Source organism: Mixophyes fleayi, chromosome 2 (assembly GCF_038048845.1).
Source record: "Mixophyes fleayi isolate aMixFle1 chromosome 2, aMixFle1.hap1, whole genome shotgun sequence".
In the NCBI taxonomy this organism is placed as follows: Eukaryota; Metazoa; Chordata; class Amphibia; order Anura; family Limnodynastidae; genus Mixophyes; species Mixophyes fleayi.
The window spans coordinates 303,054,286-303,198,464 of record NC_134403.1 but is presented as its reverse complement, the minus strand read 5'-3'; the positions used below and the strand labels follow the sequence as shown (position 1 = coordinate 303,198,464).

At 38.1% G+C, this 144,179-nt stretch overlaps 1 protein-coding gene across 1 annotated transcript; it reads right to left on the bottom strand.

Moving 5' to 3' along the window:
- Positions 1-40,141: 40,141 nt before the first annotated feature.
- Positions 40,142-97,651, bottom strand: MXRA5 (matrix remodeling associated 5). Its single transcript, XM_075196478.1, has 7 exons — positions 97,260-97,651; positions 63,477-63,687; positions 61,639-61,768; positions 60,010-60,400; positions 49,386-54,221; positions 47,923-48,823; positions 40,142-42,865 (listed from the first exon to the last, which is right to left on the bottom strand). The coding sequence occupies exons 2-7, from the start codon at positions 63,677-63,679 to the stop codon at positions 40,960-40,962; spliced, it is 8,367 nt and encodes a 2,788-aa protein (XP_075052579.1). The 5' UTR covers positions 63,680-63,687; positions 97,260-97,651; the 3' UTR covers positions 40,142-40,959.
- Positions 97,652-144,179: the final 46,528 nt, after the last annotated feature.

Here is a 144,179-nt window from a genome sequence, read left to right as displayed (position 1 = left end):
CGTGTTGTGCAAGGTTCTGCAGCCATTTGAACTTGCCACACGAGAAGTCAGTTCCGACACTGCCAGCTTGAGTCAGGTCATTCCCCTGATCAGGCTGTTGCAGAAGCAGCTGGAGAAAGTGAGGGAGGAGCTGGTAAGCCATTGCGATTACACCAAGCATGTAGCTCTTGTGGATGTAGCCCTTCGTACGCTTTGCCAGGATCCGAGGGTGGTCACTCTTTTAAAGTCAGAGGAATACATTCTGGCCACCGTGCTCGATCCTCGGTTTAAAGCGTATGTTGTGTCTCTGTTTCCGGCGGACACAAGTCTACAGCGTTGCAAAGACCTGCTGGTCAGGAGATTGTCCTCTGAAGAGGACCGTGACATGCCAACAGCTCCACCCTCATTTTCTTCCACATCTATGGCTGCGAGGAAAAAGCTCAGTTTTCCCAAAAGAGGCACTGGCGGGGATGCTGATAACATCTGGTCCGGACTGAAGGACCTGCCAACCATTGCAGACATGTCTACTCTCGCTGCATTGGATGCTGTCACAATAGAAAAAATTGTGGATGATTACTTTGCTGACACCATCCAAGTAGACATGTCAGACAGTCCATATTGTTACTGGCAGGAAAAAAAGGCAGTTTGGAAGCTGTACAAACTGGCTCTATTTTACCTGAGTTGTCCCCCCTCCAGTGTGTACTCGGAAAGAGTTTTTAGTGCAGCGGGGAACCTGGTCAGTGAGCGGCGAAGGAGGTTGCTTCCTCATAACGTTGAAAAAATGATGTTTATAAAAATGAATAATCAATTCCTCAATGAAGTACAGCACTGCCCTCCAGATACTACAGAGGGACCTGTGGTTGTGGAGTCCAGCGGGGACGAATTGATAATGTGTGATGAGGAGGAAGTACACACTGTAGGGGAGAGGAATCAGAGGTTGAGGATGAGGATGACATCTTGCCTCAGTAGAGCCTGTTTAGTCTGTACAGGGAGAGATGAATAGCTTTTTTGGTGTGGGGGCCCAAACAAACCAATCATTTCAGCCAAAGTTGTTTGGTAGGCCCTGTCGCTGAAATGATTGGTTTGTTAAAGTGTGCATGTCCTATTTCAACAACATAAGGGTGGGTGTGAGGGCCCAAGGACAATTCCATCTTGGAACTTTTTTTTTTGCATTATATGACCAATCAACAGTCGTTTGCCATGTTCAAAAAGTAAAACCAAATTTAAACAAATTCAAGAAATTAAACCAAAAGTAAAATGCCGTGTCATAATTTAAAACAAGAGGTATTGACGTGCTCTAAAACTACTGTATTGTTGTTTATATTTTATAAACACTACACTTGAAAGCTTGAGTCTTTCAATAAAAAAGTAACTGTCCATTGCACGAATATTTGCAACAGGGACAATTTTAGGGTTAAGAAAGTCAACTAATAACACTTCGACGCTGTCTGTCTTTATAAACACTACACTTGGAAGTTGGAGGAGGTATTGTGGCCCCGGCACCAAATTTACTACCGGGGCCACTCCACTGTGCAGTCCATATTTAGGTGTATCAGATATTAAACAACGGTGACAGTTGATGCCCAATTTTTTAATTATATTGTGGCCTCGGTACCAAATTGTGTACCGGGGCCACCACACTACGCAGTCCATACCCTTTTTTGGTGGAATTCTGACCCGTGGAGGGTTTTTTAATTATATTGTGGCCTTGGTACCAAATTGTGTACCGGGGCCACCACACTACGCAGTCAAGATAGATAGATGCGTATCATAGATAAAGTACATTCAGTGGTGTGGGGCAAATTGAAAAATATTCAAAATGCACTGACATTATCAAAAACAAGAGGTTGTCACACGCTAAAACTCCAACATGTATATGATGGAGAGGATGGAGGAGCAGCCGTATGTGCAGTGTAATGCAGACCTGTTGAAGGTTTTTTACATATTTTATTGTGGTGCCCAGTGCCCACTCCTCTACGCAGTCCAGGTACATTTATTGGTGCGAATCATAAAAGTTCAGGGTTTTTAATATATATTGTGGTGACCCACTCCTCTACGCAGTCCAGGTACATTTATTGGTGCGAATCATACAAGTTGATGGTTTTCTTATTATATATATTGTGGTGACCCACTCCTCTACGCAGTCCAGAAAGATACCTCGTTGCAACGTTTTGGACTAATAACTATATTGTGAGGTGTTCAGAATACACTGTAAATTAGTGGAAATGCTTGTTATTGAATGTTATTGAGGTTACTAATAGCATAGGAGTGAAAATAAGCCCAAAAACTTGATTTTTAAACTTTTTATGTTTTTTCCAAAAAAAATCCGAATCCAAAACCTTAAATCCGAACCGAGACCTTTCGTCAAGTGTTTTGCGAGACAAATCCGAACCCCAAAAATAATGAAAATCCGGATCCAAAACACAAAACACGAGACCTCAAAAGTCGCCGGTGCACATCCCTACTCTGAAGTTTGTTTGAGGAGGGATAATGGTATGGGTCTGTGTTTTAGGGTTTGGTCTAGGGCCCTTATCTCCAGTTAAGGGCAATCTTAATGCTTCAATATACCAAGTTATTTTGGACAATGCTTTGCGTCCCCATCTTTGTGGCAATAGTTTGGGGAAGGCCCTTTTCTATTCTAACATGACTGTGTCCCAGTGCACAAAGCATAGACTACAAAGATATGATTTGATAATAGTGGCTAGTGGCTAATAGTGCTGGGGCAAAGGTGGTAGGGGGGGGGGTGCATGAGTGGCTAAAGGTACCAAATAGGGCCTCCAAGGATCCAGATAATCACATCAAAAATCTTCAGGATGAACTGGAGCGAAGATTGCGAGCCAGGCCTTCTCATCTAACAACATCAGTGCCTGACCTCATAAATGCTCTACAGAATGAATGGGCACAAATTACCACAGTAACACTCCAACATCTTGTGGAAAGCCTTCTAAGAAGAGTGGAAGATGTTATCACTGCAAACGGGGGAACAACTCCCTATTAAAATATATGTATTTGAATACAATGTCATTACAGTCTCTGTTGGTGTAATGGTCAAGCGTCCGAATACTTTTGTCCATATAGTGTATACCATTTAAGTTTGGCCTGTTTGACATATGACATCGTTATCTTACATTTATGTAAATTTACACCAGATTTTATAAAATTGATCTATAATTAGGAAAATACATACTGTACAATACAATAGTGTTAAATATTTCTAATATAAACTGCATTGTAAAGCTTCATTAAACCAGAAAGACAGAATTGTTGCTGTTTGGTAACATTGTAATACACAGACATACAGACATAACGACAGATACTTTTTCTACTAAGGTCATTGTGAGGAACGCTGCTAAACAATTGAATGAATAGAGGAAAGCAAGGGTCGTTTCTTAATATCATTTTATATATTTTAACCATGGTGGTCTAACTTATGGTAAAAACCCTATTGTTGACTATAAAGAGGTTTAGTCCATGACTAAAAACTATAAATATATACAAATATATATAAAAGAGAAGGAAAATGAGAGTTTTTTTTACAAAATGTATTGAAAAGCTGTAAAAAAAATGACAGCTTAGACATTCATATAGACTGTAACTACATATCCTTTTATTTTTAATAATAAGAATTGGAATTTAGCTTTGGATAAAATTTAGGAAATTAGTAATTATACAAAATCCTATAATCTTTGCATCTGTAGATGAAAATGACATCTGTATATCTAAGCAAAGTCCTACACAAACTGTAGACTAATCCTTTATGAAAGCCTAAACAAAGTATACAAAATCCCATAGTACCAACACGCCTGGGCCTTTCTAAAAAAAATAACTATAACCATCCTTTGAAATATGAACCTTTGACAAAATATACACACTAAAAATGAACAACACATTTTAACTGGAACCCTGCGCTCCTTTGTCTCCAGGTGCTACTCGACACTTGCTCCATTGATGCATTAAAGGGTTAGATTCACTAACACAGGGGCCGCACACTGTTTGAACACATACACCAGATACCGCCTTGGTGGTTGAGGGCTGGTTCAATTAGGGTTTTGAGAGAGAGATCAAAAACACAAGTGAAATTCAACCCAAATTGTCCCTTTAAACATTAGCATTTGCAATTCTACGTCTGCCTCTACTCTGCCGGCAGTGTGCTAAATAGTTTCCAAATGTATTACATTTCTAGGAACAGGACCCAGAATTACACACTGTATTTGTCACTGTGGAGTTTTTTTACCCTGACAGGTTTCTGGTGTGAGCTCACATGGTTATTTAAATATAAAAAGCAGTAATGAAAACTGTAGCCTCTATTCTACTACTTTTTTTTTGGTAAAAAGATACTGTCTTAACATAAACTAGCATCATAGATTTTTCTTTCATATGATGAACATTCCATTGTCTCTAGAAGTATTGGGACTTGTTCAAGATTAAAATATAATTTACCCATTTCTATTATCGCTGTATACTCAGGTGATCTGGATTCGAAATAGAAAAGTGAATATAAGAAAAATGTGCAGAATACTCTCTGGGTATTACTGTGGTCATGTCATTCCTTTTTATCCTATCAACAGATCTTTGTCTTTTGTTCATCCCATTTCAGGTAAGTGTAAATTCTGCATATATAGTGGAACAATTTGTCCCATAGTTGTTTCTTATTGATCAGAGAGTTCTTCTTAAATTTATTTCACACATATATGAGCTGTAAGTGTTTAGTATTATATTTATAGCTGCACTAACACCTAGTAAAAGTTGGTAGTCCAGTGCCGTTACACCCCTCTAATTGGGGGCTGCAAAATGCAGGTATTTTTCCAGGGACCTTGCCGTTACTGTAATATAGAACCTTCAAATCAGTGTAGCTCATCAACTTAAAGCAGAGGAGTTGCGTGTCTTGGAGAACAAATCAAAGTCAGGGTTGTAGAGGAGAAAACAAACCCTGCACCATTATCTTTATTAGGTGGTAATGCAGATTTTATCTTTGCTATTCTCATTGGTATCTGCGTGTGGAGTCAATAGGCCTAGAGCAACACGATGACTAGAAAGCTGTCTATGACTTGAAAACATGTATAGAAAATTAATCAACAATGTACAATGTAAAAATAAAAACCCACTAGCATATAACAGCCAGCTCGGCCAATAATTGTGATTGATAAAATATATTAAATCTCTGACAAAAAAGTTTTAAAACAAGGAACCTTACTTACCAACAAGGGTTAAGATATAACAATCTATTCTTCACAAAAGACTACAAGACAGGCATTATTATGGATACAAGTTCCAGAAGTAGAAAGCCCAAATTACAATTGGTTAAAAAGCACAGAGATATGAAAGCAGAGGTTTAGGACACAGTTTGGTAGACAGATATAATACACTTCTACCAAACCGATGGCAAAATAAATGCGTAGAGAAATGAACAAACTGCAGATCCAAAGCATACCACTTCCCGTGATACATGGAGAAGTAATATCATTATGGGCATGCAAGGCTGTCTCTGAAACTGGCTCACTGATCTATATTGATGATATTACTAATGACTATAGCAGTAGGATGACTTGTACAGAAACATCTGTTTATTTTACTTGCTGAAATGAAGAAAAACTCAAAATCAAAGGAAGATGAAGATTCAATGCAGCTTTGTGTGTGAAGCATTTGCAGCCACATACTAAGCTTTATAGTACTTTTATTTAAAGTCCATGTGTCCTAACACAAAACTAATGGCTGGATGGAACAGAACAAATACCATTATTCAATAATGTTAAAGCATATGCACAGAGAAGGTGACATTCTGTACATTTGCTTTCTGTTCACTTTTTCCTTCAAATCTGAATTACTGGAGTAAAAGCAAAAATTGCAATATTGACTTCATTGTCCCAATATCTTTGAATCGGCTTATAAACGTGATCAGTTAGTTACTAAATTCCCTACCAATCTAGAGATCATTACACTGGTCCAAATATCAGTTACAACCTATTGTATATACAAAGCCATATATTATTTGACGCAGCTGAACTGTTTGGAGGATCAGAATAAAAATGAAGTATTATTGACCCTCAGTGAGGTATTCAGGTTAAGACATCGGGCATCTTCCCATAATATACTTACAGCCTTCAGTACTTACCATGGCCCTTTACATACAATCCTGACCGTATTAATGGTAAAAACAACATTTATTGTGCTGGGAGCATGTAAGCGATTAGTCAGGTCTTACACCCACAATCATTTACTCATTGTGGCCAGTGTTGGAGACTGATGAGTTTAACAGACTCAGAAAGGGTGGCATCTACAATGACATCTGGCTGTGGCTCTATTAGCGATACAACACTTTTTCTGGAGTTCATTGACAAAATTTGTACATATATTACTACAGTATTTTCAATGGTTTGTAGCTTTGTCTATTACTCTTCTTGGTGATCCTCGTTTGTCAAACATGTTGCTTCTGTGAATGCCTATACATTACATGAACATTTTGACAGTGAAGTGACAGTAAAAACTACAGACTACTCCCTCATTGGTTCAATGGTTTGAACAAATATAAAAGATTCATGAGAGCACGGGGTAAATGTATCAAGCTGAGAGTTTTCGGGTTTGAAAAGTGGAGATGTTGCCTATAGCAACCAATCAGATTCTAGCTATCATTTTGTAGAATGTACTAAATAAATGATAGCTAGAATCTGATTGGTTTTTCAAACCCGCTGGAAAACTCTCAGCTTGATACATTTACCCCCATGTCAATGGAAATTGGAAAATTTTGTTGGTGGGTCAAATTAATTTGTAAAATTATTTTCGATATATAATAAAAGTTTCCACATAATAATGAATAGAATTAACTTTACATATAATCCATTCAGTAAATCTACTTTCCATGCAGACTTTGTGACTTCTATTATACATTTCAGTAGCAATCAAGCCTTCATTTCTTTTATATGTATGTGCATGATTTATTTATTCTTCTAGAAAAAAAATATGCTTAGTTCTCTTAAATCTGATGCCAGTGGAGTATATGTGAGGCGAATCCTGTCATCATTGTGGGTGGTTGCCTTGCAATACGTTTTCTTATTCATCCACTTAATAACAAAAGTAAATGTATATTCCGCCTTATTTCATTTACTTAAGTGGCAAACTCAATCAGCTCTTCAACTAAAAAGTATTCATGCATTTCTATTTTTCTACTTAACATCAGAGCACTTAACTACCGACTGTAAATGTGTAAAAAGTCGTCTCAAAGAAGGTTACATCATAGGGTTTGTTTAAAAATTCCCTACTAGACAAAATCAGAAATCCAATCAAGTTTTCTAAATAAACAAAAGAATAATAAAGGGAATAAAGTCACAAAGGCAAAGAGGAATGCATCCTCTCTCTCTCTCTCTCTCTCTGCTGGATATTTAGTGGTTGAAGTGGGATTGTAGAAGTGGTAGTTTGGAAAGTGAAAGTGAATGCTGTCCTTGAAGTGAAAATATGGCACACCACCAGGGGCGCACGGAGGATTTGTCAGGGGGGGTTTCCACCGCCCCCGGAAAAAAAAAATTCTAGAGACCTGCCGAGCATGCGCGTCAGCACCGTTTCGGCAACACTGTAGTATACAGCAGCCGCGGCGCTGTCAAAGAAGCGTCCGCGGCGGTGCTGTATACTACAGTGCCGACATGTAGGGCACTTTTTAGCGGAGGGGGGTTTCTGGAGACCCAGAAACCCCCCCTGCGTGCACCACTGACCACCATATACCAACTCACTTTTACCACAGCCACAGTAATATAAATACATGTGTATATATATATATATATATATATATATATATGAGGTGGAACTCAGGGAATTTTAGACCAACAGCAAAATGTGTTTTATTTCTTTCCTCAGATATGTGATGAGCAAAATACACAAAGTAGTATATCTGGTGAAATGTATTACTCACTCTGCACATGTGTGATTTCCTGTTGAACGCTTACGTGTGCTCCTTAAGTGTGCCCTACTTATGTGACATAATAAAATACTCCTCTAGTTCTATTTGCAGCCAATCAAAAGATGCACAGACATCTGATGTAATTATATTGGCTGTCAAAGATGGACAATGTTGTTGTGACAATCAAGTTATACAAAGTATACAAAATACGTGCTTATATTGGGTACAAGTGGCACTGAGTACTGAAGTACCGGTGATCACAAGTGTCACACTCACCCAGACGTCCAAAAGATGTACAAGAAGCTGTGATTCATTGGACCAGGCCACCTTCTTCCAATAATCCATGGTCCAGTTCTGACGTTCACATGCCCATTGCACGTGTTTTCAGTGGTGGATAGAGTTCAGCTTGGGCACTCTGACAGGTCTACAGTGCACTATGTGTTCTGATACCTTTCTATCATAGAAAGAGAAGAAGAAAAAGACTGGCTTTCAACATGGTGCACAATGTTCAATGCCAGTCTTTTTCTTTTTTTCTTTCCATGATGTCAGTTTCAACTGGCAAGTAGCACCACCAATGATTTTATTAGTATAACTCACAAAGGATACGTACAACAATAGAAAGGTGATAATGGATAATTAACATAATTAATAGTTCATATTCATGAGTTACAGTCTCTCTAGATAGACTAGTGCGATAACAACATTTTGAAAGCATACCAACATAGAAAAAACATTTCTATCATAGTCAGCATTAAGTTTTTCAGCAATTTGTGCTACATTAGCTCTTTTGTGCGATTGGACAAGACAGGCTAGTCTTTGCTCCTCGTGCAATCAATGAGCTTTCGGCTACCATGATCCTGTCGCTGGTTCACTGGTTGTCCTGCATTGGACAACTATTGGTAGGTTCTAACCACTGCATACCAGAAACACCCCACAAGACCTGCTGTTTTGGAGATGCTATGACCTAGTCGTCTTGCCATAACAATTTTGCCCTTGTCAAAGTCGCTCAGATCCTTACGCTTACCCATTTGTCCTGCTTCCAACACATCAACATCAAGACCGGACTGTTCACTGACTACCTAATATACCCCACCCCTTAACAGGTGCCATTGTAATGAGATAATCATTGCTACTCACTTCACTTGTTGGTGGTTTCAATGTTGTGTGGCTGATGTGTATATATATATATATATATATATATATATATATATATATATATACACATTGTGTGTGTATGTAGTTATAGGTTAGGCGGCACTAGTTTGAAACCAGTGTGGATTCTCTGGAGTTTGAATCCTTCCCAACAGGATTGAAAAGCTGCAAAGCTGTGTGACCATGACCACACCCATCTGCAGCTCAGTAGGTAGTTAAGTAGACTATCAAGAGTATCTGACAATTTAGAGCTGGGAGCTGGATTTCACCAGACAGGAACTCAGGAGAGGACAAATTTGTAGGCCTAGACGTAGAACAACAAGTAAAAGAATTAGCACGATTTATGAACACTATCTTTCAACTTTTAACAGGTGATATTTGTCATGTCCAATAAATAGTGATAATGCTTGGGGATTATTTTTCTTGTAAAAGCTAGAATACGGTACCATCCACCTAGGCAATGTACAACAATAAATATTTTTTTGATTAAATTTATTACAAGTCAATTTAGGGAATGGTCAGATTAATGATCACGCTAAAGTCATACGGTCATCTTAACATGTATTGATTAATTTGGAACTGACAATGCTTAGTTTTATGAGGAAATTTTAAAGTTGGAACATAGCATCTAAATTGTCACTAATCAGTTCTTCTCTCCAGGATACCAAGCATGTAATATTGTGATGCATTGTATGGCTGTCACTGACATCATCACAGGCTAAGTTCTCCCCCCACACACCACATCTTAGTAAACAGCTGGCTGTGAAGTTTAGCGCTGCAGAAATCGTTTACTAGTGAGGAATTGCATCACACCTTAGTTTTGGAGACAGACGCCTAATTGTAATAATAAACATCTAAAACCAGACCTCTCTGAAGCTAATCTCAAATTGCATAGATTTTGAGTCCTGATAATTATTAAATACACAAAATTTACAGTTTTTAGAATTAATGAAATCATACAAAATAAAGGAAAAAACAACTATATTCATAGCCTTTAAACAGCATGCTGCAACTCCTGTTGCTTTAGTACACTAATTCCAGTAGCAAACGTTTAACGATATTTAAATATTTCAATATTTTTAACAAAGTATTTCTATGTATTGTTTACATCACATAAAATACTAGGACTACTAATCCCCAAAATTTAAATTTTTATATTTGAAGCATAGATTTTTAAATAAATTGTTCGGTGTAGTTCGATTTACAGTAAAGTTCTGTTAAAAAGTATGTTATTACGTCCACTGCAGACAACTGACCCTTAGGGCTAGATTTACTAAGCTGCGGGTTTGAAAAAGTGGGGATGTTGCCTATAGCAACCAATCAGATTCTAGCTTTCATTTATTTAGTACTTTCTACAAAATGGCAGCTAGAATCTGATTGGTTGCTATAGCCAACATCCCCACTTTTTCAAACCCGCAGCTTAGTAAATCTAGCCATTAATCTTTATGATAGTTTAATGATGGGATCTCATAAAAGTCTCAAGGCTGAGAATAAAACCGTATGAGTTACTGTGACAACACTCTCTCTGTCCCATATGAATACACCAATCCACATAAGGCATTTTTGCACAGCAAGTCTGCAAAGCTGACACTCAAAGCCAGCCTTCTTAGTCAGAGAAGCACCTACCTCCTAATATAGGAGTCTGCTGCAAATGAATGAAAGATAGCATGGTGGACATATTTACTTAAGTATGAAGACTCCAGTTATTTCATGCATTTAATTTAACTTAGTAATACACAGCCTTTGATATATACAGTATCAATTTAAAACTGTGGTTTTATTTGCATTTTAAGGGGAACCTTCTGTGTTACTAAAACCCTTAGGCTGCTTAAAAGCTTCTCAGCTACACTCAACTAATCAATTTCATTAACTGAATCTTTGTGTGATGCATTGTACAATCTCGAAACGAATCAGTTTGTTTTGCTGAATGTTTTCTGGATATCTTTACCATTGTATAATGGTAAAGAACTTAAGTTGAAAAACACACATGAGATTACTTCATATTAATTTTTTTGGTCTATATTGTTTATTAGAATATATATTGATTTTTTAATATGGAGTTTTTGCTATAAAATGGTGGATGCCCTCCCGTATAACATGGAATGCTCCACTAAAGCACACTCTGCATCTCTTGAATGCTTTTTAAATAATATCGTCCTCGAAAGCAAAATCTATTTTTTTTGCAGGTGAGTACATAACAAGGCGCCCTGCCTGCACTCAACAGGCCACACTCCTCCTGTTGGGAGATGCAAAATTTTGCACCCTGCATACGCCACCAATTTCACTTGCAATAGCCGTCTACATTACTTAAAATATGGTGTATTTACACATTAAGAAGCACCAGCGACGACATTTACAATGCAGCAAAAACACTTTTGTGCTTTCAAAAATGACTAAAAAATAACTGTGTTCCTATGACCAAAGCAACTCATTAAAGCAATTTCCTGTCATGTACATGTACTTTAACTGTAAGTTTGCCACTCATACTGTAATTAAATAACTTTGGGAAGTAAGTAGATAAAGGGACTATATATCATTCATGCAGGGCCACCATCAGGGTGGTATGGCTGGTACTCCTGTGAGCGGCCCGAACAGACTGGGGGGCCCCCACAGACCTCTCCTTCTGTCCGGGCCCCTTAATCTAACTGACCACCCCCCTTCTCCTCCGTGATGCAGCTGCACCCAGGCTCTGATAGGTAGTGAGCGTGATGACATCATCACTGCATGCCATGCTCCCAGTCTATCAGTGCCCGGGAGTCACCGAACCGCTGAGGAGAAGGTAGGTTAATTTGATCAGGAAGGGGAGGGGGAGATTGGAGAAGTGGACATTAACTGTGGGATGGGCACTCAATAACTGGAAAGATAGGGGTGTATACTGGCCGCCATATTGATTGGCCATGTGGGGCTTTAAAAACAGGGGAACACTAAGGTTTTAAAGAAAGGAAAACAATTTGGCTACTGTGAAATGTGCCCCTGGTGGACTGAGCTGCAACTTGTGCCAAAGTTATCTTCATTTTCTCTTTGATTTTTTAAACTTTCCCCAAATCATAATGAGAAAACCTAAGCGAGCTGTCTCAGGCAGATAGTTTTGAGGTCCATAAAATGAAGGGAATTCATTTTAAAAATGCCAGGTTCCTTGATGCATTACTGGTATTCACATTTTTGGTAGATTTAATTATGCTTAAAAATACAATATTTTTCTTTTAAAATGTACACATTTTAAAATGTATGAAAACTACTAACAATTGTATAAGGCATATGACAGGCACCATTTCAGTTGCAGACTGATAGCAGAATAGCTAGGTACACCTCAGCTATGACAAGTGTCTAAAGCAAAGTTATTCCTTCCTATGGAGCAGTGCTTTCAACCATTTGTGTCCTAAGATATTTCGCTACTTATGACTTCTTTCACTAATGACTTGACCAATCTTCACACTTATGCGTTATGTACACAGGAATATATGTTTGCAATATATTAGGTTTTATTTTAATAGCATCGATGTATATTTTTGGGGGATTATAAATATATTTTATATAATCCCACATTTGATGTAGAGCTTTTTAACTTTTCCTTCCAATAATGTTTTTGCTTAGTTTTTACTTTTCATTAACATGTTCATTCATTTAGAAAAGCGGAATTTATTTTGTATATTTTTCATATATTAATATGGTCTAATATAAGCTTAGATGTCAGTGACATCTATGCTCATGTAAGAGCATCTTAACATGATTTGTTGACAGAGCTGATCCAGGTCTTGTTCTACCTCTTACAGGGAAACCCTTGTGATGGTTTTACTGGGGTTCTCACAAGACACAAGTAGAATTCAAATGGCCAGGGATGTCACTGACACTGTTCCTGTGTGAAGGGGACAGGTCATCACCAGGGAAAGAAGAACAACTCTACACCTCCTGCTGCATTAACGAGAACTATATAGTGATGGGTGAATGGGAAAGACTTAAAAATTATTTCCTGTCTCCAATACTTTACAAGCATAAGATGGCATTTTGTCCCACTAAAAAAATCCAAGAATACATGTCTGATGAGCAAGGTTAACAATGTCTCTGAGAGTGCCCTGTTGAATCTCCTTTCTCTCACTTATCGTAAATGAAAAAAAAATAAACAGAAAAGCATAACATTTAATGGTGCAATTTTGTTTTGCACTAACTATTTGCAAAAAGCGCATATACATATATATATATATATATATATATATATATATATATATATATATATATATATATATATATATATATATATATCTTTCTGACCTGCCTGTTGTCCCGTCAAAAACTGTACCTTACTTCATAGCCACTATCTACATGTGCATAGACAACATCTTGTTATATAATATCATTACAAATATGCAACAAAATATAACATTGTCATTTGGCTGAATTACTTGTCTGCTAGTATTTAGCCATCCATTTACATAATGCTTCCTTTGTCTGGATGTGAGTCATTAGTTATTTTTATTAGCTTAGTAATACCTGGAGTACAAAGTATTGATTGTCTCTAAACTGTAAAACATTATTTGCTCTTTTGGAAAATCTATAAGGAAGTAAGTTGGGTACCTTATGTAGCAAATACTATGATGTCTTTGGGGCTCTAAAATGCATTTTTGAAAATTTAATGCATGCATACAGTATAACCAAGCTACAGAAAATACATTCCCTTAGAACTTCATCTCTTTATGTTGTTGCCAAATGTATTGTTATTCATTTTCTTAAATGTACTTTTGACTGAGCATGCCAAGGATTCGCTGTATTGGTTGTAAATTATTCTGGGTACATTAACATTTGTTTCAAAGAGAGAATGAAAGTAAGTAAGAATTCCTGGCATCATGGTTTGTTATCAGATAAGGCAGCCAGGTACTCTATATACCTTGGCCCCCATGATTAATGATTTTGCCTGCAGATGTTTTTTTTTGGTTTTTTTTAGAACAGTATTTTAGTTTTGAACACTTTGTTCTTTTTACCAATAATATTTTCATTGAGGTTGCTTTTGACTAGGATCACAGCAGCTTATTGTATTAAATCTTCATTAACAGCGAATCTGCATTGTTCTCAGTTTAGTCAATATGATGATCAGAATTTTTCAATGGCAGCTCATAGTATTTGAGGAGATGAAAGTGGGCAGCACAGTGGCTTAGTGGTTAGCACTTCTGCCTCACAGCACTGGAGTCATGAGTTCAATTCCCAACCATGGCCTTATCTGTGTGGAGTTTGTATGTCCTCCCTGTGTTTGCGTGGGTTTCCTCTGGTGCTCCAGTTTCCTCCCACTCTCCAAAAAGATACTAGTTGTTTAATTGGCTGCTATCAAAGAGACCCTAGTCTGTGTGTGTGTGTGTGTGTGTGTGTGTGTGTGTGTGTGTGTGTGTATGTTAGGGAATTCAGACTGTAAGCTCCAATGGGGCAGGGACTGATGTGAATGAGTTCTCTGGACAGCGCTGCGGAATTAGTGCCGCTATATAAATAACTGATGATGATGAGTGTGCTCATCTTGTGGGCGTCCACTTGTGTGGTTATTTTAGTGAGTATAGGGCTGAATGTGACTAAGGCACTCATGATGTGAAGGGGAGAAGTGATGTTAGTCTCCTGTACCATAAAAATGTTGCAAGAGGGTTGTTGTTCAAATGAACCTAAATATGATATAAGTTCATGTAGCCATCTTGTAATTTTATCAGTTACTGATGTATATTGTTGAATCTGGTTTGGTTTTCTGTCCCAACCTTTCAACCCTGATCCTTGCCTGGCAGGCATACTGTATAAACATATTTTAAAACACCTATACTATGGAATGTTTTCTTTCACTCCACCAGTCAAACAATCTCTTAAATGCCAACTGAGAGCCACTTCCAAATATTGCTCTTAAACACTTTTCTCTCACTTACTGGGTCATAAATTCCATTCTAAATGCCACTCTCCTTTTTCTGAAGTTGAGTGGCTTCAATGCCTCTCAACAGAGATGTGGGGGTAAAAAAACACTTGAGAAGAAAGAAAATTGTCTTTCTTATAAGAAGCCCATAGCTAATACTCTCTTTGTGTAGCCTAAAGTTTTATCTGTATTTTTGCACCACACTAAATAGTAGAGAAACAGTAGATTTGCACCTTATTATGACTAAATAAAAAAGAAACAATCTATATTTCCAGCTCTTTGGGGCATATTCAATTGTGCCGTTTCCGCAGCGCGTTAAAATTGCTACCGTTATTACGGTAATAGTTAGCTGGATTTCAGCTCGCGGCTCAGGGAGCTACGAGCTGAAATCCAGCGAGAAAACTACCGTAATAACGTTTTTTTCACGTATTATTACCGTAATAATGGTAGTAATACGCGGACCGTGAGATTTTCGGCGTTTCTGACGACAATTGAATATGCCCCTTTGTCTCTGTAAACTATAAGCTAACAGAGACAAACTTTGCTCCTATTCTATAACTATTATTTATATGTGTCAAAATGTTTATAAGCATGTCTTTTGTAAGCACTGTAGAATGTGTACAATAAACATACAAGTAAATAAGCAACAAAAATAATAATCTTTTCTATACTGAATATACTGACTAATTGAAACACAAACAACATACCATACTACAGTCACTTGGTAGGGCATACGACAATCACATTGTATGGCATAGGGCAATAACATGCCATTTTTGTTATAACAAAGTGTTATGTCACCATCTTTGAAGTTTTCTGAGAGCAGAATTTTAGACTATTTAAACATAAAGTTCAGAAATAGCAGCCTAACAAAACAGGTGGTCTGCATTTGGCCTATTTGGTCATGACAACTGCAGACAGATTCCTGTGGTGACTTGGTTGCTGAAATTCGGAGACTTAAAGTTGTTACTGTTAAAGAGATTTGAGGAATCTAGTGAGTTATTTGTCACCAAGGCACAAAAACAAATATGTCAAAAATTGGTGCATAATCAGAATACTAGCTCTTAATATCTGCCATGTACCAATAACATATAAATGTACTGTATTTGACCTGTTTCACTAACATAAAATTTTGTATGAACTTTTTAAACTGATGTAATATTCTTGTCACTTTCCTGGTAACGTACATGTATGTATGAGCAGTGGTCGGAATGGGCAGGTATACTGTGGTTTGCAATATCGCCACTTCTGCTGCTGTTTTGATTGTAAAACTTTCAAACTCCATTCACTTACATTTTCCACACCGTCACTTCTAAATTTCCCCTTCAGCCACTGCGTATAACTCTATGCAAATGTAAAGATGGTATTAAATCATGATTGATTTAAAAAAAAAAAAACATTACTAGCACAAAAATGTAATTACTTTTTTTTTTGAGATTTCCTTTGATAACATATTTTAAAACAAATACAGTAAAGCAGACTCAGCACTACAACAAACATGTTATATGAGCTATTTGAATATTAGTGATTGCAAGGTCATTGCCTGTATTCAACAGAATGGTCCACACTTTTAGAACCATTGCACTGCCGTAGTAGAATTTCACTGACATAAAGGCAGGGAAATTGTTAAAATTCCACCACATAGGTGTGGAAATCTTCTAAACAGAATCACACTGAGGGTACTAAATCGTAAATGGAAAGGAAGAGCTTCCAAAAGTGTATTTATTAACAGGAATAAAAGTATGAGAATTGCACTTTCAATTTGTGTCAATAATATGACTTTAAGATTAAGGGCTGTCTCTCACAACACACCAACAACATCAAAACAGGGGTAAGCCCAGGACAACCATGTCAATCAGCTACATATATGAAAATGGATTCTCCTGCAGGCTGTTCCAGACATTGATCTGTGTGTGGTATAAGAAACCACCTTATTTATCGTGTGCATTCATTTAAGCTCAATTAGTTCTAAAATGCATATAAACAATGAGGATATATGAACAAATATCTAAAAAAATATACAAATATTTTATCATCATCACCATTTATTTATATAGCGCCACTGATTCTGCAGCGCTGTACAGAGAACTCACTCACATCAGTCCCTGCCCCATTGGGGCTTACAGTCTAAATTCCCTAATATACACACACACACACTAATGTCAATTTGTTAGCAGCCAATTAACCTATTAACAGTATGTTTTTGGAGTATGGGAGGAAGCCGGAGCCCCTGGAGGAAGTCCACGCAAACACGGGGAGAACATACAAACTCCTCACAGATAAGGCCATGGTCGGGAATTGAACTCATGACCCCAGTGCTATAAGGCAGAGGTGCTAACCACTTAGCCACCGTTGTTCAGAGATATAGTAAGACATTGCTTTTTATTTATAGAATGTTTGTTATATATATCTCTGGCGCCACACAATGCACTCAAGAATGACCATAAAACAAAAAGACAAATAGTTATCATAAACTATATGCGTTCCAACAAACCAGGAAGTTCAAACTGGTACATCGCTTAGTATCTTCAGCGTGGCTCTGCCGGAAGATACATACAGTATGCGTTCGGATAAAGATATCTGAATGTATCCTATCAGGCTTCGGATAAACATCCAATAAACAACTACATGATACCCGAGTACTCACGCTGCAGAGTTTTTAATATATTTTGAACATTGTTTACTTTTTTATTCATATATATTTTTACAACTTTTTTGATGATCATCTCCAGATAATTCATACTAATGAATTCAATTTTAAGTGGCGTTATGTAATTTAATTCATTTTAGAATAAATTACGTTTATGATAACTATTTGTCTTTTTGTTTTATGGTCATTCTTGAGTGCATTGTGTGGCGCCAGAGATATATATAACAAACATTCTATGATATTTTGGTAGCCTGGATATTGCTACTAATCTCTAGCATTGCAATTCATGACACCTCCGGTGAATATATTGTGATGTGAGGCAGCCCCGATTGCATCCATAGGGAAAGCGCTTCTTTCTTTACAATTACTCTATTTCTATTGTTTTTTATTTATTCATACAACTTGTCATTGAAAAGGGAGCAAAAATGGGAATAAGGAAAAGTGAGATTGTATATAGGTCACAGAAGTTTTCCAAATAGGTTTGTTCAGTGTGTTATTTTAATTTATACAACCTGTTTTATAACTATCCATAGCTCCATTGTGTTGAGTGTCCATTAATAAACTCCATGTGAATTCTTGTTGTATTATTCTTGAATAATGGGTGCAGTTTTTGTTTACAGTTAGAGACTGATGATTACTCTTAAGTGTTTACAGATTATGGACCTGTTTCATGTTCCGAAGTAAATCTGTTTGTGTGCCGTATCTTGCGTGAAATAGCCGTGCACATGCTCAGAAATGGACCTTACACCAGTGAAAGCAATTGTATTCAAGTAATTTCGGAATGCAAATAACACTTACAACTGCCTGCGATGAGCATGAAACAGGGTAGGCACGGATGGACGTAGGCAATGTACAGTAAGGGTGTACCGATGCAGATGCGACTGATTTAAGCACCTGGGTTTCTCTTAAGTATGCTTGTTTCAGCCATATCATGTGCACAAGCTACAGGGCAGGTGTAAGTTCCGACTGATAGTGATGTGTGTTTAGAAAAATACACATATCTGTGCCACTAGCTAGCACAGAACATGTATATGCAAATAAGACAGACCATAAAAACACATTGTATGTACAGTATGCATTAAGAACATCTTGATTTATGTATTTAATGTAAAACAAATGATAAAGCAACATATAATTTTTTTAAAACAACCATATTATCCATGATTATACTGTTTAGAGTTGTTCATTTACTTTAAAATATTAATCATTTATATACATTTTTTGCATGTGTTCTGGTGTGACCTTATATTGCATGTATGTTTGTGTATATACTGCACTCTGGTCTGTCTGTTAACATATGACAAGTACCATTTAGGCAGAGCATACTTACACCCAGATTCAAATGGAAACTCATCTTGAAATCCGCTTGGATTTGAAAACGGTTGGAACTATGCACAATTTCCGTGAGTTTTTAAACCGCATTCCAATTTGAATCAAGCACTATGCTTTGAAGCACGAAGAGACCAAGGCAAGAGGAAACTACTTTTCAAATCAAGAAGATCACAAATACATCAGCAGGTCTTGAAGATATGTTTGGGCCTGAGTCATTAAGGAGAGCAAAGCAAAAAAAAGGAGTAACTTTGCAGCTTGGCAAAACCATGTTGCATTGGAAAGGGAGGTAAATTTAAATTGTGGGGACAGATGTATAGCTGGGGTAGGGCTTGTCCTAGATCAACTTTATATTTCAGTATACAAATAAAGCTATCAAGTATTTGTGTGCTACATGTAAAAGCAGCAATAATAAACTGATTTGCACCCTTGCATTGTAACATGGTTTTGTCCAGGATCAAATTTACTCCTTTTTTGCTTTGCTCTCCTTAATGACTCAGGCTCATATGTGTTTTATACAAAATGGTCTGTTTGAAGAACCTTCATATTTGTTTCATTGTGGTAACCTTCAGTGTATTAATAAAGTTTTCCCAGGTTTCAAAAAATTTCTAAGGTTGCCGCCAGACAATCCATTTTTCTTAACAAAAAAATAAATGTTTTCTTTAAATAGTTCAAGTGTGGTAGAGGTGCCTTGCATCCACATGTGGAAAATGCATTTTCTGGCTACTGCTGAGACACCCTTTATCAGTTTTATCCCTCCTATAGAGATTCTTGTATTCTATGGTTCAATCTCCATACCTGGATCCAGAAGGCCGTTAAGATATGAGAACCCCAAAAGCAATGAAATAGGTCTGGTAAAGGTTCACTGCATTTAAGACAGTTTGAAAAACCCATAATATATAATCAGTGTCAGACTGGGGCATGAAGAGGCCACAGAGGGAATACAATGGTAGAGGCCTACCAGACTACCAGAAGGGGTGTGGCCAGCCACTAGAGAAGCATAATCAAACCACTAGAGGGGGTGTGGTAAGCCCACGAAGGACAGCTCACACCATAGTGTAGTATATAAAGAATGCAGTGTGTATATAAAAAGTGCACAGTATTGGCTGCCCCTTAGATTGGGCAGAGCAGTCATCAAAAATCAGGATTGTCCCATTAGAATCAGAACATTTGACAGACTCTCCTGCTCTCTCCTACCTGTTCTTGTCACTTTCACCACCTGTGGCTGCTGGATCCTGGAATGTTGGGGGCCCTATTTGGAGAAAAAAAATTTGGTACATTTAGAAAATTCCAACCAGCTCCAGTGTTAAGTCAACAGCACCCACAACTAAAAATTAGGCCTTCCTCCAGTCCCAAATTTAAAATAATAGTATTCCCATTTAATAAATTAACCTATTTCCCTCCCTCCAAAGAGCCCCAGCAATAAATTAATTGTATTTACATTTAATAAATATACCTATTTCCCACAACCGTCATTGCCATTAAATAATTCATATTCACATTTAATAAATAGACCTCATTCTCCCCAAACTCACCTCCGCATTCAATTAATAGCCACCAAACCACCCCATCTTAAATTAATAATCCCCGATATTAAATTAAATTGCCCCATCAAATGTCCATTAGTTTGAGCCTCAAATGAATGTTACATAACATTTCTACTGCGAATGCACAGCATTCGAACAACTCCAAGTCTTCCCAAAACTCCCGCACACCTGCACCCGGCGTTCCCAGTCTATAAGGTGAAGTAGAAGGTAACATCCAGGAGGGAAGCCACGCCGCAACTCCACTCACAGCAACGTCGTAAGTAAGTTGAGCCTCAATTAATTACTTTCAACACTGGGCGGACTATTCTATATAAATTATGGATGATGTGAAATGTTATATAACAACCATTTGATGTTGAGACTAATGGTATTGGATACCCTTGATAGCTTCTGGCAATAGGAAACATTATACCTAAGAAGGTCACCATTGTACATGTAGATTTGGTTACTATACTGTATTGAATTATAACTGAATTATTGAGCTAACCAGTAATGTGATGTAGGAATTGAGACTTTTGTCACTTGTTGCATTTATCACCATTATCATATTTACTGTTGTGTACATGAATATTTTAATTGAATGTTTACATATAGTTTCTGGCCAGAACCATTGTTACCGATTTATTTGTATTATTATAAAACAAAGCATTGTTACCGTACATCCCAAAGACAGAAGTATCCTCTGTCTATGAACTTTTAACTGAGCGACTGTGGCTAACTTCACTAAAAACTAACCCGCAACATACAGTCGGCATAACACTTGTTGCATTTATCACCATTATCATATTTATTGTTGTGTACATGCATGTTTTAATTGAACATTTATATATAGGTTCTGCCCGAAAGCATTGTTACCGATTTGTTTGTATAAATAAACACTTTATTATTATTTATATTTGTAATCAAATTTCTAACTGTATGAAAGTCCGAATTTGTCAAATCGACGATTTTCGGTAAGTTTGCCTGCCAAATGTAAAATGGCAATTTAATTAAAGCCAAAACTTGGCCGTGTTTGTTCCCAAATTTAAAGTACTACAGACTATGCTGGCGCTATATAAATAAATATTATTATTAATAATAATAATAATAATAAGTAAATTAGCTAATTTATTGTATATGGCCTTTGCAGCCAGGAAAGCAGAATTGACTTTAATACATATCTCAGATTCCTGGCTTCATTTGACTCCTGAGGCTTTCAACATTTAACTTAAGAACAGAACTAAAATGTACTCTATGGAAAAATCATTGTGAAAATTGGCAGAACTGGAGTTACTCGGGATCCGCTATTGTGTCTAGGAGTTTGTCATCTTATTTGGAGATGACCCTTTCTTTTCAGAACAAGATGTTACAACTCCTTAATTTCTTGCAGAAGGCCTTAAGCAGTAAGAGCCAATAGCATTTGAGGTTGGATTGTTTCCACAATGTATCATGGAGGCATCAATACTCCCTGATTTCAGTTGCATATCATTTAGTAGTGCTCCAGACACTAGATCCTCAGCAGTATACATTGTCTTAGCCTTTATTATATGCACATATGTCGATTGGTTTTCCATTATGCCTGGAGTGGCAGAACTGGTGTGGATAGGAGCTGGCAATAATTAGTAGAGTAAAAAAATGCTCATCTAATTGCAAAACAATTAGATGTGGATGTATCCCCAGAAATAACTTTTAGGAGGCACATCTCTTGCAGGTGCTAGACAGCTGCTGCCTCAATATGAAATAATGATGATAACTATCAGCAGCACTATCTAGCTGCTACTGATTGGCACACTGCATTTTGACCTCTCCAGCCAAATAGTTAGTGTCACAGGTAAATTCTATGTATTTGCAGCCATCCATTCTCATTATTTAGTTGAGATTTCCATTTGTATTTCTGCAGGAAAGAAGATTCCCATTTAATTTTTAAGGGGTAAACAATAGATATGGAGGTGTTTGTATGTCATTACATTTTCTATTGAAAATGTAGCTTTCACATTTCTAAATAACTGTCAAGCCAATATTCTCTCTTTTGCTTATTATACTTTATTGCATTATTATATTGTGCATAAATAGAGTATGCAAATTTAGTATTTACTACTAACACTATCAAGCTACACCTTTACACTAAGTATACATAAATGTACGTATACACCTTTGTACGCCTGATACCTTGCACAAATTCCACAGTTTCTGAACAAAACTTATTTCGAGATGCGTCCAAACCAACATATACATGTACGTACACATTTTTTTAGTATGTAAATTCACAATTGTGACCAATGAAAACCTATTAGTATATGTTTTACTTTACTCTCTTATGAACCAGAGTGTAAGACTGTTTTGCGTTTATTAGATATATTATTAGATGTATTACAATTGTTCCTTTGTTGCTTTAAAGAAAAAGAAAGTATTACAGCCTGTTGAAATGTCTGAGTTTGATTTTGAAAGGTACTTGCCAGAAATGCTGACAAACTATAGAAAATCTTTTGAAAAATCTTCCATAAAACATTATGATCTTTATTGCAACAGTTCATATTTCAAGGCTTTCAAAGATACGTTGAATGAGGTTTTCAAAGAAAAAAGGTGACGCAAATGAAGAAAATATGTATGTTTTCATCTCTCAGAATATTGATGGATTCTGAATCATGCAATTTATTAAATCGAGGCATACAATAGAAACTGCATTGCATATGTAGGCATATGTTATACTTAATACAGTGGAGGTCATATACAACATGGAAATACTGGGCAAACAGCTTAATTTCATGTGCCAATTTTTTCTGGTTTGGGCATGTCCATGTGTGTACATGTTATCCTCATGGTACTGATTTATATTTCAATTGAACTATCTGATTAATGATTTTGAACTCTTCCTTTAAATCCTTTAAATACTGTTCCTTTAACTCTCATTTAAAATGTAGGGAGTCCCTGGACTAACGGTATTTCAAGTGTCATATCTGTGACGAGATGGGATTACATTTACCATCACCCTTCCTTCACTATGGACTAAGATACTGCATCTGGGCTTAGATCCTCCTTATTATATAATTTTTACATGTAAAGACCGTTGTTGAATTCCATGATTTGGAATGTGTGGTACACCTTTTAAAGTGCGAGAGGATGGACTACAACCGCTTATTCTTAAATGTAGCCAGGAGGGCTGCACATTTTCACCTTGGGACTACAGAAATGGGTGTTGAACCATTTTCAGCCAACCATCCCCTCCAACAATGAGAACAGGAAGTCTGACGCACCTGAAACCCTTTTCACATCACAAAATCATGCAAGGGGTTAAAAGAGGGAGTTGCACTTCATTAGCTAGGATTAAGCACATCACTTACTAGTTTAAGAAACTATTCCCTATATAGCAGTTTGATTTGCAACATGGGGCTGATGATCCATTCCACTCATTATCAACCTCTGGTTAACTTTCAGCCAACCAAAGGGCATCTAACCTTAGGGCACATTCCCCATGGGAAGTTTGGACATGTTAAAAGAATCCTGCAAAAGAGATTTTGAGGTGTTCGAGGATTCACTGAGCTTGGTTTTAGAATTTTGACTCTTATACATTATACCTGCATCTAGATCACATTTTGCATCGGAAATTCTGCTTGATTAATTTATCACTCCATCAGGAGCTGTTTGAGGATTTGTCCACCTGGTTGGCCTACAGGAGTAAGGAGACTGGGGTTTAGATTCCTACCTTACAATAGAGAGCTAGTGGCTCAGCGGCCTGGACCTTGAAGACCTTGGGACCAGATCTATAGCTGTGTCGGAAGCGTACAGTATAAGTGTATGTTAACAGCAGCTTGGCTGAGAACTACTTCTTAAACAGCTTGACCAGTCACCAGGAAAGCTGCATTAGGACCACTTTGTTCAGAAATACAACTTGGCAGGACGATTTTGCAGAGTCTTAGCGAAGTGACTGTAAAGGACCATTAGCCACATTTCTGCAAGTTGCACGGGGCAACATCCAACACTCAAAGAACTGATGTACTTTCCTTGCATTGTCCTTGTAACATCATTAGGACCATTTTGCTAAATTACAGCTTGACCTGAGTATTGTACGTGTAGCATGTTACCTATTGAAAATAAAAGCATTTAAGATAAATTGACTCTGGTATACACATGTGGGATATGGGGACATAATGGGTGCTGTTTTAATTGTTCTAAATTATTGTTCTAGCTATTGTTTTACAGTTGTATTTGTGCATTTCTGTAGTAAAGATACCATTGTATCCTTCCTTGCCTATGTAATCCTTAGATACCAGGGCCATCCAGTGATATGATATGATCACAACATCTTTATATGTTTAGCTGTATTTTAATGCATTTCCGTTATATAATGTTGAAGGTAGTTGGCTAGTTCTTCAGACATCTTGCTCCCACTCCCAAGTTGATGTAAAAATCTGGCCATTTTCTAAGACTATATATCTCTAGTTGCACAATATTATATACGGGGGAACATAAATAGCAATCACTAACTATTAAAACAGTGATTATACAGGGACATAGACCATTAAATATATTTTTCAAATGGTTTATATATGTAGTTTAACATGTTTCACTGGTGCACTACAGGTGCTAGTTGTACTACAAGTGCTAGCATGCCCAAACACTTAATGGCGGCCTGGGCATGCTGGGACCTCTAGTGCATCATTGACAAAAGGCTAAATAAATCGAATTGTATTACAATTAATCCACATCCACCTCTCCAGGGGTGTGGGAATAACCAAACTTGGGTGGAGTCCCCTCAGTTTTAACAAGGCAGATTAGGTGGGGGTTTTTTTTGGGGGGGGCAAGATCTATGCTGAAGGTCATCATCATCAGTATGAATTTTACACTAGGGGGCAAGCAGATGCGAAATATACACCTCCTGGAATCATATCTGTGGCTACCCCTCAGCATAGTATGTTAGAAGTGTTAACACATCATTACTTTACTATTTCTACACACCTCCCTCTTCAGATTGGTGCATGTACCAGATCGCACATGTTTAGAAGAGACCCTGTAGGTGCACTATCGAGATCAGAGTGGGGGGCACAGAATGTGAGAATGGAATCATCATGCTCCTACCCAAATTTTGCTATGGGGTCAGAGATGCACTGTTTGAACCATGATTAGTGGTGTACTATGTTATGTGGCGCACCTGCTGTCAACTTATAAATTGATAGAGCAACTCATATTTCTGTATTGCTGTTTCAGAGGCATGTTTGCTATCAGTTTTTGATGGTGAGTACTGGTCCTCTATTACCATTTGGGGCTCCTAGGATACACATGCCAAGTGTGAGGTAACACAGTTGAGAAATATGGGACATTTCAGTCTTGATAGACCTCCTCATGAAAATACACACATTATTGTCTAAGGCAGAAGATTTTAAACCCTTTTCCACATAGCTCTAACCCCCTTCCCATTTGGAGTTTAGCTGTCAATAAGGACAGATGTCACAGGGCTTTCAAAGTGTCCTAGGGATGTCCTGAGATCTGAAATGTTCACAGGACCTGAGTTCTCACCTCTGCTTGTTCGGCTTGGCTGGTCAGGTCCACATCCTCTGCATACCTAAAAACTTCTCAGAGATGCTTATCTATCTCTTTCTGGCTAATTTCAAAAGATTATTGACACTTGCATAGGTTCAGACTCATTTCATATCGCAAAGCACACGTTGAGATTACATTATAAGGTTGCATACAATATACATTGTCATACATGAATTCAACAGAAACTAACAATCAGTCATTAGATATACTACATAATTGTTAGACCATCCTTTTCTCCTTTCTGGCAAACGTGACACATAGTCAATTTCAGATTGCTGCACACAGTTTGTGAATGGCTTAATAATAGCTTGTATGTGTAATTATTTCTGCAGCTTGAGGCAGATGGACGATGTTTGGATGGTATATAGTTTTGAGACAATACACACCAGGGGGTAAATTTATCAAGCTGAGAGTTTTCCGGCAGGTTTGAAAAACCAATCAGATTCTAGCTATCATTTATTTAGTACATCCTGCAAAATGATACCTAGAATCTGATTGGTTGCTATAGACAACATCTCCACTTTTCAAACCCGCCGGAAAACTCTCAGTTTGATACATTTACCCCCAAGTATTAAAGTAACTTGAGCACAGGTGTTGTTATTGTATCAAAAAAGTACAGAATCACTTTTTTATTAGATGAAGTGAACTCACAATGACACATTTTAACCTGCTGCATAAAACACTAATTCCTTAGGAGATGACACTTAACACACATGGATTTAATGTACTATGTATAATTATCACATTTGCATTAACCAATTATGACCAATCATAATCAAGCATATAGCATTATCCATATGTAAATTGTACCTGTATTGTTGTTTTACACTCACTGGTTATATTTAAATGTTGAGGGTTATAAGAAGAGGCAATGGCCACACCCAGATTAAACTTTACATTGGCAGTAAAACACTGTGTCTGGACATTCCTTCATGGACACCTCACCAGGTTGTCAGGTGGACTAATTGCTGATTGGGGTTCCATGGGTACAGAGGTCAGACAGGTGTGAACCATGAGGTTTAATGACCATGAGGTTGAACTGCTCCATCATTGCCCATGCTCCATTGTGGCCACAACATGATCATGGCTCCAACACCATCCAGGCCCTAGCACCATCTGGCCCTTCCAGGCCTCTGTACCATTGCTCCTTCCATATACTCTTTTAGGACTCAGCACCATCCTGGCCTCAGCATCTTGCAGACCCTTGCACCATAGTGGACCACACTATGTCTACTGTCCCATTTGCTCTTCTTGTTTCTCCCTACCCCCTCTCTTTTAGAGAATAACCTTTCACAGGCCTCTACCCTATGTCTCATGTCAGTCCACTCTCTGTCTTCTTGCTATACAAGCATGACGTGTTATTTGTTCTGTTAATGGCATCCATCCATCCATTATTCTGCCTATATGTACCCATTGTTATACTCATATGTCTTATCTGTATGATTATATCAGTTGCCACATAATCTGTGGCATAATACAAATAAACAATGATGATGAGGAGGAGGATTTTACAAGGTGGAGTATCAGAGTAGATTTTTACGAATATAAACTAACCTGTCAGTGTTATTTCACATTATTATATTTTGCTTTTATATAAATATCCTCTAACATTTAATTATTGCTAATGAGTGTTCTTATATATTTCAATATTATGCATTGCAATGTAGTGCATGATCACACCTTTACATGCTTTGTTTTTGCATTCTTAGGTAGTGTATTATTAGAATTGTATATGCTTTCTTATTCTTGAGAGAATCACTCAATTGTTTAAGTACAGCTACTTTGCTAGTTTCCAGTTATTTAATGATTACACCTTCCATAAAAGAACCCTGCAGTTGGAAGATTTGAAACTTCACACTGTAACAAACAGTTTCTAAATGGTGGTTGCTCAGGTTTTTTTTAGGTTTTTCTTTCCTAAACATTTGTCTCTAGGGCAAAGTTCACTGAGTTGTGAAGATAAATAGGAGGTACTTAAGTTTTGTATCAGATTTTACATTGACTGGACTAGAGGTGTAACTAATGGTCCTTGGATAGTAGAGAACCACAAGAAAAAACTTGGGGTGCTCCCCAGGCGCCTGTAGTATTGCAACAAAAAAAACAAAGGAATATATATATAGGTGTTTATTGGTCAATAGCCTGACTGCAGGGATAAAGTAAAGATGTGTATTACATCTTTCAATACTGCGATGGCGCTAAAAATTAAAATGACAGGCACGCAGCAATCATGCTGGCATGCGGGTAATAAGTATAAACACTGAATGTAAACACAGTCTGTTAAATAAACCTTGTTGGCAGAAATAGTAATAAAGTCCAATCCAGTGTTGCAGTCACCATATAAACAAGGCCCCAAATAATTGTGGATGATAGGATCGCATAAAATCCATAAAGTTCCCGTGCTGAATTGCACAATATACAGTCACAATAGATCAACAAGAGTCAATGAATGTTCCTAGAAGGGTAGCAGCTCCGGTACATCATAGGAGTGGAATAAGGAAGGTAAACTCACCCCACTCCTGGAAAGTCCGTTTCACAGATGTCCGTTCGGGGAGGCCGCTGTGCGAGTCCTGGTCCACGCTGCTTGGCATCCAGGTGCCGAGTGAAAGTTCGTAGTTCACGCATGCGGTGGTGTGTGTCCAGTCTGTGTCAGCGTGCAGCCGGCTTGACAGTGTACAGTGTACCCTCTTGTTCAATATTGCCACTTTCCCCAATCCTTAGTTATGTTTTAAAGTAATTAATAGAAAAATAACATCAATAAACTAGTAGCTCAAACATAAGTACATATAACAAATACTACACACACAGTTCTATCTGCTCTGTAAGTGTAGCTGTCTGTTTTTTATTTGTTTTTAAATCTATGGGGCATATTCAATTGTCGGCGGAATTGGCGAAAATCCCGCGGTCCGCGCACGATTACCGTAATAACCGAAAATCAGTTAATACGGTAAAATACTCGCTGGATTTAATATAATACTATAATAGTTTTAACGCCGCAGAACTTTGGGACAATTGAATATGCCCCTATGATGTGAACTGGGTGGACTTTCTTTTTACTCTCATTCCCTGTGTTTCCCTGTGTTCCGAATTTGTAGTTAATCTCGGTAAACAGACACAATTAAGTTTTCCGTGCTCTCAGTCAATGGGTAGGGCTACATTAACAATATCAAGCTGTTGCTGGGAGGAGTAAGAGAAATAAAAAGTATCGATTAACTGTTTTCCAGTGTCCAAGGAAATTCTACATATTTGTATTCTGTTCTTTTATATATTTTTATTTTTACATTTAAAGAAGTTAAAAATAATATATGCTAGGAAATTACTATATATTAATATGAAATGCTGGAATGACAGAAATCATACTTTAATAAGGAATGTAACCTGTGACACAATGACCCAGTGTGAGCTGCCCTGAAACTCTGACTCTCTGGCCTGGACAGACACACAGTAGATATTTTACATGAGCACATAATGTCAGATTTGCCTATTATCATCATCATCACAATTTATTTATTTTGCGCCACTGATTCTGCAGCACTGTACATAGAACTCATTCATATCAGTCCCTGTCCCATTGGAGCTTACAGTCTAAATTCCCTAACATACACAGACAGACAGACAGAGACAGACTAGGGTCAATTTTGATGGCAGCTAATTAACCTACTAGTATGTTTTTGGAGTGTGGGAGGAAACTGGAGCACCCGGAGGAAAGCCACGCAAACACAGGGAGAGCATACAAACGCCACACAGATAAGGCCATGGTCGGGAATTGAACTCATGAATTGGTCAGGAATTGAACTCAGCTCTGTGAGGCAGAGCTGCTAACCACTTAGCCACCGTGCTGCCCCTATTATAGTATAAGCTGCTGTGTCCAGCAATGATCATCATCACGGGAACAACATAACACAATCTACAGTAAAACAATCTACCTCTTTTGGTTGCAAGTTTCATAATTCCCAATAAAAGTGCTTGAACCATTGGGATAACATGGTGCTCTTAACATCAAAAGGACTGTCCTTAGCAGGTTAAAAAAACAAAACAAAACATTCACTCAGTTTAAGGTTAACTTGGAACCTTCAGCTATTTGTGATATATTTAGTTTAGTGCAATACTGGTGCTTATATTGATTGCCTCAATGTAATGATATTTACTTAATGCTTACACATGTTTATCCAATTCCATCTGCACACCACATGATTATACCTGTCAGTATTTATTTATACTATGTTGCTATTACAATATTTAAATATATACAGTGTTTGTGGGGCCCATATTTCTGCTGGTAGCAGCACTAGGTTTACATGTCGGTACTCTCCTTAGGCTGTTCTTTTATATTCTTAAATTGATGTCATTTTAAGACTAATAAATTGTTCCAGGTACTTACCCTTGAATGTGGATTATCACTTTTATACCATAAGCATAAGTAGCACTGGTTAATATCCAGGCTTGATTGTTTAAACATCATCTTTTAACAGTTTATATTAATACCAGTTAAAAGCCAGTCAAAATTACGGAAGAAAATAAGAGTAAGATTATGTTGGACCCTTTTTGGCAACAGTTAAATTCTGCACATCATTTATCCCACAATTGTGGAATTAATTGGGGGCTCCAAAAAAAAAAAAAAAAAGAACTCAACACAATTCCTATTTCATAAATATTTCTTTATATACTACATGTTTTGTGTAAATCTTCTCAGATTCTTTTATCAATTTCCCCTGTTCCATGCCACCAATAATGTTGATCTTCACCTTGGCAGATCGCCATACTCTGGATATTGCCACATAAAGTTGACTGTGAGCAAAAAACAGGAATATATCCCAAATGTTTCTAATGTTTGTCTTTGCGACTGATTGAAGGTCATGGCAAATGCTATTTCACTGTAAATTACCCATGTCTCAACACAAATGGAAGGTCTGTATTAGTTGGTGCTAATTCTATTCATGAAATAAAGATTTTCTGCAGTTCCTTTCAAGACTTGTGCAATAATCAAATTTTGTTTAAAAGTCTTTATAGATAAACGCGTCCGGTTACATGCGTAGTGTTTACATTTCTCAGCAGCATAATTATGCTTACGACCTTTAAATTCATCTTGTGAATGGGCATTCCAGATGGACTTAATTCTTTTAAAAATTCCACAGGGTAATTTTGTTTGTCGTTATCATCACTATCACCAATAGAATCATTGCTTAGGTATGTAACTTTGTTTCCATCCAATAAGTTTAGAACTTGTTCGTTGATTTCATCAACATCAGTATTTTGGGGGCAAAATATTGCCATTTTGTAGTATTTATCTATATCTATACAACTAAGACTTTCTATAAATACTTCTTGAATTATGAAACCTTCACAAATCAAATGTTCAGGAATTTCTATTGTGTCCTCAGATAGACCTTTGTCAATTGTAAGTTCTCCGTTTCCGAGTTTTATCAGCCAATCGCTGAATGCCGAATCAACGGACTGAACATTATTAGTCAATTTCAATATTTCAAATTCATCCCAGAGGTTGTTGAATTTAAAACTGGCTTCTACAATAGCCAAACTGCTTCTATGGGGTACAAACAGTAGTTTGTCTAAAATCTCCAGCAATAATTAGAACTTTACCACCGAAAGGTTTATGGATTTGCATAATCTCCTGAAATACTTTATTAATGCATTGCAACTGCATTATTTAGAGCCATAGTAGCTTCATCCATTATAAGCTTGGCATCAACAGAGTTCATCCTTTATTGATGAGACCGATGTTTCTATTACAGGAACTGGATTTTTAAATAGGGAATATTAAGACGTGTCGCCATGCCAGTTGATGCTGTTGGCAGCGCAATGTTTCCTTCTCCTCATATGGTCCTTATGAACAATTTGTACAAATATGTTTTACCACTGCCTCCTGGGCCATCAAGGAAAAAGCATCTGCTTTCCATATTCTCATCTTGAACTGCATTAATCAATTTATCATATGTTGAATTCTGTTGTACACTCAATGAAGTCTGCATGATTGCACTCTGTTCTCTATCTTGCTGTGTATTCTAAAATGTTGTGTCAGCAATTTGAAGGTTTGCTGGAGGAGTGTGTAGCCTAAAGTCAGCAATTTTTTTACTGTGAATAATAAATACATCTTGTATTTCTTTTAGGGCAACATTTTTACAATAGTAATCTGTACGATCATTATGCTGCCTTGCAAAGTCTTCACAATGATCTTTCTTTTACTTTACAAAAGTTCCTGTACATTTGGTGGCACGGCAGGGACACAAAGACATGCTATACGTTTATGTAATTGTTGTGACATTTGTTTGGTTACTGCGTCAGATAACATATCATACCAAGTTGCATCTTTATTGAATAGTCCTCACTTTTGGGCTGCTTCCTTAAAAGATGGGTATAATATACCATAAATAGTTTTACAACTATCAAAAAAGATAGCCCCTGGGACATGAAGCAACAGAAGGTGCAAGCAGAATCTCTCTGTATCTGAGCTTAACTGACAGAGTGCATGTGCCAATAACTGTTTTTGCTTTTCTTTGTCGGGCTTTCCATTTTCGGGTTTTTTGGTCAAATACATAATGCTGTGGAATTTCAGCATATAAATAATCCAGTGCAATTTCATCTTCCTGCTTCAATTTGAACCATGCAGTTACCTTAGTATCGCATGTAGCTTCTCTTTGTGCAACAACTTGCATGTTATCCTCTGTAAAATAGACGTTTTGTTCACTAGGAAGATTAACTTGAAGTCGCACAATGAGGAAAATCTAGTCAGTAAGAATAGTCTTAGGGACCCCTCTAGCCGATACAGCACAACCCGAAGTCTGCTCCGCCAGTCAGGTGTTCACTGGAGCCCCTAGTGGTGGGGACAGACTTGGCTGCAGACTGACAGAGGGTCGTGAAGCGTGTACCGACTAGGGAGAACCCAGGCAAGCGAAGTGGAGTCCAAGCAAGGGTCAAGGGCTGGCAGCAGACAGCAGATCCAGTAAACAGGCCGAGGTGAAGGGTCACGAGCAAACAGGAAGGTCGGTAAACATGCCAGAGGTCGGGGTCACAAGAAACACAGGCAGGGTCCAATTCCAGGCAAGGGGTCATACACAGGCAATTAGTCCAACAGGATTCACTAATACAATACAGGAACAGGAGCAGGAGCAGGAGCAGGTTAGGCTGACAGGCAAACTGGACGCTATAACTGGCAGTGAGGCCCAGATCTCACTGCCTTAAATAGTCCTAAGAGCCAATCAGGACAGAGGAGGATAGGGCTGACAATCAGCCTCAGGAAGCAGCTAATTAATTACTAGCTAGAACTAGCATAGGTAATAACATAACCAGGAAGCATGTATAAAAATATAAGTGAACCAGTTTAAATCATATGAGAGCTCCCCCTGGTGTTGGAGGATGTCCCTACACCCTCTAACATCTATGCCACAAGGATAATAACAGAGCACAGAAACTAAAGTACACACCCGGCTGCTAGTTCACGCAGCTCGTGACAAATAGTCAAGTACACAAAAGAGTCATTTGCAAACAGTTTACCCAATTTGTTTGTGTGTTTTGTGTGTGTATTTCTAAAGGTGATGAGCAATGTTAGCCTTTTACATATAGATTAGTTATGCAACCATTGCTCTTGAATTCATTTTTAGACTTATTTGGTTTCTATAATAACTAAATAGTAATTTTGGAATATTATATTACTGTGGTGTATCCCTCTTTTCATCTCCTTTATTATTTGAATTATTACAGAGGTACAGCATCCAAAACTTTCTGAGAACTCAACATGTGAACATTACAGGTTTCTGTTTTGTAACATTTTGTATTCTATATATATATATTTTACATCTGGGGATCGATCCTTATTATCTATTTAAATGGGTATTAAATGTGGATTCTTCTAAATGGTAAGGGTCCCAGAGGTGAAACATTAAAGTATTATTGTCATGTGGAATGTGGACGGGAGTCTGAGTAAGCTGTACACTAACTCAGCACTTTGCCCACTTTTCTTTATTCTCACAAACTGTGACAAATGTCAGAGTAGGGCTGAGGATTGACTTCATACCATGAAACAAGGCTGTTTTAGGACCTACTGAACTATCATCTCTATCCATCAATGGGACCCAGAGAGCTCAATTGTCATTGCTGTTTCAACATCTGTTCAGCTGCCCACTGTGCTAAATTGTGATTGCTGTTGCCATACTTGTGTATGCTTGCAGCTCATTTCTGCCTTTTGGGTTTCTAAGAATATTGATACCAACAAATAGAACTATTTAGAGCTCTGTGCTTATTTTTATTTTGTCTATTGAGATTTATTTCTATGTATATAGGCTGGTGAGTGTGGTGTGGGCAGGAGACAAAAGAGTTCATGTGTCCACACTCCATACCAAACCTTTCCATCGACCCCGCACTTGCAATCCGGACAACCTTATCCACATATCTCCACTACCCTCTCTTCCCGTCTCCTGTGCACTATGGAATACCAGATCTGTTTGTGACAAACTTGCATCCATCTATGATCTATTCATTTTTAAATCCCTCTATCTCCTTGCCATTACAGAAACTTGGCTCACCACCTCTGACACTACATCCCCTATAGCTCTCTCTTATGGAGGACTCTCCCTCAGCCATACATGAAAGATAGGAAACAGACAAGGTGGTGGAGTAGGCATTCTACTTTCTCGAAGTGTGTACTTTCTAAGTCATACCCTCTGAAACCCTCACTCTCATTCACTTCCTTTGAAATAAACACTATCCGTATATTTTATCCTCTCTGCCTTCGTGTTGCTGATATTTAATGCCCCCAGGTAGAGTTTCCCAATTTCTTGACAACTTTGCGGCCTGGCTCACTTATTTTCTGTCCATTGACCTGCCTACTCTCAGACTAGGTGACTTTCCCATTGATAATCCCACTGTCTCTTTTACCACTAAACTTCTTTCACTTACTTCCTCCTTTGGTCTCTCCCAATGGACCTCATCTCCCACGCACTGTGATGGATACTCCCTTGACCTTGTTTTCTCTCACTACTGCTCTATCTCTAATTTCAACAACTTAGTATTTTCACTCTCTGGCAACAACCTTCTTTTCTTCAGCCTCACCTTACCTCATGCCCTTCCCCCTGCACCCATATCCACACGTACACAACAACACCTAAGTACTGTTAACCCAATCTACTTGACATCTTCACTAAAACAACTTTTTTCTCCTATGTCTGCACTTTCCTGCCCTAATCAGGCTGCCTCTGTCTACAAACAAAGCACTCACTTCAGTATTAGACAATGCAGCTCCAACTACCACATACAGTCTCCAATGATCCAAACCCCAACCATAGCACACCAAACAGATCCGCTACCTGAAAAAGTTGTTCCGCACTGCAGAGTGTCACTGGAGGAAATCTCATTCCTATTCCAATTTACTCCACTATAAATTCATCTTTTCATCTTAAAGCACTGCCCTTTCAATTGCCAAACAAATGTTATGTTCATATTGTTGCTACCAACAAATACTGTCTGATTCAATTAATGTGGTTTCAAAGCACAGAGAGATTTTATAGCAAATGAGAGCAGAATTACAGCAAACCATGATGATGCATAAAAAGGTATAACATTTTACAGGACAGTATAACTGAATACATTATGCTTGTGCCCCAATTGTGTTACAATTTATATCTGTTAATTTAGAATGATTTCATCCATTTATTTAACTTCCACACATCATCATCATCATCATTTATTTATATAGCGCCAACATATTCCGTAGTGCTTTACAATTGGGGACAAACATAATAAACTAATAAACTGGGTAAAACAGACAAAGAGGTGAGAAGGCTCTGCTCGCAAGTTTGCAATCTATGGGACAATGGGAGATTGACACATGAGGTTAAGTCTACATTTTGCATTTTGGCCCAGCCAGACTGCAAAGGTAAAAGTGACTCATAAGCTAAATGAACCCGTCACACAACAATGTTGGTCAGGGGGCAGCCATCCCGCGTGAAACTGTGTAACAGGCTAAAGGTAGCAAGGTTAAGAGGGTGGCCGAGGAATATTATAAGCTTGTCTGAAGAGGTAGGTTTTCAGAGAACGCTTGAAAGTTTGTAGACCAGAGGAGAGTCTCACTGTGCGAGGGAGAGAATTCCATAGAGTGGGTGCAGTCTAAAAAAAGTCCTGTAACCGGGAATGGGAGGATGTAATGAGGGTGGATGAGAGACGCAGATCTTGTGTAGAACGGATTTGCCGAGTTGGGAGATATTTTGAGACAAGAGAAGAGATGTATGTTGGTGCAGCTTTGTTGATGGCCTTGTAGGTTAGTAAAAGTATTTTATATTGGATTCGGTACAAAACAGGCAGCCAGTGTAGAGACATACAGAGTGATTCAACAGAGGAAGAACAATTTGCAAGGAAAATCAGTCTTGCCGCAGCGTGCAAAATAGATTGTAGAGGTTTGAGTCTGTCTTTGGGAAGACCAGTAAGGAGGGAATTGCAATAGTCAATGCGGGAGATGATGAGTGCATGAATTAAGGTTTTTGCAGTGTCTTGCGTGAGATATGTGCGAATTCTGGAAATGTTCTTTAGATGTATGTAGCAGGATTTAGATATAGAGTCAATGTGGGGAACAAAGGATAGGTGTGAGTCAAGGATTAAACCTAGGCAGCGAGCTTGTGGGGTGGGATTTATGGTCATGTTATCAACAGAGATAGAAATGTCAGGTATGCTCTTGTTGGTGGGTGGGAATATTATTAACTCTGTTTTAGAAAGATTAAGTTTGAGTTGGCGAGAGGACATCCAAGATGAAATGGCAGAAAGACAGTCAGTTACACAGGACAACACAGATGTCGAGAGATCAGGAGAGGATAGATAGATTTGGGAATCATCCGCATAGAGATGATACCGAAAGCCAAAGGAACTTATTAGGTTTCCAAGAGAAGCGGTATAGATAGAGAACAGCAGAGGACCTAGCACTGAGCCTTGTGCTACTCCAACTAATAGGGGAAGCGGAGCAGAGGTGGATCCAGAGAAATTAACAGTGAAAGAGTGATTAGAAAGGTAGGATGTGAACCAGGATAGAACAGTGTCTTGAAGACCTAGGGATTGCAGTGTTTGTAGGAGAAGAGAGTGGTCAACAGTGTCAAATGCAACCAAGAGATCCAGGAGAATTAGGAGAGAGTAATGGCGTTCAGTTTAAGCAGTGATCAGATCATTGACAACCTTGGTCAACGCAGTCTCTGTGGAGTGTTGAGAACAAAAGCCAGACTGAAGAGGATCTAACAGGTTGTTAGCGAAAAGAAAGCATGTGAGGCGAATGTAGGCAAGTCTCTCTAGAAGCTTGGAGGGGCACGGCAGCTGAGAGATGGGACGGTAATTTGATAGAGAGTTTGGGTCGGAATCTTGTTTTTTTAGAATAGGAATAATCACTGCATGCTTGTATACAAACATTCTTCAAATCTCTAATGTCCACCCAGTCTTCTAACCCACATCACCTCTTTGCCACCTTCAACTCACTTCTCTGCGCACCTGCACCTTCTCTCCACTGCCTTCCTTACAGCCCATGATTTTGCCACCTACTTCAAAGAAAGAATCAACACCATTAGACAAGCTATATCCTCTGTCAAATTCCACACACTCTACCCACCTTCATCTACACTCTTCAATCCACCCATTCATTCTCTCCAGTAAAATAAACTCTCTGCACTCATTTCATCAACTCACCCTACAACCTGTCCCCTCAGCCCTATTTCCTCCAAACATCTCTCCTCCCTTTCCTCCACTGCATGCCCACCTCTAATTCACCTCTTCAACCTGTCTCTGTCCACTGGCACATTTCCATCCTCCTTTAAACATGCAGTCATCTTACCAAGTCTAAAGAAACCATCTCTCGATCCAGTCTCTCTCTTCAACTACCACCCTATTTCTCTCCTCCACTTTGCCTCCAAGCTACTTGAGCAGCTAATGTATAAACGCCTGTCCCACTCTCTCTCCTCTCATTACATTCTCGACTCTATGCAATCAGGCTTCTGCCCCCAACATTCCACTGAAACTGCTCTCACAAAAGTGATTGATGATCTACTTACTGCAAAGTCTAAGGGTCATTTCTCCATACTCATTCTCCTGGACCTCTCTGCTGCTTTTGACACTATTGATCTCCCTCTTGTCCTACACACCCTTCACTCCATTGGTCTTCATGACACAGTTCTTTCCTGGTTCACTTCCAACTACTCGATACGCTCCTTTAGTGTTTCTACCTCTGGCATATCTTCGCACTTTCTGTTGGGGACCCACAAGGTTCTGTTCGTTACTTTTTTCATTGTTCACCTCTTCTCTCGGAGCACTCATTCGTTCATTCGGCCTCCAGTACCACCTCTACGCTGATGACACCCAAATCTATATCTCTTCCCCTGACCTCTCCTTTTCTGTACTATCTCGTTTAACCAACTGTCTTTCAACTATCTTGACATGGATGTCCACATTCTCAGAATATGCCCTTTTCTTATTCAACATGCTACCAAAACATGTATCCATTCCCTCATCATTTCCCATCTTCACTACTTCAACTTCCTGCTATCTGGCAATCCCAACACCCATATATCTACACTTCAGTCAATCCTAAATCTTGCCGCAAGACTGATCTTTCTCTCTCACTGCTCCACTACTTTGTAAATCCCTACACTGTCTCCATGTGTCCTCCAGAATCCAATTCAAATTACTCACCCTTACCTACTAAGCCCTCAACAACACCACCCCTTCATACATCAAAAATCTCATATCAAAACACTCTCCCTCCTGCCCTGTTAGATCTACCTGTATCTTGTCTCCTCTCTGGAAACCACCTCTCACTTGTACCTACAAGACTTCTCCCGTGCTGCTCCCCAATTACGGAATTCCCTACCACCCTGAATCAGGCTTTCCCACAGCCTTTAAATCTTTAGACGTTCTCTAGAAACCTATCTCTTTTTTTAAAGCTTACCATATCCCTGATGATACTATTCCAACTAATATACCCTCACAGCTGTCCCAATCTCCACTCTAAGCCATAGTCACTCCTCTTGTTTCAGCTGTGCCCTCTACCACTTAGAATGTAAGGTCTCTAATGGACAGGGTCCTCCATAACCTTTGTTTTCCTGTCTACATTTATTTTGTCTGTCTTGTATGTCTTTGTTTTATGTATGTCCTATTAACCCCACTGCACAGTGTTGCGGAGCACTGTGGGGCCTTACAAATCTATAATAATAATAATTATTATTTTGTTATATTAAAGTGTAAAATCCCTTTACTATAAAGTCACATTAAATTGTTTAAGCAATATATATAATAATGGAATGGTAGATATGTGTAGAAGTTGGAGTTAGTTGCAAATTAGTTCTAAACACTATATTTACAAACATATGGGCCATATTACCTGTAACAGTGTCCTGGAAAATAAGATGTTCGGGAGTGGTGTAGTCCACGGATAATACAACCTATATACCAATCATATCATAGTAGCACATATTCTTGCAGGAGAAATGTATCATGTAGAAGGAAGTGACATTTCCATTCATGTGTCTATGTGAGGGCATTATTAAACAGAGCTGTATATTGGCATGACTCAAATTTCATACAATGACTTGAAACAGAAGGTAAAGATGGTCTTGTTCAAATGAGCTTACAATCACAAGAGGTGTGGAGAACACATGATAAACAAGGCAGCTGAACAACAAGTAACAATTGGTGGAGAAAGTGAGGAAGCTATAGTTATGCATTAGCATTATCAGATTTCAATAATAAATAATAAAGCAGTTATTGACAACTGACATTTCTGTGCAGCTACCAATGGAACAAGGTGGACTGAACGCCGAAACACAAAGCAAAAACACAAAGCATGTACTAGTCACAATAGACATCCTGATAATGGAAAGGAACATGGGCTTCTAATAGCATAGAGTAGTGATGTCAGACTCCTGTAATTTGCATCTGTATGTGAAATAAAGTTATATGAAACATGGTGCTGTCATAAGAGGATGGAGATTTTAAACTTTAATGATTCAACCACCAGTTCTGGTGTTGCAATTAAGAAAATGATATTTCACAAACATTCAATAATGTATTTTTGGTTAACAGGTCGGTGGTAAGTCATATACAGCATCTGTGAACTGCAATCTTCAGATTAATGTAATTGAAGTCAAATAAGATTTTATATTTTGTTCTAAATAATAGACTTGAGTAATGCCCAACATTTGTTTGGAAAATAATATTTATTATAAAATGTACAGTACAATGATCATAATAATATAAACACAGTTTTGCAGCAAAGTCTTTTAAAGACCAATAATTTATAAAAATGAGACAGGGATTGTAGTAATTTTTGTCTCATGGTTAGATTACTAATATAAAACATATGCAAAAAGCATCAACCACAGATTTATTTTTCTGTTGCATATTAACAAGTTCATATTTCTCAAAGCCCATTTCTGAATTGAGACGGGAAGAGTTTCTACATGACGGAACATTATTTATCCAATACATGGATGACCATTTAAAAGTCAATAAAGAAAAATTATACTTAAAATACAAATTGCTCCTATAATGAAAACATAATTTTGCTATATCAATAGCATCAAATAGTTATACTCTGTTCTTCTCTGGTTAATACAAGCAACTTTTATTTTGGAGTTAATTTTCCTTTAAATAATAATGGTATGGAAACATGGACGTTATCAGAGGTTAAGGATAACAATAATTATCTTCAAGCAAAGAGCAAAACACATATTAGTGTAGTATGTGTATAATATTAATACTTCTTTGGTAGTAAGGTGCAGATTAAGTCAATTTGATACTGTATCATTCAGAATTGTTAATGTTAAATATGATGGAAAGTCACAATAACTTGATATAATGTCCATCTATATAGCTGGTCTGATTAGCTTGTTTTTGCGATTTTATTTTTAAATGAAAGATTTTACTTTATTGCATGTAGATTGGTATACAGTTTCTTCAAACAACATGATTAGTTAGAGAATGTCCATTGATACAGTATACTTTGCACTTGTATGGCAGTCATGGGCAATTTACCAGTATAGTAACTTTTGTCTTAATATATATGTATATAGGTTGTTTTTGTGTCGCTGCCTAGTATATTTTTAGCTGTGCATTTATAATAACCTGCATCTCTCTTTGAAGAGTGTTGAATAACTAATGTCCCCTGAGGATGAAGAAATTTGTTTCCATACAAGCGAGATTGTGCCCCAGCGATCAAATAAGATTTATCCGGAAGCTGCCACGTTATTTCAGCTTTTGGTATTCCAATTGACATGCAGTTTAATTGAACAGAGCTTCCTGGTCTTGCATATATTACAGGTGCAGGGCTAGTAGTTATACGTGGAGGATATGCTATAACTATCACAGGAACATTCATGGTGGATGTACCATATTGTGTTGTTGCTTTGCATTGATAGCTTCCTCTGTCATAGACAGAAGTATCCCTCACAACAAGGGAGCCATTGTGTAACAGAGAAATACGACCTTTATCCTGAGGACCATCGATAACCATGCCATTAGGCAGTGTCCAAGAGATATGAGGCTTTGTGTCTCCTTGTGTGGTACAGTAAAGTTGCAAAGTCTCTCCATTGATTATACTGACTAAATTATTATAATTGCTATTTATTTGTGGCTTACGTCCAATTTTCAAAGTGACCAGGCTGTCAGCGGATCCAGCAATATTTATAGCTCTGCAGCGATATGTTCCTCCATCAGCAATTACTATGGAACCAATGTGTAATGTCCCATCCTGCTGGTGAAACATTCTGTGGAGGTGATTACCACTGTGAATCTCTGTTCCATTTGGAAGAATCCATATTGTTTCAGGTTGTGGAAACCCTACAGCTGAGCAATTAAGTTTAGCAGACTGGCCCTCTGCCACAACAACATTTCCATTGTCACTGTTAAATTGAGGTTTCACTGCTGGTTCCGTCACAGTTAACTGTACAATTAATTTAGCTTCCCCACCTTCATTCCTTCCAATGCAGACTAATTGTACTGAATCTGTTTTACGTAGAACTTTAATATCAAGGGTTCCATTCCGATGAACAGTAATTCTGTTTCCATAGTAAGGAGCAGGAAGGATTACTCCTTCAGGGAAAGCCCACATAACGCGGGGTGTTGGGATTCCTTCAGCTTTACAGTCTATCAACAAACGTGTATCTTTCATTGCAGATTCTTTTATGGTCATTATTTTGTTGGCATAACCATTGATTTTAGGTGGCAGAACGTTGATCTGAATATGAACAACTTTTTTGTCCTCTCCACCATTGTTTTGTGCTAGACATGTATAGTTTCCAGTATCAGATCGTTGCGCCTTTTGGATAAGAAGGGTACCATCTCTGTAAATTTGATACTTTTCTGATGACATAGGTATAGGTCGATTTGCTGGGGAAAGCCATGTTATTTTAGGTACAGGTTCTCCTTTGGCTTCACATGAAACAGTGATAACATCCCCATAGGGCACATTGATAACTGAGTAAGTATTATTCTTGATAACTGCCTTCTCTGCCACTACTTTAACACTTACCCGCATCTCATCTTGTCCAATTTGGTTTACAGCATAACATGTATAATCACCTTCCTCTTTCGTTCCTATTTCATTAAGGTATAAGGTTCCATTATTAAATACAACATATCTTCTTGATCGTGCACGATTATCATCTGATTGCATAATGTTATTGATCATACTTCCATCCGGGAGACTCCAAGAAATTTCAGGATTTGGAACACCGGTAGCAACACAATCAACCTTTAGATCTCCACCATATATAACTTTGTGGTCAACTTCATTTTTATACTGAATTTTGGCAGGTTTCATCATCACATTTACTTTCAACACCAGATAGTCATCTCCAAGCTTGTTTCGTGCCATACACAAATAGTCCCCTGCATCTTTTTCAGTGACCGAATAAATGATAAGTGTTCCATTTGCAAAGGTCTTGATTCGGGAGTCAAAGCTATTTAACATAAAGACACAAATTTGACATTATTAACATATTATCAAAACTAGACCGATACTAATATTTTAAAATTCACTAAGTAATATAAAATGTAGCTATTGATGTACAGACTTTGCCATGAAAATACATCATTTTTTGTTCTATAATTCCACACATTTGTCAGTTTAGACAGAAGATACATCATGCAATGTGCAGTATGATCCTGCTTAATTACTGTATATGCACAAACTTGCTTTCCTTATTCCATTTCTGTTGGGTTCTACCCCGCTATATGTTGGCATTTCTTTGAGAAAAGTCTTAACCTAACAATTTCCCCACAAATATACAAACCGAACAAACAATTTCTATGACATTGCAAAAGTCTGCTGCCTTATTATTTAATGTGCAGAAGCATGTAAAACGATATGAAAGACTTAAAACCAGACAATCAGTTGGTATAAGATGTTATACTACCAATAAAAAAGAGATTTACAAAAAAAACCAGACAATCAAATTATCTATACCTGAATCAATTTGGATGGCCAATTTTGAAATGTGGTGGCCCAATAAAACAAAAATTCCTGAACAACATCTGATTGGGATGGACAGTGGAAAATTCAGCCAGCAGATGTGTGCAGCCATTGGGCAACCACACAAACTCTACCCTATGTAATATGCTTGCTCAGCTTGAGCACTGGATCCATCCAGTTTCCATGTGGACCCATGCACTCAGGACCATTGACTGGATCTACTCTTGTATGGGCAGATTAAAAAATTGGTTAAAGAAGTTGACTCCAGTTTAATCAATATTGTATACAAGTCCAACATTCTGCATCAGGTATTGTTATTTAGTCTCAGTGTTTTACCACCCTTGCTTTCACAAACTGTAAATATGTTTAGTGAGAATCACACAAACACAGGACTTTTACAGGGAACTCTATCTTTGTAAATATGGCCAAAAAGTTTTCCCTGGTGCAAGGTGTATGGTCGGAAAATATCGGTATATACAGAAAGTATAATAAAATACAATATTTAATAAAGAAATTACATATAAGAACCTTTTAAACATAAATTGTGGGCTGGACCAGTAGGTGAAAATCATACACAGCAATATACGCAAGTATATGAATCAGTAAAAATGGACTAAGCCCAGAATCAAAAAAGCAATCAAATATAGGTGGAGTTTTGCTTATGAAAGCGATTGTTCTAGTGCACAGAGGACCCTGGACTATTTTGGTATGTGCATCTACAGAACTGAAAATTCACTTTCCTAAAGAACTGAGATTTGAACTTGGTACAATATCACTGTTTATTAGAGGCATTGTTTCTGGAATACGAGGACTGACACCCTTGTCTAGGATTACTAGCTGAATGTCACTACTGCACATGACAGTGGCTATCCATATCACAGTAATGACTACTCTATATTACATCTATAAGTAATCATATCTGGTGTTGACTGATGATTATGTAGAAGAGACTGCTATTTTTGAAAAGGAGCATGGATTGCTCAATATGTCTTACTGTACATATCATCATCATCATTTATATAGCGCCAACATATTCCATAGCACTTTACAATTGGCGACAAATACAGTAAGAAACAAACTGGGTAAAACAGACAAAGAGGTGAGAAGACCCTGCTCGCCAGCTTACAATATATGGGACAATGGGGGTTTGATACTTGAGGTTAAGTCTACATTTTGCATTTCGGGCCAGACTGCAAAGGTAAAAGTGATTCGTAAGCTAAATGATCCTGTCACACAACAATGTTGGTCAGGGGGTAGTTGTCTTGTGTGAAATTGTGTATGGGTGGTAATAGGGTAATCTAGTGAGGTTAAGAGGGTGGTTGAGGAATATTATAAGCTTGTCTGTAGAGGTGGGTTTCAGAGAACGCTTGTAAGTTTGTAGACCAGAGGAGAGTCTTATTCTGCAAGGGAGTGAATTCCATAGAGTGGGTGCAGCCTGAAAAAAGTCCTCTAACCGGGAATGGGAGGATGTAATGAGGGTGGATGAGAGACGCAGAAATTGTGCAGAACGAAGTTGCCAAGTTGGGAGATATTTTGGGACAAGAGAGCAGATGGATGTTGGTGCAGCTTTGTTGATGGCCTTGTAGGTTAGTAAAAGTATTTTATATTGGATTCGGTAGAAAACAGGCAACCAGCGTAGAGACATACAGAGTGATTCAGCAGAGGAATAACGATTTGCATGGAAAATCAATCTTTCTGCTGCTTGCAAAATAGATTGTAGGGGTTTGATTCTGTTTTGGGGAAGACCAGTAAGGAGGGAATTGCAAAAGTCAATGTGGAAGATAATAATTGCATGAATTAAGGTTTTTCAGTGTCCTGTGTAAGATATGTGCATATTCTGCAAATGTTTTTTAGATGTACATAACATGATTTAGATATAGAGTCAATGTGAGAAACAAAGGATAGTTCTGAGTCAAAGATCACACCTAGGCAGCGTGCTTGAGAGGTGGGGATTTAGGTCATGTTATCAACAGAGAGATAGAAATGTCAGGTATGCTCTTGTTGGTGGGTGGGAATATTATTAACTTTGTTTTAGAAAGATTGAGCTTGAGTTGGCGAGAGGACATCCAAGATGAAATGGCAGAAAGACAGTCAGTTACATGGGACAACACAGATGTCGAGAGATCAGGAGAAGATAGATAAATTTGGGTATCATCCGCATGAGATGATACTGAAATCCAAAGGAGCTTATTAGATTTTCAAGAGAAGCGGTATAGATAGAGAATAACAGAGCACCTGGCACTGAGCCTTGCAGTACTCCAACTGATGAAGGAAGCGGAGCAGAGGCAGCCCCATAGAAATTAACAGTGAAAGAGCGATTAGAAAGGTAGGGTGAGAACCAGGATAGGACAGTGTCTTGAAGACTTAGGGATTGCAGTGTTTGTATGAGAAGAGAGTGGTCAATGGTGTCAAATGCAGCAGAGAGATCCAGGAGAATTAGGAGAGAGTAATGGCATTTAGTTTTAGCAGTGATCTGATCATTGACAGCCTTAAGAAAGACAGACTATATCGCACCAGGAATATCCAACTTATTCTGGAAGACGGCCTCATCCAAATATATTGGTATCATCCATTTTTATAAAGCCAAAAGACCAGAATTGGTGCACCCACACAAGGTACTAGTATGCAAATTTGTGAAGAGCAAGAAATGTGTAACTAGGGCACTCGAAGGATAACGAAATAATGTAAAACTTATTCAAAATTTATTAGTATGCATTAAAATTAATGTCATAATATATAGTCACATATAGCATAGTGAAATATTAAAATGTGTAAATGAACAAATAGACCTAAACAAATGTAAACTGATAATTTAAATTTACATTATTTCGTTATCCTTCGAGTGCCCTAGTTACACATTTCTTGCTCTTCACAAATTTGCATTGACAGCCTTAGTCAACACAGTCTCTGTGGAGTGTTGAGAACGAAATCCAGACTGAAGAGGATCCAACAGGTTGTTTGCGGAAAGGAAGCGTGTGAGGCGAGTGTAGGCAAGTCTCTCTAGAAGCTTGGAGGGGCACAGGAGTCGGAATCTTGTTTTTTCAGAATAGGAGTAATCACTGCGTGCTTGTATAGTGATGGAAAGATACCAGTAGAGAGAGAGAGATTACATATTTTAGTTAGAGGTGAAATGAGCACAGTAGACAGGGATCTACCAATTTACGAGGGAATAGGATCAAGAAGACAGGAGGTAGAGTAGGAAGATAAGAAGAGAGTAGAAATTTCTTCTTCATTTGTGAGGTCAAATGAAGAGAGGGTGTCAGAGGGTGGTGAGAAGGAATTGAGCTGATTGCTTGTCGAGGAAGAGGATACCATTTCTAGTCTGATCTTATCAAACTTGTCCTTGAAGTAGGAAGCAAGAACCTGGGCACTTATAGTAGACGGAGGATTTGGGGTGGGAGGATTGAGAAGAGATTTAAATGTGTTAAAAAAGTGTTTGGGGTTAGAAGCCTGAGCATAGATGAGAGATTGGAAGTATGTTTTTTTTGCAGTGTCCAGAGCATTTCAACAGGAGCAGTAGTTAGAAGCATATATGAAGTCATTAAAGGTACGAGATTTATGCCAGTGACGTTCTGCTTTATGGGAAAGTTTTTGAAGATTTTGCGTTGCTGCAGTGTGCCACGGCTGACATCGAAGTCGACGTATAGTCTGAATAGTTGCTGGAGCCATTTAACATACTTAATATGTTAAGTAAAGCAAATGTGAACGAACCCTAACGTAGCTGTTTAGAATTTTTACCGAAACTGGAATACTAGTACAATGTATGTCGGCCTATCTTACGGGCCCGGCGGTGGTGATTATGGTAGTAATAGCCCCATTTGCCCATCCATTCCCACCTCTGAGCAGGATTATGGACATGGAAAGTGAGTGAACAGACTAATAGCTTCCTTTTGTTTCTCATGGTCACATTACTCCTTGGCTGTGTGTAGGACTGACACCGCCCCCCAGACGTCACAAACAGCCTCATGTGACCTTGGAGGGAGGCATGCAAATGAGCTCAAAACTCTACTCTTTGACCCTGAATGTGATTAGTGGGGAAATAAAGTTCCTGTAACTGTTTTAAAACCCAATAAAAAGCAAGAAGGGACTTTTATAGAACAGTCAAATATCAGAAAATGAGAGCCATATGTACAGTATATGTCCAACTTATCAGCTTATGCTTGTCAGCAGACACTTAACTTGGTGTACTTATTTTTCAATAATTTGGAGGTATTGGTAAATATTTGTAAATAAAACAGATTTGTATAATAATAGTACTGCATTTGGTACGTCTATTGGTTAATTGTTTGGTTGCTTTGATGATTAGTTGATTAATTACATGGCTTCCAGGAAATGAACAAAGGATATGCTAAAATGGAACACTAGCCATTGTCAGTTATCCAAGATACTGAGTGAATGTACTGTCTCTAGACAGAGTAATTTAGGGCTGGATAAATTTAATCTTGTGTGGGCATTCAACTGAAGAAATACCAAATCTATCTTCCAGTGATCTGGGTGGAAGTGACAAAACACTTGTGTATTTGTTACTTAACAACAATAACATACCTGAAGAAAGAGTCCACCAAACGTTTAGATGGAAGTCTCCACATAATTCTTGGCCATGGATCACCAGCTGCACTACAGTCTAATCGTAGTGTTCCACCATAAGATACATCTGTTTTCTGAGGAGAGCTTGAAGTGATCTTAGCATTCAATGGATATTTCTTTACATCTAGATGTACTAGTCTCCTGGCTGCACCCACAACGTTTGCTGCTATACACTCATACTTCCCAATGTCTCTTGGTGAGCTGTTACGTATGTAGAGTGTTCCATTAGGGAACACAAACAAGTTTCCATTTGCAAACTGGGATGGGCGGACTTGTGTACCATCTGAGAGCACCCATCGAATAGTAGGCGGAGGAGCACCTTTTGCTGAACAGTGAATAAAAATGCTATGGCTCTGAGGCAGGGAAATATTTTCCACTTTTTCCTGTTGAATTAAGGGAGGCAAAGGTGATACTTGAAGCTTTACAGTTAAACTGTCAGCACCTGCCACATTACTAGCAATACACTTGAAAATTCCTCGGTCAGGAAAGGTCACTTCTTTAATGGATAAGCTTCCGTTAGCAAAAAGTGTTATGCGAGACTCTGTCGTAGTAATAGTCTGTATTATTCTCCTATCAGGGAGTATCCAAGAAATATGGGGGGGTGGTATGCCACTAGCATTACAGTCCATTGTGATTGTATCTCCAAGATATATTAAAGTATCCTTGAAATGAGGTAATAACATTTTTGGTTGTTGGGAAACAACGGTCAAAGTAACAATCATCTTGTCAACGCCATATTTGTTCTGTGCAGTACACATATACTGCCCGCGGTCCTGAAGCTGAAGTTTCTGGATGTGTAATGTGCCATTATCCAAGACTTTAAATCTCTGTATTTTGGTACTTGATGACATTATGGCCCCTGTTAGAATCATAAGCAGAACAATGTCAATAAACATATAATTTCTGCATAATTATCATGGTACTATGAAAATAAATATTTAAATTTTTTTTGCAAACATTTTGTCACATAAAATAGATAAAGGATGGATAGATAAATGGAATTTTAACATGTGCACATGAATATTATATGTGCATGAACACAATTGTAAATTACATTGCATCAATTATTAAAAGGCCTACTCATACTTGAAATCCTTTCTTAATATTAATATAAATACTGTTAAAAATTATATAATGTGAATCAAGATGGGGAGGGACAAATGTCTGAAAAGGAGAAATGACAACATCAATTCATAATGTACCTACAATAGAGGGGTAAGTACCATGTGCAAGTATACACCACTTAAAATGCCTGTTATTATATAACATGTGTTTACATTATGTGTATTTCAATCTTGTCTAGCCATAATCACTAAGGGATTTGGAATTGGCTGAAGACGTTCTTAAAATTAGCTTCTGTTATTTTTCAAAGCTATGTCTATAATGAAAAAATATAGAAATTGCTTTATTACATGTATTACCTGTAGCAAGTTTTGTCCAAGTAATGAAGGGCTTGGGTTCTATTGTAGTTTCACATGGGAAAATAGCATCCATTTCAAATGGCAGAGAGACAAACTGCAAGTCAGTGGTCATAATCCTGGGTTTTCCTTCTTGCAATTTAGTCATTACTGAAGGTTGCAGTGTTGACTCTTCTCTACTTGTCGTAAGTCGAAGCCTTGGATTAACATTGAAATAATACCAATATGGCTGAGCTGTAGAGCCTGGTGGAAAAGGAGTAGTAGTAGCTAAACTTGTGGACGTAGTCGATACTCTGTATACTGGAGCAGGGGAAGTGGTAGTTCTTATTTTAGCACTTAATGCTGTTGTCCAGGCTTTATTATTTTCTTTAACTGGGGCTAAAATAGTCGCAGGACTAGGCTTAGAAGTCACAGTAGACTGAAACGGCCTGGTCCTATTAAAACGATATAGTACTCTTGGATTTAAGTAGTATGGATTTCCTTGGTATGGTATTCTTATTGAAGTACCTTTACCGTCAGTAATCAAATTATTCCCAAATTGTCTGTAATTAGGTGTAATTCTTTGTCCATGAAAAAATTTATTTGGTGTTACTGGCCTTGGTCTGAATAATGGAACAACTGTTGTTGTGGTTGTTGCTGGTATGGTTGTCGATATGTTTGGTATATAAGTTTTTCTTTCTTGAAAATATTGTGCTGTATATGCTGTTATTTCTGGTTTATTAGTTATTGTAAAGGGCTGATTAGTAGTATAGTAACGTCCATGGGTGGCAATGTAAGGTGGCCTTATGGTCCCTCTCATTGGATTTTGATATGGTGGGGCTATTGCATGATGGTAGTTATTCACTACTCGAGGTTGTTGTCGATATTTTGTGTTATAAAGGAGGCTATTATTTAATTTTGAACCATAGTTATTTTTAAATTGTTCTTGTTTAGACTGTGAAAACATCTTGTTCTGATTGGAAGAATATGGATCCAGTTCATTAATTCTTGAGGAAAGGGTGTTTGCTTGCACTATTTTTGAAGCTTCAGTTGATGCACCTTGATGTATAGCTTCTTGTTCTTTTATACTCTTAGTTACTGAGTACTGAATAGGAATGTTGATTCGTGTGCTTGGAGAGGTTAAATGGAAATGTGTCTTAGGAGCAAAAGTATTTATTGTAATTGGAGACAAAGTGATATATTTGCCAGGGTTAGGTGTTACATCAAGTGGTCTCCTAAGACTTTCTTTATTTCCAGCAAATATATGAATTGTTCTGCGTTTATTTTCATCCTTATTAACGGTGGTGGTAACTTTTTGTGTTTGTTGTGCGGTTGTAGCAATAGTTTGCTTAGATATATTATTTTGTGCATAATTTAAATATTTCACAAAATTGTTAGTTGTAGTAGCTTGAGTGGTTAACATTGGCGGATCCTCTGTAATAAGCATTGGAGAAGTCTCTGTTTCAATAGGGAGACTTACTTCTGTATAAATTTCATTTCCAGCATCCTGTGTTCTACCTGCTGTATCAATTGCAGGCCATGATGGAGGTGTACTTGTAGTAAAATATATCATTGTGGTGCCTTGACCTTCAAACTCTTCAATGTGATGTGTTCTTGTAGTTATTGCATTATCAGTAGGTTTTAATGTATATAATTCTTTTGTGCTGTCTATATTGGCAGAAATATATGCTATATCTCTTGTTGTGACAGGAGGAGCTAGTGGGATTTCCAACATTTTGGTCACCGTGGGAGTAGAGTATTTGGGTGTAGTATTTGGAATATCTATCAATTTACCCTTTTCTGCAGTTGGGAGCAAAACAGGTTCACTTGGTGCTAGGAAATGACTTTGTGTAGGAAAAACTTGGTTCTGTCTGTGTCTGGGTCTATTTGGTCTAAACTTTCTTCTCCCTTGGTTTCTTCGTCTAGGATACTGGATGTGGGCATAAGTTGGAAGTGGTGTGGTTGTGCTTAGTGTTTGTGAATTAATGGGTGTTGTTCTAGTAGTTGTTCCAGGGAGAGCAGAGGTCATACTTGTTTTATCAATGGGACTTTTAATAGTATGGGGACTTCTTGTTGTGGGCAGTAAATGCTGCTCTACAGTGAAAGTTTTAACATCATTTAAATTGTTTGTATCTATATTATTTTCATTCTTAGATGTGAATACATTTTCTGTTTGATAAACATAATCCTTAGAGTATTTACCTTCAACGGGGTCTTCTGCAAGAGAATCAGAAACAATTGGAATAGATGACATAGGATCAAAATAAGTGGTAGTGGCAGTTTCAGGTAATGGTGTAGTAATAACACTTGTAAATTTAGGTATTATACTCTCTATGGCTTTAGATACCATGTGGTCATGTTCTTGAATACCAAATTTGGTTGGAGATGGAGAATATGTATTGGTATTCTCGTTCACATGTATTAAGTTATCATTATGTAGATCAATGAAATTTAGTTGCTTGTTATATTCTGATGTAGGGTATTCAGAAGCAAACTGGGTAGAAATTATTCCTTCAGAAATTTCAGCTATAGCATGGTGTGTCATAGTTGCTGTTGTAAACATTCCACCCGAGTTATTTTTGGTTTCATCTGTTTCCACACTATTCTCCCTAGGAATGGTTTGAGTTTCAATAGAAGTAAAAAGTTCATCTGAATAGTTTTCTGGTTGAGTTTTAATAGTTACAGGTTCAGAAATGTGATCTGTTTCATATGTTTGAATGTTGTGTGCTGGATCAATAGTCTCAGTATCTTTTTCTGTAAAAGGATTTAATTCTTCCTCGTCTGTTGAATAAATGGAGTCATCTATATTAAAATTTCCCAGAGTTGATATTACAGGGTTTGATGTAGTTAACATGGTCCATGAAAAAGGTGGTTCTGTTGCTACTCTCTCTTGAATCTCCTCTGCAGAAGTAACTTCACTGTAATCTGGTTCCTCATTAGTTACTAATGAAACTCCGTTATTTGCCAGTGTAGTTATATCCTGATATTGTCTTATAGTTACTTTTGGTGACGATGTTATAAATAATAAATCATCATCTGCTGATGATTCCTCCATATTATTTGATGATTCAGTTATACTAGTCAATGGTAGCTCAGCTATGGAAGATGGCGTTGTAGCTTTATGCTTGAATGTTGGTGCAGTAGAGGCTCTTGGGATGGTTGGAAGAGGCGTTTCAGTAGTTTTTTGAACATTTCTTCCTCTAACCTTTGCCAAAATGCTGGCCCATTGCTTGGGATCAATTTGCTTATTGCCTACATTTGTTCTCCTTCTAGATTCAAATTTTCTTCGCCCTTCGGCTATATTGCTGTCTTTAGCATTTTCTGTATTTTTCCATGAATTAATTTTCTGTCTGTCTTTTCTGTTGTGTTTGCCTTCATTTCTAGGTAGGAGAGAACCTCTATCTTTTCCAGATTCTACTCTATCCTCAACTTCATAATATTTATCTGTCTCCTCTTGCACATCTCTCTCCCCCGATCCTCTGTCGTCATCTATGACATCATACTTGGGCTTTGTAGATACTTTTATTACAGGACGTTTTTTAATGATTGTTACTTTATTTAACTGTTCAGAATACTTTCTGAGTATTGTCACCTGCATGCTATGCTGGTCTGTTCCATACTGATTTATAGCTATGCACCTATAAAGGCCGCTATTAGTAAGCTTGGTATTTGGAATCATTAATGTCCCATCATTTAGAAAATATGCACCACTTTTATTTGTCCCTGAATTAATAATATTATTGTTTGGTAAAATCCAGTTCACCTCAGCATCAGGGTTTGCAAATGCATTGCAAGCTAAACTTATAGGTTCTCCAATTGTTTTGGTGACCACTTGAATGTTACTTTCAGATATCTGATCTGCTGGAGGCTGCACCACCACTCTAATAGGCAAGGTATCAATCTCATGCTTTACTTGTGCTATACAATGATACACCCCAGAATCTGTGAAATCTGCTGATTTGATTACCAAATGGCCATTAGCCGATATGGAATATCTGCTATCTTGGTTACTATATGGAGCTTGTATTATTGTACCATCTGGTAGACTCCATTCAATAGAAGGGGTTTCAGATGACTTCACATTGCAGTTCAGTTGACAAACATTTCCCTTAACAACACTATATGATGTTTTGGTGAACTCATTTCTATTTATCATGACCCAACTATTCTTTGGATATTGGATATCCTTTGTGTGAATAGATTGTGAAAGCTGTGTGGAGAAAGACAGTGTAACTTTTTTAGCTGTACTCATTCTTCTATTCAGCTGCATCTTGATAATGGCTTGCATCACCCATTCAGGTTCTGCTGATATGACAGCCCTAACTCCTGTGTAATAATACGAGTCATGGTCCATATTTTGTTTATATCTGTAAGTCAATTTGTGGCTGTCAGTAAACAGTAACTCTCTTTCCAATTTAACAGGAACCTCACTATAGTAAGCTATTAGCTTCCATAGTTTTTCATAGTTATCCCTGGTCATGGGGCATTCAAAATCCAGAACAAATGTCATATTGATATCAATCTCTTCTTGGTGAAGTTGGTTCCAATGAATTTTGCTAAAATCTTCTGTTTTTTTTATCTGACAATCCAAATTAACCTTATTCCCATGCTCATCAGTCATATTTAAAATAATTTGCCCAAGAAAATCTTTATTTAACTCTAACAATGGAAGATCATTATCATCATCTTCAAAGTGAGTGTCACTGCTGTTGATCTTCAGTGGTGAAGAAATAGTAGGCCGTACACAGGACATGTCTTTCAAACTCTGAATTTCTTGGCTTTGTAGATGTCTTGGAGTGGAGCACATTGGGCACATCTGTCCATTTTCATATGATTTGTCTTTCTTACATTTTAACACACCTACAGAAATATGAAACAGCATGCATTTTAATTTTAAAATCTATGAGACAATTGTTAAAATATGTCTTACATTGAGATAATAAAAAACAGTACTCACATAAATATATACATATATAGACATCAAAGCAAGCAATGTCATTGGAATGCTTCTAAACATAATTGGTTAGCTCCATATTTTGAATCTTGCCGCACATTACCTTAGATCTACTACAAATAAATTTATCAAGAAAGAATTGCAACACTTATAAATGTAACAGAATGTAGAAATGTACATTTTATTTTAATTGTCAAGTAGTGTAACTGCCATCATCACTTGACCCTTGATCAAAAAATCATCAAACGCAATATGCCACTTGTGAATTCAAAGTTTGTCATCAGCCTAAATTAACTTTACAAATTAAAGGAAAATGCAAGGAAATATACCTGTTTTATGTAAAAGATAAGTTAAAATAAAAATGTGTACAAAATTGTACATATATAAGAGTGTTTGGAATTTTATATCATAAATTACAACATCGATTTATATAACTAACAACTGTACAAATGGACTTTTTGCATAACTGCTTTAATCTATGTAACCAGATAACAAAGGAAATATATGATTGGTAATCACTTTCATGGAAGTCTATACAATTATATGCTAAACTGGTACAAAGGAACTATTACTTATGGCCAGTTGGCCAAAGTGAGAAGTGCAGAGATAACTTAAATCTGCTTTACTAAGAGCAAAAACTGGTGTTTGAGGTTCACTTCTGACTGGATAAAGACTACTGAGCCTACTCATGCCTACTGCATTGCAGGATCCTAAAATCAACATCTATCTTTATTGACTTGCATGTCAACATGTTAAGGGCAGGTACCTGAAGCGCACTCACCAAAACCAGGGAGACTCTAATACCTATCATCATAGGTTAGTGAGGTGCAAATTATGAGATATTTAGGTGGAGAGTATCACAGGGCTGTTGGGAACCCCAACAGCCAGCACTACAAAACCCGGAGTCTGCTCTGAGGTCTGGTGTTCACTGGAGCCCCTAATGGTGGGGACAGACTTGGCCGCAGACAACAAAGGGTCGTGAGTTGTGCACTGACTGAGGGGAACCCAGAGAAGGAGTATAGGAGCACACAGCGGAGTGATGTCCAAGCAAGGGTCAGGGGCCGGCAGCAGACAGAGTATCCGAAGACAAGCCAAGGTCAGAGGTCACAGGCAAAACAGCAGCGTAAGAGTACAGGCAATGGGTCTAGGGGCACAGGCAATCAATCGTAGTCAGTAAACAAGGCAAGGGTCTGCAACAGTAGTCAGAATCCAAAAGTAATCAGAGAGCAGAGGAACACAGCAGGCTAGTATTAACAAGCAGGAACTATAACCGGCACTAAGGGCTTGTCCCTTGCTGCCTAATAAACAAGCAAGAGCCAATGAACAGTTCCCTGCACAGCAGGGAATACTTATCCCAGCTGGGCTTATAATTAAATGTGAAGTGCGCACGCACCCGGCTGCCCTAGATGCCGGGACGCGGCGCAGGAGACAAAAATGTTCCCGACCGTTGCCTAGGCGACGGCCGGGACCTGGAGGAAATGATGTCCCGGTCGTCATGACGACGGCCGGGACATCGAGCCAGACCCAGTAAGTGAACTATTTAGGAAGCCCTTGTTACAAGCCTCGGCGACTCTGGGCACCGGCGCGGCTTGTAACAAGGGCTTCCTAAATAGTTCATTGATTGATTTGGGTGCTTTGGTCAGATGGCTAAACAAGCAATATCACTTGGGCGTGAATATCTGTGTCTTCCTATATATATTATATGCTATGACCTAATGTTCGGTGTATTCACTTTTTCTTGTTACTGTGACTCTTTTTAGAGGTTTGCATAGCATTATTTTCGTCCCTAACTTGTAGCCCTATTGACAGGCTCCATTAAAAAGTGTGCCTGAGTACTGCAGGCAACTACAAAATGTCCCAAAACAAAAAACAGATGCTTGTGAGAACGTGTGTGCTTTCACACTAGCACTTTACAGAGGCTTTGATAATGCATGTTAAATGCTTTACAATAATGCCCATGAACACGTGGATAAATATGCATTTACAGACCGCACAGCAAAGTTTTGTGAGTGCTTCCATGTGCATGATTTGTTACTGCAGGGGGGGGGTGCCAATTACATGGAGCTTTGACAGGGCAAGCACCCTGAACTGCAAAGAGCCTGTAGCATCTGCATAGGGAATCCTGAAGGGTATAATTATAGGCATACACTTGGTAATCAATTTACTAGGTATACCTTTCTAGTAATAGGTGGAACCACCCCTTTCCAACCGCACTTCTTCATGGCATAGATTCACAATACAATAGATATCTCCGGCGCTAATAGGTAGCATGAAAAACATGCAAATATCAGAAAAACATCAAATGCAGCAAATCAAAAAGAGGAAGTGCAAATCCTCTAATAAACATACAAAACAAACCAAAAAGCAGATTGCGCATAAGATGTTCAAATCAAATGAATACACATAAAAAATATAAAAATATATAAAAATAAATGTACAAACAGCTCACAATATAGTAATACCTCTGTTTACTGAATACAATGCATAAGTAAAATCAATAATCACATAAAATGATCCACAGGCTCATAGGGACCTATATGTATATATATATATATATATATATATATATATATATATATACACACACAGTGAGACAAATATCTCTATAGAGTAGCATAAAAATTGGCTTTCAACGATTGTCTCTATAACCAGAAGAGTGGTAACTCTGTATTAAAATGTTGGCAAAACAAGCTCTATTCCACCTGATTCCGGTGTCTTGATTGATTGGCAAATTCCCGCGCAATCAGAGCGGTGTGAATGATATCAAATGTATAACTCCGTAAAATCAACTGTATGATGATACATTAATGATGGAGCATAAATACAAAAGGATTGGTCCGCTGTATAAAATATCAATTCAGCCGATATGATTAGTCCAGTTGGTAGGTAGATAAACCAGCAAAGCTTACCCGTAACGGGAAATGTGTATCTGAATCACCGTGCCGCCGCACAAGCGGCTCAGGCGGCTTGAAGTTTCCAGAGTAGGTCTCGTGTGGTGCGCACCACCAAATTTCATCCGAACTAAAACACAAATAGTGCAGAGAAGAGTCCTCTTGAGGACACGGTAAGTATAATGCCTCTGGAGACAATGTAACACAGTCTTCACGATCAATGAGGCTTAATGGAGCCAATAACCAATAGTAGAAACTCCATAGGATAAATAGATGAGGATCAGCGACGCGTTTCGTCTGTCAAGCAGACTTTTTCAAGCTTGATTCAGATTCTAGCTATCATTTATTTAGTACTTTCTACAAAATGATAGCTAGAATCTGATTGGTTGCTATAGGCAACATCTCCACTTTTTCAACCCTGCCGGAAAACTCTCAGCTTGATACATTTACCCCATAATGTGTACAGGTTCATAATGTCGACAGAGTTTAAATGTCAACATGTAAAATTTTTAAAGAGCTGTAAAGTCAACAGTCAAAATGTTGACATAAATCACCAGATTTACAATGGCAATACATGAAAAAAAAGCTGCGTACCCACCTCCCAACAGCTTAACCAATCATAGTGCTGCCATTGCTGCCAGTCTAGGCTAGTATTAGCAAAATTGGGAGAATAAAAATTGTGTGATGCCCCCATTTTTACTATTACCAGCAATATGTTTTGCCAAACTGCCATTAAGTGTTTTGGCATACTAGCGCTTGTAGTACTACAAGCACCAACATACCCATGGCTGCCAGGGTATGTTAGCATTTGAGGAACCATAAGTGCCAACATGTCTAGGCACCGAGGGCCCACTGAGACCTGTAGTGCACCAAGGAAAAACATAAGTAAAACCCAGACATGTGTAAAAATGTAATTAATTGAAATAAAAACACCTCAAAACATCTCTCATTCACCCTCTTTATTGCTCATATAGATCCAGGGTCTTCATCTGTAGTAAAGCCAGGGATCCTTGGCTTGGCAAAATAAAAATACCTGATACATGACACATTACTAGCTCCTAAGAGCTAGGCCGCAAATGAGCTCTTAGGGGCATATTCAATTATGATTCCGATTCCGCGGGATCGTGCCGGAACGGGCCGCGAACTTAATCCACGGTGCCGCAATTTCGTTCGCAGCCCATAGGTTTGCATACGAAAATCTGCAATATTGCGGTACCGTATTACCGGCAATAACGTGCACTTTCCACAGTAACGCGCGTTACCGCGGACCGGAATCCTAATTGAATATGCCCCTTAGCGTCATATAAGATGGGGACGTCCCTCCACTTGAACTCAGGTCTTGTAACATCACGCTGTGGGTTTCCCTGCTATATTGTCACCACCCTAGGCTGGCAAAGCCTATTGCTGGTAATAGTAAAATCAGGGGTACCCTATTCCTTTTGCCACCACAATTTTGCTAGTTCCAGCCTAGGCAGACAGCACTGGGTTTGGTTAAGCTGTTAGGGGGGGGGGGGGTCATGCCATTTTCTTATTTTACATTTCATTTATGTCAACATTTTGAATGTCAACTTTAGAATTCTGTTCACATTTTATATTTCGGCATTTTAACTACATCTACATTATGAACCTGTGCACATTAAAGCTGTTGACCTTATAACTGTGTCAACATTATGACTGGCAACACATACCCAATCCATAAGATATAGCCTCATGGTGGCCTGTTGCTTCCTCTCCAATGGCCCATTCAGCTGTAGTCACACCATTGTAACAGCAGCAGACACAGTATGGCACAGCATCACACTGAACTGCTCTTTTTCCCCCTCCCTTGCTGTGTTGTAAATCAGATTGCACGAGGAGTTATGGGGTAGGACAGTGTGGGCTGTAAAATGTAATAAACTAGTGGGAACTCTCACCTATTTAATATAATTGAACTTGCTTTAGCTAAACTTATTTTAAATAGTTTATAGTTCTACTTATAAAATCAATAAAACCGAACCAGACCAAGTTAAGCAATGTTAATATAGAGAAGAAGAATAGGTAAAAATTTTAGATCGATTTAAAAATGTAAAGGTCATTTGTTCTGAGAATTAAAGCAATGAATTACAATAGTAGCTCGTAAAATTAATTAATTCCATTACACTGTATTACTGAGGATTTGCTTATTCTGGATCTATTGACTTTTTTGGGTTATTAAAACTAGACCCACTTACCATATTTACCAGGTTTGTGGTTAAGAGGACAATTAACGTTCATTAGCTGCCCTCTATTTGCCAAGTGATAATCCTTTGCCTTTTGCAATATATCTGACAACTGGCCTGTTTTTGTCTAGTACTGCCAGCTGACTTCTACAGATTTACTACATTACCAGTATTGCAGTGCACTAATAAACCGAGCAATCTCCAATTAGAAACAAAACACAGTAACCAGAGCCCTCACTGCCGTGCCCAATAGCAGCCACATGGGTTGCTATATTGCTAGTAGATATGTCCCTGCCATATGCACAAGGCCTAGCTTGATCATCTATTATGAAGCTAAAAAGTGAGTACTTCAGTATGTTTATCTCACTATTGGAAGAAATGTAATTACCATGGAAAACGTTTAATAATTATTAAGCTATGTCTCATAACATCCAGAAAAAACAATCCTTTAAGAAGAAATATCTAAAATTACCATGGTAGTTCATCAAATTACTATTTTGTGTAAGGGATTTTTTTCATGTTAAGAATTAATGCAGTGAACATTGGCAGTAAAGTATTACACCATTCTATCATTATATAAAACAATTATTCCAAAGGACACTTACCATTGGATTGTTCATCCCATTCGAGCAGCCACTTTAAATGGCAGTCACAAGACCATGGGTTGCCATGGAGATATAAGTTCTCTAGCAATGGCATTGTTTGAATCATGGCAGCAGGGAGTGTTTGAATCATGTTGTCTGATAAGTAAAGGTGTTTCAATGTTGACTGTCTGAAATAGCCTAAAAAATTAAAAGTGCAGAAGGTGTTGGCATGAAGTTGTTGAAGTGAGTTCCCTTCTAAATGAAGTAATCTTAAGGCCGTTAAGCCATTAAATGCGTTGGGATGTATAGTTCCAATGTTATTATGGTCAACATGTAATCGGGTTAAACCAGAAAGTCCATGAAATGTGTGACTGGTGATCACTTTTAGCTTGTTGTAGCTCATTTTGAAAACCTGTGGGGAAAAAAATAAATTAAAAAAATTTGGTTTAATCTAAGTAAGAGCAGTCGATTTATCCAGTTATTGAGTATATACAGATACACAGATTGATTAGATAAAAACAATGTGTAGTTCCCACCAAGACTAATATAGTAGGTGATATAGTTTCATGATTGCTTATACAGCTATATATTAGAATACCAAAAGTATAACATTCTGTTGTATTGTTTATAATTTATTAAATCAATTATAAAAATAGAGGAAGCAGGCCTATTCAGTGTCTAGCAGTTTGCATAGACGTAACAAGGACATGTAACAATATGTTGTAGTAGTCTTTCTTCATGATGATAGGTAAATACTTCCATACAGAGTGGGCCTACTGCATTTATTTTGGTGTCTAAGGTAGAAAGTTAAAGGGACCCCTTTTCTTCCCAAATTCTTACACAAACACTTGTATGGATAACACTCTAATGCTCTGAATGGCTACACGTTAGCCTAGTGAATGTTCTCCACCACTAACTGGCCACAATTGGTCTTTCTTAGGGCTTTTCCAACATTGTAATCCAAAAGTCATGCTTTGAACATTTCTGTGTGACGACAGGTGGGATAAGTCCTATCCAAATCAAACAAATGAGTTTACTCAGGATAACTAAGGAGATCCTCAGGATATGACCCATTAGTGGTAATTGAGTTGAGAAACCTAGTTCTAGGTCTACTAACATTATACTGCACTGATTAGCTGCAGGTTGATTATTCTTCCACCTACTTCAAAACTTTTTACACTCTGACATTATCACAGAGGGAAAAAAGTGAATGCAATACCATCTTTTTGCTTGACTTGAGACATAAAGAAAATAAATTTTGTTACTTGCAAAATTAATTAGAAATAATTTATGTAATATACGGTATGCTGTTTACTATACTTCTTGTAGTCTAATTTTCTGTAATTTACTAGTAAATATAACATAGTACAGTTCCGCTATACGTGTTGTCACCTTACAAACTAATAATGCTAATTTCCCCTTACAAAGAATTACTCTTTTCTGGACTGTGTAATAATGGAAAGCAAAAATAAAAGTGGTTTTCAAAGCAGGCTTCCAGAGGGAAAGTTATAAAAGTTATACATTGATTAACAGATAAAGTGTTTTACCTCATTATTCTACCAGAAAAAGCTATTAGGAATACATTGTAAATTTTATTTCATCTGTTTTAAAGTGTTGTATTAAGTAGTAAAATGGAAATTAGAATATTACCTGGAGGGAACTTAGGTCTTTAAAGGCACCGTTGGGAATATTTTGTACAGCATTACTATGAATCAATAGCATCTCCAGTTTTGTTAGTCCTGAGAATGCATTTTCAGGTATAGATTGGATACTGTTGAACCTGTTGCAAACAAATAATTACTATTTGGCAAATGTAATAAGTGTGAATATGCATTTCTTTTTCTTATGAATATAACTGTTTTACAGCCAATCAAAAGATGAGCTTGGCCATGGAATTGTAGATTGTGAAACATGCATTAAATAAGAAACTGAATGGTAGCATAGCACACTATTAACATCTATATATGAATAGTAGTAAAATATTATCACTTTAAGTATTAGACTGACATGAAATTACCATGGCAATCACACTCACAAGACACATGATGTAGTGAACAGAGATGCTTTGGAACACCCTTTTCTTAGCATGCACGTTCATAGCACAATACCCAACCTCACCCACCCCTTCTTCCTCTGCCATCAAGTGACCACTGAGGAGCTTCCTGACTGGCTCTGACTCAGAGACCAGGTTATACTAGTTTCATAAGTGGCCTTGAGAGCTAAAGATAAATGTTCCATCTAAGATACACTATTTTGCAGTGACAGCCATATAAATATACTACCACAAAGCAATTTGAAAAGGGAAGTCTGAGTTAAAGGAGCACATCCTAAGAATGACTATTGGCTTCATGTAAGAAAAATATATGTATATATAATCCCAGGTATATTTAGTGAACTGAGAAAATGGAAATGGAGATGTTGCCTATAGCAACCAATCAGATACTAGTTATCATTTATTTAGTGCTTTTTTTAGTGCAAAATTACAGCTAGCAACATCTCCCTTTTTTTCAAACCTGCAGGTTAGTAAATATACCCCCTTACATGGGCGGGTTGGGCCGGGGGTCAGGGGGGCATCGGTCCCCCGGGCCTCTCAGTCGCACCGCTGTTAGGGGCGGACGGACGGTCGGCCGCCCCCCGGATGCAATATTGCCAGTATTACTACCAGCGGCCGCATCACATGACATGTGATGCGGCTGTCTGTGTGCCCCCCGGGCCTGCCACCTTACCTTTGATCAGTTAATTGCAATACTTTACAAACACTTTGAGGGCAGATTTGTGTACCATGATGGCAGACTGGATGTGTCACAATAACTTTTGGGAAATTGGATGATCTCACTGAAGCAGTGTGTGCAAAACGTGACTATCTATAATATAAATGTCTAGTGGCGTGTGTTAGTCTGTCTGTGTGTGTCTGTGGAAAAAATAAAACCAAGATGCAGTGCCACCAGCTGGGTGGAGTTATACACTGACCTACTAAATTCTTAGTGTGTGTGGAAAAAAAAATTCAGAAAGGGCTGAAATTTGGTATACTAAGATGTTTTTAATTTGTTAATTTAATTTGTTAATTGTTAAAAGTGTTTATAAAGATTTTTAAAATATATATATATATATTTCTTGAAGGAGAAGTGACAGTTGGGAGTGGTTGGTAGTTGCCGGGGGTGACAGTGGGGAGTGGTTGGTGGTTGAGGCCTGGGCTATGGCCCAAATGCATGACAAGAACCTTTTTAACACCTTAAGTAGCTTGATTTGACTAGAATGCATGAGTTTCATGCACGGGTTAACTTGTTTAATTATAAATAGCAAAGATTAGCTATAATTATCTTTATCAAACATACTAATATTTACTAATTTATTGTTCTGGGTGACTTGATATTCAAGCCAACATGGCTGCCTTGAGAGTGTGTAGACTACTGATACACTTTAATATCAAATCAGGGAATCATTACACTGTTTTCAAAGAGGAAAGAAAGACAAACTTTCATACAAACCCTAAATTTATTCTTTCCACGTGTTTAGGTATTCCTGTTGGTACTGTTGCTAGAGATCGAAAAGTGCAATGAACTTCAGAGTTGACATAGCAGGCACAGGGGTGAGGACAGGATAAAGTACTGTGTGGAAACCTCAAGGATATAACAATTACCGGCAACAACCATAAATGTATCTTGTCATACATTCTGGTTGATGTCTTCATTTTTGTACCTGTAGAAAAAAAGTATATTTTAAAAAACTGATTGAACATACAATTTGTCATTAATAATTTACAGATGTATAAAAGCAAAATAGTAGTATATAACATGTCATACCACAATTTCCTTACACTAACCAGGGAGACCATAATCTGCAAATTATTCCCAAAACTGAAGTTCTGTAGCATGACATACTGAGGGTGAATAACTGCCAGAAAGCATCACAAAAAGTCAAATTTTTGTCTGTCAGTCAGAAAAATTGAAGATCAATAAAAATACAAAATATTTTTCACATTACTAAGTTAGAAATAGTATTCACGACACCAATGATTTTTAATCTAGAATGTATTAAGCCACTTGTTAACAATCAGATAAATTTGTTGCCTAGATGCTATAAATTCCATGTTGTGAAACATTTAAGAATTAAACAATTTATTAGTAAAAAATGTTGACCATTATCAAATTGAACACCAAGTTCTGATATATGCATTCACAAAAATCTTTGCAGATATATCTCTACATAACAGATAACATTAAATCTATAGGAAGGATATTAATGGCATATAATTATATAATAACTAATAGCTCCAACCAGGCTTTAACAACTCTTGTTGTTATGTCAAAACTAAGCTAACTCAGGAACAGCTGCTTTCCTGACTGTAAATCCCCAGTGCTGCTTTGTGCCCAAGTCACCTAAGAAGACTCAAACTGCAGCCAAGAGCCTGTGAAAGGCCAAGAAACTGGCAACTGTTTTCAAATCTGCTGATACCTGACTGATGAGATCATTTATTTGTCAGCTTGATCCAAGTGACTAGAGATTTAAAACATTGGTTCAAGTTGAAGTGGGGTGGTACTGGTAGATTACATTGGCATCCGTACAATTAACAAGTAAACTTTCCTTTTCTTTCCTTTTCAGAACAAAGGCTGAACCAAATTATTAAATAGTGAATAAAATTGGAATTAGGCGAAACATTGGGAAAGAGATTTAAGCACTCAACTGGACATGAGCTGGTAGGTAAATAATTGGCATAATGTAAGTAAAACCTGTTTATGCAGATGAGCCCCAATTCATTTTTGGACGTAAGTCCCATTGTCTGATGTATCTTGCGTGAAATTGCTCTGCACATGGTCAGAAACAGACTTTACTCAAGTGAATGCAATTGCATGCAATTCATGTACAGATGCAAATGACACTTCCGACTGCCTATGGTTTGAAGGACGGAACATTGGAGGGAACGGGTAGATGTACCTAGGCAAGTACAGTAAGGGCATGCTGAGGTCACGCGCATTTGATTCAAGCTCTGGGAAACTCTGCAGTAAATATTTTTAGCCATATTACTTGTACCAGCCACAGGACGACAGTCATGAGTCAGTTTCTCGTGCCAAATTTGGATCTGAAAACGAGGCAAAATGTAATTTCCAATAAATGTTGGATCTTGCTAGTCTTGGATTGATATTTTCTATATATAGCCCATCCCCTGTTCTTATCTGCCATATTAAAAGTGAAAAATCACTTGTAGAGGGTTGGATAGGGTGAAAGAGGCAATTTACATTGCAATAGTTGTGATTTTACTGCATATTATTCAGAGTTCATTCTATTAGAATTGTATGTTGACCATTTGGGTGTTAGAGAGTGTAGACCAAACAAGCAGTGGCTACTAGTTGTTGACTTGTATTATATATTATAGACATCTAAACTATTTAGTGGAGAAAAAGCATGGTGCTGTATGACTCTGAGCACCACATCCCAAAATACAATTAGATTTCTTTCTTTTAAAATCTCAAGTGTTTCAAGCTGAATGCAATTCTGTGAAGCTCAGTATTAGTGACATATTTAATAAGCAGCCAAAAACAAGGTGGTCTTTGACACCGAGCAGCAGACCCCAAAAAAGCCAAATATATTTATTTCTTTTTTTTATTGTGCAAAAGATAACATAGTACATGTTAGGAAACATACACTCCATCACATATCATATATCAAAATCTATACACGTTTACACTTTTTGGAAAAGAAAAAGAAAGAACAAAAAAAGAAACAAAGAGAAGAAAATGCAGAAATCCCACAAAGATTAATTTGAATGCACTTTAATGGTCTTTTACTGTAATTATAATTATGATAGGAGCTGATAAGACTTGGAGGACGGGATATGGCGCAGCTAATGAAACTACTAAATATATTTATAAACCATAATTTTTTTACTCCAACTGCCTCAACCAAAACTTTTCCACACCCTCAAATGTCTTCATAAACATGACTGAGTCGCATCATCCAGAACTTCCACATACCTACCCCTACCCCGTTTAATATAAAAATTCTTAAAACCTTTCTCCACATAAGAATAAGCTGAACATCTGTCAAAGTATATAAGATCTAAAAACTCTAACTTAATTTCTGATATATTTGGAGAACAACCCATTTACCTAAAATAGCTTTCTTGCTGAAGTAACAATAATTGTGAGAAGGTGTATACCAGAGAGCTTATAGTTCTTTCTTACAACAATCAAAAAACACAAAAAGTAATGCTTCATAATGTGGTGAAAGATGTCTCTAACATATTCTTAAATTGTGTAGAAGTAGTTAAAAATATGGGAAAACACCATGATCTATAATTTCCCACTTTGATAGCTGTCTCCAGAGTGAACCAAATAGCATTGTGGTCCGACAGACCCATAAGTTCAATTTCCACCCTAGTGATTTAGTCCGCCAAAGTATTTGAAATTAACAAGCAATCATTCCTAGAAAAAAAATTATGAGCTTGAGAATAATACACATATTCCATATCTACTGGATGACGATGTCTTCAAATATCCAAAACCTGTAAATGTTGTACTATTTATATTTAGGAGGATGACCCCGAGAACAATTTGGCTGTTGCCAATCTGTTGTGACAAGACTATAGTAAAATTTCTCCTTAAAATAAGTGATGAGTCTAGATGAGGATACAATTTACCTATTAAGTATAACAATTTACAATAGGCTGCTAGTGTATGAATGTTACAGAAAATATAGCGAGAACCTGCAATTGATACCTTTAGAATAATATAACATCCGCAAGATGAGTTTCTTGTAGGAATGTAATGTCTGACTTCAATTTATTCATATAAGTCAAAATCTTCAACCTCTTAATTGGGGAATTTCTACTATAAATGTTTCGATGAATAATCCTGAAACAGCAGCAGATGAGTATCTTGCCAAGATATTTTTCCAGTTTGTTTTGCTGCTGCCCAGAAACAGACTACATTTTGATAATTTAGGTACTGAAAAATAACAGTCCAGGGTTTAAAATCAATATTGTCTCTCACTGTGCTCAAGAAATGTGCCCTCTCGACCTCCAAATCTTTCATATCTTCTGTTATACTCAGAGCCACAAGAAAATCCCCCAAAAGAAACTTAACTAGTGGGGAGGCCCATTAACAGAAGGTTATTACACCTTGATTTATTCTCAAGATCATCATTTTATTTAGTAAATGGTCTTGCATTTTTTTTTTATTTGGTAACTTGATGTGACAGTATAGAAATATCCTGCATGTGTTCACCTATTCGATGCTCATTCATTTTAATTTGTTTTGCTGTGGTTGAGATCTGTTCCGTAACCCTCTTTTCGTTTCAGTGAATTTAGATGCTGCCAGTTAACAGTTCAAATTTAACAAATGTCAAGTATTTAATTAGGTCTTAAACCTATATCTCCAGCCTTAGGCCTCAAGCCTTGTACAAGTAGGCTATTGTGATCAGAAGCAAAATGTGTGTCCACGTGATCCATTAGATAGATTTTATTTATTTCTTGCTTTTAAAATCACAAGAGTTTCAAACTGAATGCAATTGTATAAGGGCCGGTATCAGTTACATATTTAGTAAGCAGCATAAACTGAGTGTTCTTTAACACTGAGCAGCACACACCCAAGAAAAATATGAAAAAAAACTGTAACAGTCAATTGTCTAAATCTGAATTATATTGGGAAGCACTGACAGAAGAAATGTAAGCAGGGCCGGATTAACCCGAGGTCTAACTGGGCTACAGCCCAGGGGCCTCGGGCATCAAGGGGGCCCTTGACAGAGCTCAGCAGAATTACTGATCGGGACAGATCAATGCTGAGCTCTGTCACTGCAGTCCTCCTTGTCTGGCGCTCAGTAATCTCCTTACTGAGGAGATCTCGCGAGAGTGTCACGAGATCTCATCAGTAAGCAGCTTACAGCGCACCGCGGAAGGAGGACTGCAGTGACAGGAGAAGGTAAGCGCTTGGGAAGGGGGGGCAGTCAGCTAACAGGAGCGCCAGTCTGCTAACGGGGGGGGGCCTCACGGGGGAATGGGGGCCCCCTTAGCCCAGGGGCCTCCATTCCGTTAATCCGGCCCTGAATGTAAGGTAACATTTTCTCCTTTCCCTGTCTCATCGGACATTCACCTGGTGTGGTAGCAACATCATGTAGCATTATTTCTCTTGCCACCCATGGATCAGTCTACAAAACAGTAACATCCCAGTACCAGTACTGGCAGTAGTATTATTTTTTTCCACGTGTACCACTAAATAAGGTCATGTGGGAACAAAGTGGAACTAAGCGTGCTCAAAATCCAAACACTTTTTTGTCAATCTCTAAGCAATATCAGTAAGGATTAAGGGAGAAGTTTTAAATGTAGTGATTTGTCCCAAAGAAATAAAAAGATAGTGCCCAACACAGTCATACATCTTCTCTAACTTTCCATGCACCATCTTCTTGCTCAGAGTGTAGGTCTGTCCCCTCCAAAACTGAGGTTGAAGAACAAATTGGACACTCACAGAATACCGAGGAGAGTCTAAGGCAGAAGCTGCATGTGCAGCAGCTCCGTTTCGGCCATCATCGGCTGCTTTAGTGAAGCAGCTCTCAGGTTTCGTTGTGGAACGGATGAGGGGTGTGGACTCCAAAGGTAAGTATGAGTAACACAATAAATTAGGGGCACAACTATGTGGCATTATATGATTTGTGGGCACATCTATGTGGCATGACTTGATTTGTGGGCACATCTGAGTGGTATATAATGAATTGAGGGCACAACTATGTGACATACTATGACTTGGGGTCACAACTATGTAACATAATGTAAAGTGGGGGCACTACTGTGTCATAATATGAATTGGGGGGTACTTCTGTGTGGCATAACATGAATGTTTATTTGTCGGCCCCACTACTATTTATATTAATGATATTAGCATCATAAAATAATACGTAATTAAATGTTTTTTATAAGAAGACCGTGGGATCTCATTAGACCCACCCCTCCTGACGTAGTCTATGAGATGAAAGGAGTAATGGCATCGGAAGGAGTCAGCTGTGTGTGAGGTCCACTCTGGTTACATATATCGTAGGAGTGAACTGATCAGTGTTTGTTATATGCTGTGATTTAATAAATTTCTGGTACACACACACACACATATATATATACATATATATATATATATATATATATATATATATATATACACACACACACACACACACACACACACACACACACACACGCACTACCTGCACACCCTGGCAAATGTGCAAGAGGATGGGGGATAACTGTGTATCTGAACATGAATGTGTTGTAATTGCACAAGATAATGAGGAGGGGGATGATAATTGGTTGAAGTAGGCATCCACCAGTAAGTTCATTCAAGTAACTTTTCAAAAGGTGGAGAATTGTGTAGAGTAGCAAACAGCCGGGCATCAGCTAGCAGCCAAATGCATAGACACCTCATGCAATCTTCAGTATCAACAACTTCATCATCATCCTCCTCAGAATTAGAGCGTAGTCCAGCATCTGATTTTCAGATTCAGATTTACTGACTCCCCTAATGCAATCCATGATTCCCAAGAGACATCCTTGCATGCTACAGCTGCTAATGCTGCTGGGGTGATACATCTATACAGTAGAACAGTAAGTATAGTTGTACACAATTGTCTGTGAAGCAAACGTTTGAAAGAGGAACAAAGTATAACAGTCATCATCTTGTTGCACAAAGGATCAATAAATTCCTGAGAGTTATGTTAGCATTGGATGTAAGTCCAATTTCTGCCATCAAAGCATCAGTTTTAGCAGATTAGTTGAGGTCATGTGCACACACTATCAAATTACATCTTGATTCCATATCTCTCAACCAAAAAATCCTCAGCTGTATTGGAAGTATAAATAAAAAGTAATTTAGTCCCTAGAAAATGTGATTGTACAGACTAGTCACTTAACTATGGATATGTGGACAAGCGGTATTGTTTAAACAAAAAATGACATGACTATAACAGCCCTCTGGGTAAGCGTATTGCCACCAGCAGCAGCAGTGGCGGAAGCTTCATCATCATTCTCAACATCCTTTTAGAATAGTATTCCTAGCACACAATGCCAGGTCATTCACTGGCAAGCTACTGCATCAGTGGTTTCACAAAGAAACATACCGGTTTCAATCTGTTGGAAAAATTCATGAATGTCATAGCAAAATGGCTCTCCTCAGGTTACCTCATTGCCAATAATGAAGCGAACATTGTGTGTACGTGCATTACGACTGAGTGAATTTCAATATGTACCATGCTTTGCACAAACAATAAAACTTGGTGGTGCAGAATTTTTTAATAAATGAGTAGTCAGTGCAGTAGATGCTATCTGTGGCCCTGTAAATTTTCTGGACATTTTCGACTTTCAGCAACCACATGTAAAATATCATCTGCAATGCCACCAACTGAAGCAACCTACACATCAAACCATGAGCTAAGGTGAGGAGGGACATGTCACCTTACTCCAGCACATTGGAGAATACTTTCTGTTTTATGCAAACTACTGAAACCATTTGAAATTGTAGCAAATGTAGTTCAGACACTGCCAGCCTGAGTCAAGTCATACCTCTAAGCAAACTACTGGAAAATCAGTTAGAGAAGCTAAAGGAGGAAATTAAATTAATGATTCTGAAATGTATTTTGGTCTTGTAGATCAAGTTCTTTATCCACTTCACCAGGGTTTGCAGTATCTTGAAATTGGATCACTGCAGTTTGACAACCATGCTTGATCCTCGGTTTAAGTCATATATAATGTATTTCTTTCCAAATGACACAAATGCAAACAGCTCTTTAAGAGCAAGCTGTAGGATCAAAATGGACATGACACGTCTCCTACCTTTGCAAATGCTACTGCCACAAAGTCATACTGATGATGAAGCAACATAGCACACCAATGAGAAAGGTTTTTATGACATTTGTTCAGTCCATGTTTCAATCTGATACACCTTGTATTAGTGGAGAATGGCATTAATAATAATGTAGAAATTAGCATCTCAGACAGTCCCACTAAATTTTGGAAGGGAAAAAAGACAATTTGGAGCTCCTTGTACAGCTATGGTGTACTTAAGCTGCCCATCTTTCAGTGTGCACTTAGAAAAAGTGTTTAGCACAGCCGGGAACAAGAACAGTGATTGGAGGAGACTATTTAAAAAAATGTAGAAAAACTGGTGTCCATCAAAATGAACTACAAATTGGATGAGGAATACCATTCTTGCCACCAATATCAAACAGAATCTGTAACGATAGATCACACTGGGGATGAACAAATATTGCAAGTTGATGATCTTGACATCTGTGATGAGGATTATGACGAGGGTGATGACATTGTCAACACAGAGGAAGATGACCACTGTTAGCCAAATGACCATTAGTCATTTGTTAAAATACATTCTCCATCAACCGACAACCAAAATATTCACTTTCGTGAGGACCCAAACAATTCAAGCACTCAGCCACAAATTGGCTGTGCCTGTCGCTTAAGTGCTTGGTTTGATAAACTATGTGCATGCCCTTTTTAACATATGGGTGGGTGGCCAGCTAGGCCCAAGTACAATTCCATCTTGCACTATTTTACATTATGACCTTGGTCTATCATCTTCAGAAAGTCAAAAACATTAGGTTGACAAATCAGATAATGACCATATTATTAGGTCAACAATTCACATGGTGGAACTATTATTAGCTTGATCAATTTTGTAAAATGAAAATGTAATTGATATTGACATCTGTGATGAGGATGATGATGAGGTACTCTTAGCAAAATGCCTGTTAGTAAATTGTTAAAATCCTTATCTTTTCCCCATCTCAACAAACAACTTAAATGTTTGCTTTTGTTGCTGCCCAGACAAATCAAGCACTTCAGCCACAAAAGTGCCCTTCCCTGTCGTTGCAGTACTTGTTTTTTTTAAATTGTGCATGACCTTTTTAACACATGGGTGGATCGGTGGCCCCAAGGACAATTCCATCTTGCACTATTTAACATTATCGCCTTAGTCTACCATCATCTATTAAATATTTACTGATGCCACTGTCCGTCTAATGACTTCATATTCTTACTGCCTCTTCACTTTCCATGATGCATGCTTTCTAACATTAAAAATATTGTGTCCATGGTCTTTCTGCCACCATTTGTCTTCTAGATGCAGCCCACCTTCGTCTATCTTCTTGTCTAAAATGACCATTCTATCAGCCAGTGGTCTGCAGTAATGTTTTTAGGAATTGTAGCATGCTTTGCACACAAAACTTGGTTGCTCAGAATTTCTTCAAAAATGAGAGGTAAGTGCAGGAGATGCTGTCTGTGGCCTGTAAAAATTCTGGGCATTTTCATCATTCAGCTACCGCATGATGACCATGGCATGAAAGGTAATTTCTTTTGCAGCTGCTGCAACCAACTGAAGCAATAGGGTATGCATTTGATGACTAGACATTCAACCTGTCAATAATTAGAAAGTTGACAACATTAGGTCGACAATTAGTGTCAACAGTATTATTAGGTTAGGCTAATAATGTTATAAGTGTCAATGTCATTATTGTCGACTTTCTAACCCCGTCTATATTATGGTGTGAACCAAATAAAAGTTGATCATGTAACTGTCGAACAAATGTATCACACCCAGCAAGAGGTAGTAACGAGCTGGAATTCCACACGTAATATTTCTGGAGCTCCACTTGAACTTGAAAATGGGCATATATGCATGCGATTTACGAATACCAATTTTTTAAAAATGCAAATTGCTTTAACGTTGCTTTCCAAGATGAATCAGGCCCATAATGTAACAAGCATGTCTGCTGAATGTTATTCTTACAGTTAATACAATTTTACACTTTATGCATGTAAAGCTGAATATATTTAACAATCTCACTAAAATCAAAATATTTTTTCCAATTTACACCTGTCAAAATTCATGTTGTTTCTCCTACAGTAATGTAATCACAATGTGGAACACATCAGAAAATATTATACTATATATTCTGGATATGTCCAGTATTCAAAACATATTGTTCTATATTGTATGGTAGCCTACAAAACGTGTTGTGTATACATATAAGTTACCAACCACTAAACCGATTGTTGGAATAACCTGTGTAAAGTAAATTCCAAAGGTTAAGCAATGACTGTTGGCTCAAATGCTAATAGCAGGAAGATGTTTAATCTCATGTTATTGAAAACAACCATCAATTCCCTCCGTCATGGATGGGGAATATGTTGGGAATATGGAAGACTATTATAATTGTATTTTACCCAGTACATACTATAAGTAGTTATATTATTAGCTGTCTGATGGAGGCTGGCATGACAATTGCAATACTTTTGATTGAAATGGATATGGAGGATACAGCGAAAACACAGACTGAAACTGGCACAATAGGGATTGTGGTCTTAATAAGAGGTTGACAAGGGTTAATGAAATTATTGGCTATGAATGTACTTTACGCAGAGTATACACCTTGTAGTTGCATTATACAGGGGACTGTTATAAATATATAGGAGGTTCATGGTAGTCTGGGGCTCCAGGCCTTCCACATTCATATATGGTGGTGAAAACAAGACAATGGCAAAAAGATAATGTGAACATGCTTTATATTCCAATAAACTTGTGCAGTTTATCTTGTTGTTAGTTACAAAATACATATAGTAGGAGGCTCACTGCATATAATTATTCATAATTGTGAATGGGCTTTCTGTATTTTCCAATAAAACATATTTGGAGAGCGAGGCCATAGCGGGAGCACTGCCGACCACTGAATTCACAACTGCAAAAATATTTTGCAGTATAAGATATACAGATGTGGCAAGCTCTATTATATTATTTTTACAATAAGATAGATCAAAGGGAAACTACACAGTTTGTCATGCTAAAACTCACATTAAATATTATCTAGTAACTTTGGAAATCACTAGGTTTCACTAGGTAGACATTTTGTTTGTCATAATAATAATGTTGATTATGAGTTGCAATATTATACAACCCAGGGACTACAGCGGTGTCCTGTTAGACATGTAGCAACAATTACCTGTTGTATGAGTAATGGTAATTATTTGTGAAGCTTGACATTAAATTGACAGCTTACCCTGCTGTATTAGGAAATGAAGTCTCAGACAAGAGGTTGAGTGAATGCCATTGTTATTTTACAATAAAAAAAGATATTAGCAATAAAATGGTTATCATCATGTAGAAACTTAACATTTCCAAGGATTAGTTTTGCATGTATGTTATTGCTTTGTGTGGTTTGAAGAAATAGGAAATGTTCTATGATAAATTGCAATGGAATATTTCTGGATTTAATAGCAGAACAGAAAATATAGAGAAGAACAGCCCCTACAGTGTGACATTGTCTAAATAATTAAATGTAAAGTCAAATATGTATACACCTAGGACTAACCCTTAAGCTAATGAAACATATCTAGATTTGGTTGTTCCTTAGCTTGGCCAAAAAGGTTGAATCATGTAAGGTCCAAGTAGTTTAGTAAGCAACCTCAAATGACCCATTGTGCACATACTATGTATTTGGACATTGTCAAGTTTATCTATGTCACTCTGAAAAAAAGCTCCAAGCCAATAATTTTTGACTTACTATGGCACCTTTTACAAAATGTATTACTTATTTCTTGAACTGGGAACTTCACTGGCACATGTTGTAAAGTTGTAGGTGTTGGAGTACTAGCAGCTCAGGCACTGTCTGGTATTATGTTTCACATAGCCTATGATAAATGACACATTCTACACAATGAAACTGGGTTTTTTTGGGAGGGGTGGGGTGAGTGAGTTTTGTTTCTCAGATCTGGTTAATGAGATAGACAGTTTATTATATGCCTGATGAATGGCAGCATGTAATTTCATTTTGTGAAGCTATGTCACCCTTATCTGCAAACACATATTATTTTGAATAGAGCAAACTAACAAATATTTGTCAGCCCATTTTTTTTTCTATTAAATTCGATGGAAGAGGGTGAGCATGTATCAGCACTACTTTGCTTATTTACCCCTGACGCTAGCATTGCTTCTCTTCTTGTACAATGTGCTTAACAATGTGGAGTGGCATCAGCACTATTGCCTTTTTTGTCCATGCTAGATTTAAGCGTATTGCATGGTATTAAATTTTATATAACTATAAACTTAATACTGGGGCTTTCCAATAAAGTGGGGATTTCAATTAGAGGCGAAGGACAGACTAACTAGTGGTAGCGGGCCTGATTCAGTAAGGAAAGTTAAGCAAAAAAAATGAGTGTTTTCTTACTCAAATTTTCTGGACAAAACCATGTTGAAGTGCAAGGGGTGCAAATGAGTTTATTATTTTGCATATATATTGAATACTGTCTGTTTTTTCATGTAGCACACAAATACTTGATAGCTTATTTGTACATTGAAATTTAAAGTTAATCAAGGACATGCCCTACCCCAAATATAAATCTACCATCACATTTTAAATTTACCTCCCCCTCCAATGCAACATATTTTTGCTTAACTTTCCTTAATGAATCAGGCCCAGTGAAATGTGCAGAGAAAAGTCATGTTTTTGTGCCAGTCAGTGCATTGTAAAATCATAAACCAGTTGAGTTCAAAATGTATTGCCTGGGTCTGTTTACACTTAAGTAGCAGATGACACTCATGACAAGTGGAGTAAACACTATTTTTGCTATTTTTCCTTATTTTCGAGCGCGGAAACTTCTCCCGCAATTCTAATCTTTTTTTTTTTTTTTTACCGAAACGGTGTTATCGCGCTCCAACCGTTTGTCAATGTTAAAGTATAGGCTGCGAACCCTCAGCGGAAAAAGCTATTCAAATTGTTTTTTTACGCTGAGTGTGAAACAGGCAAATCTGCTGTTTCATCTCGCACCTCCTTGGTCTGTTCAAAGAAAAAAAATTTTTATTAAGTTAAGAAAAATATACATTAAACTGAAAAAATAGGTGTAAAATTTCATAAAAATAACCTAAAAACTGAGAAGTACTTAAAAAAGTGTAATAATAATTAATAATTAAAACCAAAATCGTTTGCTCCCCACTCTATTTAGTCTTAGCCCTAGTGCTGGCAGGCTATTGATGTGTGAGTTAAAATCTTTGAAAAATTTGGCGTAGGGTTCCCCCTAGTTTAATTGAACCAGCACTAGGTAAACCAGCCGGGGTGATAGGCACTATAGCGGGGGGGGGGGGGGGGACGCAGTTTGGGTCCCACGACCATAATGACTAAACACCCACAGACTGTTCAGCGCTGGCCTGGATTCCCTAGGGAGTGGGGTCCGCTGAAAAATGTAAGCGGGCCACCCCCCTAGGGACACCCAGCCCAGTGCCGATAGCACTAGGGCTCTTCCTACTACCCCTGGGCTGTGGGTAGTAGGGTAATAAATGGGGATTTTGTATGATAAAAAAATAATAAATGTTGATTTGTGGAACTACATGTCCCAGCCAGCCATGTTGGCCTAAATAGTGTGGGCATGCTGCTACTTGTCTAACTACAAGAACCAGCGTACCCATGGCACCCAGGGCATGGTTGCACTTGTAGAACCACAAGTGCCAACATGCTCTTACACCCACAGCTGGCTGTGATCTGTAGTTCCACAAAGCAAAATGTTAAATAAAAGCACAACACCCTTATTCCAACCACAAATCTTTATTAAAAATAATAAAACCCCAAGAAATACAGTAAACACCCTCATGTACACCATAGATTTTTATTGAAAAAAAAAATACTCACCATGGACGAAATCCTCAGTTTTATGATGCTTTACCTACACACACTCATTTACGCAAAGTCCCAAAAATTATTTGTACCTTCGAAGAAATGTCCGGCTTGCCCACTGTCCCACAAATATTTGTACCTTACAAATGTCCATGCTTGGCCAGTGTTCAAGAAATGTTTGTAAGTGGCAAAAAATTTACCTCCTTGTAAAATCTTTAAATCTGTTGTCCGGGGGGGGGGGGGGGGGGGCATTGTTGCTTGCAGTGCTGGGGCCCTTCTTGATTGCAGTGTGGGGGCCCATTCTCTTGTGCAGTGCTGGGGCCCTTCTTGATTGCAGTGTGGGGGCCCATTCTCTTGTGCAGTGCTGGGGCCATTCTTGATTGAATTAATTAGCATTAGTTTTTTATACTAAAATGACTGCCTTAACCACTCCTCATTTCAAACTCGCTAGGACCAATAATAGAGTGCGAGGGGGTGGATGCAATATTAACAATTGAATTGAGCGTTTTGTTTTTTTTTTAAAACGAGCGCTCGAACAGGAAAAAACGAGCGCAGGTTTTTTGTTTTTTTTCGAGTGCAGGATTTTCACCCGTCTCGCTAACAATTGAATATGCCCCAATGTGTTGTCTGAATATTTAAACACCTACATGTTTAAAGACAAGTGCATAAATAATGGGTTTGGGATTTTTTTAAGGTGTTTTATTATTACAATATATTATAAGGTGTGTGCAGCATGCATTTTGTAGCCAGTGGCAATCGTTTTCATGATTACCACCATTCCGACACCAAGGACACCTACAAAAAAATCCGAATGTGTAAAAAAGCGATTTGCATTTAACCAGACTTACCTCCAAAATGACAGTCTACATCTCCAATCGCAGCACCATGCTCCCTGCAAGTTAATCCGATACACACATGTCCGGCACCAAACTTTGACATTATCGCGACCTAAATAAATCTTAAAGCGGCAATGGCGGGACCCCTCAGGTTAAGTGTTTAAACACTTAACCCGACATTGCCGCTTTAAATTAAGATTTATTGAGGTCGCGAAGACATCAATGCAAATCATTTTTTTACACATTCAGATTTTTATTGTAGGTGTTCTCGGCATTGGATTTTCCGCACCATTAAACCGTACCCCACCCTTTGTAGCAGTGAGATGAACATAATGATTATATTGCTGGAAATGACAATTGTGTACCCATTCATAGGAATGGAATGTTGAAGGAGGATAATAGGAGCCTTCTGTCATTTTACAACTGATGCTTTTATTCTCTCTAAATACAGATGTGAAATTGAGCTATTATTTTGAAAGCTAGAAACAATTGTCCTGTACCTATCAGACATTTTGGAAAGACAATTCCTATTAAACCTTAAAGCTTTGAGACTTCAGTATTATCCATAAACATATTGTTGCCAGGAGACCATTCTTAAAAGTGCATTTTCCAAAATATTTTGTCAGAGAGTGGTAATATAAGATCTTGGCAGAACGCAATATATTGACGGGTATATTAGACATATCATATATTGTAGTTTTGACAGGAGTGACTTTAATGCATTGCAGATAAATCCAAATAGTATTTTCCCCCCAAAGGAGCCATGGTTTTCTTCTTTCAATCAATTTAATGATTATCCTATTTTCTTTCCTTTATTCCAAAAGGTTACTTGACAGATTATAGTAAAGATACATTGTTAGAAGTATAAGCTACAAAGAGAGCTGTTCCTGAAAAAGATTAAATATACAGAGTGCCAAAGCAGTGAAATACAAGTGATCTTGTGACTGTCCAGATGACTACTCCCAAGCATTGCAATTTTTGAAGAGATAGTTGCTTTAAAGCATGATCTTGTATGGAATTCAGAAGTATAAATAGCAATGCTCCATATAGGAAACTGTTGAAAGGATATTACCATAGCCACTAATGTCTGTTCCATCCCATCCATCCCATATACATATATCTACTATATAAAAGCCTAGTGGCGTGTGTCTGTGTGTGGAAAAAAAAACAACAAGCTGCAGCGCCACCTGCTGGGCGAAGTTATACACTGACCTACTAAATTCTTAGTGTGTGTGGGGGAAAAAAACTCAGAAAGGGCTGAAATTTGGTATACTAAGATGTTTTTAATTTGTTAATTTAATTTGTTAATTGTTAAAAGTGTTTATAAAGATTTTAAAAATATATATATATATTTCTTGAAGGAGAAGTGACAGTTGGGAGTGGTTGGTGGTTGCCGGGAGTGACAGTGGGGAGTGGTTGGTGGTTGCCAGGGGTGACAGAGCGAGAGGAGTGTGATACTCAGGACCGCTGAGAGAGATCCCTGTGTCTGGATAGACATCTGGATAGATGTGGTGATAAAGATGAAGGATGAGGTGATGGAGAAAAATGATGAGGTGGTGACATGTGGACAAAACCACGTTAAAAAGGGTGCTTGCATCGGGAAGTAACGCTTTTCCCCTGAGGAGGCCTGGCCTAGCCCCAAATGCATGACAAGAACCTTTTTAACACCTTAAGTAGCTTGATTTGACTAGAATGCATGAGTATCATGCACGGGTTAACTTGTATGTATGTATATATATATATACATATATATATATATATATATATATATTATATATAAATATGTGTATATAAATTAATTTTGTCGTCAGTTCAGGGGGCATAGATACATTTGCTGATGTATCTGATTGTTAACTGATCTGATCAATGTGAAACCATATTGAGAGGAAGTAGAAATTCATGGAGGTATATGTTTTCAACCAGATTGCAGTGTGCTGCAGGGCTCCTTGGCAGCAGTCAGACGAGCCTATTGACATAAAGTCAAATTGTTTGACGGCCCAGGCACAAGCAGAGTTACCCTACAGAAGTTGAAACAAAAAAGTAGGACTTCCTGCAAAACTGATACAGTATTTATAACCACTATCCTATGGGAGAGGTTGGAAGACTTTGCATTATGGTATCAGCCCCTAACCTTTAGTGGTAAAAATCATGGTGAGGCTTTATGGGCAGTGTAGGGTATATTGTGTAATTTGCATACCATGCAATGTAATATATAGTGTAACTTTCTGGGTGTTTCAGATGAGGTGGTGATGGAGGTGAGATATGCCTTGATTATTGCCCTGTTCCTACCTGTATACTTTTCTTAAATACATTTCCAAAGAAATCCCTAATTCACTATGGAGTGATGGGGGAGGGGGGGGGGGGTGTCACCTGTGATCTAAAATAAAGTTCAACACTTCCTGATTCTGTGATATATGTTGAACTAGAGAATAGTTGGTAGTGCTTCATTTGGTAATAAAGAACTTGAATGTATTAAAAGAAAAAGAAAAAAGACAAAAACTGCTTCCCCCACTCAGTGAAGTGGGTGATGCAGTGTTATAAGCAGCCCGGTATATAGAACCACTATATAATACACTTACTGCAAAGCTGTGAGTTTAGAATCTTATAAACATTGCATGTTGATTTTAAACCATCCCACCCCATGCTTAGAAATGTTGTATGTTGAGATACTAATATTTGTTGTGTTGTCAATTAAGGAGTTTTATAGTGTAGTATTTAAATGCTTAGGCTATGCTAACAGATGATGCCTAATAGAATATATCCAATGCATGTGTTCTCCAAGACTATTCTAATGCACTAAAATAGTCTGTATTATTATTCAGTGAAAGGACAAAACAGAGATAGAGTATCTTCTTTACTACAGTAGTCTAAATGAAAACATTAATGAACGCAAAAATAGATGGCCGCAACTTTGTATAATACAGCTGTAACGCTAATGTCTTAAGTACTATCAGTTGGAGGGGCCAATATGGAAACAGCCAATCAGAAATGGCTAGACAGCGCTGCTGATAGTCATCTCCATTGCATATTGTTGTACCTTCCCTTCTGTGCCTGCAAGACAAACGCCTCCTAAAAGCATCTTGGAATGCATCCATCGCTAATTTTGTCACAATTAGATGAACATACCGTTACTGTGCTCGATCTATGTTTGCCTGCCCTTGCCCACAACATTCCATCTCTCAGATGGATTCATGTCAGTGGTATGAAAAAAATCTATATACACACACATACAGATTTTTTTCTGTACATGCGCAGTACTTGTGTATGTCCAACCCCAAATGAGCCCCTTTATATTGAGGAATGTAGGATGATTCATTGTTTTAAGTAAGAGGTGTGTAGAGGATTTTCACTGCAGTTGGTCATGTATGCATCGTGAATGTGTCCTCTTTAGGACCCAGAGATAACTGTCTCTTTATTCTCTCAAGTGGACCCGTACTTGATGTACATTGTGGTAGATCTAATCATGTTGTATCCCAAGGTGACAACTAAAATGATGCTTTTCTCATCCCTTACACAAACTGCCATTAAAATGTAGTGGACAGTAAATGTTGAGATAGTATGAGCCAAGTGTATTGATTGGACTAAGGACCAAGGGCAAATAAGCCCTCAAAATTTGTACTATACTTTCCCCAGTTAACAAATACTTAGTATGGCAAATGGAAGTAGAAAATTTGAGTAGGCCTAGTGGAATGTTGTTTCAATCTCTAATAATTTGAATCTATATTTATTTATTTATTTCCATTGTCCTATATTAGTAGTGTATGTATCCTAACTCTTCAGATTATACCACAATTTTATCTCTCCTGCAATTATATTAATAAACTTTATTTAATATTTTGATCTCAAACAATATTCACGTGGAGGATGAAAATTATTATGGATTAACAGTGTAATAACAATTCCACACTTTTTTTTTGTATAACTCATCATACTATTTGGCGATTACTCTTAGTGACTCCTCTATCTCTAATTGCACTGCTTTATGTTCCTTTAACAAGAATCTATATAAAATTATTATAAGTTATGCAACAATGCTACATATATATATATATATATATATATATATATATATATATATATATATCTGCAAAGTTACATAGGCTCTTAGTGATGATGCTATTTTTCATGATCAGTAGCTATCTAATCTTAAAATAGCACTACCAAATATTACTATAGTCACACTCAAGGAGAAACAGTATCTGTACAAGGAGTAACATTATATGTACAGCTTGCTGTTAGCTGGACTACTTTGGTCATACATACAGACATGATCATAGAATACCTTAGTCACTGTGAGGAGCACTGCTGAATAATTTAATGAGGAGGTGAATACCAGGATCAGTATGTGGAAATACTGGTGTATTAATAATAATGTCGTATATTTTAAGTATGGTGCTCTAATTTACGGAAAATAACTTATTCGGAAAATACCAAGCTTTCCAGATAATATATTCCATACCTTAACTGATCCTTTTTTAAATTACAAAGTTGAGGTTTGCAAGAGGTATAAATATAAAGCTCAATCTCCTACTTTAGCTTCATAAAATAATTGCCTACATTTTGGAGTTTATGAATAAAAAAAAGTTAAAATGGCATTGGAATAAATTTAAAATTAACAGACACCAAGAAAAAAATTCGGCATTGTGCCAAAGTATCTTTGCCGTTTGAAACTTAATTTTGACATTTTAAATATTCACATTTTTCAGTGGGAGTCTTTAATTACATTAGTACTCAAGATTTTTATGTAATTAAAACAAAACTAATTATGGCACAGCTTATGCCTACTTGAAATAGTGTTTGTCACTCTTTGTGCATTAAAAATTGTCAATAAGCAGGAAACAATAAAATGTTGAAATAAATCTTAATGCTCCCAAATCAATGAGTGTAAATGGTTTCACTAACGAGTAGTGTCATTCACAAGTTAAGAAAGTAAGGGCGTATTTGGGAATTAATGTAGAACACACGGGCTATTGGGAGAGGTTTACATTTTTTTAGAATGGGTCAAAACTTTCCAGCTATGACTATAAATAATGAAAAGAGAAATAATTAGGATGTACTATAAAAGTTTAATTATTTTTCCATTTCCCTAACTGGTTTAAAATCAGTTTGAAAAGCATCATAAGTAGAGTGACCCATCAGGGGAATAACACTTTTTTTTTATCTTAGTCGCATTTATCTCTGTGCAGTCAGTCAGGGGCGGACAGAGTTTATTTTTAGGGGAGGCGATTTAGTATAATCACGCCCCTCCTTTATTCTAATTGGCTGGTCCCGGTTGGCCCTAGCCACTGGCCCCGACTGGCCCAACCCCCATTTATCAACATCTTGGCAATTTAAAGGTTTGCTTGTGCTGCTATGGGGGGCAATTGCCCCGTACGCCCCTCCCCCCCCCACCCGGTTTTGCCACTGCAGTCAGCAGGAAGCTGCAGCAGGTGGTTCAAGGTGCAGAGCAGTTATTGAATGGAGCATAAAAATAAGGAATACATCAATGTTTATACTCCATTAATTTATCGCTCTGCACCTTGAGCCACCTACTGCGGCTTGCAGTCAGTCTCACAGCACTTATCTAAGGCTTTTCAACTCACATGCCTCTCAGACCTCCTCCTCACATGCTCATCAGACTTCCCCGCATGGCCCTTACATGCCCTTACATGCCAATCATACCTCCCCCACATGTTCCTCAGACCTCCCTCATATGCCCATCAGACCTCCCTGCACAGAGGCAGAACTAGCAAGCTGTGAGCCCCAGTGGAGGGAGGCGGGGAGGCACCATTATCTCCATGGGCCCCAGTGCAACAGAGTTCCCCACCTGCTCATAACACCTCCCCCACAAGCCCATATGTCCTCCCCCATATGCTTTTCACACTCCCCCACATGCCTCTTACACCTCATCCACTTACTTTTACAGATGGAACCTGCAGAGGAAGAAGGAAGAGCACACTGCACTCCCTCCTATTCCTCTGTTATGTTGTGTGACGTCCTTGCATTGCGTTTATAACAAGGCTAAAAAAACAAGAATAACAAGAATAAAAAAAGTATTTTAAAATTACTAATCAGAGTTTCATAAACTGCATAAAAGTCTACTGTATGTGGCTTGTGCTTTTGTGGGTCTAACAACTCCTTAGTGATTTCTAACATTATTATAATCTGCAATGAAGCATACATTACCCTCTATACCAATGCTGTTCATGTAACTGATATATTTTCCTAAGTGTAGTTATTTAATTATATCAACATTAATAACAGCTAAAATGTATCCTCTAACCTGAAACAAGAGAAAAAAAAGCTCTATTTTACAATCCTGGCAAATCACACCATAATAAATGTAACCCACATTTTTATATTTTCGTAATTTTTCACATATTATAACAACTGAGTCTGATTGTACTGAACTCAGAATACTGTGATGAAAGATTATGGATTTTGATAGACTTAAAAGTTGGGATTTAGGAATTTATAGATTTACAGAAGCTTTACTAAAAGATTATGTACAATATTGCTGTGAATGAGATTTGACATTTACATATAGTATTGTACAAAACTCACTCTCATAAATAATATGTCAAGTTCTAGAATACTACAAATAGATTTACAATAAGTCAAATAAATCAGCAGTCTTAAATGAGAATGGTAGTGTCCAAAATACGGGCAAAATACCACTTAGTATCTGTTAATGTACCACAAATTATTTCTTAATTAAAAGTTATGTATTTAACTGTTAAGCTTAACCATAACTCTGACTTTTCCTTTTATTTCTGAATTAGTAGTAGTCGGAAAATCCGTGGCTCACTGCTTCTACATATTAAAAGTTGCTTCCACTTTTTACATTTCCTTTTAAAAAAAATGGTGCTGCCGTAAGATGAGGGTCCCCATACCGTTAAGATGAGGGTCCCCCTCAAATGCACCACCTACTGTGCATAATTTTAAAGGGTTGTGTCACATTTGTGAGTTGTGCTTTGTTTAAAATAAATGTATTTGGTTTGAAACTTTTGAGGGATATTGCATACTTGCCAACTCTCCCGGAATGTCCGGGAGACTCCCGCATTTCGCGTGAGTCTCACGCACTCCTGGGAGAGTGTGGCAATCTCCCGCATCTGCCCAGTTCCTTGTGAAGTGGGCAGAATTAGGTCCAAAACGCAGCGATTCACCGGGAATCGCAGCGTTCGGCCCCGCCCCCTGCTGTAAAATGCCGCGTTTGCGTCATTACGTCATGGGGCAGGCCCAAAATGACACAAATGTTGGAGCCCCGCCCCCATCACGCCCACCTCCCCCATCAGGCTCTCGGAAGCCAACTTATGAAAGTTGGTAAGTATGGGATATTGTTTCAGAAATTACAGCAGCAAAGGCAAATCCCTCTCTTTTACCTTTTTTAATTATTTTTAGGGTATATATTGGATTTAAAATTATATAGAAACACTTAATATTTACAAAGAATAGACATGTTAATTATATAATATTCCAACATAATATTAATATATATGTGTACTTATATATTAATTCTAGGCCTGATTGAAAATAGCTACATTTGTAAGATATGTTTAAAGATTCATCTTGGGTCAAAACTGACAAACTGCCCATGTGCACCACGTTTTAGAAATACACATATCTTGCACTTGCAGCCCTGCTCATGAAGATGTGAAACAAGGGTGTTAACAGTACAGTAAATGTGTGCAGGTGTGAACTCAGAATACCCCTTTATGTTATGTTAGCTACAAGACAGAAAGTTTGCACCTAAAGATACATAAGTCGGGTACATTTTATTGGGTTGATGATGATGGGTGTCACATCTCCAGGCAAATCTATACGTTAGATTAGAATTTGCTTGTATCTTAAGGTGGACGTAACTCAAAAAACAGACATGGAAACATGGAGAGTATATAGATGCATCTTTGGCTATACACAAATGGGGTATCTTAACGTTAAACTATAAATTAGGCTCTATGTATCCAAGTTATGTGACGATGCACTTACTGAGTAGCTGCACACATGGCCAACACTGAATCAATACTACCATACCGGTCGATGTAGTTATGAACTTTTTTGATATTGTGCCAGTGTTACCTGCTAGCAGTACCTGTGTATTCCCTTCCTATACAATTTTTTCCAGGGGTTCCCAAAGTGGCAAACATAGAAGTCAGTTTCAAATGTTAACCGAACAGATTTTTTTTTAAATACACTTTTTTTCCTAGATTTAAAGCAATTTGGAAGTTTGCACTTGACATTTTTCATATACACTTCAAAACAAGCATTCACATATTTGTATTATTTGTTTGCTTCTATTCAAGAAAACATGCATAGGATAATATACTATGCTGAATATCATGTCTAAATGTTTTCCTATTAATTGCCTTGAGGCCATGCATAAATCTGTGCAATCAGGATTCCAGGGGTCCAGAGATGGCATTGGTGCTTTCCAAGGTTCACCACCACATCCTTGGAGCATACTTCCCAACTGCAACTGTTTCCATGGAAGAGTCCCGAGATGGTCGACCTTGAAAAGGGTGGGGCTTACATGAAAGTGGGCATAGTTTCATCCAAAAGTGGGCTTAGACCTCCCAAGGCTAATACACTCGTATCATCCCCCTTGCTTTCCACGCCAGGCTAATATGTGGTAGACAACAAACTTGCCCTTAATTTAAATTTTGACATTTTTTGGTGCCTCCCTTCCCCCCACAAAAAAAGCCTTGTGCCTAGGCTACAGCCTAGTCAGCCTATTAGATAATCAGGTCCTGATAAAATTTGATGAGATTAAATTAAATATGGTCAATAAAATCATCCAAACATACTTTTTCTTACAAATAACCATCTCTCACACATGACATAATATTTACCATTTACTCAGTAATAAGAGCAATGCAAATACTTAATGTTTTAGAAATATATTATTTTTAAGATTAATGTCCCTTTGAGAACTGTATTCATATTTAAATATACCAACAGATTTCTAGAACACCAACTGTTCTCCAGATGTATAGTATATAAACAGTGAAACAAGAAGAGAGGTTTAGTTGGTATAATCTCAAAAAATAAAAGCAATAAAACTTACAAGCATGTGTACCTCTACTATAGAGAAAATACAATAACACCTTGTTACATAATCTCATTAAACGTTTGTTTCCTACTAAGATTTTGCACCTCTTCATGACTCTACTAAATTAGTATTCCAGCTTTGAAGATCCTATGCTGTATTTCCCACAACCATTTCAACCAATCAAAAGTAGAGACACATCCAGCTTTGTAATAACTAGGATCATACTGTTAGCAGTGAAGAATGTTCTGGCATCCCATAAACTGTCTGCCAGATGGCCAACAGCAAGCTACTGTTTCCAGCATAACTGTTTAGTCCAGTTGGTACACATTGTAATGACAGCATCTGTTGTGGAGTGCATACTTTCAGGGCTTCAGCAGGATCACAATCTTTAGCTACTGTTTTTCTTAGATATAATTATATCTTTCATATGTTCTTTAATTTATACTTTTGAAGCTGTATGGAACCAACATAATGTACTTCACAAAATAAATATCAAACAGTTTAAATAGAAAACAACATCAGAAACCTATTCCAAAACATTTTACTTGAACACCTCAGCTAGTGTGAAAACTGAAAGATTAAATGTGGCTATTTTAACACCTGATAAAACAATTTGAAATTTCAACTTCCACTGTCATAAAGGGACTTCACTGAATGATTATCCCTAGTACTGAACTCCATTCATAGGTTAAATTGACTTGCAATGAATAGTACTCAACCCAGAATGTTTTTGGGAATTAACTTGGATATGACAGGGTATTCACAGATGTTTTGTTAGATTTAATAGATGAATTGAATATATATATATATATATATATATATATATATATATATATATATATATATATATATATATATATATATACTATATAAATGCCTAGTGGTGTGTGTGTAAAAAAAAAAACCAAGCTGCAGCACCACCTGCTGGGCAGAGTTATACACTGACCTATATATTTCTTGAAGGAGAAGTGACAGTTGGGAGTGGTTGGTGGTTGCCGGGGGTGACAGTGGGGAGTTTTTAACACCTTAAGTAGCTTGATGAAGGATGTGGCGATGAAGATGAAGGATGAGGTGATGGAGAAAAATGATGAGGTGGTGACATGTGGACAAAACCACGTTAAAAAAGGGCGCTTGCGTCGGGAAGTAACGCTCTTCCCTTGAGGAGGCCTGGGCTAGGCCCAAATGCATGACAAGAACCTTTTTAACACCTTAAGTAGCTTGATTTGACTATAATGCATGAGTATCATGCACGGGTTAACTTGTAGATATATATATATAGAGAGAGAGAGAGAGAGAGAGAGATGTTTATTACTGTAGAACATGTGGGGTATATAAATAGGCCTCGTTATTCATTCTTTGATACTCATTCTTCTAGTTTACTATTAAGAACTTGTCAGTAGCCTTGGAGCCAGGCTTTTGGTGCATTATATTCCCTGTTTAATTTACCATCCGGTAACTGTTCAGTACAGCACACACAAGGACTAGACCTGATCAGATATTTTACCCTCAAATGGAGATCCAGGATATTATCAATTGGGTATTTGTCTTCTCATTCTATAAATACTGTAATCTAATTTTTACATAAGCAATATTTTTGTAACCATTATGTTTACATACTTTAAACAAAGTATTACACTCATATTGGCTTTTATGGGTTTGAAATCCAAGATTCCACTTGCTGCTTAGCCGTGGTGCATTGTTCACTGAAATAAACACTGCCCCTATTTGTATCCAGATAATGGATTTCAGAGCAGGTAACAAGAGAAATGGTGCTGTTCATTGGTCCATAAAATACAGATAAATATTAAAATTCTCTTTAGCATTAGAGAAGTTTACACATAAAGGGGCAGATTCAATTGACCCCGTTGGTCCTAAGAACACCATGGATGAGGTCTTTTTACTGATATTATGGTAAAAAGTAACATGGATTTTTGGTCACACTTCTAAGGGGTGCGGGTAAAAATCATCATTACTTCTGTAAAAAAATAACTGCGTGAGATGTCTCGTGGCCGTTCTGGAGGCACCTCGCGCAGATTTTTTATTAATTGAATCTGCCCCAGAGTGTCTAAACTCAAAGGGCCTGAGTCATTAAGGAGAGCAAAGCATAAACAAGGAGTAACATTTGCATCTGGGCAAAACCATGTTGCATTGGAGGGGGAGGTAAATTTAAAATGTGGGGACAGATTTATAGTTGGGGTAAGGGCATGTCCTAGATCAACTTTACATTTCAGTGTAGTAATAAGGCTATTAAGTATTTGTGTGCTAGATGAAAAAACAGCCAGTATTTAACTTATGCGCAAAATAATAAACTACTCTGCACCCCCTTGCATTGTAACATGGTTTGTCCCAGGGAACATTTACCCATTTTTTGCCTTAATGTCTCAGGCCCAAAGTATTTAGTATATATTGATCACTGAATAATCATCAATAGTGGTGTATTTCTACATTGATTTATTTTTTATTACAAAGTTCCTGAATTGTAGCTTTTCTATTTATTGTACCGAATTTACTACTATATGAAACTGTTCAGATACATACTAACAGAAATATTCTAGCTGGTCCAATGTGCAATATGATGCAGCATGTGCCCTTGTGTTTCAAATTCCCATTGTCCTATAGATTGTAAGTTTGCGAGCAGGGCCCTCCTACCTCTCTGTCTGTATGTATTACCCAGTATTGTTTTATTAATGTTTGTTTCCAATTGTAAAGTGCTATGGAATTTGTTGGCGCTATATAAACAAATGTTGATGATGATGATAACGATGATAATGAAATAACCAGCAGGACTAGTAAATATCTACAATAATATTCAAATTTAAGAAATCATGCAAAATAAGATTAGAAAATAGTGTTCTAATTATTTTATTATCTGAGCAATTTAGAAGCGTAGAAGGAATGTAAAAACAATAATGTTTTTACTCACAAGGCTAATTATTTCTCCACCCTAGAAGGTGATCTTTCTTTACAGTGGCGCTATATTAAAAATGGTGATGATGATGATTACCGTATATGTAACCGTTTGGCACAATCAACACATACCAACCCAAGCACATCCTTCAAGTGGTAACTTTTTCCTGTGTTGCCTGCTCCAAGCCCAATCCAGGTATTAAATGTAAAGTAATGTATATTTCCTATATCACTAGACAGTCCTAGGCTGGAATCTGTCTCAGAACTTTACATTTCAATGCGGTAAATCCCAGAGATACATAATGCTTGATATAGGATAAGGGGGTGACCATTTTCATGCACTCACAAATGGGAGAGAACATAGCTAGTGCCAAAATATATCTATAAGAAATAAGAAAAATGTTTTTGTTTGAAGCAGCTATAATCATCATCAGCTATTTATATAGCGCTACTAATTCTACAGCGCTGCACAGAGAACTCACTCACATCAGTCCCTGCCCCATAGGAGCTTACAATCTAAATTCCCTAACACAGACAGACAGACAGAGAGAGACTAGTCAATTTATTAGCAGCCAATTAACCTACTAGTATGTTTTTTGGAATGTGGGAAGAAACCGGAGCACCCGGAAGAAACCGGAGAACCCGGAAGAAACCCACGCAAACACGGGGAGAACATACAAACTCCACACAGATAAGGCCATGGTTGAGAATCAAACTCATGACCGCTGTGAGGCAGAAGTGCTAACCACTAAACCACTGTGCTGTCCAGGGGTTGGTGTGTTTATACATACCCCAATCCTGCAGCAAGGCTTAATTCCTAAATTACATATAGACTGAGTTCCTAACCACGCATAAGACACCATCTAACAAGAAGGCACAGTATATGGCTAAAGAGTTTAGGAAATACATTTTGATCAGATTGCTTTCTGAAGGTACGTTTCCATATTTTGCAAGACAAAACGCTAGGCATTTTAATATATGTACAACTGTTGGTATTACTATCTATACATAGTTTCTGAGGTACTGTAGATCTATTCCCTAACAATCCCACGTTAAAGCAGATGATGGATAAATAAAATACAAAATCTGCAAATTGCGGGACCCCAAGATTATTTAATGCCTGGTCTACTGCATAATATTGACTGGCCATGACCGAGCCACTATTTCCGTCTGACCTCCCCTCTGTCACTATAGATCAGTGATAAACAATCTCACATACTTCAAGGGCCGCATGGGAGTCCTTCTAACTTTCAAAAGGGCCCCACATCGGTGTTAATCTCAGTAAATTGAAACACTACATTTAATCAAAGAAAGATACACATATCTGTAATATATGTAATAACTAGTGATGGGCGGGCTCGGTTCCATGAGATCCGAATTCATCCGAATTTAACCATATCCGAGTACCGAGCCGAGCACGCTCGGTACTCTCCCGCCCATTCGGATTCGAAATTGAGGCAAAACGTCATCGTGACGTATTCGTATTTCTGAGCTCGGTTCTCGCGAGATTTGAAAAGCATAAATACCACCCTCCACAGCAATCCATCGACATTTGACAGAGGGAGAGAGCAGGGTTAGGTCACACTGGCTAGATCAGCGCAGGGACAGATCAGTATTTGGACACATTATTGTTTGTATGCAATACCATTGTAATCTTAATACTAGTTGTTACAGCAGTAAGAGGAGGATAGAGGAGGGTTTTTTGTGCAGTTTCTGGCACTCCAAGTGCTTTTGGGGTGTCCCCAATTCTTTTGCATTAATATTTCTGGCTGTCAAAAGTCCTGTTTTTCAGCAGTCTAAAAAAATTATATTTAGCACTACCAAGTGCTTTTAGGGTGTCCCCCATTCTTTTGCATTAATTTTTCTGGCTGTCAAAAGTCATATTTGTCAGCAGTATCTAAAACTATTTGTAGCACTACAAGTGCGTTGGCCTCATAATGGATCCAAAGCAGTCCACATATGAGCAGAATCAGCAACCAGGTTCTGTCACCAGTCCTGATGATAGTGTTCCCAGTACGTCATCTGGGAAAGCCGATGTCAAACTACACAGGCTTTTGAAATCAGTCAAAAAAAACACACACCAAAAAAAAAATTACCGTGTTGAAGCGAAAAAACCAAATTGCCTTTCTCAATTTCTATTATATTCTAGACTATAACGGGTGAATAGTTTTCTATTTTACTCCTAGTGGAGAGGGGGTCTGATGCAGACAGATACCAAACTACCTTGGTCCATTTATTTTTACATTCTAATTCTACAGTCTATGCAGGCTGCTTTTTTTCTATTCAACTACAAGTGGAGGGTTGGGGGGGGGCATAGATAGCCACCAAACTACCTTGGTCCATTTATTTTTACTTTCTAATTCTACAGTCTAAGCAGGCTGCTTTTTTTCTATTCAACTACAAGTGGAGGGTGTAATATACACCCAAAGACGATGGCTACATTGCCAATAATCAAAGATGGAGGGGGAAGACAACCAGGTTTGTCTGTATAATTTGCAGGCAAGTGTTAGAATTAAGGACGGCCTACCAGGGATTAAACTGTTTTTTCATAATTTATTAGCTTTAGAATTACCTCACTTATCTCAAGAAACTGGTGGAGCACTAAATTAGGTTATTTTAGACCAAAAAATTTGTATTTTTTCAAAAATAGCAAAACCAAACTAAACAAAACCAAAACCAAAACACGCAAGGGCGGTTTGGCAAAACCAAAACACGGGGGTCAGTGATCATCTCTAGTAATAACATATAAACAGACATTTCAAACTAATGTTACATGCTATAACCAACAAGTCTGACAATAAAACAGGAAAGACCGGGGGCCGCAGGTAAGGGTTCAGAAGACCGCTTCCAACCCTGGGTCCGTCTGTTGCCCATTACTGTTATAAATAGTTCAGCAGGTGCAGTTGTTTTGGACACTGATAATTCTGGCAAATATCTGAAGTTACCAATTTCAAAGCAGTCTCGTGGTCTCCTGCTGCACCCATAATTGAAACCAATAATTCACAAACGTGACCACAAATGTTGCATATTTTTGGATGAAATGCCTAAATCAGATGTCCAAGTTCCCGCAGTGAAGACAACAGTGCAGTAAAAGTGAAAAGTGTTCTTGCAAGAGTGCAATAGCCAAATGTTCAAATTAGTGTACTTCCAGATTCATTCCCCATACTTACTTATGGTGGGGGGGGGGGGGGGGGGGTTGAAAGCTGGTACCAGGCTGTATTGAGGGAATTTAGTTTTAAATAACTTTGTATCTTCATCTGTTCCAGAAATTCCTGTATCCCTCATTTACTAAGGTGTTTCATGTTTGTAGTAATATTTGCACTTGCACACTTAGAATTATTACATTGCCGTTTAGTAGGATGACCATAAGAGCCTCTTATAAATGTATACATACATTATAAATGCTGAATTAATACATTGCAATTACCTAATGGGCATAATTTATGTCTGCAACTGCTGCTATTTACCCATCAGATATGCCAAACTTTGGGATATACATTTGTGGGCAGGAGTTGTCTGGTTGTGGTTACAGGCTATCTACTGTTGGGGTGGTGTTAAATAGATGCTGTAATTTTCTAAAATGAATTTTGAAAAAATGAAAAATTTACAATTCTGCTCAAAAGATAAGACAAAAAAAGATAATGACAAGGGGCCTGATTCATTAAGGATCTTAACTTCAGAAACTTCTTATTTCAGTCTCCTGGACAAAACCATGTTACAATGCAAAGGGTGCAAATGAGTATTCTGTTTTGCACATAAGTTAAATACTGACTGCTTGTTCATGTAGCACACAAATACTTGTTATCTTATTTGTACACTGAAATTTAAAGTTGATATTTGTGTGCTACATGAAAAAACAGTCAGTATTTAACTTATGTGCAAAACAGAATACTAATTTGCACCCCTTGCATTGTAACATGGTTTTGTCCAGGAGACTGAAATAAGAAGTTTCTCAAGTTAAGATCCTTAATGAATCAGGCCCAAGATTACTAAAAATATAAATGTTGACTACACTACTGTATGGTAAATTACATCACTCACACAGATAAAAAGAGTAATAGCTGGTGTGGTTAAAAGACTGCCTTCAAAGAGTCACAGGCAGCTACAAGACCAAAGTAATTTCCCTCTTTGGATCCTTCTCCCTTGTGGTTGTGATGTGACAGAGTGAATGCATTACTTTCACACAGTGTTTGCAGCAGATTAGTCCATGAATAAATGGTGATGTCTTTTCACAAGCTTGACCAGCCTGCCATGGGTTAACCTACTTATTGGGCTGTGTGAACATTTGATATGACTGCTTGGATCTCATAATGTAGCATGGTACTTCTCTGCAAAGGTAATGTACATGGGACCAATACCTCCTTAGGCCATAAAATATCATATTGCCACACCACAGTTTCTATAGGTTTCATTTACATAATTTAAAAAGTTCTATCCTGCTTTATTAACTTGATTTTAAACATGTTCTGATGTGTGGTACTGAGAGACTCGAAGGCGTACAGAGGGCAAATGTTACAGATTTGTAAAACAAAACCAAAAACTAGAGCTGCCAATATTTTGTTTTACCTTTATAAATATGACCTGCTCCAGACTGACCAGGCAAAACTCTTATTGGTTGCTGTGTGGTATTTTAGAAACCTATATTATTTACTTAGTTTTGTGCTTTTACTTTTTTCGTTGTGTGAAGTAATCAGAAATCATGTCGCAGATACTGCTATGCACTCATATTGGCAATTCCATTTAAATAATACGTATTAAAGATGTTCAATGACCCCCATGTTTTGGTTTTGATTTTGGATCTGGATCTGGATTAACTTTGTGTTCTGGTTTTAGTCTTGGCAAAACTGCCCTAGTGTGTTTTGGTTTTGGATCCCTATTTTTTTCTAAAATCCCTATTTTTTTTTGCTAAAAATCACATAATTTGGCTCTTTTTTGTTCCTACATTATTATTAACCTCAATAACATAAATTTCCAGTCATTTTCAGTCAATTTTTGCAAAGTGACAAGAACACTGCTACCCCTATTTCTGTGTGAGCAATGGTACTGAGCAATGTCACCGGAGACTGGAGAGTGACAAGAACACTGCTACCCCTGTTTCTGTGTGAGCAATGGTACTGAGAAATGTCACTGGAGAATGGAGAGTGACAAGAACACTGCTACCCCTATTTCTGAGTGAGCAATGGTACTGAGCAATGTCACTGCAGACTGGAGAGTGACAAGAACACTGCTACCCCTGTTTCTGTGTGACCAATGGCACTGAGCAATGTCACTGGAGAATGGAGAGTGACAAGAACACTGCTACCCCTGTTTCTGTGTGACCAATGGCACTGAGCAATGTCACTGGAGAATGGAGAGTGACAAGAACACTGCTACCCCTGTTTCTCTGTGAGCAATGGCACTGGATCTCCTGGGGAGGGAGGTACTTATGGAATCCAAAACCTGCAAGATCCGACAACGCAACAATGATGTTTTGCCTTGATTCAGATCCGAGGACGCGCGAAAGTACAGAGCCGGCTCGCAAGCCTACTGGGATCCCATAAGTTCAGCAGGGTTCGGTTTTCAGAAAACCGAGCCCAAGCGTCTCTAATACAGATGCACTGAGGTTTGAGGTCTGATACTGAATTATATATAGTGCTTTGACACATGATGCTAACAACCCAGAGTACTGTACTCCCAAATGACACAAAAGGGCCAAATTAAAATAACCAAGACCATATGTACTTCCAAATCACCTAGGACAGCTGGGAAGAGTTGACTCCAGGAAGTGAACACTGTGCAAGAGCATTTATATGTGCAACCTGGGTGTATATATCAGACTAGTTAAAGATGTTTTTCTTCATCTGTAAATCTTTGAACATACACGCTGGATTTGGCAGGACTGGGGGTAGTCACTTACACAGCTGATAGTGGTATTCCGAAGGTACCTTTGCAGCGATGTACAAATTGTATGTTTTGATGTGACACAGAGTCTAAAATATTGGTGTCTGCTACAAGTTAGGATGTGACTACCCAGTATGTAAGTCTCCATACGCTGGGTGCACTATACTCCACCCATGATGCAGCGCTTTCTGCTAACATAGGAATCATTAGTACTTATGCAAAATATAATTGATTTTTGAAGGAAAACAGGATATGATGGTGGCTATAAAAGAAACATTATTTGTGTAGATAATTGCCTTAACCCACAAAAGACTCTGTGATGGAGAGCACAAAGCACCATATACACTGACAGAAGCTTACCACTAACTAAGATATAATATACATATTTTCCAGGCATATATTATGCTTCAGACACCAGAGGCCATACAGTAAATGTACAGTATATGTGTCCTATATAAAAGGGATACAAGTAACAGTAAATAGGCAGAGGTTCTCTATGAAACTATACGTATAGAATGCATCTGTCAACAGGTATGTTCTGAAGACCTTTTCCCAGTAATTAATCACGTAAGAATCTGTAATCTATTAATACAAAAAATAAAGTGTTGTGGAAATGGGACAATATTAGGTTCTGGGTGGTCCAAGTTCATTATCTGATCGATTCAGTTACTAAAAAAAAAAAATTTCTACTTTGTTTTCAAATGTTGGGGGTAGAATTCAAGTAACCTAAAAATAAACTAAACTGGATGAGCGAATGTCTTAGCTGCAGATCACTGAAGAGAAAGGACCACTACCCACTGTAAGGATACAATGGCTTCTGTGCAACTCTGACAAGTGATAGTTTGTTAGACTCCTTGCTTAACGTCTGGTCAACTGGCAGGTATTGTCATCTTTTCCTCCGTGCCCTGACACATTTAGGAGGCATTTGATTTAATACACTGGGAGACGGAATTACTTGGCAAGAGTTTCCTGAGCGTATTCCAACTGAGTAAAATACAGCAACGCATTGATATGCTGATGACTTAACCAGCTACATAAGCAGCATAGGAAGTTTTCCTCCTACTACACCAATTCTCTGTCTGGAAGGAGTCAGTATGTGGACTATGGACACACCTGCCCCCTGCCTGCCATCTCGCTCACTGACACATGATTCCCATTAGTAATCTTTGCTACTTAACTGGGCTCTAATGAACACTGTTAACCCTTCCCTAGACCTTAGTGCATTTCTCTCACAGGAGTAATGCAGAACAGAAAAAAAATACCAACTTTTTTTTTGAATGTATGGAAATATCTGTGCATGTGCTTACTTAATTCATTCAAGCTTTTAGCACAGACATTGATGTTAATCAAAAATACCAGTATACAATAAAACAATGAACTATCTATGCTATGATTTAATTTCTAACAGGAATTGTGTATGTGCAAAGCTGTCAACAGTGACTGTACAACAAATATTATACAATATATTGCACGAAAAATTAGCTAATACCACTTAATATAAATACATATTAAACAGAGACATGGTTTACATATTTCCCTTATAAAGGCAGACATGGGACATTATACATGTGAAATTAGGGGGATTTTACATTATGGATCAATTCTTTGAATCACAAACTTTAATCCACTAAAAAAGCTATAGGCATAATACTATGATAAACATCTATACAATCAGCATTATTATTTTCATAAGTAAATATACAGCAGTACATACAGATACATCAAAGTATGTATTGTCTTGCCAGAGGTTGCCATTTGTCAAGCTACAATATGGAAAGTGTTACTTTTGCAATATTCTAGATTTGTGCTATTGTATTGCAACCTGTGGCATAATAACAATACCTACATGTTTGCATAGTATTATTTATGTGTATTAAACATAATATTTATATTAAATAAGCATTAATGCAACTCTGATTTATGAAATAAAACAACAAAACATATATAATTCTGGAAAGAAAACACATTACCTGGCTTGTGGCAATATTATCACACAATTCTTTCACAGTCCATTCTCCATATGCGGATAATAAAATCAGTGTGTGCTGTTATAATTAAACTTCTTTATTTCTCCTGTGATATTATGTTTTCAATCCTTAGGTTTATATATGTCACTGTATCCAAAGAAATGCACATCAATGATAAGTACAGATACAATCACATATCCATTTATATCAATTCAGTAAAATGAATCCAGTAACTAATGCAGAAGTATTCCAGAGATTAGCAGGTAAAGGTTAGGAACCTCTGTACTTTAAAGACTGTATGTGGGAAGTCTGAAGCAGAATTTCATTTCAGAATCATATAGCATCCATTTAGAATTATGCAGGGATCCAAGATAGTGAATATCCAATGCTGGAAGCATGAACCTTAAATTAAGGACGGATGCCCTGTTCCCTCCTTCTTTTGTGGTGTGTGTTTAAGGAGGAGGGAGCTGCCTGTGCTCTTAGCACTCTGGTGGGCGTCTCTCTCCAGGCAGGACCTGATGCAGAGACAGGGGAAGCCTGTGGATGCTGTAAGGAGTTTGCTTGAACTTTTTTAATCTACTGTTAGAGGCAAGCTGGAAACAGCAGACTGACAGAGATTCCCTAAGGCACAGAGACACTCATAGTACAGACATAGTGAGCCTAAAGCAGTGTGTATAAGCAAACAGCAAATCCTAACAGCAGAAGTACAAGAAATACATTCTCATTTTGCAGGTAGTAAGATTTCCGAATAAGGCACGTGTTGGTACAAACTAAAGGGAGGTTAAGGACTTGCGTCATTAAATTCTGGATGTCTTTCATTAAATTATAAGTCTGTCTACATACAGTACCAACATTACCATATTAAGAAATGCAGTAAAATATATTGAATAAAATAAAATATGTTGAGATCTGCAAATATGTATATTCCATATTTATTATCCTATTTCTAAATGTTTCTCTGACATTTATTTCATCCTTTCTCAAAATATTAACATTTCATATACAAGTGGAGTGTTTTTAAAATGGATTTATATGAAATTGCCAAAAACTGTCAGCAAGTCAGTGATGTTAGATAGGTAGATTATGTGGTGTGATATACATCTTTCATATAATTCTGCCTGAAGTCAACATAAATTCATCTCAGGAGAATCCATGAGGTGTTTAAAGGATACTATAGCGTATTTAATATATAAAACAAAGAGTGATGCTAATATTTAAAACCTCCTGTAAATGAAATCTTTATAAACAGTGAGTTCTGATGCCATTGCATATAGCAGTGTTGGCTAACCTGTGACACTCCAGGTGTTGCGGAACTACAAGTCCCAGCATGCTTTGCCAATATATAGCAGCTTGTTGCTGGAAGAGCATGCTGGGATTTGTAGTTTCACAACACCTGGAGTGTCACAGGTTAGCCAACAGTGGCTTATAGTATGTAACTTCTGATGTCATCATTGTAGGGTTCATTAGGAAAACATGTGTACTATAAGGAATAACACACCCTATTGTAGTGGATTTTCATGACCATGCCCTGTACAAAGGGACTCATCTTGTGCCTTTATGTATTCATGGAAAGCCTGGGTGACTCACATTACCCCATATATAAACAATAATGTTTCGGTTAGTGATGTTTTAAGAATTTTAAGTCACTGAGTTTTGTGACAATATAAAGATAGAATGCGGCAAAATAGGCATCTTTATACAGATTTTGGAATTCTGAGGTAAATTAGAATGTACAGTTCCTTAGTATTCCTTATCTTACATGTGTTGGAATAGTGATTCTAGCAGTGCATACCTATGTCATAACTCTGCAATGATCACATTTGACACTAATACACTATAATACTTTTTCTAAAGTCTACCAGTCCTCTCTTGTCTCTTGGACAAACTGTTTGTTTCTAATGCCTTACCATCTGGGACCCAAACATGGTACCATAACTGATTAACTGTAACCATTTTGCACAATATATATGTGGACATTGTTTTGGTGCAGTTATGCTGACGTTGAATGATTGGGTAAGAATGTCTTGTATAAACAAAATAATGTATTTTTTAACCACTGTAATGGTAGTAATGTATCTTTCAGATTAATTAAGGGTTTGGGCAATGGTATAGCAATATGGTTTGTTTGCTTTGTGTGATTCTAACCGCTTTACATCACTTGTGCATACTGGGGATTTGCCTAAAAGGGACACATGTAACATTTATCAGCAGGTCACTATTGCTACATATAACACGGATGCTCTCATATCTGAGATGGTAGATATAAAATCATTCAAACATTAGAAATTCAGTAGACCCAATTCAAACCTCAATTTCTCAGTATAGTGTCTTTATTTTTTTCTACCTTTTTATCAATCCGTAGTTGCCAGCAAACGGATTTTGTGCGTGTCTCAATGTCCTTTTTGGAAACATGGAAACCTCTTTATAACATATGGACTTCACATATGGAAAATCCAGAAAACTGTCCTATCCCTGAACTTGAGAGCCATATGCATTTATACATGAAAACATTGTAACCTAAAACTAGTAGCAGAAGAGCTACTTCTGGTCAAACGCATAAAATGTTAAATACCAAAGTACATCCATACTGCTGGAGACAAAGTAATCCCAAAAGTAAATTATTTTACCACGAGTCACATTATTTACAGATTCTGCCAATATTATCCCAAAAGGTAAAACAATGGTTTCAAAGTTAATTATCTATACTTATCTGATATATCACTTTGGGATAACACTGGCTACAAAAGTATTAATTGTTGATGTGCATGTCAGTTACATAACTAACATACATTTCTAATTGTAAAATGGAGCATTTGGTTGATGCTTTGTAATATTATTATAGTAGTTGTTAACATTCATCCAACACTAATAACTACTTATTATCCCTGTCAAATGTGCCATTAAAAGGAGTTACGGTTCATGTGCTTACAGTGCCTGCTTTAAAATGCACATTTTTACATTTTACTTATTCCAGAGCTACATGTATGATCTTGTCCATTCCTATCAGTCAATCAAGACATACTATAAATGTAAATTCCTTTGAGAATTTCTTTACAGGATATATGAGCATGCAACAGGAACCAGATGAATATTAACACACGCACACGTGTGCTGTAAGCAGTACACATTAAAATTTGAAATTATGGATCGATATAAGGCTATTTTTTGTACGTTTGTTTAATATATTAATTGTTTAATATTAATGGGCGGGCTCGGTTTCCCGAGTACCGAGCCGACTCCAAAACGATGCAAAACGTCATTGTGACGTCGTCGGATCTCAGATCTCGCGAGTTTTGAATCTATAAGTACCGCCCTCCACAGCGATCTAGCACCATTTGAGAGAGGGATACAGAAGGGGTAGATTTGAGTGAGAGCAGTTGGGCAGGCAAACATACAGAAGTAAAAGAGGAGGGTGGTAGCAGTGTTCAAGAAAGCTCCATTGCTAATTGTCATTGCTGAAATACAAATATACAAATCCTTGTAGGCTTTTTGCTGTGAATTACAATGGCCCTTTTTAGTGCATTGTCTGGCACCCTGGATTGGTGCGTGTCTGATAAAAGCACACATTCCGGGGAGGTCAGCGCTCATTGCCATGTATTAGCTGTACTTATCCAGAAACACGTGGAGCGATGAAATGAACCATAACTGGTTTCATGATCCAAGGACAATTCCATCTTGCCCCACTTTTAATTCTGCCACTGCTGTGTGCCAATGTGTCCTAGATGTGGTAGGAACTACTGTATGTTTGAGTCATTGCTCTGTCGCTTACCATCCAGCCAGTCTTTGTCCAAAAGTGTATGAAAATAATATTGTGACCTGTGAGGTGGTCAAAATTGACTGCAAATGACTTTTAATTAATGTTATTAAGGTTTATAATAATGTAGGATCAAAAAAAGAGCAAAATTATGCAATTTTTAGCATATTTTAGTAGGGATGAGCGCACTCGGATTTATGAAATCCGAGCCCACCCGAACGTTGCGGATCCGAGTCGGATCCGAGACAGATCCGGGTATTGGCGCCAAATTCAAAAGTGAAACTGAGGCTCTGACTCATAATCCCGTTGTCGGATCTCGCGATACTCGGATCCTATAAATTCCCCGCTAGTCGCCGCCATCTTCACTCGGGCATTGATCAGGGTAGAGGGAGGGTGTGTTAGGTGGTCCTCTGTGCTGTTTAGTTCTGTGCTGTTTAGTTCTGTGCTGTTTAGTTCTGTGCTGTGCTGTGCTGTGCTGTGCTGTGCTGTGCTGTGCTGTGTTCTGCAGTATCAGTCCAGTGGTGCTGTGTGCTGTGCTCTATCCTTCTGAGGTCAGTGGTGCTGCTGGGTCCTGTGCTGTGTCCTGTTCAGTCCAGTGGTGCTGTGTCCTGTGCTCTGTGCTTCTAAGGGCATAGTTATTTCCCCAATATTCCCCTGTGTTTAAAAAAATAAAAAAAAGTTTTTTTAAAAAATACCAAAAACTACTTTAATATTTTTTAATTACCACAAAATTTGCACAACCAATCCTGCAGTATAAGCCCATTGGTACTGCAATATTACCAAGTTCACACATTCAGCAGTAAAAGTCCAGTGGTACTGCAATATTACAAAGTTTACACATTCTGCAGTATCAGTCCAGTGGTGCTGTGTCCTGTGCTCTGTGCTTCTAAGGGCATAGTTATTTCCCCATTATTCCCAAGTTTTTAAAAAATAAAAAAAAAGTAAAAAAAAATAAAAAATTAAAAAAAATAAAAAATATATAATAATTATAACCAAATTTGCAAAACCAATCCAGCAGTATAAGTCCATTGGTACTGCAATATTACCAAGTTCACACATTCTGCAGTATCAGTCCAGTGGTGCTGTGTCCTGTGCTCTGTCCTGCTGAGTTCCGTAGTGCTGCTGGGTCCTGTGCCGTGTCCTGTTCAGTCCAGTGGTGCTGTGTCCTGTGCTCTGTGCTTCTAAGGGCATAGTTATTTCCCCACTATTCCCAAGTTTTTTAAAAATAAAAAAAAAGTAAAAAAAAATAAAAAATTAAAAAAAAAAAAAATATATAATAATTATAACCAAATTTGCAAAACCAATCCAGCAGTATAAGTCCATTGGTACTGCAATATTACCAAGTTCACACATTCTGCAGTATCTTGTGCTACATATAAGGGAGACCAAAAATTTGGAGGATAAAGTAGGGAAAGATCAAGACCCACTTCCTCCTAATGCTGAAGCTGCTGCCACTAGTCATGACATAGACGATGAAATGCCATCAACGTCGTCTTCCAAGCCCGATGCCCAATCTCGTAGTACCGGGCATGTAAAATCCAAAAAGCCCAAGTTAAGAAAAAGTAGCAAAAAGAGAAACTTAAAATCATCTGAGGAGAAACGTAAAGTTGCCAATATGCCATTTACGACACGGAGTGGCAAGGAACGGCTTAGGCCCTGGCCCGTGTTCATGACTAGTGGTTCAGCTTCACCCACGGATCTTAGCCCTCCTCCTCCTCCCCCCCCCCTACAAAAAATTGAAGAGAGTTATGCTGTCAGCAACAAAACAGCAAACAACTCTGCCTTCTAAAGAGAAATTATCACAAATCCCCAAGGCGAGTCCAAGGGTGTTGGTGGTTGTCAAGCCTGACCTTCCCATCACTGTACGGGAAGAGGTGGCTCGGGAGGAGGCTATTGATGATGTAGCTGGCGCTGTGGAGGAACTTGATGATGAGGATGGTGATGTGGTTATTGTAAATGAGGCACCAGGGGGGGAAACAGCTGATGTTCATGGGATGAAAAAGCCCATCGTCATGCCTGGTCAGAAGACCAAAAAATGCACCTCTTCGGTCTGGAGTTATTTTTATCCAAATCCAGACAACCAATGTATGGCAATATGTAGCTTATGTAAAGCTCAAATAAGCAGGGGTAAGGATCTTGCCCACCTAGGAACATCCTCCCTTATACGTCACCTGAATAACCTTCATAGTTCAGTGGTTAGTTCAGGAACTGGGGCTAGGACCCTCATCGGTACAGGGACACCTAAATCCCGTGGTCCAGTTGGATACACACTAGGGATGTGCACCGGCGACTTTTGAGGTCTCGTGTTTTGTGTTTTGGATCCGGATTTTCGTTATTTTTGAGGTTCGGATTTGTCTCGCAAAACACTTGACGAAAGGTCTCGGTTCGGATTTAAGGTATTGGATTCGGATTTTTTTTGAAAAAAACATAAAAAGTTTAAAAATCAAGTTTTTGGGCTTATTTTCACTCCTAGGCTATTATTAACCTCAATAACATTCAATAACAAGCATTTCCACTAATTTACAGTGTATTCTGAACACCTCACAATATAGTTATTAGTCCAAAACGTTGCAACAAGGTATCTTTCTGGACTGCGTAGAGGAGTGGGTCACCACAATATATATTAAAAACCCTGAACTTTTATGATTCGCACCAATAATTGTACCTGGACTGCGTAGAGGAGTGGGTCACCACAATATATTAAAAACCCTGAACTTTTATGAATCGCACCAATAAATGTACCTGGACTGCGTAGAGGAGTGGGTCACCACAATATATATAATAAGAAAACCATCAACTGGTTTGATTCGCACCAATAAATGTACCTGGACTGCGTAGAGGAGTGGGTCACCACAATATATTAAAAACCCTGAACTTTTATGAATCGCACCAATAAATGTACCTGGACTGCGTAGAGGAGTGGGTCACCACAATATATATAATAAGAAAACCATCAACTTGTTTGATTCGCACCAATAAATGTACCTGGACTGCGTAGAGGAGTGGGTCACCACAATATCTTAAAAACCCTGAACTTTTATGAATCGCACCAATAAATGTACCTGGACTGCGTAGAGGAGTGGGTCACCACAATATATATAATAAGAAAACCATCAACTTGTTTGATTCGCACCAATAAATGTACCTGGACTGCGTAGAGGAGTGGGTCACCACAATATATTAAAAACCCTGAACTTTTATGAATCGCACCAATAAATGTACCTGGACTGCGTAGAGGAGTGGGTCACCACAATATATATAATAAGAAAACCATCAACTGGTTTGATTCGCACCAATAAATGTACCTGGACTGCGTAGAGGAGTGGGTCACCACAATATATTAAAAACCCTGAACTTTTATGAATCGCACCAATAAATGTACCTGGACTGCGTAGAGGAGTGGGTCACCACAATATATATAATAAGAAAACCATCAACTTGTTTGATTCGCACCAATAAATGTACCTGGACTGCGTAGAGGAGTGGGTCACCACAATATCTTAAAAACCCTGAACTTTTATGAATCGCACCAATAAATGTACCTGGACTGCGTAGAGGAGTGGGTCACCACAATATATATAATAAGAAAACCATCAACTTGTTTGATTCGCACCAATAAATGTACCTGGACTGCGTAGAGGAGTGGGTCACCACAATATATATAATAAGAAAACCATCAACTTGTTTGATTCGCACCAATAAATGTACCTGGACTGCGTAGAGGAGTGGGTCACCACAATATATTAAAAACCCTGAACTTTTATGAATCGCACCAATAAATGTACCTGGACTGCGTAGAGGAGTGGGTCACCACAATATCTTAAAAACCCTGAACTTTTATGAATCGCACCAATAAATGTACCTGGACTGCGTAGAGGAGTGGGTCACCACAATATATATAATAAGAAAACCATCAACTTGTTTGATTCGCACCAATAAATGTACCTGGACTGCGTAGAGGAGTGGGTCACCACAATATATATAATAAGAAAACCATCAACTTGTTTGATTCGCACCAATAAATGTACCTGGACTGCGTAGAGGAGTGGGCACTGGGCACCACAATAAAATATATAAAAAACCTTCAACAGGTCTGCATTACACTACACATACGGCTGCTCCTCCATCCTCTCCATCATATACATGTTGGAGTTTTAGCATGTGACAACCTCTTGTTTTTGATAATGTCAGTGCATTTTGAATATTTTTCAATTTGCCCCACACCACTGAATGTACTTTATCTATGATACGCATCTATCTATCTTGACTGCGTAGTGTGGTGGCCCCGGTACACAATTTGGTACCGGGGCCACAATAAAATAAATACACCCTCCACGTGTCAGAATTCCACCAAACAAGTATCTGGACTGCGTAGTGGGGTGGCCCCGGTACCCAACTTGATACCGGGGCCACAATAAAATAAATACACCCTCCACGTGTCAGAATTCCACCAAACAAGTATCTGGACTGCGTAGTGGGGTGGCCCCGGTACCCAACTTGATACCGGGGCCACAATAAAATAAATACACCCTCCACGTGTCAGAATTCCACCAAACAAGTATCTGGACTGCGTAGTGGGGTGGCCCCGGTACCCAACTTGATACCGGGGCCACAATAAAATAAATACACCCTCCACGTGTCAGAATTCCACCAAACAAGTATCTGGACTGCGTAGTGGGGTGGCCCCGGTACCCAACTTGATACCGGGGCCACAATAAAATAAATACACCCTCCACGTGTCAGAATTCCACCAAACAAGTATCTGGACTGCGTAGTGGGGTGGCCCCGGTACCCAACTTGATACCGGGGCCACAATAAAATAAATACACCCTCCACGTGTCAGAATTCCACCAAACAAGTATCTGGACTGCGTAGTGGGGTGGCCCCGGTACCCAACTTGATACCGGGGCCACAATACCTCCATCAACCCTCTAAATCCCACTCCACTGATGGCGGACACCGGGCGCACGTCTAACACCAACATTGCAGTTACAGCCGCAGTTATACGCTTTGCAATAGGGTGACTACTATCGTATTTGGTGGTCATGGCAAACGACTGTTGGACGGTCAATTGTTTGGTGAAAGACTTAGCGGTCTTACGACTTCCCCTCTGGGAAGATGACCGACTAACAGCAGCAACAGCAGCAGTGGCAGTAGTAGGCGTACCGCTGCAGGATTCCTCGGATGAATCCCGTATTGAGGAGGACTCAGTCTGGCTGGTGACTTGGGCTGCAGGACTGAATCTGATGGAGATTGTGGAGGAAGTTGACGAGGAGGGTGTTGCTGGTGTGTATCCAACTGGACCACGGGATTTAGGTGTCCCTGTACCGATGAGGGTCCTAGCCCCAGTTCCTGAACTAACCACTGAACTATGAAGGTTATTCAGGTGACGTATAAGGGAGGATGTTCCTAGGTGGGCAAGATCCTTACCCCTGCTTATTTGAGCTTTACATAAGCTACATATTGCCATACATTGGTTGTCTGGATTTGGATAAAAATAACTCCAGACCGAAGAGGTGCATTTTTTGGTCTTCTGACCAGGCATGACGATGGGCTTTTTCATCCCATGGACATCAGCTGTTTCCCCCCCTGGTGCCTCATTTACAATAACCACATCACCATCCTCATCATCAAGTTCCTCCACAGCGCCAGCTACATCATCAATAGCCTCCTCCCGAGCCACCTCTTCCCGTACAGTGATGGGAAGGTCAGGCTTGACAACCACCAACACGCTTGGACTCGCCTTGGGGATTTGTGATAATTTCTCTTTAGAAGGCAGAGTTGTTTGCTGTTTTGTTGCTGACAGCATAACTCTCTTCAATTTTTTGTAGGGGGGGGGAGGAGGAGGAGGGCTAAGATCCGTGGGTGAAGCTGAACCACTAGTCATGAACACGGGCCAGGGCCTAAGCCGTTCCTTGCCACTCCGTGTCGTAAATGGCATATTGGCAACTTTACGTTTCTCCTCAGATGATTTTAAGTTTCTCTTTTTGCTACTTTTTCTTAACTTGGGCTTTTTGGATTTTACATGCCCGGTACTACGAGATTGGGCATCGGGCTTGGAAGACGACGTTGATGGCATTTCATCGTCTATGTCATGACTAGTGGCAGCAGCTTCAGCATTAGGAGGAAGTGGGTCTTGATCTTTCCCTACTTTATCCTCCAAATTTTTGGTCTCCATTATATGTAGCACAAGATACTGCAGAATGTGTGAACTTGGTAATATTGCAGTACCAATGGACTTATAATGCTGGATTGGTTTTGCAAATTTGGTTATAATTATTATATATATTTTTTTTTTTTTAAATTTTTTATTTTTTTTTACTTTTTTTTTATTTTTTACAAACTTGGGAATAATGGGGAAATAACTATGCCCTTAGAAGCACAGAGCACAGGACACAGCACCACTGGACTGAACAGGACACGGCACAGGACCCAGCAGCACTACGGAACTCAGCAGGACAGAGCACAGGACACAGCACCACTGGACTGATACTGCAGAATGTGTAAACTTTGTAATATTGCAGTACCACTGGACTTTTACTGCTGAATGTGTGAACTTGGTAATATTGCAGTACCAATGGACTTATAATGCTGGATTGGTTTTGCAAATTTGGTTATAATTATTATATATATTTTTTTTTTTTTTAATTTTTTATTTTTTTTTACTTTTTTTTTATTTTTTACAAACTTGGGAATAATGGGGAAATAACTATGCCCTTAGAAGCACAGAGCACAGGACACAGCACCACTGGACTGAACAGGACACGGCACAGGACCCAGCAGCACTACGGAACTCAGCAGGACAGAGCACAGGACACAGCACCACTGGACTGATACTGCAGAATGTGTAAACTTTGTAATATTGCAGTACCACTGGACTTTTACTGCTGAATGTGTGAACTTGGTAATATTGCAGTACCAATGGACTTATAATGCTGGATTGGTTTTGCAAATTTGGTTATAATTATTATATATTTTTTTTTTTTTTTAATTTTTTTATTTTTTTTTACTTTTTTTTTATTTTTTACAAACTTGGGAATAATGGGGAAATAACTATGCCCTTAGAAGCACAGAGCACAGGACACAGCACCACTGGACTGAACAGGACACGGCACAGGACCCAGCAGCACTACGGAACTCAGCAGGACAGAGCACAGGACACAGCACCACTGGACTGATACTGCAGAATGTGTAAACTTTGTAATATTGCAGTACCACTGGACTTTTACTGCTGAATGTGTGAACTTGGTAATATTGCAGTACCAATGGGCTTATACTGCAGGATTGGTTGTGAAAATTTTGTGGTAATTAAAAAATATTAAAGTAGTTTTTGGTATTTTATAAAAAAAACTTTTTTTTATTTTTTTAAACACAGGGGAATATTGGGGAAATAACTATGCCCTTAGAAGCACAGAGCACAGGACACAGCACCACTGGACTGAACAGGACACAGCACAGGACCCAGCAGCACCACTGACCTCAGAAGGACAGAGCACAGCACACAGCACCACTGGACTGATACTGCAGAACACAGCACAGCACAGCACAGCACAGCACTAAACAGCACAGCACTAAACAGCACAGAACTAAACAGCACAGAACTAAACAGCACAGAGGACCACCTAACACACCCTCCCTCTACCCTGATCAATGCCCGAGTGAAGATGGCGGCGACTAGCGGGGAATTTATAGGATCCGAGTATCGCGAGATCCGACAACGGGATTATGAGTCAGAGCCTCAGTTTCACTTTTGAATTTGGCGCCAATACCCGGATCTGTCTCGGATCCGACTCGGATCCGCAACGTTCGGGTGGGCTCGGATTTCAGAAATCCGAGCGCGCTCATCCCTAATACACACCAGCAACACCCTCCTGGTCAACTTCCTCCACAATCTCCATCAGATTCAGTCCTGCAGCCCAAGTCAGCAGCCAGACTGAGTCCTCCTCAATACGGGATTCATCCGAGGAATCCTGCAGCGGTACGCCTACTACTGCCACTGCTGCTGTTGCTGCTGTTAGTCGGTCATCTTCCCAGAGGGGAAGTCGTAAGACCGCTAAGTCTTTCACAAAACAATTGACCGTCCAACAGTCGTTTGCCATGACCACCAAATACGATAGTAGTCACCCTATTGCAAAGCGTATAACTGCGGCTGTAACTGCAATGTTGGTGTTAGACGTGCGCCCGGTGTCCGCCATCAGTGGAGTGGGATTTAGAGGGTTGATGGAGGTATTGTGTCCCCGGTACCAAATCCCCTCGAGATTCCACTTCACTAGGCAGGCGATACCAAAAATGTACAGAGAAGTACGATCAAGTGTCCTCAGTGCTCTTAAAAATGCGGTTGTACCCACTGTCCACTTAACCACGGACATGTGGACAAGTGGTTCTGGGCAAACGAAGGACTATATGACTGTGACAGCCCACTGGGTAGATGCATCCCCTTCCGCAGCAACAGCAACAGCTGCATCAGTAGCAGCATCTACAAAATGGCTGCTCATGCAAAGGCAGGCAACATTGTGCATTACAGGCTTTAATAAGAGGCACAACGCTGACAACATATTAGAGAAAATGAGGGAAATTATCTCCCAGTGGCTTACCCCACTTAGACTCTCATGGGGATTTGTGGTGTCAGACAATGCCAGTAACATTGTGCGGGCATTAAATATGGGCAATTTCCAGCACGTCCCATGTTTTGCCCACACCATTAATTTGGTGGTGCAGCATTACCTCAAGAGTGACAGGGGTGTGCAGGAGATGCTTGCGGTGGCCCGCAAAATTGCTGGACACTTTCGGCATTCAGCCAGTGCCTACCGCAGACTAGAGGCACATCAAAAAAGCTTGAACCTGCCCTGCCATCACCTCAAACAAGAGGTTGTGATGCGCTGGAACTCCACCCTCTATATGCTGCAGAGGATGGAGGAGCAGCAAAAGGCCATTCAGGCCTACACAGCCACCTACGACATAGGCAAAGGAGTGGGGATGCGCCTCAGTCAAGCGCAGTGGAGACTGATTTCCGTGTTGTGCAAGGTTCTGCAGCCATTTGAACTTGCCACACGAGAAGTCAGTTCCGACACTGCCAGCTTGAGTCAGGTCATTCCCCTGATCAGGCTGTTGCAGAAGCAGCTGGAGAAAGTGAGGGAGGAGCTGGTAAGCCATTGCGATTACACCAAGCATGTAGCTCTTGTGGATGTAGCCCTTCGTACGCTTTGCCAGGATCCGAGGGTGGTCACTCTTTTAAAGTCAGAGGAATACATTCTGGCCACCGTGCTCGATCCTCGGTTTAAAGCGTATGTTGTGTCTCTGTTTCCGGCGGACACAAGTCTACAGCGGTGCAAAGACCTGCTGGTCAGGAGATTGTCCTCTGAAGAGGACCGTGACATGCCAACAGCTCCACCCTCATTTTCTTCCACATCTATGGCTGCGAGGAAAAAGCTCAGTTTTCCCAAAAGAGGCACTGGCGGGGATGCTGATAACATCTGATCCGGACTGAAGGACCTGCCAACCATTGCAGACATGTCTACTCTCGCTGCATTGGATGCTGTCACAATAGAAAAAATTGTGGATGATTACTTTGCTGACACCATCCAAGTAGACATGTCAGACAGTCCATATTGTTACTGGCAGGAAAAAAAGGCAGTTTGGAAGCCCCTGTACAAACTGGCTCTATTTTACCTGAGTTGTCCCCCCTCCAGTGTGTACTCGGAAAGAGTTTTTAGTGCAGCGGGGAACCTGGTCAGTGAGCGGCGAAGGAGGTTGCTTCCTCACAACGTTGAAAAAATGATGTTTATAAAAATGAATAATCAATTCCTCAATGAAGTACAGCACTGCCCTCCAGATACTACAGAGGGACCTGTGGTTGTGGAGTCCAGCGGGGACGAATTGATAATGTGTGATGAGGAGGAAGTACACACTGTAGGGGGAGAGGAATCAGAGGTTGAGGATGAGGACGACATCTTGCCTCAGTAGAGCCTGTTTAGTCTGTACAGGGAGAGATGAATAGCTTTTTTGGTGTGGGGGCCCAAACAAACCAATCATTTCAGCCAAAGTTGTTTGGTAGGCCCTGTCGCTGAAATGATTGGTTTGTTAAAGTGTGCATGTCCTATTTCAACAACATAAGGGTGGGTGTGAGGGCCCAAGGACAATTCCATCTTGGAACTTTTTTTTTTGCATTATATGACCAAGCAACAGTCGTTTGCCATGTTCAAAAAGTAAAACCAAATGTAAAAAAATTCAAGAAATTAAACCAAAAGTAAAATGCCGTGTCATAATTTAAAACAAGAGGTATTGACGTGCTCTAAAACTACTGTATTGTTGTTTATATTTTATAAACACTACACTTGAAAGCTTGAGTCTTTCAATAGAAAAGTAACTGTCCATTGCACGAATATTTGCAACAGGGACAATTTTATGGTTAAGAAAGTCAACTAATAATAACACTTCGACGCTGTGTGTCTTTATAAACACTACACTTGGAAGTTGGAGGAGGTATTGTGGCCCCGGCACCAAATTTACTACCGGGGACACTCCACTGTGCAGTCCATATTTAGGTGTATCAGATATTAAACAACGGTGACAGTTGATGCCCAATTTTTTAATTATATTGTGGCCTCATTATGTAACCCCCTGTCACTGTGTGTAGTGTGGGGTGCAAAGGGTACACAGTGCACCTCCTTCTCAAGCCCTGGCTAGCTGATGGGCATGGGTGTAAATGATCAGGGGGTCCCTGCACATGCAGGTGTTTCTTTGTAGTTAGTGGGACACAGGTAATGTCACTTTGGTGCAGTGTAATAGAAGTCACAATAATTTGGGCGCCAGACCATCTCTATAACAAACTGAACTTTTATTTACACTCTTCCTCCAGCACGATAATCATAATGGTTGCAGAATATATACATCTCCTTACTCTCTCCAGCACAGTTATTAATGAGAAATACGAATATGGTTGCAAATATCTTATCACTCCTCCTGCACAGTTCTTAATGTTATCCAGATGTTAAATAACATAATTTACATGTCTCTTGCACTCCATACTCACTGCAGATCACCCTTTCTGCAGGGGCACATGCATGGATGCTAATAGGCAGGCAGCCTCTCCTCCATGCAGCTCTGACACACTCTGTGTACCTCTCAACTGCAGCTCATCCCTCCTCTGCGGGGATAATGTCTCCTGTGCTCTGACACGTCACTCTGTGTACTCTCAGCCTCAGGATCTGACACTACAACTACCATGCCTCTTGTAGCAGCCCTCACTCCAGGGCCTCTTCCATGTGCAGTGTCCCCCTCTCTCTTGGGTTCACTATAGTGGCATGGAGTTCTCCCCCTCATCCAGGGCACACATTCCTTGCCCTGGCTCAGTCACCACGCTCAGACTTCCAGGCAATGCTGGGGGAGCCTGGGAGCTTCCACCCCAGGTCCCCAGCTACAACTCTCCTCTCCTGTGTCTTCTCTCTCTTTCTGACACTTTAAAGATCGTGCCTTTAAATGAAAAAGTCAGTCTTCATTGCACGACTATGTGCAACAGGGACATTTTTTTGGGTTTACAAAGTCAAACAATAACACTTCGACCCTGTCTGTCTGGGGTCTCTCAATGACGAATTGTCTGTACCATGTTTGGAGGAGGTATTGTGGCCCCGGTATCAAATTGGGTACCGGGGCCACCCCACTATGCAGTCCAGATACTTGTTTGGTGGAATTCAGACACGTGGAGGGTTTTTTAATTATATTGTGGCCTCGGTACCAAATTGTGTACCGGGGCCACCACACTACGCAGTCAAGATAGATAGATGCGTATTGCGTATCATAGATAAAGTACATTCAGTGGTGTGGGGCAAATTGAAAAATATTCAAAATGCACTGACATTATCAAAAACAAGAGGTTGTCACACGCTAAAACTCCAACATGTATATGATGGAGAGGATGGAGGAGCAGCCGTATGTGTAGTGTAATGCAGATCTGTTGAAGGTTTTTTATATATTTTATTGTGGTGCCCAGTGCCCACTCCTCTACGCAGTCCAGGTACAATTATTGGTGCGAATCATAAAAGTTCAGGGTTTTTAAGATATTGTGGTGACCCACTCCTCTACGCAGTCCAGGTACAATTATTGGTGCGAATCATAAAAGTTCAGGGTTTTTAATATATTGTGGTGACCCACTCCTCTACGCAGTCCAGGTCCAATTATTGGTGCGAATCATAAAAGTTCAGGGTTTTTAATATATTGTGGTGACCCACTCCTCTACGCAGTCCAGGTACAATTATTTGTGCGAATCATAAAAGTTCAGGGTTTTTAAGATATTGTGGTGACCCACTCCTCTACGCAGTCCAGGTCCAATTATTGGTGCGAATCATAAAAGTTCAGGGTTTTTAATATATTGTGGTGACCCACTCCTCTACGCAGTCCAGGTACATTTATTGGTGCGATTCATAAAAGTTCAGGGTTTTTAATATATATTGTGGTGACCCACTCCTCTACGCAGTCCAGGTACAATTATTGGTGCGAATCATAAAAGTTCAGGGTTTTTAATATATTGTGGTGACCCACTCCTCTACGCAGTCCAGGTACAATTATTGGTGCGAATCATAAAAGTTCAGGGTTTTTAAGATATTGTGGTGACCCACTCCTCTACGCAGTCCAGAAAGATACCTTGTTGCAACGTTTTGGACTAATAACTATATTGTGAGGTGTTCAGAATACACTGTAAATTAGTGGAAATGCTTGTTATTGAATGTTATTGAGGTTAATAATAGCCTAGGAGTGAAAATAAGCCCAAAAACTTGATTTTTAAACTTTTTATGTTTTTTTCAAAAAAAATCCGAATCCAATACCTTAAATCCGAACCGAGACCTTTCGTCAAGTGTTTTGCGAGACAAATCCGAACCTCAAAAATAACGAAAATCCGGATCCAAAACACAAAACACGAGACCTCAAAAGTCGCCGGTGCACATCCCTATATTTTAGCAATTCCCCCCCCAAAAAAAAAATACAGATCCAAAACCAAAGCCAAAACCAAAACACATGAGGGTGGTTTTGCCAAAACCAAAACACGAAGCTTATCCAGATCCAAAATCAAAACCAAAGCCACTTCACGGCTTGTCAGTGAGCATCTCTAATATTAATGCACCTACATTAAGCATTAAAATAAATATTCTTTTGGTGCTGTGCATATTAACCTTTATTACAGATGAAGTCATCTTTATTGCAATATTTAACTCGCTTTGCTCACCCCTCACACTTATTAGATAAATCAATATCAAACTTTTTCCACTGAAATGGAGATAAGCTGTGACTTGCTGTGTAGGAGAATTGTAGACATATGCTGTGTAGGAGAATGAGGTCATTTACTTGTTAGTAGAATAGCGATCATTGTTAGATATTATGTGCTGTGTCGTATTATCAAGTACATGTGTGCAACCTTTTAAAGGGTATTTTTAAAAAATCAAAGGCCCCCAAAAAAGCCTCACCCACAATTGTGTCTAGCCATGAACAGTACAAAACATATGCTTGATGTTAAACAGGAATAATTACTGCTAATATGTGTGACTCACTCATGTTACAGAACATATATCTAAGGTATTGTTTACATTACATGCTTCAGGTAGGAACTTTAATACTGGGTGTTGGCGGTACTCCAAGGGCCTCATTTAGAGCTGCACTTACTTCAATATTGGGACGTAAATATATGCATTTCCATGTATACCAAAGTTAGTCCATATCTAGATTTGTGCATAGACTTACACCCCTTAACGTCTAGAGAGGCAGAACTATTGTGGGCAATTTTGCATTGAGTGCACTTAAGGCCTGTAATCAGCCCCAGGAGATGCGACCTACTGAGATTTGAAGGCATCACCAAATGCTTAATTTTTCAGAATTTTGGAGGCTTGGTGTAAAGATATGTGGTGATGATGATGATTACACCAATAATCTCTAATTGGCTGCGTATGTATTGACCCTAAATTGGCTACTTATGTATTTACCCCACTTCATTCATAAGCATTGCAGTCAAGTTGTGACTGTCTATTCAGATTACTTTTTTTTTTAATTGTCATTTGCATTCGGATTACTGTAGAAAACAAATTTCCTGTAGGATTTAGCAGTAAGCAACAGATACAGGGCGCTTTAATTTTACTACATTTTTCATGGAAAATGCAAATTTCACATTTATTAATAGCATTGTCACTAGACAATATTCTCTTGTGTATAAGACAGTTAATAACATTTTTACTGTGTATGAATAGGGTAATGTAATATTTGCTTTGACTACTAACACTGTCAAGTGGCATTTCTACGTTTTACTTGGGGGTAAATTTTTATGCATATGTTTGGAGCTCAAAATGCGTCAAACTCTAAATGAGACCTCAACTGTCTCTACTAGGAAATTTGCCTGACACATGGAGGACTATAGACACTCTAGTTTTGTTTCACAATGTCATCCTTACAAACTAATGTTTACCCTACACACAAAGATAATAAAGAGTCAAATTAGTGTAGTGGTATTCTGATACACATTTTACATAACACGAGCGGCATGAAAAAAATGGCTATACATATCATGCCATAGTAGTGCGTGTACCAAGCTAGTTAATATTTTTTAAACAAAACTGAAAAACACATTTGTATTGAGTGTGTTTCTTATGTTGTATAAATGACACAGGAAAGGTACTTTCCCCAGTACCTTATGTCGCACTCTCATATTGTTATTGCAGAAAGATGTGTATCACATATCACTCACTGTGGGACTCATGTAGAACAATTTCCATCCAAAACACAGATATAAACTGAATGAAAAAAAAGACACATTTTACACAGGTATATTGAGCCAGACACATTGTCTGATCATCAGCATTATCTGCTTGTAACACCAGTGGTCGACCATGTGCAAGTTTTCAGTCTTCTGACAGGCGTATATGTACCTGAGATTCAGTCTACATAAGTTGCATTTGCACCAACATAATCCCTTTCCTCCACTTTCAAAAATATTTTCAGGGCCACTTTAACTTCCCAATCCGCCCCTGCTATCTATTGCACAATGCATAGCTAAACATTGTTTTAGTGCAGATATATATATATATATATATATATATATATATATATATATATATATATATATATATATATATATATGTATAGATATTTATATATATTGTAACAGTAGATATAATAAACAATGGCGCTCAGACACCAAATGAGTGAGTTGAAAACAATATAGTCCAATAGAAATAAATAGAAATAAACACTTGTTTCATAAAAGAGGCAGCTTCCTCCCAAATATCGGATGGTACTCCGATCAATAGATCATCAATATATACAAAGGTAGGAGGAATAGTGGCGCCAAATAGAGCAGTGTTAGCTGGTTTAAATCAAATCACCCAGACAGTCAATAAGTACTGTAGTATAACGGAAATGCAGACTTAAATATATGTCTAGCTGGTAAGATTAGTTTCCAATAGATTCCAACCATATACCGAAACCGAGACAGAAAAGCAAAAGAAAGAATGTCAAAGGCACCCGTGAAATATAATAAAAAAAGTAATAGGTGGCAGCGTACCAAACAGGTATAAATAAACAGCTTATCTGTATCTGGAATGCCTGAACGTGGCCTCCAATCAGCCTAGTAGGTCAGGAACAGATGTATAGATAGCTTGCGTGGATATAATATATCTGGATCACCGGTCACAGCACAGTCACAACTCACAAACTCCACTCAGCCGATGTATTATAAGATGAAAGTGTCATATAGTGTAGTATTTATATACAAATAATTTATTCAGCATATAAAAATGCACACTCACAATGTATATAAAGTTTAAAAGCTTATCTGAAATCCTGGGATAAAGGGAATACTGCTTAACAGTGTAGATCTCTGGATATTTCATGAGGTAAACACCAATGGCCTCCACACAGAAGTTCTCAAAGGGATCACTCTCAAAGATCAGGAAGACAGTATAGCCTCAAATGTACCAGGAGTGGTGATAGTGAACAGCCTCAACACGTTTCGTTCAGTTCCTCCTGATGAAGTTCAAACTGAACGAAACGCGTTGAGGCTGTTCACCATCACCCACTCCTGGTACATTTTGCTATACTGTCTTCCTGATCTTTGAGAGTGATCCCTTTGAGAACGATCCCTTTGAAAACTTCTGTGTGGAGCCCATTGGTGTTTACCTCATGAAATATCCAGAGATCCAGAGAATATCCAGAGAAAAAAGGCAGATTGCCCAGTGAGCCAGCCCAAGGTAGCCCACTATGTGACTGGCCAGAGGGGCAGATACCCCCCTGCCACCCAGCCCAGCCTGCCCCTGTACACGTGTGGTGTGCAATAAGAAATTTCACACACCTCCAACATTCAGCTTTCACTGGCCTTTTTACTTCTCTTTCAGGTAAAAAAATGTATAGTTTTTTTTTTATGTTTGTTTATTTTATTACATGAGATTAGCCAGCCTTATTCAAATTTGTGTGCATTGTATGCAAGTATCTAATTTGCATGTTACATGCAAAGGCCATAAGGGCACCAGATTTTGAGGGAGTGTTTAGTTTTAATTTAGACTTTAGTCAGAATTAACTATTCACATATGAATTTTCAGCCATGCATGACTAGTACATTTTAATTTGATATTATTTTCATCACATATATAATACATTTACTGTATAACACGCATACAAATTCTGCCAGCAGTAGACTAAATATAACTTGTAAGTGACTTGTAATATTCTTGTAATATGAAATAAATGAATTTTCATTATTCCACAATTATATCTCCACATATCTCTATTTTAGTGCACTATCTGAGTACATATTTGAGACATTGTGGCCAGGTTTTTGGCTTAGCTGGCATAGGTTTCTTTGAGCTACTAGAGTGGATGAAATAATCAGATGGTAGCCAGACTGTGTTTTCTGCATGTGGTTCTGCATTTTTATCATTTCTCTTTATAGACTTCAAATGCTCAGCATTCTCAAAGTGTTTTAATAATTAGGATGGTTTGAAGATTAAGCCCCCACATTTCCTAAACCAAAATAAAGTTTGATGTTAAGTGCTTTAATATATTAATAGAAAGCGCAAATTGAATCCAAATTATAAGTATAACATAACATTAAATGTATGTTTGCTTTTGTGTTCTTTTGTGGTGTTTTATTTAACTTACAATTCATACACAGCTCATAACTCTTAAATATTATTATTTAAAGGCAAATTTAAAAATAATAATAATATAATAAATTCTCTAATTTAGCTAATATTTTGTTAATAAGAACACCCCACGTAATTTCTATACATTTTAATAGGTAACATTTTTAAATATATTACTTTTAGTATTATAGTGTTTTCAATTACCTATACATTACATTTATTACTGGGATGCAGGTTTGGACTGGTCCCCTGGCGTACTCGGGAAATCCCCATTGGGTCCACACAGCCTGATTGCTCCACCCCTTACCATAAGGATGGGGGCCCACTCTCTGTGACAAAGAAGAGAGTTGCATGGCTCCCAGGACTCTTAAGCAATACGGATGTGCTGTAATGACGTTGCGATGCTTAGGAGTGGGAGGAGCTGGCAGCAACCAACAGTCTGGCAAAGAAGAAAGAGAAACATGTCTACAAGTGAGGTAGTTAAACTACTGCACACAGTGCAGGAGTTGTGGGGGAAAAGGGAAATAGTTATATCTAAAGAGCAACTATGACAAATAATTAATTGTTTGGCATTATGTATATTTTTATTCCATATACATCTGGTTTCTTGACAACAGTTAACAAGTGCAAAACGCTGACGCTATCATTTCTATCTAACTTGGTCCAGTGATGCACTTATTCCACCAAGAACAAGAAATGTATGTATTTTATACATATTGTCTATTGTCTTTTATTATTAAACATTGCACTTTGCACTTAAATGGGTGGTAAAAGTGTCTGGAGATTTGACAACGTACACACTGTGCAGATATATGAACACCCAGCAGCGTTGCTGTTGGAGGAACTGTCAGCAGTTTGTTGGGCAATTGGTCCTGAGTATGTATACAGTACACTGCAGGATTGGAATGACATTGTTCCATCGACGAACGAGATTTTTAGTCCGGTTTAAAAATCATATTAAACAATATAATGTTCTTTAGAACGATGCTCGCTCATCATTGGAGCGTAGACACTGATGCGATATAGGGCCTAATAAGGTTGAAAAACTGAATGTCCAGAAAAGAAGTCTGAAGTAATGAAGGTTTACTTCAAAATAAAAGATAAATGATAACAGCAAGTAAAACATCCATCTTACAAAATGAGAGTATACATCTCTTTTGGCTTCATTCTAAAAGCTCTCCACTCCATTCTATACACTTGATGATATTTATGGGTTACAAGTTACACAACTAATTACATATTCATGATATTCTAACACATACATTCCCATTTCTAAGAAAACACAAAATATCATCTCTTAAAGGAGAATCCTTTTATTCTCATAATCCAGCTGGATCAGTTGCACCCTGGTGCTCAATCTTTATTGGTTGATTCCATTTCAAACTCAAAGAATAACTTGTCTTGCTTCATTTGAGTATTAGTATACTGAAAGCTATTTTCATTGTGTCAGCCCTTGTCCATATCGAAATGTTCATACAGATCAGATACTTAAAGCAGTCCCTCCCGTTGCTATAGGAGTACAACTCAGCACAATAGTTAGAACATACAATCTTGATAACAAGTTGCTAGTTTAGCTGTAAATGTCAACTTCTAGTATATGCAGTGTCATCCTTAATTCTAATACGCTTTGATACATATACATTTATATTGATTTCTAATACAAATGCCTTTATATTTATTGTATCTAATTTAATAGCTGTTCAAAAACACACTTATTATATTGTTAGTTATTAGCTTCAGATATCAAATATCTTCCAACCTTATAATTGCTTTAACAGGCCGAGCACTCGATTATAGGGTGATTGGCCAGATAGTCGGCTTAAAACGCTGTAGTGTGTACCCAGCCTTAATTTGGTAGTCCTAAACCAATTACACTTTGTGCAGTGTTGACCTAGGTGAGTTTTTCGAGTTGGATGTGAATATTATAATAGCCTCAATTCCAATGCTAAAAGCTCTATTCCAGTCTCACTAAGAGGCATAAGTAGGGGGATGGTGTGGTGGAACAATGTTATAGTCACAATCTAGGGATGTAGTCCCTAACACAAATCACTCTGTGTATAGTCAAGTCATGGTAGATGCCTAGCAAACCATGATTTGTGGTAGCCCAAATGATACAATAGCAGAATCTGAATGTCTATCAATCAGAGGTGATGGCTAAGAGAAGAAGGGCCTTGAGCAGCATTGGTTGCAGCTACACGTGGTTCGGCAGTTACTACCGCTGCTAACAAAAGGGTTACGCCCATACTAACCGAGTTTTTCCACCCGGATTACTAGTGATAATTTATACTCAGTGCTGCAGATAAATATATATACGTCATGGATGACAACCATAAGGAGGCCTAGGAAGAATCAGTGCTGGAGTAATACAGTGGCATGATTGATACAGATAAACTTCAAACTTTAATTCTATCTAGTACGCCTATGCATTATCATCATGGTTGTTTCACTGCCTATATGAGATTGAATCTCTAGTCATTTGTTCTTCTATTTTCGGTATCCTTGCCCGGGTTACAAGATACAGTAATCTCTTGTTTCAGCTGGACCTGGGACTAAAACAAAGATATGCCCTATTTCTTCATACATCCAATATACTATTAAACACCTTTCTATATTGGGTCAGTTCCATCTAATTACTACATTGACTTACTACAGGCACCTCGTTCCTTCACCTCTATTTTATACATAATATATAACTTATATACATTGTTTTTAACATAAAAACATATATCAATTAATAAACGTTATTGTTTTCTTTTGATACTTGTTAATTATATGTATGCCGCTGTAGCTTGCCAGCGCTGTGCTGATACTTCTATTTGAGCTACTGTTGTTACATTTTCCACTGCCTGGCTGATGTGATAACTTGTTCACTGACCTGAGGCCAGCTAAGGGGGATTTGAAAATATTGGTTCAAGTGAAAGAATTGATGCAGCACTGAGGAGTTGCAGTGGGATCTGTATAATAAGGAAAGGAAACAAATAAACTTTATTCTATAGGTTGGCCCTTGCCCTCTCTGGTGGCTGGAGCACACAGTATTTCATGGGCATCTACCATTGCATTGCCCGGGTGGGCCCTTCATGCCCTATTCCGACACTGCTGGGCTGCACTAAAAGGTAACATTTGTATTTATTTTAGTAGTTTTCTTAGTGCTGGTGGCTTTTTCGATCCAAAAACAAGAAGGCACTGAAATCTTAGTAGCATCATTTTCAAAGTATGTATAAGCCATAAACCACTTTCAACATGTCGCTATAGAATTGTAGTAACTATAAATCATTGTGATCGCCATTTGCCAGGTCAGCTGTTTAACACTGAACACATATGAAATGCATGGCTGCAATGCAACTAGGTTACTTACATGTTACAACTACTGCAAAATCTGCAAGATTATTGCAATGTAGCCATATAGCAAATATTTTTCCATTGTGTCTAGTTTTAACTGGTTTATTTGCCAATCACTGGGTTGCATACTCTACATGTTCTATCAGCATTGTACAGTACCGACAATGTAAAAATATACTTTACCTAACCCGATGTGAACGAATTGTTTTATAAAAGGTACACACTGATACGTTGAATTATAATGTGATATGCATAACCTTGATTCTTATGTAATTTGTCTATTTCCCATGTCTTTCTTACTAACTACAGATAAAACGCAGCAGTTCTAATTTAGGCATTTCACTAGTAACTGTGTGTTCTGTGGTGTGAAGCTCTTGATATATTATAAATACAGGACCCTCCACAAACTGTTTGACTTTGAATAACTCAGTCTTTTCCCAGCACCTGTTGTCAAAAATGTGAACTTAAGATGTAGCTCTAGCATGTTATCCATCAACAGTTAGTATGCCCTCACACCAGACTATGCTTCTATTTCCAGGAAAAACTGGTGTGCAAGACAAATGTCTGACCCCAAAAAAATGGTATAAAAACACATACTTTTCTTTTATTTATATCACTGTTAATACCCATTGGTATTCAAGATTAATCTGACTGTAGATTGAAATGACAGTTTTTAAGTAATAAAACACAAAAAGACTTTAAAACGTTTCTTCATGCTTATCTTTAATATGAGCATGACTACTGAAAGATACATTTATATGGGACTGCCATCAGAGATGGTGGGGCCCAGCCCGGGCCCCTCCTCCCCCGTCATTTTGCCCTAAGATACATTTTTATTCTCTAAAATACTCACCACTGTACCCTCTAATCTGCACATCCTGCATGAGAGTGTTAAATGCCAATGTATTGCCCATCAGATCTCCTCACATGCCCTCAAATATCTACACAATCCCAAAGACTTCGACATGTGCCCCTTACATGACCCGCAGGTCACCCAAAATGCCCATCAGATCTCCCCAAATGCCCATTACATGCCTATCAAACTTCCCACATGCCAGTTCCTCAAACATCTCCCTATGCATAACAGTGATTGTATGAAAGGGGGGAGACATAAAGGAGAGAAAATGCAGCATGGAGGGCACAGTATGAAAGAGGGGAGACAGATAAAGGGGAGAAAAGCAGCATGAAGGGTACAGTATGAAATAGGGGAGACATAAAGGGGAAAAAAGCAGCATGCAGGGCACAGTATGAAAGAGGGGAGACAGATAAAGGGGAGAAAAAGCAACACGAAGGGCACAGTGTGAAATGGGAAACAGATGAAGGGGAGAAAAGCAGCATAGAGGGCACAGTGCCAATTATCGGGAAGAAAACTTATTTCTGATTTTTCTTAATAATATACCTTGCAAAATTGCATATGTGACCCAGACAATCGTAGACTTTGATTATCTAGCCCAACTGGGGTTTTGAGTTTGACATGCCTGGTCTAATAGTTGAATTAAAAAAATCTATTGGAAAACATTAAATGTTTCCTTTTTATTTTAGTATTTTTTATGATAAGTTCATGTAGGAGTGATTGGAACTCTTGGACAATCAAACTTGTATTATGAGCAGATCCGCTAAACTGATCGAGGAGGTTTAATTTTCACTAGCCCTCTATATTTAGGTTAAATACTCTTCCTTTCTCCTCCTAAATTTAGGAGAAATGTAGGAATAAATAACTTTTAAATATATGGCATAAACTTCCTGGAATATAACATTAGCTAATGATTGGATAGTAGTTACTCTAGCAACCATTGAAACAGACTATAGACGAGAGGCTTCTTCGTAGTCTGGGTTGCAGAAGTTTAGGGTGATTGTTTCTCTCTTTCTCAATCTAATTTATAATTTATTCTTTAGGAAGTTAACCTATGGAAATCATGAATTTGTACATGCTTGTCCAGGATTGAAAGTCTGCTTTTATTTCCAACACATAGCAGGGATTTAATTGAGCTACATGTGTTTTCGAAAACCAAACATTTCTATGATTATTAAGATTATTGTCTTAAGGATTTATTTAATGCATTACATGAAATGTTCCTGTCAATGTAATATTTATGGTACATATAAAACTGTTTGCTGTACAGGGATGTAATAAGTGCAATCTGTTTGAACAAGAAGACACACCCCACTGAATTTTGATTGGACTCTGAGTACTTAAATCTAGATGTGTTGGGTGTCAGGCCAGCTCTCTGCCGAAGTCCTCATGAGAAAATATGTATGAGCGTGGCCTGAGACATCTGATTGAAGGAAACATAGTTGTATTAAATGGTGCATGTTGCAGCTAATTCCTGCTAGAAACCATTCCTTGTGATTAATCCTGCGGGAGCTTCTTAACGTATACAAGTGCTCTTTATTTATTTAATGCTATGCATTTAGGGCTACATGTACTGTTGGACATAAATTAAAATTACTATGCAAATTGCACACTGTTTGTATGACGCACCTCTTTGTCTGTCTTACAGGGCCACTGCTCATGATTTACTTAAGTGTATCAGTTGCAGCATGGTATGGCAGATACATCAATTAATAATTAAATGTCAAAATAAAACGTCAAGAGCCAACTTCTTTTGGTGATTTATCTCACAATATGCTCCTTGTTCCAATGTCTGGGGCCTAGGCTGCTGCTAGCAAATTCAGGGGGACAAAAAGTTTGGACCTCCCCCCCGAAATTACTATTAACAGTAACAGACTTTGCCAGCAGGTAAACCTGCAGCATGGGCCCCCCAGCCCTAGGCCGGTTTAGCATTATGGCAGTGGGGCCATTATGGCAGAGGTGGATTAAATAGGAGATTGGGGCACAAACACCAACTATATGCCAACTATAAATCTATCCCCACATTTTAAATCCCTCCCCCCTCCAATGCAACATGGTTTTGCCAAGGTGTAAATGTACTCCTTTTTTTAGCTTTTTATTGGGCCAATTCACTCATCGAATAGCTTCCAGAACTACATTAAATTTATAACCCACCCTGAAGATGATACACAGGTGTGGCACATGAAATAATGCACAGTCACAATCGATGAAAATTATGGGAGCCAGGTCATCTTCTTGAATAAATAAAGTTTATGTATTTATTCAAAGTCTCTTGCCTTCACATCACAACAGTTTGCAATATGAATCACCTGTTCAAATCTGTACCTTTCAGTATAATAGTTCTTTATCATCCCCATAATTAGGCTTATCAGTTCATAACAAGTTAACTTTTTTACACTTATTGGGAGGTCACATTTGTTGAAGTCGTATAATTGGATGAACGAAAGTATATTGGTTTAATATTGGTTTGCCGTGCGATTGCGAAGCGTACGCCACGTAACACGTGGCGTGGTGCGTTCGCACGGTAAAATACGTACACACTCGCATTACAACATTTAGTTATTTATATAATTTCATATTGGTTCTGTTACACTGTAATTCAGGAGCAGATAGTATTTGGTTTATTATTAGGCTATATATATATATATATATATATATATATATATATATATATATATATATATAGTGATTATATGTACATTGTAGTGTTATTAAAGGTTTAGGTTATAGGAAAGGTGTCATGCCTGATATCATATTGATCCCCTAATCATCAGCAGCTGTCCGGTGCAGTCGGCGAAGAGATCGTACATTGCATACTTTAGTTATTGATATTAGGGAATAATCCTTTGTATGATGCTGGCTCTGAAAGGAGCAGACCCCCTAGAGAGATGAGCCCCACCTTTGGATCCCTTAGATTGAATCAACCTATGATCTGTTTACCCTGGACCCACCCAACGTCTGGACCTATAGAAACAATCTACGTCATCTCTATTGTTCAAGTGTAACACTGTACTGTATTTAATCATTGCTGCACACACCCTGGCCCTCAGTCAACTCTGACACAGTATTCTAACAGATATACTGTCCACTGGGTCCCGTGGGTGCGCAGCAAGCGCAAGCGATTGCATTGGTATGTATTTATCTTTTGGTATTGGCTGTACTGTACTTTTTTACAATATAATAATGTATTGAATTGTTGACTAATTACATCTACTATAATAAATCACTTTGTGCTTTGGAAACACATACAATTGAGTGGGCAATGCTTATTTTAAAATGATAGAATTACTTTAATACATTCTACTTCACTTTATGTCCTGATGATACACCCTCTTCCTCTTGCTTGGCTGTTCATAACATAATGGCTGCCTTCATTGAACCATGACTGCTCTATTCTGCAGTAGCCATTTCAGGAAGGGAAAATAGACAACTTCAGTTTTTTTTGGGACTATACGTCCCTCGTCTCTGCAGTTTTTTATTTATTATTTTAGGGAGCTGGTTAAAGCACAGTCAATGCTGGACTCATGGTCAAATCAAGATGAGAAGATTTTTTTAAAAACTTTTCTATTTTAATAAGAATTTTCCAAACATGGAGGTTAGGGGGTGTATTTTTTCATTGAAAATTAATTGCTGCTGTTTAGTAATTGTGAGGAAACAGGGTCTCCTGAGGCTAAACAGCCTAATGAATTCCTTTGTATGTACATAAAGATTCACACCCAGGCAGATATCCAACTTGAGCAGTGGTAGCTTTTAGTAACTGAACAATAACAACAACCACAAAAACAATATATGTACAGGAGTAATGGTTACAGGTATATACAATAGTACATACATTACGATGCCAGACTTATTATGGGCACCTTGGGAAATCAGACTATAGATTTACGCTTTGTTACCAACTCCCTTAACACTCCTTAGCACAAGTCCAAGATTTCTGAACCTGTCAGCTCGATTTTGGTGAGCGCACAGATTCACGAGACCTGGGGTAACTTATCCAAAAGAAGAGGAACAAGGGTTCTCGGAGTCCTTCTCCCGATCTCTGTCTTCAGTCATGCGGCAGGGCCAGTACTTCCTATGTCAGCCTGACAGGTAGCATCACATTCCAATCTTCAATACCTTGACCCCCTACTGTTCTCTGTTGCCCCTTCTTATACCCCCAGAATAGCTTCAGGCTGTATGGGGTGTGGGTGCCTTTCCTCTGTGTAGTATTAGTTTAAGGCATAGGAATACAATACACATTTCCTAATAAAGGTGATTTAATCATGCACACAGATCCACCATGCCTGGCTTGTGAATACATTCCTAACCCTTATCTAGTTTTTATCTAGTTTTAATAATGATGTAGCTACCAGCACAATCTTACACGCTCTCACTTTTAGCCTGTAGCATGTGGGTATATAGCAATGTCATAGCAGAGCAGATTAATTACAATATATTTAAATGGTTACAGCATAATGTAATTTTGGCTACTCACTCCAGTATGCTTTAAGCATAACTCCTGTCTGGCTAGATTTGAAACAGAAGGGAGTCATCACCCCTACCTAGATCTCCTGTGGTTTATTTAACCAAGTATTTCTGTTAGATAATAGTCTGGTCTAGGTGACCTGATAATCTAATTGTTGATGTATGGTTTCTAAAAATATAGAATACACATAGACTTACCTATTTCGCATAATTAAATAATAGGAAGCTAAAAGGCTAACCAGAATACCTCACCTACAGTGTAAAAGATAACATAACATAACTCAATCACATATATTGCCAATATTAATGCTGATATTCAAACACAGTATAGGAAATGAGAAAACACACATATTGAATGTTTATCACAATGTATGCTAGAGCAGGGTACTCTAGGGGGGACCTGCAGCCAGAAGTGGAGGTCCCTCATTTTCTTGACCTGGAATCTCTGGTGAAATGTCGACTCTGTCTCTATAGAAGCTAAAATATATAAATATGGTGTAAATTTGCAAATAAAATTCCAAAATTAATATCTGTAGAATGCCGACATTTAAGGCATGAATTTGTACATAGGTACTGTCTAAGTATAAATTGTGATGAAATAAACTCTGGACGTAATGTAGGAGTACTGTACAATATTATTCTCCTACACGGTTACCTCTCTCATTCCAATATTCTTATTTCACATCCATGGTTTCCCGAGAGTGTCGGAAACTCTGACCTCAGTATATTGTAAGGGAATGCCAAATCTTGGGACAGGGAGGTGTTATGTTCATAGGGAGTTTTCAATAATGCAATTTTTGGCTGATTTTAATTATTCTGAAGTAGACTTGCAAGGAGAAGTAACCTTTTTCTTCATACAGTTTTTAACCTCTTCACTTTTGCCTCCTGTAAGTTGCAAAAAACTCCACCCAAAACTAGAAACGTAGTTAAGTGGCATGCAACAAATTAATATGAAAAGCAAAATTGTATTTGCCGCATTTGTGCCTTTAATCAGATCCCCTAGGGTCCCCAATGTCCCATGTCACACTCTTCTTTCCTGTAATATTTTACGTCTACCAACGTCCCGCTTCCACCAAACTCAGTGCTGACCCTGAAGGGTCAGTTTGCACTAGTTGGGTACACCTCATGGCAGAAGTACACCCAACTCTAAGTAGCAACATGCACAAATAAAATATCATGAAAACTAAACATATGATCAGAAATATATAAATAATAACCTAAATAATTAAGATACCTTACAGGATGCTAGGAGCCAGAAAATAATGATGGATTGTCTCATTCTGTCTTGTTGGTCATATTTACAATCTCTCTGCCCATCTATTACCTAGTCTAAGACATGCCAGTCAGCCTGTCAGAGGGAATAAGGACACTCAATCACAGGCACACATGCTGTGATGACAGTTATCGCTTGTTTGATAAGTTCCTCTACTCTTTAAGACTCAGAGACTGAGTGTGACAAGAAGCACTCACAGAGACAGTCACGCACATACTCTCTGCCACCCCATGCAGTGCAGAGATCAGTAAACATAATCAGTGTATAGGTGCCATACAACAACAGCATATGTATATATTACCCTTGATGGTTTTCAGCATGTTTTGAAAACACAAAACTTATATCAGAAACGTAATCCCCCCTTCCCCATAATGAACAAACCCATACATATAATATAAATTATGGCTGATTCATTTTCAAACAATGGCAACAATATTTGGTATTCTAAAATACTAAACATATGACATTACATAATTTACTTACTGTTATATTAGTTCTTACTAAAATATGCTTCAGTTCTCAAATACACATGTTCTTCAATCAATAATTTGATCTAGTGTAAAAACTTGGAAGGACTTTAGAAAACTACACGTTTTTTAGTAATTTTCAGATTATGAAAGAAAACTTTACAATCTCATACAGCTTCTTACTTATCCTCAACTACTACTCATGACATTTCCTCACCTAGAATATTACCTTTTTGTAAACTAACTGTAATAAAAAATAAATTCGACAAATGAACAATGGCTAATCTGAAACCAGCTTTCGTGTAAAATAGGGTAAAGCTTTGGTGCTATTTGATTTGAGGTTAGCCCATAGGGATAGAAATAGGTTTGCAATTGAGACACTTTGGGGTAAATGTACTAAAGTACGGTTTGCTGTTTCAATATGGTAAGTATTGAATATGTCCAGTTGCGATTTATCAAACTGCCAGAAAATCCACCAGGAATCCGTTCGAAAAAAAAAGGGGGTGGTTGTAAGAGGTAAGATTGCTGCAGACTATCAGGCTTTTCCCTAGCCTGTCAAACTTTAAACGCTCCCTCAAAACCCATCTGTTCAGGTTAGCCTATCCTTCCACCACCTAATCATGCTCCTTTCCATCCCTCTTCTTTATCCTTCTATAATAACCATACTATACCTCGCCCCATCCTACTTACTCCTGTGCTTCTCTCCCCTCAGTGATCTCGTCCTTCACCCCATCTTGACCCTCTGTATCTCCTGTCAGTCTCCCCTTCACCTTTGGATTATAAGATCTCTTGAACAGGGCCCTCTTTCCTCCTGTCCTTTTCCTTATGTTTACCTTTGCCTTCTGCTCCCCGCCTCATCTTCAATTCATCACTTGACCTCCCTAATCTCCAAATCTCCTCTGTTCCCGTGCATTCGCTTCTCCATCTCTGCCCTGATCTTGTAAGTGGCGCCCTCACTACTTGGCATAAACTCAATCCATGACTCAATCCCCTCCTCCCACTTTCCTTTCCCATTCTATGTATACACTGAAATTAACTTTTATCTCTTTGCCCTAAGCACCTTTCTCTGCTTAGTTGAGTCTTTAACTTATACTTATTGCACTTTGTCTATACTTATTACATTTGGTTTTACTGCACTTTGTTTTTGTACAACCCTGTGCGCCATGTATTTTTTGCTTTACTATTATCCCATGCTCTATGTACGGTGCTGCGGACCGTTTGTGGTACCTCATAAATAAAAAATAATAATAAAGATGCAGGCCATTGGCCTGTGATGCCTATAGGAAAGGCCCAAAACCTGTCTACTACAGTCAGTCTAGCAATCTGGCATGTCTGGCAGTTTTTTGATGTTGTTCTGCAGATATTTGCATGACATTTTGGAGCAGATGAGAAGGAGGAAGGAGCACCAGCACTAGGATATTCAAGGGCACTGCAGAGTCCATGTTTTTAGAGTGCGGTTGGCTCTAGACAACTAACAAGAAAGTAAAATAGCACCAGACAACTCTCAAAACTCGCTTAGTAACAAGTACTTACATGAAAAGAAACTCTCCTTTCCTTCTCCGATCCCTATCAAATGTAATGATGAAGAGGCCTGGCTTTTCCATACTTCTGAGATTAGAGTCCCGCGTGCTTTGAGAACCAACTGAAAGCCACCAAAAAAGGTTGCTTTCCTAAACAAGTGTTTACACCAAACTGCCAGTGGTTGTGGAGTTTGTAAACCATTATCGATGATGTATGGTGATTTGCAAAGCACCAAAATATGACTGTTTGGTAAATTCGCCCCTTTGGGCCTTCAAATGTATTTGTTGAGTGGTAAATGTGAACTATCAGCAAATTCCAATTTCTTAAATTGACATTATTTAACATAGTACATTACGTAATTATAAATGTAACCAGCCCACTAGTAGTTAGCAACATTAAATGTAATGAGCGTAAGTCACCTTAAGACATACTTTGTGTCCTGTACCTAATAGTTACATTTTTTTTATGAGATAACCACAGGGTATGTTCATGTTTTTCAGAGAGTAGAGTGATATATATAAATAAGATGAACATGATTGAACAGGCTGTTACATGTGATTTAAAAGACTAGTTTTAAACCTTAAAGTCATGAGAGGGGCTGGTCTGATGACTGAAGTGGCAGCCTTAAGCTCGCTGTTTCTGAGGTGGCAACTAAAGATTAATATCTGTACCATTGACTTGCTATGTTGATTAAATACATTTGCTGTATTTTAATATGCATATTTGTTTTCTTGAATTAATGTACTTAAATAAGATTTTGTAACAACCATTATTATGTTAATTATGGCCAGTCCCCCAAAATATAATGCAGTCTCCTTGAACTTCTGAACACAATCCACTAACATCATTGAACTACATTTTGTAAGTTCACACAGTTTTCATTGTGTTTAAAGTAGACGTATCTGTCTACATGATTTCCACTGGAATGCTCATTGTGATAAAAGTAATCTGCCACTTTTTCCTGCCCTCACCCTATATATATATATATATATATATATATATATATATAATTAACCATTTAATAAAGGATTCAGAAAATTCATAAAATGACTGGCAGCCTTTCACTTTTGTCAACAACTTCTCAGATCTTATCTTTACTCCGTTATGAAACTACAACTGTACAACAAGTAAGGGCTCTACTACAGCCAGAAGATCTTCAAAAATAAATACATATGAGGTTATATTTACTTTTTTTCAAAATTCTTTGTACTATGCATAGACTTTATACACATGGGAAACTCTGTAAAAGAAGCTGTGCTCAACATAACATTTGCATCCTATGTACAGGACATCTCAGGTCACTTCAGGTGGAGAATCTTTGTAGGCATTCCCAACAACATAAAGACTATGGGCCTGATTCATTAAGGATCTTAACTTGAGAAACTTCTTATTTCAGTCTCCTGGACAAAACCATGTTACAATGCAAGGGGTGCAAATGAGTATTCTGTTTTGCACATAAGTTAAAAACTGCCTGTTTTTTCATGTAGCACACAAATACTTGATAGCTTATTTAGTACAGTGAAATTTAAAGTTGATATTTGTGTGCTACATGAAAAAACAGTCAGAATTTAACTTATGTGCAAAACAGAATACTCATTTGCACCCCTTGCATTATAACATGGTTTTGTCCAGAGGCTGAAATAAGAAGTTTCTCAAGTTAAGATCCTTAATGAATCAGGCCCTACATGATTACATGCAAACTCTGACAATCCTTTTTTTTTTTTACATTTCAAAGGTGTTTGCTAATCCCTTGGAGTACACAAAGGATGGGGGCATCAATACTACTATTAAAATTAGGTGGTGGCGGTGGGGACCAGAAATGCTTAATAGATTCTAAACTGCATGACAATAAAAAGATTAATAATATGCTTACATGCCAATATAGGTAACGTGCAATGATCACGGTTACCTAATCCGAACACAAGAAAGTGCTTTTGATAACATTAAAAAAAAAGTTAACCCAGTTATTTTTCAAATGCATTTAACAGCAGTGGGTGCATCTATTGCATTCAAAACTCGACAAAAGGATTTCCATGATGTTCCCCCTTTTGAACTGTTCAAATTTGAAATGTGAAACTATAGTAATGAAAGTTGATTCAGCCAACTAATTTTCTGTGTGTAGGGATTAAACATAGTTGAGAGAAGAGATTATCCCTCTCACTAATTGTGCATTACTTGTGCATTTTTCTTCAAATAAGATCATACCTCTTTCACACCAAATTAATTGCTTTCAGAGCAGTGAATTTCATGAAATCAGTGATAAATTCAGCAGTAAGACACTTGTTTCAAAGTGTCCCTTTAACTTAACCTAGCTTGTGCTTTAGTTTTATTATATATCAACACTGTTACACTGTGTCACCATGCATATAATACACCAGGAATTAGGTACTGAGCCAGTGGACTATTTCACACAATAAAAATTGTTTGGTCATTGCCAATTTAGAAGCTCCTTAAGAACACTTGGGTGGAAGCCAACAGAACCAGGTGTTCCACCTTATCCAGTTCATTTATCACTTATATTAATACATTACAAACAGAAAAACATAACATGATAAATTATCTTGTACAATATTTTCTACTTTTAACTAAAACATTTAAATCTAATCACAGGAGAAACGCACATGGTGTGTGTGCGCTTTCTATAACTCTCAATACTAAATGAAAAATATATGTTGAAATAATTTTTATTCTGGGATAATATACATACTTTGCCATTCTGACTTAGGGGAACATAAGGGGAAATAATTATTTAGATGATAACACATATGACACACATGGTGCTTGGTTGCTATTGGATTACTGGAACGTTTTCCTATTCTCCTGTGATTTGTATGTTGCAATAATAATAATGATGCTTTTATAAACCATATAAACAAGTTTCTACAAAAGGTTTTTCTGGGATCACCAAAACACAGACACATTTAGATGGCCAATATTAGCTTTATTATACATACTATAAAAAGATGGATAATTATTATTTATGATTTAACTGATTCTTTCCACCTGAAAAAAACTAGAAATCTCATCACATAAAGAGCTCTGAAAACCAACAAGCTTCAATATTAAATTTATTTTGAAACATTTGACCTTTATAAGGGACAATATAATAAAATGTATTTTATGCCTTTGTACTGTTTGCTTATTTTCCTTTCTTATGTTATTTGTGCAGTATTTACATGTAATGCAGTAAAGTAGGAAAAATGTATAGGCTTTAAATCTTACTGAGGCAGACAAATCTGTGACTAATTAGTTTCATTGGTGAATGTAATATAGTGTGAGACCATGAGGAACAAGCCACTTGATTCTGATAAGCGTATGGAGAATGACATCTGTTCTATCTCTGTTTTCCTCTTTGATTATGGGAAAATACACTTTTCTTGGACCCAAGAGAACAGTAAATATTTTTTGTTTGGAATGTGTAGAAAGTATATTCCTGCCTTTAATGCAGCCTTGTCTCTACCATTAATTTTCTGCTTATGACATAACAACATCCTCTAATTTTAAGTTGTTTATATTGCTAGCAGGGCATCTGAAAGTTACCATTTCAAAGCACCAATATTTTTATTGTTAGAAACTCTTATGACTCTTAAATTGTTATATAACTTGATTTTACAACAGTGCTAACTTATAACCAAAAGCAGACCTGCCACAAACATGGACATGGGGTATAACAAGGGCATAACAAGAATGTATGGGGCCCTGAGGCACAATTTTGAAGGGATGGCCAATGTTGCATTTTATAACTAGGTTAATTAGGTTCCAATATATAAAACATATTCAAATAGAATTTGATGTCAGATAAGAACCACTTGGCCCATATATTCTTTTGAACCTATGGTAACCTCAAACCCTATTTGATCCTTAGTTCTTTGAAAGGATATCCTTATGTCTATTACAAGCATGTTTAAATTGCTCTACTGTATTAGCTTCTACCACCTCTGATGAGAGGCTATTCCACTTATTTACTACCCTTTTTGTTAAGTAATTTTTCCACAAATTTCCGCTGGACCTACTTACCTCCAGTTTCAGGGCATAGCTTCTGTTCTAATACTTCTCTTCCTTTAAAGAATGTTTGCCTCCTGTACCTTGTTAAAACCTGTTATATATTTGAAAGATTTATCATGTCCCCCCTTTTCCTTTGCTCCAAACTATACATATTAAGTTCTTTAGTCTTTCTGGGTAAGTTTTGTGTTGTAGTCCATGCACCATGTTAGTTTCCATTCTTTGTACAGTCTCTAATGTATTTATATCCTTCTGGAGACATGGCCTCCAGAACTGAACAAAGTATTATAGATGAGGCCGTACCAATGACCTATAACAGTGGCATTAATACTTCTTTCTTTCTGCTACTGATTCCTCTCCCTATGCAACCAAGCATCTGACATGCCTTTCTCATTGCTTTGTTACATTGCTTACCTGCCTTTAAATCACCTGCAATAGTCAATCCTAGATCCCTTTCCTCCTCAGTAGTTTCCATTATAATGAAGTTAATACTATATTTAGCCTGTAGGTTTTTGAGACACTCCTCCTCTAGTCTACCAAGATCATCAATAATTTGTTTAACCCATCCTGGCATGTCTACCCTGTTGCATATCTTTGTGCCATTTGCAAAAAGGCATACTTCCCCTTCATTTTCATTTGCAATGTCACCAATAAAGATATTAAAAAGCACTGGTCCAAGTACGGATCCCTGGGGTACTCCAGTGATAACCTTTCCCTCCTGTAAATGCACTCTATTTACTATAATTATATACTTTTCTATCCTGCAACCAAGATCTTATCCATTCAACAATCTTAGAATCCAATCCAAAGCTTTACATTTTTTTTAACAGTCTAATGTCGGACGGTGTCAAAAGCCTTACTAAAGTTTAATTAAGCTACATCTACAGCTACCCTTGATCTATTACTTTAGTCACCCAATCAAAAAAGTCAATAAGATGTGTTTGACATAATTTCCTCCCAGTAAATCCATGCTATTTGGGATCCTGTAGAGTACTAGATTTAAGATATTCTAGAACTCTTTCTTTGAAGAATGTTTCCATCAATTTCCCTACTTCTGATATAAGGCTCACTGGTCTGTAGTTGCTGGTCTCTTCCTTGCTTCCACTTTTTGTACAGTGGGACTGCATTCACTCTTTTCCAGTCCACTGGAATTACTCCTGTAGCTAGTGACTGATTGAATAATTCTGTAGGTCAGTGCATGTAATAAAATATCATATACGCCTATTGTTCTACCTGTTGCTGCATCAAAGGGCAATGAAAATAAACATCTTCCTGAAAGACAATATTGCTTTAAGGTGAAGTTTTAAGTACACTTAAAAACACTTTAAACATCAATTACTTAATGTTTCCTACCTAGGTAATTGTAATTAAAATATTTGGTGGAACCCATTTTCTCAAGGTGAAATGGAGCTCAAGCATGCTCTTAGATTCTCTATTATGTATGTATTGTCTTCAATATACAGTGCGGTAGCCTATTTTATTTAGTTCACAGCAAAATGCCTTCATTGTCTTACTGCATACATTTGGAAGAAAAGCAACTTCAAGCATAGCAGACCCTGCATCAAATATCTTCAAGCTATGCTGAAAATCATTCTATGGGGTATATTTACTAAACTGTGGGTTTGCCTATAGCAACCAATCAGATTCTAGTGTCATTTTGTAGAGTGAACTAAATAAATGATAGCTAGAACCTGATTGGTTGCTATAGGCAACATCTCCACTTTCTCAAACCCGCAGTTTAGTAAATCTAGCCCTATGTGTTCTTAAAACTACAAACAGATAGGTAAATAGATATCCTTGTAGGGTTCAGGGCAATTAGAAACAATATTACGGGTGATGACAATTTTTATAAAATTATAAGTTTCCAATAAGAATAACACTATGAATAACAATGAACTTGACTGCCCTCATTTAGTCCCATAAGCTGTGCATATCCTGTATTTAACTGTAATTATAATTCCTTCATAGGAATCGCTAACAGTACTGGTGAGTTTCTGCATATTTGGTAGCCCTGGTATTCAGTTAAACATTTATGACCAAAATTAGAATAGCTCTCCCCGTCCTCTAAAGTATTTGACACAGATAATAGTCTGGAATGCCGTAAATGAAAATGTCACAATTCGACATGGACTTCTGTTAAACTTTTACTCCAAATTAGGGCTAAGTATGCAGGCGATGGCTTCACTGTGTAAATCTTTTTAATATGTGAAAATAATACTGTACAAACGTGAGAAAATAACTGAACATTGCAATGACATGCATTACAAAAACTCATATAGATATGTGTCTTTTTTACTCTGACTAGTATGTTAACTGTTTACCTATTATTATTATTATTATTAGTAGTAGTAGTAGTAGTAGTAGTAGTAGTAGTAGTAGTAGTAATATAACATAATATTATAAAAGATGAATCTTTGGGTACCTTTTCCTACTAGCACTTTTTAACCTAAAAACTGTTCGGCATTTTCATTGCAGCTGAGATTGCACAGCACTATCACTGATTGCAATTTGTAATGAGTGCTTAAAATGCTGTGTGAAAATGTCTGGTCAAATGTAATGGATCTTAATAGGAGAGCGTTTTTATCAAGCACTTTGGGTACATGTCCAAAACATTGCTGAAGTAATTAAAGTGTCCATGTGGCATTTTCTCTACATTACTCCCATAAATTAATCATTTAAATTTTGATTATTAGATTACTCGCTAGCTAGCATTAGTTGAGCTTGTTATGTCTGATTTGACTATAACACTGTGGGGACATTTACAAAGTGAATAAACTATATATTCAATTTATCTATTTGTGTTCCTAAAAGTTATGTAAAGTCACACAACATAAGTAAAGCAATCCCCACTCTTCCCAATCTTCACAGGTAGGACTATGACTCCAATACCATGAGAAGAGATGCTCAAACTGGCCACATTTTCACTCTCAAACCAGTTCCACGAAAAAATTCTATAATTTAAAAATTTGGTGGAATTTCTTGAATTAGAGATCAATTACAAAATAATCAAGCTTAATTTGAGAAAGTTGTTTCAACCAGGGTCCAGAGTTTTCATTTTCTAGTGGGTCATTTTGCCTGATCGATGCAGAATTCAGTGCACTCTCCTAAGAGATCTGCTCACCCTGGTGATGGGAGGACACCTCTGTTAAAACTGTGGTCATGTAACCACTGATGTCACATTACCCACCCAATTAAAATCTCATAAACTATTTAAAGCCTGTCCTGTGCAAAGCTTTGCACCAGAGTATTAGGTGTCCTTTGCTTCATACACTATGTTATCTATCTGGATCTTCTGTGTACCAGTTTTTTGGCTTGTTTTCTGACTCTGTACCTCTGCTAGTGACCATAACCATTTCTTTTCCCTTGATGATTTTGTACATTCATAGGCAGATTGTTAGTGACCTGGATAGTTTGAATGTATTACTTTATTTGTTTGTAATCTTTCATTATTTAGGTGATAACAAGCAAATGTAACCAGTACATCAAAACCATCAGAAACAAAAAGATTCAGGAATCAACCTTTCAGCTATATATCCTATTTAAATGAAGGAATAAAAGCAAGAGAGCTAGAGAAGAAGTAAGAGGGCAGGAGGATAGGAGAGAGAAAAGGTGGATCCGGGAGCATCTAGACGCCCCCTGTTTGTGAGGAGGAATATGGTGTTGTAGTGGAGACTATCATCCTGCTCAACAAGCCCCATCGCATGGCCCCGGGAGATGGGCTAGGGTTGAGTCAAAATTGACTTGTAGGAATACGTCTTCTTAAATTCCAGCCACTGGTGCCACATGGCCGTGAACTCAGTAAACCATTTGGGGCTTGCTACCGAGAGATCATCCATAGCCATGCAAAGATTTAGTCGCCTAAACCATTCTACCATGCTGGGGTGGGAACAGTTGACCTCCAGTGGAAAGGAATCACGGCCAATGCTGCGTTGCTCAAATGTCTGTTTAGTGATTTCTTCTATTGGGAGATGGAGACATCAGAAATATTCAACAAACAGAAATCAAGGCCATCCAGTACCAGACTGCCCAGGATTTCTGCTGAGAACTGATGGACTTGACTCCAAAAAGGGCCCAGCGCTGGGCAGTCCTACCAGATATGCAGGTCAGTGCCCAGCCCCGAACTACACCTTCAGCAGGACCACCAGACACCTGGGAACATTTTACTGAGCTGGGCATCAGTACCATCTCAAGAGGACTTTGAACCGCATCTCCACTACCGATAGACTGGTGGAACTAGCCATGGTAAATAGAAAGGCATTAGTCCACGATGGATCCTCATCTGTCCTTCCCAATTCCTTGTCCCAGGATCTGGCATACCCCAGGAGGGAGTCAATTGAATTAACGATGATTCTTTTATAAAAAATATAAATCATATGTTTTGGCAATTGAGAGGCACAACACAGCCCCTCAATGCTAGTTAGAGGGTCTTACTACCACAGCCTGGTGAGCTGCAGAGTGCAAGTAATGTTAGGTTTAAAGGTATAACCAAAAGTAGGAGCATAAGCCCAGTTTTTTCTGGAGGACAAGGAAGGCACAAATATGACCATCTGACATCAGCTGACCACTCCTGACCACCGCTTCGTCAGCCCGTGACCTGAAGGTGTTAGGAGATAGTCCCGAGAAGAAGTCCTGTTTGATGGACAAAGGTGTGAGCGGTGATATTGGGGACGAGATATATTCCAGTCTGCTAAATGTAGCCCAGCACTGGAGAGTAGGCCAGATTATAGGGTAGGAGGAGTGAGGGAGTTTGGGCATCCATGACAAGACACTGGTTGGATTCCCATTGAGTGGCCTTCAATCCCAACCCACTGTTTACATTCCAAAGCTCTCATCCACTCTAGTACCAGGGTAAGTAGCCTGGTAATATTTTGAAAATAAGGGCAACTGCAGACCTCCTTGCACTTTCCGCCTGTAGAGAACATCATGTTTAAATATGGTGGCTTTCCTTACCAAACAAAGTCACGGACTAGCCGCTGAATTTCAGCAAAATATCTGGGAGGGGTGTTGATAGGGAGTGTTTGTAGTAAGTATAATGTTTTCATTTTGATGATGTCAACTCTCCCCAGCTATGAGAAGCCTTTCAAACTCCATTGCCGAAACTCAGCCTGAAATCTCAGGATCAGAGAGGCAAAATTAATGCTATAGATATCAGGAAGCTTTTTTGTGTCTAAAACCCCAAAATATTTAATGTGATTGGGGTGCCTGGTGAAGGGGAAGGAGTGTTGAAGCCCTTTGATAATCACCGGTAGGGCAGAGAGGCTCATGGTCATGGCATAATTAATCTTAAAATTAGAAACTCCTAAATTCCACCATGAGGTTAGGCAAAGAGACCACAGGAATAGTGATAGGGGCCAGAAAGTCATCAGCTAACTTGTGTTCTAACTCCCCATCCACACCTCTGACACATCCGGATTGTTCCTAATCAAACGAGCAGGAGCCACTAAGCAGATAGCTGAATGTGTTCTTTGGCTCCTGTGTACCAGCATGTCAAGCCTGGAAGCTTGGCAGAGGCTCACCACCTGTGTGTCATCTGCAGAGGAGCCCAAACTCCCTTGCAGGGGATCCTGGTGAAGGCCCATGACATCTTAGATTCCGCACCTCTGCTTGTGAGAGTGCTAATCCATGCTGGTAGTGTAGGATACTTTCCCACAATAAACCAGCAGAAACAAGATATTTTGATAAGCCTTACACTGTATTGAAAGGTGCTGTAAAATGAGGGAAATGAGCTGCACCTGACCATATTAATGCACAAAATATGATCACAGGTTAACGACTAGCTAGGAAAAGGAAATCTATAAAGCACAGGATCAGACAGAATAGCACTGAGTGTAAGGAGCATATTGCACAATGCAGATGTCCTGAGTCCATGTTTCAGCAGAATCTGATAGTGGCCCTGTAAAAATAGGTGCAGGCCCTGTGACTGATAATTAACAAATAGACAACAGCATGTGTCGACTTTATGTATGTACTCTTAGTCCAAAAAAAGAAAATTCAGAGGAAAATAGTCATCTTCCAGACTCATATGGTAGTTTCAAACATTTTGCATTATATTGGTTTGGAAATGCCCTGACAAAATATCTATGTAAGGGCACCATTATCATAGAATATAACAACTCCCTTCTCAGTGTCTCACAGTGTTTCCCGCCTGTCAAAATATAGGTTATCCATCAGTTCCGTTTTAACCTCAGTAAGGAAGGGGTGGGGGGCGGCAATCCAATTGTGGAGAATAGCTTTCTAAGCTATGGTAAGGACAACCGTTAGTAATGGGTTAACATCTTTATCACCTGTCAAAGGGAGAAATTGTATCCAGCCATCAAAGTTGCAAAGAAGAAGCGCGACTGGTTCACTGGGCAAAGTAATTCCTAGAGAGGAGATTATGAAAGCCAAAACTTTCAAATCTTCTGACAGGACTAGAAATTATGGAAAAAAGAGGCAGAAATGTTTTTTCATTTCAGACATAAGCCAGTTTCACCTTCAGCGTAATGTCTCCATTGAGGCTATATGCCCTATTTATTATTTTCAAATGAATCTCTTACAAGTTGGTTGAATGCAACTATTTAATTATGTTGTCAAAGTATATAAATTGGTCTACTGGGGAGGATAATGTCAAGGAGTCTCCGGCCCAGACACCACAATTTCAAGGAGCCTAAGTAAAGCAAGTCTTTGTAAAAAAAAATGATCCTATACTTGTTGCTTTTGGAAAAATGAAACAAATCATATAAAATATGTGAGGTAGGCAGAGCCAATGTACCCACAGTAAATTAAATAATACAGTGTTGTAATTACAAATACATGAAAAAAATTGGGAATTGCGAAGTCACAATTTATCTTTAAGTTGCTGATTAAAAATTAAGTATGCCCCCTGGGTCAAAGGCATCATGTATAGAGATTATACCTTTAGCTCTCCAAATGGAAACCGAGCCATTATCCAAACAGCAAACAAAGTGTTTCCCTAAATCTTGGCATACCTGGTAATCAAGTGAGGGTGCTACAAGTGTTTTATTATAGTTAACCAAGTTTTTTGAGTATTCATGAAAAGGACATTGTGAACAATAGGAACTGGGAGTTGTGAAGGGGTAGCTCATATTCCAATTAAAGATTCACAATATAATCTTGGTCCAACAGCCAGCCTGTAACATATCAAAATAAGGAAGAGTGCATGAATGCCAAAAAGTCAGGGAATCCAATTCTGTCTTGGTCTCTATCTTTTCAGAGTTTGGCTCCACTTATCCTTGGCCTCCAACCCTGCATATAAATGTACTTGAGCACATCTGATTTAGTCAGACAGGTGGGGAGCATCTGCAGCAGGAATGATGGTTTAGGAAAAATTACCGATTTAATAACAGCATTCCGTTCCAAGATTGATAGTGGAATCTTTTTTCAAATATCTAATATAGATTCAATATTATAAATGATTGGATAATAGTTGTATTTATACAAATTGCAAAGGAAAGATGGAATAAAACTTTTCAAATACTTGAGTTTTTAGTGACTAATTGAAATTGGGATAAAGATTGAAAGTGAATGGAATCCAACATTTTCCCTGCAATATGTAAAACTTTAGATTTGCTGAAATTAATTATGTAGCCTGCAAAGGTGCCATAGTCTGTTATCAAGGAAACTATAGAGGGAATGGATACAGGATTAGATATCATAAGAATCATGTTATCTGAAAACAGTGCTAGTTTACTTTCCTGTTTACAAATAAATATTCCTGAATATTTTTTTATTATTTCTAAGGGCAATGGCCCGGGGTTCCAGTGCTAGTGCAAATAATAATGGAGAGAGGGGGCAGCCCAGCATTGTTCCCAGTTGGATTGTAAAAGAGAGGGATATACGGCTGTTCAAAACTATATAAGACTTAGGTTCAGAATAAAGATCTACAAGATCAATATGAACCCATCAGGAAACCCAAACCTCCTAAAGAAGTGATCCCACATTATTAGGTCAAATGCTTTTTCCGCATTAAAAGCAAATTAGTATCTGAGGTCCCGGACAAGCTCAAATACTAGAGCCAATATTTTCCGAAGGTTACTGTCAGAATTTCTATTCCAGATAAAGACAGATTGAACGACTGTGTATAAGGTCCTCTACAATTTTCTGCTGTAAGCATTTTGTAATCTACGTTGAACAAAGAAATCTGTCTATAAGAGGCTGGGTCCTATAAATCCATATCCGGTTTAGTCAGGGCTTTGACTACGGCTGAATTAAAAATGTAAGGGTTAAGTGCAGGAGGTGAGGCTATGATTAAAGAAATTTGTGAGAGGCTCAGATATGGTAGTCAGTAATATCTTATAAAATTGTCTACTCAGGCTGCCTGGGCCAGGGATTTGAAGGATTTTAAATATTTAAGGGTTCTTGTAACATTATCTGAAGTAATGGGAGCTAAGGAGGAATCAACTCGAGGCTGGGCTATATTAGAGATGTTTATACCATGCCAAAAACAGTGTCTCCTTGACAAAGTTCAGTGGATCCTGGCTATATAAATTATCATAGAAATTGCGTAAAATGCCAAGAATCTCCTTCCCATCAGAGGATAAATTACCCTGCTTATTTCTTAATGCCAGGATATCATTAGAGGTTCTAAATGACAACAGGTCTGACTATAGCATGGGACTTCCCCACCCCATGTTGTCAGATCTTGGTTGTGCCGGATGGTGGGGCCTGACAAAGATCAGGCAGGAAGTCCGGTAAAAGTGCCTCAGCAGGTGAGTAAGAATCCTGGTGCAGAGCTCTGATGAGCTGTTACCCATACTCTGTCTCTCTGTTTTAGGCGAATGGTAGGCTACCAGGGGAGGGCAAGATTGCCAATTATCACTGCTTCATGAGAAAGTTAGCGTGGAGGGCTCTCCATAATGAGAGTTTAGGTCCATGGATGTTAGTGGAGGGTGCAGTCCCATCTTTGTGCGAGAAGGGATATTGTGGTCTGATATTAAGAAAGTTAAGGTCTCTGGGCAATGAGGTGACCAGTGTAGGAACTGACTATGTGGTGGGGGACCCTGAATTATAACAGGAATAATGAGGTGAGTACAAAGCTCCACAGTAGTGTGACCGCACTGTTCGGCAACAAAACCCCCCAATTAGGGCCTCATTTAGTATAGCCGCTGGCATTGCCGATTTAATGTCAGCATTGTGACTGTTGGCAATCACAATGTTATTATTTTATCAGTGTCTCGGAAAATAAAATGCCGGAAATTAGCTTGTCGGCATTTTCATGTCAGCAAGATAAGTGTTAGTATCTCTTTAATTGTCTGTATTTCTTCCATTGGAAATATGACTACCACCACAGTGTAATAGCAACACTTTTTTTCCCAAACAAAACAGGATACGTGCAATTACCACTCAAGATAAAAACTTGTTTTACTAATATTTAATTTTTAACTGATTGCTAATTATTCACTGATGACTTAGATTATGTAAGGTTTCAGTCTGAGACATCTGAAAGTCATTTTCTTAGGTTCTAGAAAGCAGTCATGTGCTTATTATCTATTGCATTCTGTAATTTTCCATAACATTTAGCTGCCTATTGGAACTTACCATAGACATCATCGTATTACATGCATTACCTTGCTAATGAATGTGCTTTCTTAGTCCTTAAAAAGATGTAATCTCTCCCATAAAAATGAAAGGAACGCCTAACATATTGTGATGATTTCAATGGGGATGAGGAGATCTTTTGCACAAGCAGGTCTGAATTGGTGAAATTCCACACATACCCAAGTCTAAGACAGCAAAACTGTGCTGAGGCACCACGTTCTATCGCACGGTTTCTGCTTAGTACATTAATAATTATTTATCTGGAAATATTATTGCAATTCTAAACAAATACAAAAAACCTACAATGTGCGTTACACTTTCTTTAGGTAGTGGAATATACACATACTGTATGTATGAGGATGGGAGCAATTTTTCTTGTATTGTCATGTTTGACAGCATTTAAATACAATATATAAAAGTTTAAATAAATACACTTACATGACACACTTAACAAATTAAGGGGCAGATTCAATTCCCAATGCTGTTCTTTAGAACAACGTGGGGCGCGCATTATTACCGTTAGTATGCAAATTTTAACGCGGATTTAAAGCAGATTTTTGCAAAAATCAGATTTGAAATTATCGTACTAACAGTAA

Bases quoted from the DNA above. Each gene is read 5' to 3' on its own strand.
- MXRA5 (XM_075196478.1), bottom strand. From the start codon at position 63,679: ATGAAGACATCAACCAGAATGTATGACAAGATACATTTATGGTTGTTG. The intron at 54,222-60,009 runs GTAAGTGTCCTT...ATATTTCTGTAG, and splicing joins ATGGGATGAACAATCCAATG to GTGTGTTAAAATGTAAGAAA. The intron at 42,866-47,922 runs GTATGTTATTGT...TATGTTAAATAG, and splicing joins TTGGTGGACTCTTTCTTCAG to CTTTGACTCCCGAATCAAGA.